The sequence below is a fragment of the Cryptomeria japonica genome, chromosome 3, assembly GCF_030272615.1.
Source record: "Cryptomeria japonica chromosome 3, Sugi_1.0, whole genome shotgun sequence".
NCBI lineage: Eukaryota > Viridiplantae > Streptophyta > Pinopsida > Cupressales > Cupressaceae > Cryptomeria > Cryptomeria japonica.
The window spans coordinates 94,895,240-95,039,418 of NC_081407.1; the positions used below are offsets into that span (position 1 = coordinate 94,895,240).

Genomic DNA, 144,179 nt, shown 5'->3' on the forward strand with positions numbered 1-144,179 from the left:
TTTCCAACCCATATCGGCTTGTAAAACAACTCAGGCTTTCATACACATTTGAACTTAAAACAGACAACACAAATAATCATGTTCTGATCAACACAAACAGCTTGATATCTATACATAACTTGGAAAATTACACATCAAAACAAGTTATACAAATACTCATCTTGGATATATGCATAAAAAAAAAAAAAAACACGACAGGCACGCAAAAACACAACTTTTCAAAATCTGCCCAACACACAAAATTTTCATGGATGCGCTAAAACAGACCTGAAATGCGCTAAAACAGACCCACGCGCTAGGCTGCTTGGCCTACGCGCTAGTCTATCTGCCTTCTGCGCTAGCTTTGATCTATGCGCTACCTTTTTCTACCTATGCGCTATCTAATTTGGTCTATGCGTTAGACTCTGTCTACGTGCTAATATTTTCCTCCCTTGCGCTACCCAAACTGCCCTATGCGCTAGACTCTATCTACGTGCTAGTCTATCCTCCCTAAGCGCTCTTTTTTTCATCCTATGCGCTAGGTTCATCCTACGCACTAAACCCCTTTGCCTAGGCGCTACCCTTTCAGCCCTATGCGCTAGGTTATGCCTACGCGCTAAACTCCCTGTTTCATGCGAACTTCTGCGACTCCTATGCGCTGGGTTAGTCCTACGCGCTAACCTGTTCCTCCAACGCGCTACTAAACGCATTACCTGCGCTATTCTACGTGGACGCGCTAGCCCCGGTGCCCTATGCGCTAGCAAAATTATTTCGGACGCAACCCCTAAATTGATTTCTATGCGCTACTGTGTACTTCGTATGCGCTAATCTACGTCTTAGACACGCTAAAACGATTTGTCCGAACTTCAAAATTCAAAAAACAGCTAAAAACGATAAAACCAAAAATCAAAAAGAGGTCAAAAGAGTTGATTTACTGGTGGTCCACGTGCTATTGGTCTCCGGTATCTCCGAACGCGCTTGAAACGGTGTCTGTGATAGGGAATAGGCATTTTTTCTCCAGAGCCAAATCTCTTTTCTTCAAAGTCAACAAAGCACAAATGACTTTAAATCAAGCCCTTTTCCCCTTTTATAGGAGGAAAATGAAATTAGGGTTAGCTAACTAGGCCTGTAATATGGTTGCGGTCTCCCCTATGCCAAAACATTTGTAATTTATCGGGAGATGAATCAATTTACACACTTACTACACGCATGAAATCCTACACATCATACGAACGTCATCAATTTAAATCAGAAATTGTCCAAAAAAAATAAAAAATAAAAAAAAATAATTGATTCATCTCTCGAGGGGGCATCACATCGAATATCGAATTTGGGGCATCACATCAAATCTGGGGCACAATTGGCAAATTAAAAGAATGACACACAACAAAAAATTGCATTTGATCATAAATCACAAAAACACATCATTTTTCTTCGAAATAACATGTGCACACACGTCACTTCAAAGAGGGGCAAAATGTAGACGTATAAAAATGACCATATTCCTAAATGAATATTTTATGTTCATTTTCCTATTTGATTAAATCCGATTTAATTAAATTATCCACATTCTTCTATTTTATTAAGTAAATTATTCAATTTATTTAAATAAAATTCACTATACTATTTAATGAATAAATCATTTTATTCAATTAAATCCCTCTAGCCACTTTTAATTAAATTCAAATTTAATTAAAAATTTATTCTAAATTGAATAAATCAAATTTATTTAATTACAAACAAATTGAATGAAAATCAAATAAATCCTATTATCCTCCCCATCCACTTGCAAAAACCCAAACCCCTTTCTAAACCCTTCTAGAATCTTCTAATCGCTTCTAGTTAACCTAACCCTCCCCTAAATTTTGTCACATCCCTAAGCAAAGGGAAGTCACTTCTCAAAAACCTTAAAGTCTTTGATAACCATTGAAGGTTTTCAACCTTCAACCACTAAAACCCTTAAAGTCTTTGAAAACCATTAAAGGCTTCCAACCTTCAACCACTTAATCCCTAAAGTCTCCAATAACCATTAATGGTTAATTCAAACCTTCCCACATGGTTAAAACATTTGTTTTGACTCAACCCCTATCCAACCCAAGGGTCTCATCAGGCCTTTAATGCTTTGACCATGATTATCTCTTAATCATTTGCACAAAGGTTTATCCTTGGATTAACTCTTAATCCAGTGGGTAATCTTAACTTAGACTTGACCCTTAGCCTTTAGATAACCATGAGGTCTTCTCAGGCCTTTAATGCCTCCAACCTCTTCTTTCAACCCAATCCTATGTTGACACTTGTCACCATTTCATTGGTGCAAATTGTGCACATGGATCCCCAACTTTCAAACTTGGCCCTTGATTAAACCTTTCAATCTTGACCATCCATTGCCCTGTTTGTGCTATAAATAGAGCTCTCATTCCTCCATTTTTAACAATCATCTTTCAAATTTGAAGCATCACACTTATGCTCAAATTGTTTCAAGCTTTCATATCATTTTATGCTCATCATTTAGTCTCTCTTTAGATCAGAATTAATCATGAATATGCATGCTAGAGTAATTTATTTATCATTTTAGTTCAATCATAGACTAAATATAGTATGCTAGGATAGTATTCATACTAATCTTGTCATCTTATCATTTAGTTCATTGCATTTCTAGCATCATACCTAGCTTATAACACATCTCATACTAAAATCAGTTAAAAATCTCTCTCGTTTTCATATTTGCCATCCCTAAGCCATTTTGCTCAGTAATCTGAGAGCAAAACATTGGTTTGAGGGACATTGTGAGATAGAGAACCATGGGACCCTCCTTGGGAAGCTGAGTAACACCACATTACTCCATAGCTTGCATCAAGAAGTCCTGTGTGTGTGTGTGGATTGGTATTTCTGGTAATTTTCACATTTTAAGTTTTATAAGCCCACTTTTCCCGCATACAATTGGAACTAAATGGGTTTTTTAGGAATAAATTGAATGAGGATGGACAATTTGTAAGGCATAAAGATAAATTTGTTTGTAAAGGATATTCTCAGAAGGAAGAAATTGATTATGGCGAAACTTTTGCGCCCGTAGCTAGGATTGAAGCTCTAAAACTTTTTCTTGCCTATGTTGCTCATAAGAACTACAAGGTTTTGGCATTCTACACTCTTATGAGAATAGTTTATGTTGTCATTGATGGCAACCAACTGGAAATCATCTGGTAACCCATCGGGAGTTACCGACAGCAGCAATAGACTTCTACATACACCGACAGGCACTTCATCGACAATGACAACAACCCATACTGGTACTCAAGCCAATATGGAATAAAATTTTGTTTATTGTTTTATAATGTAATTATCTCTTGTAACAGCCAACATGGCATATTGTAAAAGACTCATATATGTATGAGATCTTATAGGTCATTTTGATATGAGAGAGAGAGAGGAATATAGATGATAAATATAAGGCAATTTTGTATAAGGTGATATAGTTGACATCGAAGGTTTTGGTTATGGATTGAGCTTAAATCGGTACTAAACCTAGCATAGTTGATGCTGATTTGAAGATGTACATTGTATTGGATTTTCTTAATCCATTTTGTAAGTCAGTGAGACTTCTATCTTGTAGTTGAGCAGTGAGCTCTAGGCTGGTAGCCTTCCTGCATGTGCAGGCTTCTCATTGTAAGTAATATTTATTCATTGGCTAGTGAGTGAATATTGTGGGTCACAAATCCCACATAGGTTTTTCCCACACTACGTTTCCTTGTTAATATCTTGTGTTATGGTGTGTTCTCTATGATGTCTTCATTATTCTTATTTACTGCATTATTTCTTATTTACTGGTACACTATTTTGGGATACAAAGTTCTTAATGAGTTTAAATATTCTGATCATCGATTAGACACTGATTCACCCCCACTCTTAGTGTCTTTAGGATTGTCATTGATTCTAACAATTGGTATCAGAGCTTGGTCCTCTATTTTCAAAAGCCTAACAACTTGAGGAAGATTTTGACACCGGTACAGATGGAGAACTTAAGAAAACAATTGGAAGGAGCTCTTGTAGATTATGATATAGAAAAATTGAAGAATATCAAACTTGAAGATGGTCTAAGGACTGTACAGGAATTCATTAAAGGACTTCATGATAACTTTGCTATAGCACAAAATTAAAGAAAAAAACTTCATGAGAAGATGCATAAAGATGATGATGAAAAAGAAACTCTTAGAGAACTTGCAAACAAATTGAGACAAGAAAATAGCAATATGAAGAATGAAATACAAGATATGATTATGAGGTTATGCAAAGATATTGAAGACAGGAAGAAGAATGAAGAAGACTTGACTAGGAGACTTAATGATGCTAGAAATGAAAATTTAAGACTTAGTCATCAAAATGATATGCTGAAGATAGATCTGATTCACATGCAACATGATAAAACTGAGCTTATAAGACAAATGGGAATTCTAGAAATGAGTGGGCTACTGCAAACAAACACAAAGACAAATTCAAGAAAAGTTCAGAGGAGTTTGATGACATGTTGAAAAGTCAGAAACCTAATGGAGATACTAATGGACTTGGATTTGAAGTTGGAGAAAGTTATAATACTGCAAATAATCTAAATCAGAACAAACTGATAAGTCAACCTAATGCTTATAATTTTAATGGAAAATGTTTCAATTGCAACAAATATGGTCATAGAGAAAATCAGTGTAGATTTAGAAACAATCAGAATATTAATGCACCCACCTGTCAATATTCCAAATGCAACAAACTTGGTCATAATTCATAAAATTGTAGAATGAATGTGAAATGTTATGTTTGTGGAAGATATGGACACTTATCTAATCAATACAGCACACAAACCAATGTAGGATATGGAAAGGCTATTCAGAGGAATAATGTAACTTGTTATGCTTGTAACAAGATTGGACATATTGCTAAATTTTGTAGAAGCAAGACTTCACCAGCAAACAATAAAGGATCTAGTATGAAAGGCAAAGAAAAGGAAGATGAGGTAAAGAAAGAATTTTCAAAGCAACGGATTAAGAAAATAGATCAAAAATTTGATGAAACTATCTCTATACTGATAGAACAGAGTAATCCTCCACCGGCAGGAGATTCTTCATTCAATTGAGAAGTAATCCTTTGGGGGTATTGCAGCAAGTTGAAAATCATGCAGTTTACCCTCGGTTGATGGTGAGAAGATAGATTTCTTCTTTACCAAAAAATGTGTTAATTTTTCACTTAACCGACAAGCATTTAATGTGGTTGGTCTAAGAAATATCATTATAAATCAGCTGATTTCCCTCTTTTTTCACTCACCAAGCATTCAAATTATCAGAGAGCGTGAAAACTAAGTGAAGGCATTCAAGGCGAAGGTGCTAAGTGATTTCTTCAGACATTCAAAATATTTTCAGGCAATAAAAGGTATTTTTCAATGGCCTTTTCTTCTGCTCTTGAGTTTATTCCCAACCCTACCATTGTGGAAAATGTGAAACACCCTAGGCCCATGTTTAAAATAATTCCTGAAATTACTAAGCAAGATGACTTTGTAGGGGAATTTTTGAAAATTCCTAAAGGTGTAGCATTTGCAGAAGACCCTAGGATTTATATACATTGCAATATAGAAGAACTAGGTTTTGAGGAACTAATGAAAATGTTTACTAAGGTCATTTGTGATGAACATGGTGCTGTTAAACCCGAACACAAAATTGTGGAAACTCTAGGTTTTGTGGAGATACTGAATATCCCTCAATTTTGAGAGGAAGTAGTAAGTTTTGTATTGAGTAGAGCACATGGACAATTATTATGGTTGGATTTTGTCTGCAACATAACCCGATAAGCAATTAGAGTAGTTACTAGTTTACCCTCAATCAACAACAGACCTAATAAGACCAAGAAGATTCCCAACAACAAAGTGATAAGCCTTATCGAAGCAACATCTGACAATAGATCACTAAGAGTATTAAATGATATTAAGGATATCAATATGAGATTTGTAAGTATGGTGCTAGGATACAAGACCACACATGCAAATAGGCTTAATTATGTTTCTAGTCTTTGTATACACAGTGCTTATGAGATGGTAAACAACAATGCAATGATTGATGTGTGTGAATGGTTAAAAGGTGAGCTTATTGACAATTTGAAAAAGATTAAAGGAGATAAGAAAGGTACTTTTCATTTTGGAAATCTATTGGTATGTTTGATGTTGTATTTCACTAAAGAGATCCCTAGTATAGGACCCAAAGACTTTGGTTATGATATACCAGTAGGAAAACAACTACAAAAATCTTTTACCGATATGGGAACTGCTAGAGGCAACAACATAATAGATTACTTCAAAACTTTCCAAGCTAAGATGAGAGCTAGAGAGAGGTTACCACAGAGTGTAGTAGATAAATATGACAAAGAGATTTGTTTTGTTATCAAAAGAGATGAGACATGGATGGAGGCAGTAATCCCTAGGGCTATTTGGGTAATTGAGATGGGATATAAAGTAGATCTTACCATTTTGGAGACATATGCCAAAGCTTTACTGAATGCACTGAGAAAACCATCATAACAGGTCTTTGGTAGTGCTGAGACTATTGAAAGTAATGTAAATCTATTAAAAAAAGGAAAGAAAAGAGAAAAACATATTAGAGATGCTTCTAAGAAAGTAAAGGAAATTAAAGAAAATTTCATGAACATCAGTGGCATATCGGCTAGTGAGCTTGAAGGACTTCAACCAGAGGCACATATTTCACCAGTTGACACATCTTCTGGAACTAATAGTGAGAAGGCATTGGAATTTAAAAGAGTTGAAAGGAGGAAGAGAAAACCTTCACCAGTACCCTCTCCTTCACCTAAGAGAACAAGAACTTTAAGAAATAAACAACAGGCACTAAGGGGACCACCCAAGAAACTAACACCAAAGACGAAACAACAACCAGTTATCCCTTTTCTGAATGATTTATTGAATGAAATAACTAATGACGATAATTTGGCTAATGTGCATAAACTGTATAATGCATTTAATGATTCTGACAGGGAAAGCATTGAGAACAGTATTAGTTTACACTTGGACATATATAAAAAGGTTCTAATTAAAGTTGTGGATGACTTACCAAATGAACTTTATAGAATATTGGAAGCAAAAAGGATAGCAGTGATGGAATTAGACAAGAAACTGAAAATTGAAAAACTTCTAACTGTACATCCTATTAATTCAAAAGAAGAAATTGATGAATTAATTTTTGAGGCTAACCGATCCATTTTTGGCAATGGGCACCGACAAGTAAGCTTAATGGTAGGAAGAGTGAAAGAGATTGCAAATGAGACTGCAGATAATTGGGACATATTTTTTGTGGAGAAGGAAAAACAAGAGGAAATGAGCCGACCTAAAAAGACATTCAAAGTGTATCAAAAGGACAAGGACAAGGGAAAAGGAAAAATTGGTGGAGTTCCAAACATCAAGATTACTGACAATCTACCGCTACCTTTGGATACTGCACTTGTACACTCAAATGATCCACTGGTTATTGACACTGAAGGTATTACACATGATGACACAAACCTTGAATCTGAGATACTCCTTACAATGAATGTGAAAACTTAGGAAGTAAATATTCTTGTGGATAAGAATAATTCAGAGGTTAAGGTAGACAATGTTGATAGTGGCAAAATGGTAGAGAAATTGGTAGAAAATGTTGAAGTTGAGATCCTAACCCAAACAGAGCAACCATCAGAAATTGAGAAACCTGCTGAAGGTAAAGATGCTGGCACAGGGCCATCAGAGATAGATATACTAATAGTTGAACTTTCAGAAAAACAATTTGAGGCATGAGTACACACTGAAACAAAGAAACCAACAATCACTGAGACATTAAAACAGTCTTGAGAAACCTTTATAGGTTGAGATGCAAACCTAGACTGATCCACAGGAGGAAAATGCAAGTAAAATGGTTACACCTATTGGAAGCATAGAGGTAATAAAGATAATTGGTCAGACATCCAGCACATCTACAAGTGAATTCAGACCTACCAATGTTAGAGAGGTACTTTTGGATTCAATCAAGAAGATAACGGATTGCAATGAATTGGCCTACAAGGCAATTGATAACACTGTACCTATTCTTAAATTATTTGCACGAAATCATAACATAGATCATATTAAGGATTCTTTAGGTAAATTGGACACATTGTCCAAATTTATTGCTGATAATGTAATAACTATTGATAAAGTGAATGAGGACATAATCAAGGAGAGAATTGAAAAAGAGAAGGACACATTCTTTGAAGACACCATAAAGAAATCTACAGAACACTTGAATAACTTATTACCGACACTTAACTCTAGAATTTTGGAGTACAAAGAGATATATAGGGAAACATGCAAACCTCACCTTTTGACAGAGGACATAGATAAGCAGATCAGTAGAAAACAGAAAGAAATCAATGACATAGCTGATAATATAATTGGTTCATCCAGACATAAATCAGTTTTTGAGCAGGAAATGACAATTTTTTAGGAGAAATTAGAGAAACTTGAGAAAGAGAAGGCAAGGATAAGGTCAAATGCCTGAGAACTTAAAAATAAACTTGGTTCCAAGTTGGACAATCTTATCTCTCAGAGAATTGAAATATCTAAGGCATTACTTCAAGGGTAACGATCAACAGAAGAACACATGCACTATCTCACCGACACGATCCAACAAACTGAGGCAACCTTGAATGACAGCAAAAGGTTTATGCAGAGTCTAAATCTAGTTTTGGCAGATATTTTTTAGATTGTAACCAACCAGTTACAGACTTTGAGGTGAAATTTTTACACTCGTTTGACTTTTTTGAAAACCTTTGTCATTTATGTCAAAGGAGGAGTAGTGGAGAGAAAAATGTTTATACAAAGGAGATCATTTTCTCAGGGGGAGCACATCTTTTTGGAAACTTTTTGGACTTCAGTTTTTGGATTTTTCTCATGAGTGTTGCCATCAATGCCAAAGGGGGAGATTGTTGGCATTCTACACTCTTATGAGAATAGTTGATGTTGTCATTAATGGCAACCAACTAGCAGTCATCTGGCAACCCACTGACAGTTACCGACACCAGCAATAGACTTCTACATACACCGGTAGACACTTCACCAACAGTGGCAACAATGCATATCGGTACTCAAGCCGACATGGAATAAACTTTGTTTATCTCTTGTAAAAGTCAACATGGCATATTGTAAAAGACTCATATGTATGAGATCTTATAGGTCATTTTGATATGAGAGAGAGAAGAATATACATGATAAATATAAGGCAATTTTGTATAAGGTGATATAGTTGACAACGAAGGTTTTGGTTATAGACTAAGCTTAAACTGGTACTGAACCTGGTATAGTTGATGCTGATTTGAAGCAGTACATTGTATTGGGTTTTGTTAATCCATTTTGTAAGTCAGTGAGACTTCTATCTTGTAGTTGAGTAGTGAGTTCTAGGCTACTAGCCTTCCTACATGTGTAGGCCTCTCATTGTAAGTAATATTTATTCATTGGCCAGTGAGCGAATATTGTGGGTCACAAATCCCACTGAGGTTTTTCCCACACCAGGTTTCCTCATTAAATATCTTGTGTTATGGTGTGTTCTCTATGCTATCTCTGTTATTCTTATTTGCTACATTAATTCTTATTTACCGGTACACTGTTTTGGGATACAAAGTTCTTAATAAGTTTAAATATTTTGATCATCGGTTAGACACTGATTCATGCACCCCCTCTCTTAGTGTCTTTGGGATTGTCATTTATTTTAACAAAAGGTTTATCAGATGGATGTTAAGTGTGTATTTCTGAATGGGGATCTTGATAAGGAATTTTATATTGAACAACCTAATGGTTTTTCACTTTCAAATGATAATAACATGGTTTGCAGGTTAAGAAAAGCCTTATATGGATTGAAACAGGCACCTAGAGCTTGGTATGCATGATTGGATAAATATCTTTTAAAAATTGCTTTCACTAAAGGTAATGTTGATTGTTATTTGTATTATAAAGTCACTAATGATGATATACCGATTATTGAGGTCTTTGTTGATGACATCATTTTTGGAGGTGAAGATTACTTGTATATGGAATTTTCTAAAAGTATGGAGAAAGAATTTGAAATGTCTATGATTGGGGAAATAAAAAAAATTTGGGTTTGTAGATTACTCAGACTGATAAAGGTATTTTCATCTATCAAACAAAGTATGCTAGGGAATTGTTGAAGAAATTTGGTATGAAAGACTCTAAACCGGTAAGTACTCCTATGGTTACCAGTGAGAAATTGTCAAGGAAAGATGTATCTACATCGATAAATCCTACAAGATACGAGTCTATGATTGGAGGTCTGCTATGTTTGACTCAGACTAGGCCTAACATAATGAATGTTATTTATATTGCATCATGATATCAAAGTGGTCTTGGAGAGAATCATGAGAGTGTTGTCAAAATAATTTTTAGATACTTACAAGGTACATTTGAATATGGTTTGTGGTACCCTAAGGATGATGAGTTTACTTTATGTGCATATACAGATGCTAATTGGGCAGTAGATGTTGATGAACAAAAGAGCACTTCCAGTGGAGGTTTCTTTCTTGGAAGGAAACTTATTTCATGGATCAGCAAGAAACAATCATGTACTTCCTTATCTACTGCTGAAGTTGAGTACGTTGTTGCTGCTACTAACTGTACACAAGTTCTATGGATGGAAAAAATGTTAAAGAACATAAAAGTAAATTGTGATGATCCAGTAGTTATTCGCTTTCATAACTCTATTGTTTTAAACATATATAAGAATTTGGTATTTCACTCTAAGACAAAGCACATATCTATCAAGTATAACTTCTTGGAGGAAAAGGTGGAAGCAAATAAAGTTAGACTAGTTTATGTGAACACTAAAGAGATAGATATTTTCACTAAACCTTTTCCAAAAAAATCATTTGAGTATCTCAGAGGTAGATTAGGGTGTCGTATGCTAAAATTCCTTAATGTAATCAACTAGAAATCAGAGGGAGAAATCATGAATCCCTGTCCTAATATAATTCAAACAAAACTCACTGAAATAATTCAAAACAAAGAAACAAGAATGTAAATTTATCAATCAATTCTTCCTATTCCATGACTACATATAGCGTCAATTGCTCTTCTCCTCTTTGTGGTATGGTGGCTCTCAGATATTGCACTGGCAACCTACAAATGACACAAAGATTCAAATTTATTGATTCAAAGAGATTGTGAGGAATTGAATGCTCAATTTATAGATAATTGGATGAGAACTGATTGAGAGGTGGAACAAATTGAATAAGAGGTGCAACTAAGGTGAGCTCACATGCTGATTGATAGTTGAACTGTTGATTTGGAGGTGAAACATAAAATATTGTGTTGGTATTAAGGATGTGTTGCATTATTTTTGTCATTGATGTCAACACTTATCCTTCTGGAGATCTATGGTTATGTTGAATTGGCACATTGTGTTCACTGGCAATGTTAGTGACCTATGCATAGTCACTGGTATATGTTCACCGACAAGTTATATGGTTCATCGACACTGATGAAGACTTGTTATCATCTGGAGATCACTTGGTTATGTCGAAGACATGGTTTGGATTCTTGGTTTTAGTGTTTTGGTTATTGATCTATTCAGGTTGACATATTTGTTGTTACTGGTAGATAGGTCTAGGTTATAGACAAGTACACATTATCTATTCTAGATTAGCACAACACGCTTTGGAGATGATTTATTATTGGTTATTGTATTGAAGCCGACATCTTGCATATATTTTGTAATTGATTTTAATGTAATATTATTAGTGAGCCGACCTATACATTTGGTCTTAGGTTTGGTATAAATGTAAGATCTCATTTGTGAGATAAAAATGTAATAGTGTGTGGTATTTGGTATATGTGAATATGAGCAGATCATAGAGCTATTCAAGCAGATATCATTCAAAGGTTAGAGGAAGGTTTAAAGGTGCTTATCAGAGCTTAAACCAGTACTGAATCTAGCATTGGAGATGCTATTTTGAGCAATACATTATTCTAGGATTTAACCATCCTACTGTAGTCATTGTGACTCCTATTTGAGCAGTGTGCTCTGGGCGATTGGCCTTTCTACATGTGGAGACCCCATTTATGTACACATACTATCTAGAGTAGTATCATCTGATTGTGGGTAAGGTTTCCCACCATGGTTTTTCCCCCTTATAGGTTTTCCACGTCAAAAATCTTTGTGTTAGGTGTTGTGGATGTTGTTTCTATTTCTGTTTCATACTTTTTACCGACATTGATATTCACTGTTAATCTGTTAACCAACATTAAGATTGGTTTACCAGTATTAAGTATTAAGTTAAAGTAATTCATAATTGGGTTAAAATTCATAAACAATTGATTTACCCCCTCCCTATCAATTGCCTTCCGGTCCTAACAATTGGTATCAGAGCCAAGTACTCTTTTTGCAGAAGCCTAACAGCTTGAGGAGATCCTATGACAAGTAACATTTTCAGGAAGGACAGTCTAAAACTTGATGGAACTAACTATGGTATATGGAAGATTGGAAGGGAGACACATCTGAATTGCATTGGAAGAGATATATGGGAAGTTATTAATAAGGGATATGTTGGTCCTACTACAAATCAACCTAATCCATTGACATTGGCTAAGGATCAGGAGAATGATTGCAAGGCAAGGGAAGCACTTTTGAGTGCATTATCAGATCAACAAATCATGGGATTATCAGACCAATCTACTGCTAAAGCTATTTGGGATAAGTTGGAGATTTTGAATGAAGGAGATACCACTGTCAAGATTGCAAAATTGGAATGTTATTGAGTTAGGTATGAAAATCTAAAAATGGAAGACGATGAAAGAATTTCTGCTTTTATGGAAAGATTTAATGAAATTGTTTTGGGTATATAATGTTGTGGAGGTTCCTTAAGTGAAGATGAAATTGTTTTTAAAGTATTAAGAGTTTTGCCACAGGCATACAAAATAAAAGTAACAACTATTAATGAATTGAGGACAATGCATAATACATCTGTCTCTAGAGATACCCTGGTTGGTAAACTTTCAGCATTTGAGCTTGAGGAATTTGGTCTTGTTGCTACAGTAAAAATTGATTTAGCCTTAAAAGAATCATCATCTACAAAATCATCATCATCATCATCATCATCATCTGATTAGAAAGCACTTTATGCAAGAGAACCTGAAGATATCAGAAGGGAAAATGAAGAACTGGAAGAACTTGAAGCACTATTTCCAAAAAAGATGCCTAAAGGTCCAGTTGGAAGTAAGTATGAAGGTAAAACACCATTTAAATGTTTCAATTGTAATAAAATTGGTCACATAGCATCTAGATGTCCTGATAGACATGCAAGATTAAGAGAGGAAGCTAAAAGAACATATAAGCCTAACCCCGAATATCAGAGATAAAGATTTAAGAAGAATAGAGACAAATCATGTTACTATGCTGATGAAGGAGTTATCGATGATTCTGATGAAGAACCAATAGACAATGGATGGGATTTTATTGCAATAACAGAAGATCAACCGATACCTATTATTCCACTGGTAGAGCAGGCCCTGGTAGCTAAAATTGAAGAGAAAGACGAATGGATTATTGATAGTGGATGTTCACATCATATGACTGGTGATAAGAGTAAATTCTTATCTTTTCAGGAATTTAATGGAGGTCTAGTAAGATTTGGGGATGATAAAGCATGTTTGATCAAAGGAAAAGGCTCTATATCCTTGGATGGTAAGCATAACACTGACAATGTTTATTATGTTGAAGGATTGAAGCATAATATTTTGAGTGTTGGTCAATAAGTTGAAAAGGGATTTCAGTTACAATTCAAGAATGGAAAATGCAAAACTAGAAACAAAACTGGATTGGAGATTGCAACCGGTAATCAGACTAAAATTAATATCTTTCATTTGAATAATAGTGACAAAACATGCTTGATTTCACATATTGATGAAAGTTGGTTATGGCATAAGAGAATCTGTCATGTAAATTTTGATTGCATTGTAAAAATCAGCTCAAGTAAGGCAATAAGAGATTTACCTAAGATTGTGAAACCTCATAATTCAATAAGTAAGGAATGTCAAATGGGAAAGGAAGTTAGAAATTTTTTTAAGAGTATTTATGAGAAATCCAATAATGTTCTTGATTTAATCTATACTGACTTGTGTGGTCCGACAAGAACAAGAAGTATATAGGGAGATAGATACTTTATGCTAATTATTGATGATTATTCTAGAATGTGTTGGGTTACTTTTCTCAGAGAGAAATCAGAAGCTTTTGGAAAATTCAAGTTATTCAAGGCAATGGTAGAGAATGAAACCGGTAAGAAAATCAAATGTTTGAGATCCGATCAAGGAGGTGAATTTAAATCTAAGGAATTTAATACATTTTGTGAAGTGAATGGAATCAAAAGATAACTATCATCAGCCCAAACACAACAGAATGGGATTGTGGAAAGGAAAAACATAACTATTTTGGAAGCAGCTAGAAGCATGGTATTGGAAGCTAATCTACCTCACATGTATTGGAGAGAAGCAACAAACACAATAGTCTACACTTTCAACAGAGTTCACATCAAAGGTGAAACTGGTAAGACCCCTTATGAACCATGGTTTGGTAATACTCTTACTATTAAGTATTTCAGAATATTTGGAAGCAAATGTTATATTAGGAGAGATGAGTATATTGGCAAATTTGATCCTAGAAGTGATGAAGAAATATTTCTTGGTTATTCATCTAAGAGCAAGGCATATAGATATTTTAATAAAAGATTGCAGAAGATCATTGAGAGTGCTAATGTGAAGATAGATGAACAGTTTAGAGGAAATACAAGGTCTATAGATTCTGAACAGGTAGTTGAGATGATCATAAATGAACCACTATAGAGTGCACCAGTACAAAATGTTGATCCAGTCACACCAGTAGCATCAGATAATTCCACTATGATTGAAGAACAACAACATCAGAACAAACCCAAGTATGTAAGACTGAATCACTCAGAAAATCAGATAATTGGGAATAAGTATCAAGGTGTTATGACAAGAGGAAGACTGGCAAGTGAAGAGGTATGCTTAATTTCTCAAATTGAACCAACAACTATTATTGAAGCACGTCAGGATGAACATTGGATAAAAGAAATGGAAGATGAATTGGAACAAATTGAAAAGAACAATACATGATAAAGATATGGTTTGCAGATTAGGGAAACTTTGTATGGATTGAAGCAAGCTCCTAAAGCTTGGTATGCTAGATTAGACAAATATATTTTGAAGCTTGGTTACACTAAAGGTAATGCTGACAACAACTTATACTACAAAGTAACTAATGATGACATCTTGGTTATTGAAGTTTTTGTTGATGATATCATTTTTTGAGGAAAAGATGGATTGTGTAAGGACTTTGCTAACAAGATGCAGGAAGAATTTGAAATGTCTATGTTTGGTGAGATAAAATTCTTCTTAGGATTGCAGATTTCACAAACTAAAAAAGGTATATTCATATGTCAAACAAAATACTTGAAAGAACTATTGAGTAAATTTGGTATGGAAAACTCTAAACTGGTAAGTACTCCTATGACTACAACTAACAAACTATCATTAAAGGATGATTCAGCTCCTGTTAATCCGACAAGATACAAATCTATGATTGGAGGTTTACTGTATTTGACACAAACAAGACCTGATAAAATGATGCAGTATGTATTGTTTCAAGATTTTAGAGTAATGCTAAAGAAAATCATGAATCAGCAGTAAAAAGGATTTTCTGGTACCTACAAGGCACAACAAATCTTGGTTTATGGTATCCTAAAGATGAAAATTTTGATTTATGTGCATACACAGATGCAAACTGGGCGGGAGATGTTGATGATAGAAAAAAACACCATCGGTGGTGCATTCTTTCTTGGTAGCAGATTGATTTCTTGGTTAAGCAAGAAGCAGAGTTGTACTTCATTATCAACAACAAAATCAGAATATGTTACAACAACAACTAATTGTACTTAGGTACTATGGATTAAGCAAATGTTGAAGGACATAAAGGTAAAATGCAAAGAACCTATAATCATTTATTGTGACAATTTAGTAGCAATTGATATAACAAAGAATCCGGTATTTCACTCTAAGACTAAACATGTTTCTATTAAGTATAACTTTTTGAAAGAGAATGTTGAAGAAAAAGAAGTGAAATTGGTTTATGTGAATACTAAAGAGCAGATTGTAGATATCTTTACAAAGCTTTTTTCTAAAGAAACTTTTGAATATCTCAGAGAGCAGCTTGGTGTAATACCCTCACCAATAGAGACTAAGATGATTGGAGATTGGCATCAAACCGATAGTATCTAATAGAGAAACCCTTTTCCAGCTTTGATGGAGGAGAGGTAGTTCTCAGGGGGAGTAGTTGGTTGTATGTTCTGGTATATTTTCTTTATTGCTTTGGCATTTGATGTCAAAGAGGGAGAGATATCTATGAAAAAACATTATCCTTGGTGGAGAGATTATTCATTGGGGGAGAGTTATATACTCTTTGCATTTTGGTTTTTGGCTTCTGGTATTGATCTCTACTTTGGGAGATTGTTGGTTTTAGGCATTTTGCTTTGGCACTTAGATGTTTTTCCATCTAGTGTTGCCATCAATGTCAAAGAGGGAGATTGTTGGTATTATGGATCTGTTGCATTAGTTTTATCATTGATGTCAACACTTATCCTTTTGGAGATCTATGGTTATGTTAAACTGGGGCATTGTGTTCACCAGCAAGGTTAGTGACTTATGCATAGTCACCAGTATATGTTCACCGGTAGGTTATATGGTTCTCTGACACTGATGAAGACTTGTTATCATCTGAAGATCACTTGGTTATGTCGAAGACATGGTTTGGATTCTTGGTTTTAGTGTTTTGGTTATTGATCTATTCGGGTTGACATATTTGTTGTTACCGATAGATAGGTCTAGGTTATGGACAAGTACATGTATCTATTCCAGATCAACACAACACATTATGGAGATGATTTATTATTGGTTATTATATTGAAGCCGACATCTTGGATATATTTTGTAATTGATGTAATATTCTTAGTGAGTTGACCTACACATTTGGTCTTAAGTTTGGTATAAATGTAAGATCTCATTTGTGAGATAAAAATGTAACAGTGTGTGGTATTTGGTATATGTGAATATGAGCATATCATAGAGCTATTCAAGCAGATATCATTCAAAGGTTAGAGGAAGGTTTGAAGGTGTTTATCAGAGCTTAAACCGGTACTGAATCCAGCATTGGAGATGCTATTTTGAGCATTACATTATTCTAGGATTTAACCATCCTACTGTAGTCATTATGACTCCCATTTGAGCAGTGTGTTCTAGGCGGTTAGCCTTTCTGCATGTGCAGACCCCATTTATGTACACATACTATCTGCAGTAGTATCATCTGATTCTGGGTAAGGTTTCCCACCGTGGTTTTTCCCCTTACAGGTTTTCCACGTCAAAAATCTTTGTGTTATGTGTTGTGGATGTTGTTTCTATTTCTATTTCATACTTTAAGTTTTACCGATATTGATATTCAATCTTAATCTGTTAACCGACATTAAGATTAGTTTATCGGTATTAAGTATTAAGTTGAAGTAATTCATAACTGGGTTGAAATTCATAGACAACTGATTCGCCCCCCTCACCCCCTCCCCCTCTCAGTTGCCTTTCGGTCCTAACAGATTGAATTTGTAAAATGAGTTAAGTAATTGCGAAAGAGTTGATGCAAAGATGAAAAAGGGTGATTGGAGGAAATAAAGAGGAGGTGATAGTTAATTGATTGAAAGCTTTATTTAGAAAAAAGGTAACTAAAATATAGAAATAAAGATTGAAGAGATAATTGAATTAGTTAATTTAGCATGTGCTTGAACTTTGACTTGGATTTTCAATTTAATCTTTACATGAAAATTTAATTCAAATATTAAATTTATTTTAAATTCAATTTATTATTTGAATATATTTAGAACTTGACTTTGGAATTCAATTTGCTTTTTGAAATCATGTACATGTATTTGAAATTAGATGAAATATGAAGAATTTGAATTTGAATTTGGAATTTGAATTAGAAGAATTAATTAGTTAATTAAATAAAATTAGATCAAATTAGAAGAATTAATGAAATTAAATGAAATTAGAAGAATTAATGAAATTAAATGAAATTAGAAGAATTAATTAGTTAATTAAATAATTTAAAGAAACTATTTAATTATTTAGAAATTGAATTTCATTAAATAATAAAGATTATTTAAATTAAAGAATTAAAATCACAATTAATTAAATAATAAATATTTAATTAATATTTAGAAGAGGGTTGAATGATTAATTGAATAAAGATAGAAATTGAAAATGAATTATTTAAATAATAAAGATTATTTAAATTGAGGAATTAATAATAATTAATTAAATAATAAATATTTAACTAACTTTAGAAAATGGTTTAAATGATTAAATGATGATAGAATTGGAAATGAATTAATTAGTAAGATGATGAAGAAATATGAATTTAGATGAATAAGATTAATTAACTTAATTAAAGAATTAAAGAATTATTTAACTAATTTAGACGAATAATTAGTACATGATCAATGAGACATTTTTAAGTGTCTACATTTGCCCCTCTTTGAGACAAAGTCAGAACGACATTGTTTCAAAGAAAAAAAAAATTATGCCCCAGTAATGGAGGTAGGATGCCCCCTCGAGAGATTGTTTGTGCATTAAAGACATGAATGATCTCTCGAAAAAAGAAGAATGTTAGATAGAACAATAGCTAGTTGATTAGAGATAGAGATAAGTGATGTTAAGATGATATTGAGATAGAATATGAGAGAATGAATCTTAGAATGAAATAGAATAATGTTAGATGATAGAAAATGAATTAGAAAGAGATGATGAGAAAAGAATCAGCAAACTAGCAATAAGCAAATGAGATGAAATGAGAATGATTGATTCATGAACTTGTGTCATTATTTATTGCGCAATATATATTCATCACTAAGCCTTATTATGTAACAATGGAGCTTAGCACATCAGGGTATAAGGAACCAAGATGTAAAGATATCTCATTGAAGAAACAAACACGTAGCAGACAAGGAGTTAAACCCTCCATTTTGGGAAATACACCAGAGGTCGAGGTATGTGTGGCATTCACAAGCTAAATGCTCCTATCACAGACACCCACTAGAGAACTTTCCCTAGAACTTCATTGGTTCACACCACAAACAACACACAAAGAAAAAGATAATGCCCATCATGGCTCCTCTAGTCACTTGTGGACATCCTTGAGTAGCATAGGAACATGATCTGTCACCTAATGATAAAAGATAAAGACTGACCTAGACAAAATCTAGTAGCTATACTGACCTTGTGCCTTCGTTCTGAGTTGCTTGTTGTGATAGTTAATAATGTCTGATCTTAGAAAGTTGCAAACCCTGTTTAAGATTGACCTGTCTGATTTTGAGTGTATCCTCTTCTATTTAAGACAAGATAATGATCACTTCATATGGATATGATATGATTGATAAGACAGTTTGATCAGTTGATTGCAGATGTTTGATTGGCTAGTTGTATCCTTTGTTAACTTTGTGCGAAGCATTTGCCTAGGGTATTTGATCCTTGTGAGACATTTTATTGCAGGTTTTTTTAATTGTTTTTGGTTGATTTTGTGGATCGATATTTGAATGTTTTTGGTTGATTTTTTTAGGACATTATATGGATGTTTCTAATTGATTTTTTTCAAGATCGTATATGGATATTTTTCGTATTTTCTACTTTTCAATGTTTTTTCTATTTTTTTAGGATCATATTTGAATTTTTTGAATTTTTTACTGTTTTTGAATTTTTTTAGTACTTTTTTATGATTTTTCAGGATTTTGTTAGGACATTATATCGATGTTTTTGGTATTTTTTGGTTTTCAAGGTTTTGGATTTGATGAAACATAACTTGTCATCAATTGATAAAGATAAGACCAACTTGGACAAAATCCAACAACCATATTGATCTATGTCATTATTTTGATTATTAGATGATTTATAGGAATGTCTGGTTTGAGAGAGTGAATACCCTGTGTAAGACTGATCTGTCTGGTTTTGAGTGTACCCTTCCCTGTATAAGACATGTTGATGTTTGATAGAGTTTGATTGATAAATTGATTAAGAGGACATGTGATAAGTTTGATTGTAGACTTTGAGAGTTTGTCTATTGTTTATTTGATTTGATGGATGGTCTATGCTTTCTTTCTTTGATTTTTTGTTTTTGATTTTTCGATTTTAGAGGGTTTTTTTAGGACATTTTATGATTTTGTTTGTATTTTTCAAGACTTTATATGATTTTTAGGATTTTTTTCAGGACCTTATATGATTTTTAGGATTTTTTCAGTTATGCTCCCAATGTGCTAACCTTTATGACATGATGATCTACAAAATGCATGTGGAGACAATGAATTTTTGACATGACCTATGTTAATGCAATATGCATTTCCTATTCGAACAAGGATGACTATGTTTGTTTAGCATTTTGCAATACACCAATTGAATTGGAGGTACAAAAAATTTAATAGATATGCAGTCAATCGATCCTTAATGTCCCCTTGGAACATCCAAATTAACACACTTAGTGACTAGGATTTACAAATGGAGACACGGAGAACTTTCCTATTGGTTCTTGAAACTTTGATCTTCTTTTGCTCATGTGTGTGCAAAAGAGTTAATTCCTACTCTTGTATTCTCTAAAGATCCTTAGCATCCTATATGACTAGTTGCATGGATTGTTCTAACTTCAAAAGCATCTCGAATAGAGCCTCATTGCCAGCAAGCTTTTAGAGCTCCGACGAGGTTATATAGTGTAATTTCTCAAATATTGCTCCATTGCCAGCAGACATCCATATCCCCGATGGAGTTACTTGCATGTTCCCATAGTCAAGTTTTTTGTCGCACTTTGTATGCATGATATTTCAATTATATATCATTTTTCTTTTGCCTTCAGATGAATATTTGACATAGCACTTTTTCTTTTTTTATTTTTTTTTTGCCTTGACTTGTAAGTAATGAAACCTACTTGGGTGTGATAATTATAGTGGCACTGAAGTAGAATTTAGATTTTTCACTAGTCATATGATCAACTAGGTGTGTAGAATGAATTAGAGATTTTGTTAATGTGTTTGAGATATAGAAATTGATATATTTTGGGTTAACAAGTCTCAAATAGTGATATCACTACCCAACCATAAGTAAAGCATCGTAACAGGGTAATGTTGAAAATGAATGACCTTAGGACCTCAAAGACTTCATGTCCGAATATATAAGAAAGGAGATGACCCTTGTTTCTCTTGAATGTAAACAAATGATAAACCTGGACAATTGCCTTGTTTTATCGATGTTTCTAAATGTTAATGCAGAAATTTTGCAAATGTGATGCATTTGAAAAGGAAACTATATATGATGTAGTGCTTTGAAGAACATGATATGCAATGCGGAAAGTAAAACCTAAACTAATCTAGCCCTTAGATATAATATCATTTAAGGTGCATACTATTCATAGGGTCGAGGAGTTTTGTGTAGGTAGGTCAATAGTCTTTGTTTGAAGAGTCAGATAAAGAAATCCAATTGTGGTATATTCTCTTGCCCCCAATCTATCAAGTGTGTGTGTATGAGGCAAATAGATTCTAATTCCAAAGTTGTGGCATGAGCAGTTGTTATGTTTGTTTTTATTGATGCACTTGAAGAGGATGATGAAACCAACCAGGTGTTGATCTCATTCACTGGTGTTATGTTTGTTTTTCTCACTACATTGGCATTTGATGATGGTGCACATACAATTGTTGACAAGTTGTTCTCTGCAATATGATCAAGATTGGTGATTTTATTGATAAGGGCTACATGAAAAACTTGTGTAGAGGGATCGGGATCATGAGGGAGACTAGGAGAAATGGTAAGTTCATTTGAGAGGGAATCTTGTAAGTAACATGGAGGATATGACATGTTGATGAAGGGATGGAGGGATCTTGATCAAGATTTGGAGAAATAATGGGATCTTGCTTAGGACATGAATGTAAAGGTATGCTTTGATCTTGGCTTGGAAAGAGATTATTATGAAGGATAGAAGGGCTATCTCGATCTTGCTTAGGAGGTGGATGTTGGATGGGACTTGAAAGGACACTTTGTTCTTAAGACAAAAGGGTATCATTATGAATGGAATAGAAAAGAGCGAGATGATCATCATAAGATTCTTGGTCGGTAGGATCTTGATCAAAAATTGGGTAGGATAGAAGTGTTTGTTCTTGATCTTTATTTGTTTCAGGACTCTTTACTTTTGATTTTGGATCATCCTATTGACACAGGGAAGAAGTTTGGATATGCATGGGAGATTATTGGAATGTTTCAACACATTGGCCTGATGAGGAAGGATTTTGAATGAGATTCTCTGAATCATGACTTGAATTAGATTAGATTTGTATGATGGATATCCCTTGGGAGGTTATTGTTGGGATCCAAGAACACTGAGAGGGGGGGTGAATATGTGTTCTGCCGGTATGAACAATTTTTAGCTTTCTAGACCATGCATATATAAACCAGTAAATAAATAAAAATATAACAAGAAGAAAATAAACCATCCACATAAATGAACATCATAACACACAAAATTTATACGTGGAAAACCTCAATGAGGAAAACCATAGTGGGATTTGTGACCCACAATATCAGTTCACTAGCCATATGAAAAGATACTACATATAACAGGGGCCTGCACTTGCAGGAAGGCACAGTGCCAAGAGAATATTGCTCATCACTAAAGAGCCTCACTGACTACAAGCTTTCTGCTAAAGTAAATTACTAAAAAAAGAACTCAAAAGTGCATTTGTTATACCAAATAGAGTTCAGGTTTTGGTTCTGCTCTGTATGAGTTCATAAAATCTAAACTACTACCAGTATCACTTCTCCTCCAAGAATGATTTCCAAGCTATCTATAGATCATTGGATGATATAAAACTTGCATACAAAATGATCTTCTTACATATATTTCACATCATACAATTCTTCTATATCCACACATATCATCTAACATGTATATCATCTATCTCATCTTCAAAATGACCTAGCAGACTGACCTTTATACCTATTACAAATAATTTGCCTTATGCCGGCTTACAATACATTTACAAAAGATATTCAATGTTGACCTTAACAATATTTACAAAATGATTTATTTAGTAAATCGTCCTTGATGTTGGCTTCCAATGAAATATTTTTGTCGGTGTCGGTGCCAGTGTAGCCCTGAATGCTTCCAATGTTGGTACTTGCCGATATATGCCTCCTAGTGTCGGTTTGTGACTTCCATAAGATCTTGTTGCCATCAATGACAACAAAATGAATCCAATGAGTGTCAATTGCCAACGATCTCCCCCTTTGGCATTGATGGCAACACTCATGTGAAAAATGAATTCCCTGTCGGTATGCTCCCCTTAAGCAATACACTCATCTAATAACATATTCCCTAATATTTTTCACATATGTACATATTCCCCCTTTCAAATTAATGCCAAAGATTGGTGAAAGAATTGAAAGAATAAAAGCATACTGTTAGTTTCACCGCAACTTAGTCATCTTCAAGATTTTCGGGTATGCCTTTTGTAACAACTGAAGATATGTATCCCAACCTTATTTGAAGGTATCAGAAATAGATGCAAGTCCACTCAGTAAGTGGGAAAGTGTTTCCTTCTCTTGGATATCTGTCGGTGTGGGTTTAGCTACATATCCATGCATTCTGTTTTGTGAACACCCAATGGATATAGTCTAGGACTTACCAATACTCTTAGATTTCTTTCTCTTCTTATGATTTTATCTCTCTCCTCAAAATAAAAAATTTGGTTCTCCAAGGAAAAAAATTGTCCATCAACAGATGTGGTTAGTGTAGTCAATCCATCAAAAGAGTTAGCAATATTAGCTATTTTATCATATAAATCTTTCAATCTGCTATCTACATGAGTTGTAAGACTTCCTATATTACAACACACTCTGTACATTTTGGTACATTATTTTAAACAAACCTCAATAGGAATAAGTTTGTCCTCAATTTTCTTCTTTCCTATTTGTATAAGTTGATCAAAAGTTGTTCTTTTTGCTGCTGTGAAATTGTCCAAAGCTTGTCAGTTTGCAGTCTATCTCAGAGATTGAAAAGTGTTGGATATATGCTCTATTAAAGTATTGAGGTTACCGAAAGGGCTTGCTCCATCTTCAATCTGATAGTCAGTTATTAGTCTGTGCAATACAGAGATGGATTGATCAATTAATCCTTTATCTACAGTACCTTCCTTCAATAATTTCTGAGTAACCATCATCATTAATTTAGTTGGACTCAACTCAGAGACTAATTTCTTCTCAACCTGAGAAGTGTCAATTGCCAAAAATTTTGCCAGTGAATCAGTTTTACCTTCCGTTATGGACTTAGTTTCTTTTACCTTTTCCATCTCAACCTTTTTTGCATCGGTGCCTTCACCACTTGGTGCAGTGTCTGTTACTGTCGGTGGTGTATCATCCATATTGTTTTCAGTGTGTTGTACATTACCTTGCTCAAAAATGGTCTGTGCCGGTAAATATTGTACACTCTCTTTAACTGTCGGTTGTGTTTGAGTATCTATCATTACTGTCGGTTGTGTAAAAATTGGAGTTGAACTTCCCAAAATACCTTTCCCTTTTGATTTGTCAGGAATGGTGGCAGTTGCTGCCCTTGCAAATTCTTCTTGAGATGTGAGAAAGTCTGGGTTTTTTTGGAAGAATTTGGTCCATCCCTTACTTGTATCATTTACCACCTCGTTTACTCTCCCCATCATAAGGCTTATCTACTGGTTTTTACTACTAAAAAATGTCCTATTTGCAGTGTTTATACATCTTTTCATTTCTTGATTATTTAAAATACCTCATAATTCCAAAAGTGCAACTTCCTTAATCTCCCTATCCCTCTTGACAGTGTCAAGTCTTCTAGCCTCAAGTTTATTATATAAGGATAAAGGTATCTCCTTCTAAATTTCAACTAAGGCTTTCTTATAAATGTTTATATACAACAAAATAGCCTCTTCTAATTCATTTTTCTCATTCTCTTCTAAATCTTCATAATAATTTGATATATTATTCAATATTCCATCTTTTATAATTTCATCAATAAGCTCAACATAGAACATTGTGGTCTTACCGGTTCCAGTATCATCACCCTTCTGCTTTTTTCTTGTGGTTGTTGGTGTGAATGGTTTCCTCTTCTGCATAGGCTTCCTTGCCAATGGCGGAGGTGCAGTAGGCTGAGTTTCCTTTCTAACAAGTCTCCTCGTAGGCTCTGCCTTCTTGTCTACTGGTGGTTTTACCACATTCTTCCTTTGTATCCTTCTGAAAGCCTAAGGTTCATGATCCTCAAGATCGGAGTTGGAAGTGATACGAGAAATGTGAATTTATGGCTTCTTCACTTCTGTAGTACCAACCTTTGTCGGCTGCCTGTTTAAATTTAGAGCCCAATTGAGTGTCTATCTTATGGATCACACCTTGTACATATGCAGACATCTTTTCTATTTTCTTCTCTCTTCTTTTCCTATTAAAACTAGTTTTTTCTTCAAGAGTTTGAACTCTCCTATTGTACCAAAATGCTCCATCTTATCGTCTAATGGGGCATCTAACAACATCTTTGCATAGAGTTCAAAAATGCTATCATCTACATCATATCCAAGCTCAGTAATCCTGATTACTTGGGTTCAAATGCTTCCATAAGAGTTTCATCAGTTTTTACCATGAAATAGATATCAGTAAAATACTTCTCCACAATGTTCTTCCATAGACCAGGTAGCTCATTCAAGAAGTAAAGCATTAAAAAAACAATCAAGTTTCCATATCTAAAAGTGCCTTTCTTGGTTCCTTTGATATTACCAAGGTTTAGCATGAATGCATGAACTAGAAACATAATTCAATCAGTTGGATTGAGTTACCTTGTAACCTATGATCATGCTTGCAAACTTTATATCTGTGTTGGTGATTGTGCTTATACTCATTGATCTGTTATCAGGTGTAGCACCAGTGAGTTTCTCAACCTCTGTGTTGGAAATTTTCTTGTTGGGTTCTTGTCTGACCCTAGGTAAGATGGTTACAAATTGAATAGCCTCCTTCATGATCATGTAGGGTCTATCGAGCCAAATAAATTCACTGTGAACCCTGCTGAGAATGTATCTGATAACCTCATCTTTGAATTCTGGTAAGTACAGAATACCGATTAACCCTAGATCCTCAATTTCTTTGAATTCCAGTTTGATATTTTTGGAGTCTCCTAGTATCATAGATTGATACATGCTTTTGATGTCTTCTATACCCAAATCCTCAAGGATGCAGTATATGTATGCCCTCACATCTTCAACATACACTAAGCCGTCAAGAACCCTAGAAAATGCTCCCACAAAGTCTTCCTTTTTTTCAATTTTAGGAACCTCCTTAAATACTGGCCTTAACTTATCATTGACTTCAACGATGGTGGGATTTGCAATAAAAGTAGGAGCTGAAGATCTAGATGCCATTTTGAAAAATATCTAAAGGTGAATGTCGGTGGAAGATTGAGTGCTTTAGATAAGTACTTGAAATCATTTCACAATGCTTTTGTTCACTCTTAACTCGCCTTTACTTCGCTTCGATTGCTTTGAATGCACCATGAATGAAAATAAATTCACTTACCCTCTTTTATCAGCGAATAAAAACCTTAATTTTTTTTAATAAATGCTTCACCAATAACCCTACGGATGTCATTTTCATAGTTATGTGTCGGGTGAATCTTCATTGATGATGAACATAATTCTCCAGATCTCCTTAAATCTCTTCTGGGTAATATGCAAAATTTAGAAATGACTTTGCCAACCCCTAAGGCTTATACCTCAGTTACCTTTGGAATTTCCTGGCAGTGGAGGAACACCCTGTTCTACCGATGGAGTTTTCGGTATAGATCCATCTCCACTTGGTTTTTTATATTTTCTAACCCATATCTTGGTGTGATCTTGTTGTATTTCATCTACCTTCTGCTTTCCTTTCTCATTATTTTTATCATTATTAATCGATTGGGTCTTGCTTCTATACTACTTAGCAATATGACCCATTTTGTTGCATGCATAACATGTAACATTGTTCTTCTGAATTGCTTTGACATGTCTGGTATCATTTATTAGCCTACAATGATTAGAAAAATGTCCAAACTTTCCACATGCATGACATTTAACATTCATTTTGCAATCTTTTGATCTACGACCATATTTCTTGTAGCTTGTGCATTGACCAGGAACAGAATTGTAGTTTTGATTTTCCTTATTTCTACATTGTTTAGCCACATGCCCAAATTTATTGCAAACAAAACATCTACCATTAAATTTATAAGCATTAGATTGCCTTACTGGTTTCCTCTATTCTGATGAGTTTTGCATATCGGTTGTTTGATCTTCATTTGTAGTACTAGAGCTTTTACCTTGTACAAATCCAAGTCCTCTAGAATAATCAATCTGTCTTCATCTTTTCAATATGTCATCCAATTGTGCAGCACTGATCCTAAACTTTTCTTTATACTCACTTGCAGTAGTCAGATCATCTCTCAGAGTAGTTATTTGTCTTTTAAGTTCTTGTTCATTGTTCTGGGAGTGTGCCAAATTTATTCTCAATAGATTATTCTCGAGTCAATCTGCCACATTCATCAAATTTGTTCTTAAGAGATATAACAAGATTATCTTCCTTCTTCTTTATGTCCTCAATATCTTTTGATAACCTCATCGTCAGATCTTGCATTTCATTCTTCATGAACATGTTTGCTTGACTTAGTTTCTGACATTGTTCCTTAAGAGCATTCTTCTCCTCATCATCCAGTTATTACAAAATTTCTTTTCTCTAGGCTTGAGTAGATGATAACCTTTCTTGCAAGATAAGAATGAATTCATTTGCAGAATTCAATTATTATTTTAATTTCAAGTTCTTCATCCTTTCAGCATTATAATCCTTAAGAGCCATCCCAAATTGCTTCTCCATAGCCATGTTCAAAGATTCCAGTTTCAAGATCTTCCTCAAGATGTTAAAATTCTTCCAAGGTACTAGGCTCTTATACCAATTCTTGGGATCCAAGAACACTAAGAGGGGGGGTGAATCAGGGTTCTATCGGTATGAACAGTTTTTAGCTTTCTAGACTATGCATATATAAATCGGTAAACAAATAAACATATAACAAGAAACAAATAAACCATCTACATAAATGAACAACATAACACACATAATTTATACGTGGAAAACCTCAATGAGGAAAAATCACAGTGGGATTTGTGACCCTCAATTTCAGTTCACTGGCCATATAAAAATATATTACATATAACAGGTTTCTGCATTTGCAGGAAGGCACATTGCCTACAACATACTGCTCATCACTAAAGAGTCTCACTAACTACAATATTTCTGCTAAAGTAAATTACTAAAAAATAAACTCAATAATGCACATGCTATGCCAAATAGAGTTTTGGTTCTGGTTCTGCTCTGTACCGGTTCATAAACTCTGAACTACTACCGGTATCACTTCTCCTCCAAGATATCTACATATCATTGCGTGATATAACATTCGCATACAAAATGATCTTCATACATATATTTCACATAATACAGTTCTGTTATATCCACACATATCATCTAACATGTATATCTTCTATCTTATCTTCAAAATGACCTAGCAGACTGACTTATATACCTATTACAAATAATATGCCTTATGTCAGCTTATAATACATTTACAAAAGATATTCAATATCGATCTTGACAATATTTACAAAATGATTTATTAAGTAGATCCTCCTTGATGTCGATGTCGGTGTAGCCCTAAATGCTTCCAATGTCGATACATGCCAGTATATGCCTCCTAGTGTCGGTTTGTGACTTCCATCGGATCTTGTTGCCATTAATGACAACCAAATGATTCCAATGAGTGTCAATTGCCAACAGTTATGTTATTGGATAGAGATGGCATGGATTGGTCTTGTGTGACTTCAGGGGATGATGAAATGGTGGATAGATATGGTTGATTTGGACTTTGGTTGAAAGGTATTTTATTTTGGTTGAAAGGAGTATGATTTTAGGTGAAAGAGGTTTGATTTTGGTTGAATGAATTTTTATTTGGACTTTGGTTGAAAGGGGTTTGATTTTGGTTGAAAGAGGTTTGAATGTTGGGTTGGTGTGAATTTTGATTTGGACTTTGGTTGAATGGGGTTTGATTTTGGTTGAAAGAGGTACTTTGAATGTTGGTTTGATGTGAATTGTTTTTTGGACTTTGGTTGAATGGGGTTTGATTTTGGTTGAAAGGGGTTTGATTATCAGGTTGATATGAATTTTGTTTTGGACTTTGGCTGAATGGGGTTTGATTTTGGTTGAAAGGGGTTTTATTGTTGGGTTGAAAGAAAAAGAAGGGTTTGATTTTGGTTGAAAGGGGTTTGATTGTTGGGTTGATATGGATTTTGTTTTGGACTTTGGTTGAATGGTGTTTGATTTTGGTTGAAAGGGGTTTTATTGTTGGGTTGATATGAATGGTATGATTGATATAGTGGGTTGAAAGAAAAAGAAGGTTTGTATGACTCTAATGGTGGTTGAATTGAGGTAGGAACTATTTTTTTGAAGAATGAAGGTTGGCATGTTTGAATTGTCTAACAAGAAGAAGAAGGTTGGTCTGATACTAAAACCCTCATGGTCATCACTTCTCTCATCATTTTTTCTAACCAACCCCTATGGTTGTTAGGACTATTTATGTCTATAATTTGTTGTTGCAAAGTCTTGATCTATTGATCTAAGGTTTCTATAGATGGAGATGGAATAGGAATGGAAAGGATGAATTCTCCACTTTCCCTGCGAAATGTATAATGCTAATCCATGATGTTTTCTTGATTGGTTTGGACCTAGGATCATATGTAAGATGTTTTCTCCATTTCTCTGAATTTGACAATGTTTAATTTTTTGAACTTGACAAACTTGTTTGAGTTGAGGTTGAGTTTGATTGATCCTCTGATTATGATTTGGACATTTGGGGTATGACTTTCTAGAATGATTATGCAAATAACTCCAGACTAAGATAGACGTGTATGAAGTCTAGACAAGGACTAAAATGAAGATTATAACAACATTAAAATGAAGTAGGAGGTCAGTGAGACATGAATAAGGACTTATGTGAAGATTATGATGACGTATATGGGAACTCTATGAGGATGATGCAAGGACTTATGCAAATTCTAATGACGTAAATGAGGATGATAATAAGGACGATAATAAGGATGATGCAAGGACTTTTGCAAATTCTAAGGACATGTATGAGGATGATAATAATGACGTAAATGAGGACTATGCAAGGACTTATGCACCTTCTAAGGACCTATATGAGGACAATAATAAGGAAGTAAATGAGGACTATGCAAGGACTGTCTATGGTCACAAGTATGTAAAAAATTTGAGTTTGTAGGACCGTCTAATGTTTCAAGATAAAATTTGTTTCCAGTAATTCTATTTGTAGGACAAGTTTGTTATTTTCCAAATCTGAGAACAGTTGTTTGAAGATAGGTATAGCTGATTGAACTGTGTTCTAACCAACTCTAAGAATTTAGAGATACGTAAGATAGGGCCTGAACTAGCCCAAATATTGACTCAATACTGGTCTGATACAACGATACATATAAAAGCACATAATACAATCTTAGGATGGAAAGTGGACACCATTAAATGAGGCCCCCACAGCAAAATACCAAAACAAGATGAACAAATAGAGAGTTTGGCAGCACTTCCTCCACTCCACGGCACACACTTATCGAGCATGCCAGTCTCTCTTACCTCGAAGATTCAAAGATCTTATCACCGAGGGATTTTTGTCTCATAATGCAAGGTACACGAGGGGTATTTATGGGGTACAATCCGCACTCCCAGAATCACTGAATGTAGGATTTGGGCTACTAAGTTGGTTCGTATTGTTTGTTTTGAGGGATCCTAATCCAACAATGGATTCTCAGTGAAAGCCATTTAAGACTTTAGTTAAGCTTATCGGTGCAGGGAAGACCCCACATGCGTCGAATTCACTCAACACTCTTGCCGCCTGACCAGTATATTTATATAGAGGCTCGAAAAACCCACTCGAGAGTATGTTGGGAGAGATCATATCCCCAATGCATCCCAATTTAAAGTACCTCTATGGGGTGATGAAATCCCTAGTCAAAGATACCCGTCACTACTAAAATTCAAAATTGGGTGTTGTTATCACCTTCTCCCTTTCTCCCAAGACCCCGAAGGCAGGTGGAAAGGTAGTTAATGCAATAGTAGGTCCACCCTGAACACGATAAAAAGTTATTTACCTTAAGAAAAATGAAATGTGAATTATTCTATTGAGAAGCCCGATTCATGTTTATTTTAAGACCCAAACTTAGGTGTGTGATACACATGTGCATGTCAATTTTAGAACACCAAACTAAAGTGTGAAAGCATGCATGTCAATTTTAACCAGGTTTATTTTAAGCCCAAAATTGAAGTGTGGAGGCATGAGTGTTTATGATTCAGTAATAATCCAATCATTTTTGTAAATTTGCCACATGCTACAAAAACATTATCAGTAACCCAAGAAAACCCACAAAAAATAGAAAACTAAACTATGAAAAACACGAATATGTAATGATACATGAGCGATTGAGTGACTTTGTATGACCGATTGTGTAATTCTAATAGGGAGATTGCATAATTCTGACATATTGACTCTGTGATTATGACAGAGAGATTGTGTGATCCTATCTAGGCAAATGCGTGATACACAAGCAGACCAAACAAAAATAAAAATAACAAAGCTAATTCTGATTTGGAACCTGCAAAATAGATTGTGATGCCCTTGCAAGCTCTCTCATCATCCACTCTATGTTAACAAAATCATATTTTACTCTATACGGGAGAACTAGGCTATTGTATATGTCTATGGTTGGTTGGTCCTCTAGATCTCATATCTTATTTTCTACCTTTAGGATTTACTGATAGAGTCTGACTTTTCTTTTTTGTTCTTTCATCCTCCTGACACCTAAAATTTTGAATTGTACCTTACGTGCCATAAGATGTGATAATTAAAGCATGCAATAAATATAAATGATATTCAGATTTAACAAATTTATTACAGAATCCAAATAGAATAGAGTGCAAATAATAAGAAAAGTCAGGAAAACATAACACATAAACCAACTAATGAATGTGTAACAGAATATGATCGATTACATGACAGTATCTAGACGTTTACGTGATGGGTTTCGCATGAATGTGTGACCCTGTACACTCAATTGCATGATTTGTTAGGTCCCAGGAAGAACAACTGAGAGGGGGGGGGGGAGTGAATCAGTTGTGAACCAGTTCTTAATAAATTATAATCCAAATTCAAGTTATTCTAATATAAACTTAATGCTGGTAAACCAAACTTAAGTGTCGGTAAAATAGATTAATGGATATAGCAATACCGATATAACTTAATGCATGAAACATAAAGAGAAACAACATCCACAACACATAACACAAAGATTTTGACGTGGAAACTTGGTAAGGGAAAAACCATTGTGTGAAACCTTACCCACAATCAGATGATACTACTGCAGATAGTATGTGTATACAAATGGGGTCTGCACATGCACAAAGGCCAAATGCCTAGAGCTCACTACTCAATCACAAATTAGGAGTCACACTGACTACACAATTGGATGGTTAAATCCAATGATAATGTACTACTCAAAATAACATCTGCAATACTGATTCAGTACCGGTTAAGCTCTGAACATGAGTGTCAAAACACCTTCATAACCTTCCTTCAACCTTCAAATAATGTCTACGTGATTCACACAAGGATTTGCTTATTTTCGCTCTTCAATATTCAAACACACTAATAACCTATAGTCTGATCTTCAATAAGATCTTACAATCATTTATACAAAACCTAAGACCAAATGAATAAGTCGGCTCACTAAAGATATTACATTTAAATCAATTACAAATAAGTCTTGATGTGATACAACATGTCGGCTCAATACATTTACCAGTTAATAAACCATCTCCATAATGTGACGTGTTGATCTAGAATAGATAAAATGTACCGGTCCATAACCTAGACCTATCTGCCGATAAAGGCAAATCTATCAATCCGATTAGACCAATAAGCAAAACACCAAAACCAAACTTCCAATCCATGTCTTTGACATAACCATATGATCTCCAGATGATAACAAGTCATCATTGTTGCCGGTAAACCATATAACCTGCTTGTAAATATATATCGGTGATTGTGCATAAGTCATTAACCATACCGGTGAACATAATGTAAATCTCCATGAAGACAAGTGTTGACATAAATGACAAAACTGATGCAACACATGGCAAAGTCATCCATAATACCAACATGATCTATCTATGTGATTGCATGATTGTATAAACGTGATTTCATAATTATGACTCTATTATGTAATTTGTACAAACCTGCAACAACAACAAAAAAAAATTGTACGATATGCAAAATCACATAGAAAACAGAGAAGGTTAAATTGTTGTTAGTTCACGTCCGATTCACCAAAATGTCATATGCTAAAATTCATTAATGTAATCAACTAAAAATCAGAGGGAGAAATCACAAATCCCAATCCTAATAGAATTCAAACAAAACTCAATGAAATAATGCAAAAGCAAGAAAGAAGAATGTAAATCTATTAATCAATTCTCCCTATTCCATGACTGCATATAGCTTCCATTGCTCTTCTCCTCTTTGTGGTATGGTGGCTCTCAGATATTGTGTTGGCAACCTGCAAATGACATAAAGATTTAAAGTTCATGATTCAGAGAGATTGTGAGGAATTGAATGCTCAATTTATAGATAATTGGATGAGAATTGATTGAGAGGTGGAACAGATTGATTAAGAGGTGTAACTCAGGTGAGCTCACATGATTGATAGTTGAACTGTTGATTTGGAGGTGAAATATAATAGATTGAATAGATAAAATGAGTTAACTAATTGAGAAAAAACTGAATGAAAGATGAAAAAAAGTGATTGGAGGAAATAAAGAGGAGGAGATAGTTAAGTGATTGAAAGTTGATTGCGAGCTTTATTTAGAAAAAGCTAACTAAAAGATAGAAATAGAGATTGAAGAGACAATTGAATTAATTAATTTAGCATGTGCTTGAACTTTGACTTGGATTTTCAATTTAATCTTTGCATGATAATTTAATTCAAATATTGAATTTATTTTAAATTCAATTTATTATTTGAATATAGTTAGAAATTGACTTTGGAGTTCAATTTGATTTTTGAAATCATGCACATGTATTTGAAATTAGAAGAAATATGAAGAATTTGAATTAGAAGAATTAATTAGTTAATTAAATAAAACTAGATGAAATTAGAAGAATTAATTAGTTAATTAAATAATTTAAAGAAACTATTTAATTATTTAGAAATTGAATTTAATTAAATAATAAAGATTATTTAAATTAAAGAATTAAAATCAAAATTAATTAAATATATTTAGAAGAGGATCGAATGATTAATTGAATAGAGATAGAAATTGAAAATAAATTTATTTAAATAATAAAGAGTATTTAAATTGAGGGATTAATAATAATTAATTAAATAATAAATATTTAATTAACATTAGAAAATGGTTTAAATGATTAAATGATGATAGAATTGGAAATAAACTAATTAGTAAGATGATGAAGAAATATGAATTTAGAAGAATAAGATTAATTAACTTAATTAAAGAATTAAAGAATTATTTAACTAATTTAGACGAATAATTAGTACATGATCAATGAGACATTTTTAGGTGTCTACATTTGCCCCTCTTTGAGACAAAGTCAAAATGAGATTGTTTCAAAGAAAACAATTTTTTTTTGCCCCAATATGTCCCGATAATGGAGGTAGGATGCCCCCTCGAGAAATTGTTTGTGCATTAAAGATATGAATGATCTCTCAAAAAAAGAAGAATGTTAGATAGAAGAATAGTTAGTTGATTAGAGATAGAGATAAGTGATGTGAAGATGATATTGAGATAGAATATGAGAGAATGAACCTTAGAATGAAATAGAATAATGTTAGATGATAGAAAATGAATTAGAAAGAGATGATGAGAAAAGAATCAGTAAACTAGCAATAAGCAAATGAGATGAAATGAGAATGATTGATTCACAAACTTGCATCACTATTTATTCCGCAATATATATTCATCACTGAGCCTTATTATGTAACAATGGAGCTTAGCACATCAGGGTATAAGGAACCAAGATGTAAAGATATCTCATTGAAAAAAAAACACGTAGCAGACAAGGAGTTAAACCCTCCATTTTGGGAAATACACTAGGGGTCGAGGTATGTGTGGCATTCACAAGTTGAATGCTCCTATCACAGACACCCACTAGAGAAATTTCACTAGAACTTCATTGGTTCACACCACAAACAACAAACAAAGAAAAAGATAATGCCCATCATGGCTCCTTGTGAGGCCCTACCCCAACTCATCCTAGCATTTCAGTGATTTTCATGTTGAGACTATTATGGATGCTTTAATTTTATGCATTATGGATTTAGAACTTATTTGATCCCATGATTTGGATAACATTGATGTATATTGATGCTTCATTTTTATGCAATATAGACATAGAACTTTATATGATTCTTGAATAGGATAACTTTGAGATGATGTATGTCATTATTGAAATTGTAGGACTTTATTATGTTGATAGAAATATGATGCATATCTTATGTATGGATCAAAATTATGAGGAATATGATAATTGCTTATGTGGATTAATTGGGATATATGAGATATTGATTTGTTAATGTCAATTGTATGTAAAGTGTTTGATGTGTATTCTTATTCATGTGTTTAATATTATATGAGGTTATTTGGAATTACTAATGTGTAATTGAGATGCACAGGAAAATTATCCATGTGACCATGGAAATATTATGGAGAACCAAACCTAGACCTATGTACGTTCGTAAAATCAGGGGTTGTCTATTTGGAGAGGCAACACCCCGTATGCATCATATTTTATTCGTGAAAGTAAATGTTTCATGTGTGTTAAAGAATATTTATTGATTTTTCTATATCCAACAAGAGACAATTTCCATGTGTAATTTTGTAATATATTTTATTGTGTCACTTGGCACATGTGCTGATTAGTGTCATTGACTTTGACATGTCTCTTAGAGGGAGTTGTTTTAACCAAAGCACTTTTCAAATATTTGAGTGTGGTACCAAATTTGCCTTGGGTAGAGAGTCTTGGGAGTGGTCAACTCAGGTTTGACACGTAGGTTAACTTCAGTTGGGTTTCTAAGGGGTCAAATGGACTCCTAGGGTTAGTTTTAGGGATTTTCCAAAGGTCCAAAGGGTATACCTATGGGTTAGGGGTATTTTTAAGCATGTAACCACTCCCATGTGACTGATTTGACCCTTCAAAAATTGGTTTTCCCAAGATGAGCGAAAATCCAACTTAGAGGACTTCTCTTAGGTTAGTTAACCTTCCCTTCCAGTGTCAGTTTCCTCTTCCCCATTCTCTCTTCTCTTCTTTCAAGTTTTCCAGTTTCGGCAACCTGTAAGAGGTTGGGAAGAGGAACCAATGTGGGCTCCCACTCTATCCAAGAGGTTGGAAAGAGTGAGAGAAGCCTTCTTAGGCAAGGGTTTGAGACTTAGAGAGTTAATCACCCACTCTCCATCTTTGGAGATCTTGCAATTTTGAAAAGAATAGTTTTAGGAATGAATTTTGGCTAAGTATTAGAGGAAAGACTTGTGGAATTGGGCTTCTCTTCTTCAAACGAGTTCTAGCAAACCTTTGGGCAGATTGAAGGTTGGTTCATCTTCTTCCTTTCATGTTTTATATTTATGTTTAAAAGATTGCTTGTATATGAATGTTGTTTTCTTGTATTTCTTTTGTAAAAAGATTATGTGATCTTCCTTTTATTTCTTTTATGCATTTTTCTTTTTTTTGGAGTATCCATGGCCTTCTACTCTTGGGAGAGTAGAATGGTCTTGGGGGTGGAAGGAGTTTGACAACATTAGAGTGAGAGGCTCTCATTATGAGAGTGATCTCAAGGGTTGTTTGTGAGAACCTTGCTGCATAGCCTTGTTTATGCATTTGGGGGTCATAAGGGGAGAAAGTATGGCATGTATGCCTTGGGGGGCATAAGGATGTGGGGTTAATGGACTTATGTTGTATTTTTGGTTGGCATGAGATAGCTTGTGATCTACCATTCTTGCAGTCTCCTCAAGGTATTTGGTCTACTTCCACCCTTGTAAAAACATCACATTTTGTGATGAAGTTTTGCCTTGGATGGGAAAGTGTTTGTTGAGTTTTGTTTTCCCTTGCTTGTTGTGTTTGCTTAAGTGTAACCTATTTAGGGCTTGGTTCTCCAAGCTCGGGGGTGGCTTCTAGTAAGCCTAGGCTAGGAGGTGAGCTCTCCATAGTCATAGCCTTAAGATTTGTATGTAGGTTTTCTTTGAAGAGAAGGAAAAGAAAAGCTAGGAATTTAAGGTACCATCATTATTTGTTTTAGTTGCATATGAAAATGAATTTATTTATTTAAGTCCTCATTTAATAGAAATGAGAGGCTAGGTGGGGTTTTTCCCCCTTTTGTAAAAGCTACTATATTGATAATGAAAATGGTTTCTACTTCATGTTTTCAAAACAAAAGGATGCATTTTTCTATTAAATTATTATTGAAAAATGGAATAGTTATTTATGGGTTAAGTCTTGTATAATTATTGAAACAATATTTGTTTTTTTGTGTTTGTTTGAAAGTAAAAGTCCATTCTTTCTCTTTATGCTTATTGAAAATAATAGAAATAAATGGAGTAGAAAAACAGTAAATTTAGTAAGCTAGAAACAAGCTTTTAGTCCTATTTATTTATTCCCAAATACAAAATATGGTTAAATAGATTTAATAGTCTATCTCTAAAGTTATTTTAAATGATTTCTAGGCTATTATAGTTGTTGTTTTAATTTATTAATTTCTGTCATTTTCCCTTTTATTTATTGCAGAAAATAAATCTAGGGCTAATAGTCTACCTCTAAAGTTAGCAACTAAAAAAAAAATAGAGAAATACATTATCTAAATTTGTTAGTTATAGATAATCTGCTTTATGTGATTAGGAAAAAAATGTAGATTTAAGTATGGAGGAGAGATCTATAGACTTTAATATATTTAAAATATATATATATATATATATATATATATATATATATATATATATATATATATATATATATATATAAAATCTATTGTGTCTTCTTCTAAATTATTTTTACTCTTAGTCTATTGAAATAAAAATTTATCATTCTAAAGTTGTTGTTTTCTTTTATGTCTGTAATTATTTTTCAATCATATTAAAACAAGTAGTTTATCTAAATGTATAAATAAATTTAAAAAAAAAGCATACATATTAATCCAATACATACTAATTAGATTTTTGTCTATATATAAAAAAAGGAATTTATCAGTGACTGTTATAATTATTTTAATGGTGCTTATTTAAAATATTATCACCTAAACATATATATATATATATATATATATATATATATATTTCTACATAGTTTATGTTTCAAAAAAAAATTAAATAAAAAAAAAAATAGCATTTGATGGGCCCTCGGCCCCTGCGGATTGACCAGTAGGGCAGGCCGACCCGTGTTGTGGGTGTCGAACCCCAGCAATGGCCGCAACCATGCTGTGGGCCACAACCCACAATAGGGACAACTTCAGCCATCCCCTACGGGCGGCGCCCCACAGTGGTGGCGACAGCCGTGCTGTGGGCCGTGACCAACAGTGGCGGCCAAGGCCACCTCTGTGGGCCGTGATCCACAGGCACGGTTGCGGCCGTCCCTATGGGGAGCCCCAGCGGAGGTCTTCGGCGCTGCCCCTCTGTGTGTAAATGCCCTTGAGCGTGAACCCCCCTATGACCACTCTCAAACCACCTCCGCCCAATCTCACTCTTCGGCCCTGCAAAACAAAAAGGCTCAGTCAAGCCCTAACTCAAAAATTCGAGTTAGGGCAAGATATGAAGTTAGAGAGAAAATAGGTTAGCATAGGTATTTTTATATTGTTATGGTTAGAAACTTTTTTTTTAAAAAAAGGGGGGGGGGAAACCCATTCGAATTTCGAATAGGGTATTCCCCATTACTTTACTTAAGTTTTATATGTTTTTTTTTTGTTGATCCTATATATATATATGAATGTATAAATCTAGTTTTAGATTAAATAGTTTATTTATACGTTCATATTTTATATATGTTTTATATAAACATATAGGTATATAAATATTTGAATATGATGTTTAAATTTTAATTCATTGGGAGTTTAATCTTTTAGGAATTTTATAACGATTCTTGTAAGTTATTCGGCTTTAGGGGATTATTTTAGTCCACCTAAATTTAGGTGTTTCGAGATTAAATTTGATAGGGCAATTTTCATTAAGGATTTATTTGGTGCTATAGTCGAAATTTTAGACACATTATAATTATTGTTAAATTGAATAATAGGTTTTAATAATCTAAGTGCTAGGACTAATTTATTTAATTCCTAGAGCAACGTAAAGATTATTGGAGATTAATAATGACTCTTGTCAATTAAATTAGAGATTTTGTTTAAATTAATTTATTTGTTAAGATTGATGAAGTAATAATAATTCTTTTGGAGAGTCAATATTCTGCATTTAATTTAAATTTATATTTCGCATGCTTGATTTAGTTGTTTAGATTAACTTCAGTAGGAGGGTATTCAACATAGTTAAGACAAGACTTAATTAATGCATTTTTATTTTAGCTTAATCAGTTTTATTAGGCTGTTTTAAAAAAAGATTTTGTTCCTTTTTTGCCCAAAAGTTTGGGCATGACATTCTGGTATCAGAGCAAGGTTTCCAACACTAGGAACCTTTCTCCATTACGTTTCGCTTTAATTATTTAATTAATTAATTATATTATATATTTTTTTAATTAATTATATTTTTCTCCAAAAAGTTATTTATTTATTTCATTTTATTTTATTTTCTCATAAGGATGCCTTTGACTACGAGACAAGCTCGCAAATGTGGTAGAGGTCCTATATGTGTACGCATGGCACGCGAAGAGGTCGGTAGGGAGGAATCAGTTCCGGAAAGGAACCCAGAGGCTCCTCTTGAATGGTCGATTGACCTGAACCAAGACATCTTATTAGCACTCCAGAACCTGATTAGGATAGTCCAGGATAGGCTTCCAACAATGGACCATCATGTTGAAAACCAGAACTCAGGGAGCCATAGATCGATAGATAGGGAACGAAGTAGGAGTCCACCTCCTAACCCCATAGAGAGTCAGGCTGGGCATGAGCCTGAGTCCATTCATCTACCAGGACCACCCCCAGTAGTAGCACCAGTTTATTTTGAGAGATCACGTCGTGATCCAGTGGATTTGATCAGAGAGGTTATGCACCTCCAACCACCATCTTTTGGGGAATCTACTAATGAGGTAGAAGCTGAGGCTTGGGTTTTGAGCCTAGATAGGTGCTTTGCATTGTGCTCCTATGAGAGCAATCTGAAGGCACAAGTAGCAGTCCACCTATTGAGAGGAACAACCTCCACATGGTGGAGACAGGAGGAATACAAGTGTGGCCTAGTTGCAGATACCCTCACATGGGAGATTTTTATAGAGAGGTTCAGGGAGAGGTAGTTGTTAGAGCATTACATATAGCGTAGGGTAGATGAGTTCCATGACCTCTAGTAGAAGGGTCTCTCAGTGACCCAGTACGAAAGCAAGTTCTTCGAGCTCTTACCATACGTGGACTACCTAAAAGACGAGAAGCTTCTCGTCAACCGTTTTATCAAAGGGCTGAATGTCAGCATAGCAGGACCGGTAAAGATGGCTACTCCAGGGAGCCTTCGGGTTGCCATGGAGAAGGCCTTGATAGCAAAAGAGATTCAGGTCAGGCCATAGGACACAAGGGATCAGCTCCAAAACCGAAACCCTATTCCCCAGACATATAGGTTTCAGAAACCCCATTGGAAGGGTAATAACAGACACACATCGGGGTTCTCCAAACCCCCTCCTCCACAACAGTCATAGCAGAACCAAAGAAAAAGGCCTCCGTAAAGTCAGTAGGGCGTAAAGCCCAAGCAGTGGCATTCTCAGGGTCAGAGGCAAGATCAGTGACCCCAAGTTCCATACACACCTCCGGTGAGGACTCAGCAGTCCTCCAAGGGTTGGTACAGTGGTTCTAGCAGGACAAGGGGACAATCTTTCTCTAGACCTTAGGGCATCCAGTTTCAGGCACGTGGTGCTTGTTTCATGTGTGGAGCCATGGGGCACATGGTGAGAGAGTGTCCTCAGGGTCAGATGGCAGGCAGTTAGCAGGTGGTAGCATCAGAGCCTACAGTTGGGGATATGGGCAAGTCCCATAGGGTCTTCGCAGCAGTTGACAACCGCTAGGCAGAGCACCAGGCCACAGTTATTGAGGCTGCACGTATGATCAGTGGTAGCAGTGTATCTATATTATTTGATTCAGGAGCTACTAACTCCTTTATATCTCCATTGGTTGTGGAGCATTGCGGGCTAGTGGAAATTAAACAAGGTGTCAGTTGGGAAGTGGAGTTAGCTTCAGGGGCTAGAGTGTTAGTGGAATCAGAGGTTAGGGGATGTCAGCTCTAGATTGGTAATACCACCACCCTAGTAGACCTTAGAGTTACACCACTTGGATCTTATGGCATCGTGCTTGGCATGGATTGGCTTTACGCCCACAGAGCCAAGATGGATTGTTGCCAGAAAGAGATAGAGTGCGAGGATGAAGATGGTTCACCCATAGTAATCACTGGAATTCAGAGACTCGTGTCTCTTCATATGATTTCTGTAATGCAGCTTAAGCAGAGCATGCAAAAAGGATGCCGGTTATTTTCCATCACCATTAGTGATAGAGAGGAAGAGGATGAAAAGGAACCATCTATTGATGACCATCCTATCCTTGAGGGATATTCAGACGTGTTTCCTTCATAGTTACTTGGTATGCCGCCCCGTAGAGAGATTGACTTTCATATAGACCTTGTACCCCGAGCTGAGCCAGTTTCAAGAGCACCTTATAGGATGACCACAAATGAGCTTAATGAGCTCAAGATGCAACTTGAGGAACTCGTAGAGAAGGGGCACATTCATCCTAGCGTATCCCCTTGGAGTGCACCAGTCATCTTCGTGAAGAAGAAGGATGGATCTCTTCGGTTATGCATGGATTACTGTTAGTTGAACAAAGTAACAATAAAGAATCGATATCCTTTGCCGAGGATCGATGATTTATTTGACCAACTTCAGGATGCCAGAGTATTTTCCAAAATTGATCTAAAGTCAGGGTACCATCAATTGAGAATAGTGGAGAGCGACATCCACAAGACTGCATTTCGCACTAGATATGGCCACTATGAGTTCATCGTGGTTCCATTCGGTCTTATGAATGCTCTAGTTGTTCTCATGAGCCTCATGAATGGGGTATTCCACACATTTCTTGACCATTTTGTGATTGTGTTCCTTGATGACATATTGATATATTCTCAGAATGAGAAGGAGCATGAGGAGCACTTGAGACAGGTTTTGCAGTGTTTGAGGGACAATTAGTTGTATGATAGTTTGTCGAAGTGTGCTTTCTTTAGATCAGAGGTCAAGTACCTTGGGCATGTTATATCTAGTAATGGGATCTTAGTTGACCCATCAAAGATCAGAGCTATTATGGATTGGCTAGTGCCAACCAGTGTGACAGAGGTCAAGAGCTTCATGGGCTTAGCAGGTTATTGCCGATGCTTTGTAGAGGGATTCTCTAGAGTCGTACATCCTATTACTTCTCTTCAGTGTAAAAGAAAGAAATTCAAGTGGACAAAGAAGTGTGAGAGGGCCTTTCAGTAACTCAAAAAGGTACTTACTAGCGCACCCATCCTTATAGTACCCAATCCCTTAGCTGACTTTATGGTTTGCACAGATGCTTCCCTAGAGGGTTTAGGAGTAGTCCTCATGCAGGATGGTAGAGCTATAGCTTTTGAGTCTAGGAAACTTAAGACTCATGAGCTTAACTACCCTACTCATGACCTTGAGCTTGCAGTAGTAGTGCATGCATTTGTGAGGTGGAGACACTTCCTTTTGGGTCATCATTTTGAGTTTCATTTAGACCATCAGAGCCTTCAGTACATTTTCACTCAGCCGAATCTTAATGCACGTCAGAGAAGATGGATGGAATTCTTATGCGAGTATGATTTTGACGTTCACTACATCAAGGGGAAAGAAAACATAGTTGCAGATGCTTTGAGTAGGAGACCTCATGAGGTATACACCATATCTATGGGCATAGACTTGAGAGATTGTATATTGCAGCACTTGCTAGAGGACAGATGGTATCTAGAGGTTTTTCAAATGATTCAATCACAGGAGACCTTGGAGGGGAAGTATGTTTATTATTCCTTAGATTCCGATGGAATATTATGGCATAGAGGGCACATCTATGTACCTTCTTCTGAGGAATTGCGAGAGTTCATTGTGATGGAGGCTCATAGAGCTCCTTATGCAATGCAACCTAGAGTTAAGAAGATGCATGCTGACTTGAGACAGTTATATCATTGGCTAGGAATGTGGTAGCTTACTGCTGAGTTAGTAGCCCGATGCCTTGAGTGTTAGAGAGTCAAGGCGGAGCACCACCATCCAGGTGGGTTGCTCCAGTCTCATGCTATACCAGAGTGGAAGTGGGATACTATAGCCATGGATTTCATCATTGGTCTCCCTATGTCATCTCGTCGCCATGATGCTATCTTGGTGACAGTTGATAAGTTGACCAAAGTGGCCCACTTTTCACCAATTTGAACTACCTTCACAGCACCAACAGTAGCATAGATGTTCTTGCGAGACATCATCAGACTTCATTGTGTTCCACGCAAGATTATTTCTGACAGGGATTCCCTCTTCACTTCTTCTTTTTGGAAGGCATTATAGGCAGCTATGGGTACCAAGCTCAATTTTAGTACAACCTATCATTTGGAAACGGATGGTCAGACATAGAGGGTTAACCAAGTGCTAGAGGATATGCTTCGCATGTACATCATGGATCACTAGACCAGATGGGAAGAGTACCTTCCCTTAGTAGAGTTTGCCTATAACAATGGACATCACACTTCATTGGGGATGCCACTTATCAGGCATTATACGACAGGCCTTGTAGGACATCGTTGAGTTGGGACCGCATAGAGGACAAAGTTGCTATTGGTCTTGAGATAGTTCAGGATATGGAGCAGCAGGTGGATCTGATTAGGCACCGTCTTAGAGAGGCATGAGATAGATAGAAGAAGTATGCAGATGCGAAGAGGATAGATCGTAGCTACTTGGTTGGAGACAGAGTCTTCTTGAGAGTGTGACCGCATAAGAGTCCAAACCATTACAGAAAGGGTTCTAAGCTCGCACCTCTCTTTGTAGGACCATTTGAGATCCTTGAGAGGATAGGACCAGTTGCCTATCGTTTAGCATTGCCACCTAGCCTGTGACGCATCCACGATGTGTTTCATGTATAAGTTTTGAGGAAATATGTCTATGATGAGTCTCATATTTTAGATTGGGATGCCTTGCAGGAGGAGTCGGATGGGCAGCTAGCTTTGGAGCCCACTCACATTTTGGTTTGCCGGACACTGGCCCTTCAAGGTCGAGAGCTAGACCAGGTTAGGGTCCAGTGGGATTGCTATGATGAGGTTACAGCTTCATGGGAGGACGCAACACGTATGAGATCACAGTACCCCCATCTTTTTGATGAACTCCAAGTGGAAGTTCAAGCCTAGAGGGGGAGGGTGTGAGGCCCTACCCCGAATCATCCTAGCATTTCAGTGATTTTCATGTTGAGACTATTATGGATGCTTTAATTTTATGCATTATGGATTTAGAACTCATTTGATCCCATGATTTGGATAACATTGATGTATATTGATGCTTCATTTTTATGCAATATAGACATAGAACTTTATATGATTCTAGAATAGGATAACTTTGAGATGATGTATGTCATTATTGGAATTGAAGGACTTTATTATGTTGATAGAAATAGGATGTATATCTTACGTATGGATCAAAATTTTGAGGAATATGATAATTGCTTATGTGGATTAATTGGGATATATGAGATATTGATTTGTTAATGTCAATTGTATGCAGAGTGTTTGGTGTGTATTCTTATTCATGTGTTTAATATTATATGAGGTTATTTGGAATTACTAATGTGTAATTGAGATGCGCATGAAAATTATCCATGTGACCATGGAAATATTATGGAGAACCAAACCTAGACCTATGTACGTTCGTAAAATCAGGGGTTGTCTATTTGGAGAGGCAACACCCCGTATGTGATGTATTTTATTCGTGAAAGTAAATCTTGCATGTGTGTTAAAGTATATTTATTGATTTGTTTAAATCCAACAAGAGACAATTTCCATGTGTAATTTTGTAATGTATTTTATTGTGTCACTTGACACATGTGTTGATTAGTGTCATTGATTTTGACTTGTCTCTTGGATGGAGTTGTTTTAACCAAAGCCCTTTTCAAATATTTGAGTGTGGTCCCAAATTTGCCATGGGTAGAGAGTCTTGGGAGTGGTCAACTCAAGTTTGGCTCGTAGGTTAACTTCAGTTGGGTTTCTAAGGGGTCAAATGGACTCCTAGGGTTAGTTTTAGGGCTTTTCCAAAGGTCCAAAGGGTATACCTATGGGTTAGGGATATTTTTAAGCATGTAACCACTCCCATGTGACTGATTTGACCCTTCAAAAATTGGTTTTCCCAAGATGAGCGAAAATCCAACTTAGAGGACTTCTCCTAGGTTAGTTAACCTTCCCTTCCCGTGTCAGTTTCCTCTTCCCCATTCTCTTTTCTCTTCTTTCAAGTTTTCCAGTTTTGGCAACCTGTAAGAGGTTGGGAAGAGCAACCAATGTGGTCTCTCACTCTATCCAAGAGGTTGGAAAGAGTGGGAGAAGCCTTCTTAGGCAAGGGTTTGAGACTTAGAGAGTTAATCATCCACTCTCCATATTTGGAGATCTTGCAATTTTGAAAAGAATAGTTTTAGGATTGAATTTTGGCTAAGTATTAGAGGAAAGACTTGTGGAATTGGGCTGCTCTTCCTCAAACGAGTTCTAGCAAACCTTTGGGCAGATTGAAAGTTGGTTCATCTTCTTCCTTTCATGTTGTATATTTATGTTTAAAAAATTGCTTGTATATGAATGTTGTTTTCTTGTATTTCTTTTGTGAAAAGATTATGTGATCTTCCTTCTATTTCTTTTATGCATTTTTCTTGTTTTGGGAGTATCCAAGGCCTTCTACTCTTGGGAGAGTAGAATGGTCTTGGGGGTGGAAGGAGTTTGACAGCCTTAGAGTGAGAGGCTCTCATTATGAGAGTGATCTCAAGGGTTGTTTGTGAGACCCTTGCTGCATAGCCTTGTTTATGCATTCACGGGTCATAAGGGGAGAAAGTATGGCATGTATGCCTTAGGGGGCATAAGGATGTGGGTTTAATGGACTTATATTGTATTTTTGGTTGCCATGAGATGGCTTGTGATCTACCATTCTTGCAGTCTCCTCAAGGTATTTGGTCCACTTCTACCCTTTTAAAAACATCACATTTTGTGATGAAGTTTAGCCTTGGATGGGAAAGTGTTTGTTGAATTTGTTTTCCCTTGCTTGTTGTGTTTGCTTGAGTGTAACCTATCTAGGGCTTGGTTCTCCAAGCTCGGGGGTGGCTTCGAGTAAGCTTACGCTGAGAGGTGAGCTCTCCATGGTCATAGCCTTAAGATTTGTATGCAAGTTTGCTTGGAAGAGAAGGAAAAGAAAAGCTAGGAAAAGCTACCATCATTATTTATTTTAGTTGCATATGAAAAGGTATTTATTTATTTAAGTCCTCATTTAATAGAAATAAGAGGCTAAATGGGGTTTTTCCCCATTTTGTAAAAGCTACTATATTGATAATGAAAATGGTTTCTACTTCATGTTTTCAAAAAAAAAAGGATGCATTTTTCTATTAAGTTATTATTGCAAAATGGAATAGTTATTTATGAGTTAAGTCTTCTATAGTTATTGAAACAATATTTGTTGTTTTATGTTTGTTTGAAAGTTAAAGTCCATTCTTTCTCTTTATGCTGATTGAGAATAATAGAAATAAATGGAGTAGAAAAGCATTAAAGTTAGTAAGCTAGAAATGAGCTTTTAGTCCTATTTATTTATTCCCAAATACAAAATATGGTTAAATAGATTTGATAGTCTATCTCTAAAGTTATTTTAAATGATTTCTAGGCTATTATAGTTGTTGTTTTAATTTATTAATTTCTGTCATTTTCCCTTTTATTTATTGCAGAAAATAAATCTAGGGCTTATAGTCTACCTTTAAAGTTAGCAACTGTACAAAAAAAAAAGAGAAATACATTATCTAAATTTGTTAGTTATAGATAATCTGCTTTATGTGATTAGGAAAAAAAATGTAGATTTAAGTATGGAGGAGAGATCTATAGACTTTAATTGATTATATATATATATATATATATAAAATCTATTGTGTCTTCTTCTAAATTATTTTTACTCTTAGCCTATTGAAATAAAAATGTGTATCATTCTAAAGTTGTTGTTTTCTTTTATGTCTGTAATTATTTTTCAATCATACTAAAACAACAAGTAGTTTATCTAAATGTATAAATAAATTAAAAAAAAACATACATATTAATCCAATACATACTAATTAGATTTTTGTCTCTATAGAAAAAGAGGGATTTATCAGTGACTGTTACAATTATTTTAATCCTGCTTATTAAAAATATTATCACCTAAACATATATATATATATATTTCTACACATTTTATGTTTCAAAAAAAAAAATTGCATTTGATGGGCCCTTGGCCCTTACGGATTGACCCGCAGGGCGGGTCGGCCCGTGCTGTGGGTGACGACCCCTAGCAACGGCCACAACTGCACTGTGGGCTGCAGCAGGGATGGCTTTGGCCATCCCCTGTGGGCGGCGCCCCATAGTGGCGGCGACAGCTGTGCTGTGGGTCATGACCCATAGTGGCGGCCAAGGCCAACTCTGTGGGTCGTGACCCATAGGCACGACTGCGGCCTTCCCTATGGGGAGCCCCTATGGAGGTCTTCGGTCCTGCCCCTCTGCGTGTAAATGCTCCTACATGTGAACCCCCTGGCGGCCACTCTCAAACCGCCTCCGCCCAATCTCCCTCTTTGGCCCAGCAAAACAAAAAGGCTCAGTCAAGCCCTAACCTGAAAATTCAGCTTAGGGCAAGATATGAAGTTAGAGAGAAAATAGGTTAGCATAGGTATTTTTATATTGTTATGGTTAGAAACTTTTTTTAAAAAAAAGGGGGGGGGGGAACCCATTCGAATTTCGAATAGGGTATTCCCCATTACTTTATTTAAGTTTTATATGTTAGTTTTTTTTTATCTTATATATATATATATATATATATATATATATATATATATATATATATATATATATATATATATATATATATATATATATATATATATGAATGTATAAATCTAGCTTTAGATTAAATAGTTTATTTATACGTTCATATTTTATATATGTTTTATATAAACATATAGGTATATAAATATTTGAATATGATGTTTAAATTTTAATTCATTGGGAGTTTAATCTTTTAGGAATTTTGTAATGATTCTTGTAAGTTATTCGACTTTAGGGGATTATTTTAGTCCACCTAAATTTAGGCGTTTCGAGATTAAATTTGGTAGGGCAATTTTCTTTAAGGATTTATTTGGCGCTATAGTCGAAATTTTAGACACATTATAATTATTATTAAATTGAATAATAGGTTTTAATAATCTAAGTTCTAGGACTAATTTATTTAATTCCTAGAGCAACTTAAAGATTATTGGAGATTAATAATGACTCTTGTCAATTAAATTAGAGATTTTGTTTAAATTAATTTATTTGTTAAGATTGATGAAGTAATAATAATTCTTTTAGAGAGTCAATATTCCACATTTAATTTAAATTTATATTTTGCATGCTTGATTTAGTTGTTTAGATTAACTTTAGTTGGAGGGTATTCAACATAGTTAAGACAAGACTTAATTAATGCATTTTTATTTTAGCTTAATCAGTTTTATTAGGGTGTTTTTAAAAAAAAAATTGTTCCGTTTTTGTCCAAAATTTTGGGCATGACATTTTGGTATCAGAGCAAGGTTTCCAACACTAGGAACCTTTCTCCATTACGTTTCGCTTTAATTATTTAATTAATTTATTATATTATATTTATTTTTAATTAATTAAATTTCTTTCCAAAAAGTTATTTATTTATTTCATTTTATTTTATTTTCTCATAAGGATGCCTCTGACTACACGACAAGCTTGCAAACGTGGTAGAGGTCCTAGGCATGTACGCATGACACGTGAAGAGGTCGGTAGGGAGGAATCAGTTCCAGAAAGGAACCCAGAGGCTCCTCCTGAATGGTCGATTGACTTGAACCAAGACATCTTATTAGCACTCCAGAACTTGATTAGGATAGTCCAGGATAGGCTTCCAGTAGTGGACCATCATGCCGAAAACCAGAACTTAGGGAGCCATAGATCAACAAAAAGGGAATGGAGTAGGAGTCCACCTCGTAACCTCGTAGAGAGTTAGGCTGGGCATGAGCCTGAGTCCATTCATCTACCAGGACCACCCCCAGTAGTAGCACCCGTGTATTTTGAGAGATCACGTCGTGATCCAAGTGATTTGATCAGAGAGGTTATGCGCATGTAGCCACCATCTTTTAGGGGATCTACCTACGGGGTAGAAGCTGAGGCTTGGCTTCTGAGCCTAGATAGGTGCTCTGCATTGCACTCCTATGAGAGCAATATGAAGGCTCCGAGGTGCGAACCCGGGATCGCTCCAAGGTGCGCACCTATGGTGCATACGAAGTTGGAAGTCAGGTGAATTCCCTTGTTTGCCCCGGGTGCGCAACATTGGTGTGCACCAAGGAGTGCTCCGAAGTGTGCTCCAAGGTGCGCACCATGGCGTGCACCTCTGGTATGCACAAAGTCGGAGTTCAGTTTGCCCGGGGTGCGCACCGGCTGGGCGACAAACCTTGGTGGGCGCCATGGTGCACACCAAGGAGCGTTCTGAAGTGTGCTCCAAGGTGCGCCTCTAGTGCGCATGAAGTCGAAGCTCGGTTTGGCCCGAGTGTGCACCTTCGCTAGGGTGCCCACCTTGGTGCGCACACCTTGGCTGGGCTGCGCACCTTGGTGGGTGCCATGGTGCGCACCAAGGAGCACTTTGAAGTGTGCTCCAAGGTACGCACCTTTGGTGCGCTCCGAAGTGCACTCCAAGGTGTGCACCTCTAGTGCGTGGGAAGTTGGAAGTTGGGTTAATTGTCCAGTTTGCCCTTGGTGCGCACCTCGTATGCACCTTCACCAAGGTGGGCACCTTGGTGTGCACACCTTGGTCGGGCTGCACACCAGGGTGGGTATCCGCGTTTCCTTCGAAAAATTCTTTTTTTTTGACAATCTTTCAAGTGGGAAATTCTATAATCTCAAATTTTTCTACCTTTTCAGGAAACTTTTGAATGGAGCGCATCAATGGTGCACACCAAGGAGCGCTCCGAAGTGTGCTCCAAGGTGCGCACCTTTGGTGCGCTCCAAAGTTCTCTCTTGCTACATGCACCTACCCAGGGTGTGCACCTGGCCCCGCCCAGCTTCACTCACTTGTCCCGGACATCTGGTGTGAAACCTTAGAGTAAGAAATATCGCAATGCACCTTGGCCAATGTGCATGCCTCTACCGAGCAGCCATTGGTCGAGATGCACACAAATTTCACCTAGGTGCGCGCATCGCAGCTCGGGCGCACTGGGGTGTGCGTGCAATGCCTGGGTTGCACTCTGTTGTGTGCTCGGGGTGCCTTGGGTGCACACTCAGTGTCGCCCTAGTGCGTGTGGTAGTGCGGGCACTGCGCCTCGGGCCAGCCCTGACGAGAATGCAAATAGGCAAAATGTTAATTCGAATAGCATTACGATGTTTGACGAAAAAATTAAAAAATGGTGCAACACCGGGACTTCCTGGGAGGTCGCCCATCCCAGTACTACTCCGACCCAAACGCACTTAACAACAGAGTTCTGATGGGATCCAGTGCAATTATGCTGGTGTGATCACACCCGTTATGAGCTTGTCGCAGTGTGTACTTAGCAAACCGCGACCCACGTACGAATCCACCCCAGCCACCCAGCCCCATTATGTGCACCCACCCCCACCGAGGTGCAGACCCTCCCTCACCAAGCACGCCCCGTTCACCAAGGGTGAACCCTGCCCAGGTGTGCAACATCGGTGCACACCAAGGAGCGCTCCAAAGTGTACTCCAAGGTGCGCACCATGGCATGCACCTCTGGTGCACATGAAGTTGGAGCTCAATTTGCTCGGGGTGCGCACCTTCGCTAGGGTGCGCACACCTTGGATGGGTTGCAAACCTTGGTGGGTGCCATGGTGCACAACATTGGTGTGCACCAAGGAGCACTCTGAAGTGTGCTCCAAGGTGCACTCCAAAGTGCGCTTTGAGGTGCGCACGAAGTCAAAGCTCGGTTTGCCTCCAGTAAGCACTTCACGCGCACCTTTGCCAAGGTGCACACACCTTGGCTGGGCTGTGCATCTTGGTGGGTGCCATGGGTGCACTCGCAGGTGCGCACCAAGGAGCACTTTGAAGTGTGCTCCAAGGTGTGCACCATGGTGTGCAGCTCTGGTGCACACGAAGTTAGAAAATGGGTTAATTGCCCGATTTGCCTCGTGTGCGCACCTCACATGCACTTTTATCAAGGAGCGCACCAAGGAGTGCTCCGAAGTGTGCTCCTAGGTGCGCACCTCTGGTGCGCATGAAGTTGGAGCCTGATTAGCCTCGGGTGCGCACCTTGCACTCGAGGGTGCACACCAAGGCATGCACCTTAGGTGTGGTCAATGCAAACGAATTCCGAAGTTGGGGTCAATGTCATAATCGTTGCTGCAAACTACGCATGTATGAGAATCAAACAAATAGCTTATATAGGGGAGGTGTTGCATTTGGTGGGTCAACTCCCTTGGTTGTGTGCACTGCACCAACTTCAAAGACCTTGTCTTATTTAAGAAGTCAGAAGTTGGGGTCGATGTCCTAACTGTTACTGCAGTGTCGAACCATTTCGCACCAACAACAATTAAGCAATACATGAAAAGATCTTCAACAAAGCTCCAGTGGTGAAACCTTTACCGGACCTAAAAGTAGGCTTACTAGAACATAAGATAGCATTCGATCATCAAGTCAATACCAACAGACTAAAACATATAGTTGAATAGCATTAATAACATATCTAAGCTAATTACATAAACCAAATTACATAAAGCTAATTACATAGTTGTTTTAATCAATTATTTTTATAATTTATAATTTTTTAATTTTTTTAACTAAATGATAATTAATTATAATATTTCATATGATAATTAAATTATAATTATTATTAATTTCTTGAGACAACTAAATATTGTCTTTCTTGGAAAATTTCCTTGAGATTATAATTTTTATAATCTAAGATTATACTTTTTAAAATTACTATTAATTTCTTGAGATTATAATTTTTATAATCTAAGATGATAAGATTCTTCTTCTTGGTAGATACACATGTTTCCATTTTCTTTTGGTAATCAACAACTCTCTTCTTTCCTTCAAAATGACAGTTTTGATTTGGGCACTACCATGACCATGAGCAAATACATATGTAATAATTGTTCAAATTCTCCACACAAATTTGAGTTATAAGCACATTAATCATGAAATCAAGGAAACACTATTAATAGAACACAAATTTGAGTTATACACACATTAACCATGTGATTATATGCGCCTTATGTGCCTTTTATTATATGCGTCTTATGTGCCTTGTATTCAACGTCATACCTCACCAAACTAAAAATAATATGGAACAATATTGTTGAACACATTCATGATATAAATCATTTTCTGAAGAACTTACCCATGAAAGCGCAATGAAACAGTTTCCTTCATAACCCATCCATGAAATTATGGAGAATTCAATATAAAAATCCCATTAAAGGAACATACATTGGATCTATTGGAGGCCCTGAAGAAATAGAGTTACTACATACTTAATTCTTAAAAGTCCCACAATATATACTACATACTTCATTCTTATTGACCATTAATCTTGAAGCCTGAAATATATTGCATCTCAGTGATCTTTGATCCTTAACACATATCTGGTTATTATGACCAATATTTGTCACCCAAGAAACAAAGAGGATAACATAAAGCACTATTCTGCTGGCCATCAAGGGCAGTATGTAGAAGAACAGTAAAATGGTATAAAAAAAATTAGGTTGGTTGTGCAAGCATTTAGACTTACTTCCAAAAAGCTTCTACAATCTGCAAATATCACAATTCTTGGCAACATTTAATAGGCAATGGAGTTCCTAGGTTTCCTAATTTATTCTAACTACACCAATTCCCGTCCAGCCTAATGACCAATGCATCAGAAATATATTATTGATTGATTTCATATGCAGAGAGACAATAATAAAGACAAAATACTCCAGGCAAAATCTCCAAGTCACATACACTTAGTAGAAAGTTGCTAACAAGATACCAATTCTTGGAAAAAAAATCAACTCCATACATACCTCAATAGCTATAGCTGCCCCTAGAGCAATAGCTTCTGGATTTACCTAGACATTGGGTTGCTTGACAGTGATCTTCTTAACAAGTTTCTGAACAGTAGGAATCCTGGTTGATCCCCCAACCATGATAATTTCATCTATGCCTTTGTCGGACAATTTTGCATCTCTCAATGAATTCTCCAAGGGGGTCTTCAACCTGCAACAATTGTACACATGGTGAGAATGTACAAAATCTAATCCATAATGCAATGGATAAAGTGTGTCACCTATGAAAACCAACTTGTTTGTATACAAACATGGGGAAACTGCAATTCTCTAAAATTAGTTAACTGTAAAATCTTACTGGTCAAGTAGATCTAAACACGACACTTCAAATTCATCCCTTGTAAACAATGTCTCAAGGTGCTTAGGACCATCTGTAGTATCTATTATGAATGGTAATCTATGGCAGAGATTAACAATTGAATATTATAATCACTGAATTTTCCAAATGATGGCGAGAAGTTAAATTAAAAACTGAATGTAATTCAGTCAGCATCTTACACACTCAAAAAGATTGAAACATTTTATAGCCATCACAAAATGATAGAAATAATTTTCACACCCAAGCACAAAACATAAATGATGAGTCCTACCATAATTTTAGTATCTTCAGTTATGAAAATCAACCTCCTAGGAAATAAAGTTTTGTACTCACCTAACTAGTATTTCTGTGTGAAACGATAATTCCATCTTCAACTTTTCTGTTGTTTCCGTTAACCGATGAAGTGCTTGTTTGTCTTCTATTAGATTGATTCCCTCATCTCTCTCAAATCTTTTAGCCAACCAGTTAACAATTCTCTATAACAACAAATCAAATAAATTACAACCTTGAATTCAAATTAAATCAGTTGATTCAGCTAGCTAAATTCAAGAAAATAGTCAAACCTTGTCGAAGTCATCTCCTCCTAGATGAGTGTCACCTGAGATGGAGAGCACTGACACAATATCTCTGCCCAAATAATTTTCAAAAGTAAGCACTGCAAAATAATTACTAAATGTTGTAACTTGCATTTCTAATAAGACCAATTCAAGCAATAGTTGCATAAACCATTGTACAAAAACCACCCTGTAGAAATGGTTTATTATTTTAGTAAAAAATAAAATACTCAAATGCTTAAATTAGAAAAGAAAGGTTAATTTGACAATAAGAGATTGCAACATTCAATTGAAGATGAGATAAACAAAAACAACTAGGAACTTAAAAGTAGTAATTGTAAGCAGTGATTAACTAAAGCCTGAAGAAATGACACAGAAGCATGACATGTGCAACTTTAAATGAACAACTCAAGATCAACAAAACTTCCATCGCAGCATAATTGCACACATGGAATCTATAACATGCAAAACAAGGCCCACAATATTTTGCCACATAATCATAACTCGGAGCTCGATTTGCCCTGGGTGCGCACCTCGTGCCCACCTTCGCTGAGGTGGGCACGTTGGTGCGCACACCTTGATTGGGTTGTGCACCTTGGTGGGCACTATGGTGCGTACCAACGAGCGCTTCGAAGTGTGCTTGAAGGTACGCACCATGGCGTGCACGAAGTCGGAGCCCGGTTTTCCTTGGGTGCGCACCTCATGTGCATCTTTGTTAGGGGGGCAACTTGGTGCACACACCTTTGCTGAGCTGTGCACCAGGTTGGGTACAAGATGGTACCTGCATTTTCCTTCAAAACTTTTGCATTTTTTTCACTCTTTCAAAATGAAAATTTTAAAATCTCAATGTTTTTTGCCTTTTCAGGAAATTAGTGAAGGCAATGCATCCAAGGTGTGCACCTTGGTGTGCTTCAAGGTGCGCAATGCTGGTGCGAACCCAGGAGCCCTCCAAGGCACGCTCCTATGGTGCGCACAAATTCGAAAGTCAGGTTAATTGTCTTGTTTGCCCCGTGTGCGCAACATCGGTGCGCACTAAGGAGCGCTCTGAAATGCGCACGAAGTCGGAGATCGATTTGCTCGGGGTGCGCATAGGCTAGACTGCGGACCTTGGTGGGCACCATGGTGTGCACCAAGGTGCGCACCTTTTGTGCACATGAAGTTGGAGCTCGGTTTGCCCTAGGTGTGCACCTTCGCTAGGGTGCCCACACCTTGGTTGGGCTGCGCACCTTGGTGGGTGCCATGGTGCGCACCAAGTAGTGCTCTGAAGTGTGCTCCAAGGTGCGCTCCAAGGTGCACACCTCTGGTGCATGCGAAGTTGGAAGTTGGGTTAATTGTCCAATTTTCCCTGGGTGTGCACCTCACGTGCACCTTCGCCAAGGTGGGTGCCTTAGTGCGCACACCTTGGCCGGGCTGTGCACTAGGGTGGGCACCCACGTTTCCTTAAAAAAAAAAATTCTTTTTTTTTTACCATCTCTTAAGTGGGAAATTCTATAATGTCAAAATTTTTTGCCTTTTCAGGAAACTTTTGAATGGATCGCATCAATGGTGCGCACCAAGGAGCGCTCCGAAGTGTGCTCCAAGGTGCGCACTTTTGGTGCACTCCAAAGTGCTCTCCTGCTGCATGCACCTGCCCCAAGTGTGCACCCAACCTCGCCTAGCTTCGCTCACCTGTCTCGAGCATCTGGTGCGAAACCTTAGAGTAAGAAACATCGCAATGCACTTTGGCCAATGTGCGTGCCTCGACCGAACACGCACTAGCCGAGGTGCACACCGATTTCACTTGGATGCGTGCGCTGCATCTCGTGCGCACTGAGGTGCACGCACAAAGCCCGAGTTGCACCCTGGTGTGTGCTCGGGGTGCCTCAGGTGCGCACTCGGTGTCGCCCCGACGCGCACGGTACTACGAGCACTGCACCTGGCCTAGCCCCCATAAGAACGTAAATAGGCAAAAGGTTAGTTCGAATAGCATTACGACGCTCGATGAAAAAAATAAAAAAAGGGTGCAATACTGGGACTTCCCAAGAGGTCACCCATCCCAGTACTACTCCGACCCAAGCGCGCTTAACTGCAGAGTTCTGATGGGATCCGATACACTAATGCTAGTATGATCGCACCTGTTATAAGCTTGTCGCAGTGTGCACTTAGCAAACCATGACCCAAGTGTGAATCCACCCAGCCCCATGGTGTGCACCCACCCCTACCGAGGTGCACACCCTCCCTCACCAAGCGGCCCTGTTTGCCAAGAGTGAACCCTACTCAGATGTGAGCACCTCGCCCAAGCGTCGGATGTGCACCCATCCCAGCCTACATGCATGCACCTATGGTGTGCACGAAGTCAGAAGTCGGGTTGATTTCCTTGTTTGCCTCAAGTGCTCTCCCAGGTGTGCACCAAGGAGCGCTCCGAAGTGTGCTCCAAGGTGCGCACCATGGTGTGCACCTCTGGTGCGCATGAAGTTGGAGCTCAGTTTGCTCGAGGTGCGCACCTTCGCCAGGGTGCGTACACCTTGGTGGGTGCCATGGTGTGCAACATTGGTGTGGACCAAGGAGCGCTCCAAAGTGTGCTGCAAGGTGCGCTCCGCGGTGCATACCATGGCGCGCACGAAGTCAAAGCTCGGTTTGCCCCGAGTGTGCACCTTGCATGGATTTTCGCCAGGGTGCACACACCTTGGCTAGGCTATGCACCTTGGTGTGCACCATGGGTGCGCTTAAAGGTGTGCAACATTGGTGCACACCAAGAAGCGCTCCGAAGTGTGCTCCAAGGTGCGCACCATGGCGTGCAGCTCTGGTGCGCATGAAGTTGGAAGTTGGGTTAATTGCCCGGTTTGCCCTGTGTGTCCACCTCATGTGCACCTTTGTCAAGGAGCGCTCCGAAGTATGCTCCAAGGTGCGCTCAAAGATGCGCACCTCTAGTGTGCACGAAATCGGAGCCCAGTCAACCTCGGGTGCGCACCTTGCACTCTAAGCTGCACACTAAGGCGTGCACCTTTGGTGTGGTCAATGCAAATGAATTCAGGAGTTGGGGTCGATTCATAATCGCTGCTGCAAACTATGCATGTATGAGAATCAAACAAATAACTTATATAGGGGAGGTGTTGCATTTGGTGGGTCCACTCCCCTGGTTGTGTGCATTGCGCCAACTTCAAAGACCCTGTCTTATTTAAGAAGTCAAAAGTTGGGGTCGATGTCCTAATTTTTGCTGTAGTTGAATGGCATTAATAGCATATCTAAGCTAATTACATAAACCAAATTACATAAAGCTAATTACATAGTTGTTTTAATCAATTATTTTTATAATTTATAATTTTTTAATTTTTTTAAGCAAATGATAATTAATTATAATATTTCATATGATAATTAAATTATAATTATTATTAATTTCTTGAGACAACTAAATATTGTCTTGCTTGGGAAATTTCCTTGAGATTATAATTTTATAATCTAAGATTATACTTTTTAAAATTACTATTAATTTCTTGAGATTATAATTTTATAATCTAAGATTATACTTTTTAAAATTACTATTAATTTCTTGAGATTATAATTTTTATAATCTAAGATGATAAGATTCTTCTTCTTGGTAGATACATGTGCTTCCATTTTCTTTTGGTAATCAACAACTCTCTTCTTTCCTTCAAAACGACAGTTTTGATTTGGGCACTACCATGACCATGAGCAAATACATATGTAATAACTGTTCAAATTCTCCACACAAATTTGAGTTATAAGCACATTAATCATGAAATCAAGGAAACACTATTAATAGAACACAAATTTGAGTGATACGCACATTAACCATGTCATTATATGCATCTTATGTGCCTTGTATTATATGCGTCTTATGTGCCTTGTATTCAAGGTCATACCTCACCAAACTAAAAATAATATGGAACAATATTGTTGAACACATTCATGATATAAATGTTACTATTTATCAAATTGCCATTAGTTTCATATCCAAAGTCATACTATATATTCTAGTCGGTTAGTATTACCGAATCATGTAGTCGGTACACACAGAGAAGTTGGTATGAATAGTCTAGTCGGTTACAGAAGAAAGCAGTCACAGAACGTAGTATTCACCGAGCTATTTACCAAGTAAAGTTTCATGCCTACCGAGTGGTAAAGTTAACTCACCGAGTTGATATTCACCGAGTGAAATGTTTTACTAGATACATTGAACCTGGACATGCACATGAAAACATGTTACAACATCGAGGCACATATAACCATTTTTGCATTGGAAATTGCACTAGGAGATTGTGTATGATTACAAGGTCAATCTAACCAATGAGATATTTTGTTTAATCATTCATTCAAAGAATCTTTAATAAGATCAAAGCAATGAATTAAATCACCGCTGTAAGAGATCTATTTATACAACATGATTCTAGGGTTAGAAAACAACAGTGTGTATGCATGAAGGAAGACTGTTACAGAGACACAGAGAGGTCACCGAGAAGGTTATCAGTGAACAGTCAAAGAACAGAGTAAACAGAAGGGTTTACCGAGTTTCATTATGGGTTACCGAGGTATGCTACAAGCTAGGTAGTCTTATTTAGAGCACATAGAATCTGCTTTAGCATTTCAAATGTAAAGCTGTAGATATTTGTAATGATTTTATTGTAATATTTTGAAGTTGTAAGAGAAACCTTTAACAAGGTAAAAGACTCTAACCAAGTCTATAAATTGTAAATCCTTTAACCAGGTGCTACACTTATATAGTGTTGTAAAATCCTTTAGTAAGGTAGATCTAACCGATCTTGATACTCCTAACAAGGTAAGCTATCAGAAATAGCTAAATGTAGCTCTAACCGAGCATTCTTTATTATTGCAGTAGTGAAGTTGTGGGTGCCATCCCCACCATAGTTTTTCTCTCTAACCAAGAGTTTCTGCGTGGCCAAAATATATGTGTTATGGAGTGAATCATGTATGATTGTTATCTGTTGATTTTAGTTTTATTTTATGTTACTGCACTATTCTGTCTATGCATAACAGTAAGGTTATTATCAAAGAAAAGTTTTGGAGTACTGATTCACCCCTCCCCTCTTAGTACATCAGCTTTCCATATTGGGCCTAACAATTGGTATCAGAGCTTGAATCTTGGAAAAGGGTTTAACTACCTAAAGAGAAAGATCTTAGCAATGGAAGGCTACAAACAATCTCGTAGGATTCTGCATCTTCAAGAAGAGCTAGATAATGCAAATCAAGTGATTGCAGACATGCAGAGGCAAATGCAAAAATCTCTGAAAGTAAGGAGAAGATTATCTGATGACTTGCAAGATTCCTAAGAGCTAGTGGAACAAATTGAGACATCATCTGAGAACAGTATATCTGAAGAGACTGAAGAAATGATTGGAATGTTGAAAGAAAAGAACAAAGTATTGGTTGATCAACTAAAAGCAATGAAAAGAGAACATGAACATTTCAGTACACAAATGACTGAAAATCTAGATGCATTAAGGACAGCTGAGGATAAAGCAAGAGATCTACAAAGAGAGAAACAACAACTTGAAGCTCTAGTATCTGATAAGGATGATGAAATCATAAGGTTAACTGGTATTCAACAAAATATGACAGATCAACTAGGTTATGCACATCATGAAGCAATTATGAAGAATGATGAAAATCAATCATTGAAACTTGAAGTATCAAGGTTGACTAGTGAACTTGAAACTAAGAAGAAATCCAAAGAATCATTGGAGAAAAGTTATGAAGCATCAAAGATGTTGGATGAGCAACAGAATACAAGAAGACTCTACAAAGATGGAGGAGTCGGTTACAAAGGAAAAGACTCTACCAAGAAAGGAATTCATACTACCGAGAGAGGAGAATCATCAAAATAAGCTGGAAAAAGGAATAACATCAAAAGGAAGAAGCCTATTTGCTACTACTGTGGAAATCAAGGTCATACTGCCAACATATGCCAGATCAGAAAAGGTAAGCAATCAAATATCTCTAAGTCCAATGGATATTGTTACAATTGCAATAAATATGGTCACATACCTAATCAATGTAGGACAAAGTCTGTTAACAACTATCAAAAGGCAAAATTCAAAGGGTTTTGTAAAAACTGCAATAAATATGGACATAGTACCGAGAAGTGCTGGTTTAAGAAAAAGAACTAGATGAGGTATCCACACCGAACAAACACTGGAGGTTACCGAACTCACACAGATCCTTACCGACAATATGTAGCAGTACCATGGGATTACAATACAAGGATATGGTGCGAATGTTGTGGAAGATATGGACATATAAGTGCCAACTGTTTTATAAGATTTGGAATGAACAACCAGAGATCATGGAGAAATCTTGACATGCCATGTTTTCATTGTCACAAAGCTGGACATTTAGCTGGAGATTGCAGAGATCAACCGAGAAGAGACACTAAAGAGATAAAAGAAAAATTCAAGATGATTTGGAAAAAGAAAGAAATTATGTCTGATGAAGAAAGCACCTTACCTACTAAGTTAGGTGCACCTATTTCAAATTAGTCAAGGAAAGGTATGAAGGGACTGCATTCTTTAAAAATTAAATCATAAAGGTTCCTATTCTATTATGTACAGAATTCAAAATCTGCATAGTTAAGATGCAATTAGTCAGTTTATATACTATACAGGAAACCTATCAAGTCGGTTAATAAAGCAAAGTTGGGTACTCAGTGAAAATAGAAAAAGAGTAAATTGGTAAAAGGTGAGCTGAGTGCATTTAATATCTTGACCTAACTTGCACGGAACCTGATAAGGTATTTTTGAGTACTTAAAAGTGTTTTTCCGATCATTTTCATTCACCCAAGTTTTCGAGAAGCAGAGAAAAGCGAATCAAAGCGAACAAACTTCATTCAGAGTGAATTTCGATGTATTTACATCAATCTATTCACACTGTTTAGCTGGTTTCTGATCTAGTCAAATTGCTATTGTCTACCAAGTACGAAGAGTTAGTCACTTGTAAACCCTAAGGATAACTTGTTGAATCTTACCTGAAATCTATCATGGCGCCCAAGATCCAAGACCCTGTAGTTGTCCAAAATGTGGAGAAGCCCTCGCTGAAATATTCCCTAACTCCTAATGTTGCCTCAGAACCGGATGATAAAACTGCATTTTCACTCATCCCGAATCAAGTCTTGTTAGTAGAAGATGTTAGATTCTTTACCAAATGCCGTGTTGAGGAACTCGGTCATGTAGAGATTAGTGACACATATGATGAACTGTGCACTGATGGCAAACTAGATAGCAAATTTGAGCATATCAAAATCAAGGGATTAACTGAAGCCCTAGTCTATCCCCGTGTGTTCAAACCCCAGTGGGTTAAGTTTGTATTGAGTAGAGTACATGATGATTTCATGTGGCTACAAGAGCAACCGTTCAAGATCACGAAGGAAGTCATTCACCTGATCACCGGATATCCCATCTACGATCATGCTCGTGCACAGAAAATGATATCACAAAAGGAGCTAATCAGTCTAACTAGAGTAGAATCTGATTACCGAGGACTGAAATTGAAAAATCTCATTGATGCTGAACTAAAATTTGCAATTAGAGTTATTGGTTACTGTTTCTTCCAATCTACAAGGGAAAATAGTGTACCATGTGCTATAGTGGACCTGGCCTACAAAATAGTGAAGAAGGGAATGAAAGTAGACTTATGTGAAGTACTACTAAAGAACTTGTTTGAGAACCTGAACACAATAAGGAAGCCGAAGAAGAACAACTCGGAAAACACACTAAAGTTTGGTTCACTACTTGTATGTATGTTTTTCTATTTTGATAAGTTCTTTCCCTCAGTCGGTAAAGTAGTATGGGAGCTACACCGACCTATCACCCATCAGATCAATGACTACATCAAGAAGTTAGGAGATAACTTTAATGATATCATCGATGATTACTTCAGCAAATTCCAAGAGAAAATGCACAACAAGTACAAGATCCCACCACAGCTGGTCAAAAAATACAAGGACAATATATGTTTTGAAGTCAACACTGATTATTGCTATGTAAATGCTGTTGAACTGAGGACTCAATCGTTGCAACCAATGGGTTATGAGATTGATTATAATATTACACAGCAACAAATTGATGCCTATCTATCACTGCTAAGGCATGCAACTGAACTAAGCTATGGAACCTATGAAGAGGTGAAGGAGAAAGTAAAAATGAGCATTTTAGTACCTAAGGCTACAAGAAAAGATACAAACATGATAAAGGCTTTATCTGATAAATTTGGAGAAGAATCCTCCTCTACACCTGTCAAAGGCAATCTTGCCATTATCAAAGAGGAATCAGAAGCATAGGAGGCTGCAATAACATTGAGCACAGAGTTGCCAAAGGGAAAAGTTCTAAAAAGAAAGAAACAGGACATCACAAAGGCCCTACTGACTCCACCAACAAAGAAACCCAACACTAGAGCATCAGCTGCATCACCGAGTAAGAAACAAAAGACTGTTGTCATTCCAAAGGTAACCAAGACTTACAAGACATCTACTCGGAGGCTCATTTTGGCAAAAGAGTCGAGTGATATAGAGTCTAATGATGCAAACAAATTCCAGGTTGTGAAAAGCAAAAAGGTAAACATTCACAATGTTGAATTTTTTTGTGTCAATCTTAAAGAATACGGTGGATTTGCAGGATTTAGATATGTTAAGTATGAGACTAGGAATAATGATGAGAAATGATAGATTGAAGAAGTTGTCATATGTACACTTCTGATGTTTCGGTTAGCACCATTAGAACTAGCAAAGTCACTTCGGAGTGAACTCTACTCACACATTGATAACAGATGAAAATATGCAATGGATTCGGAGAGAAAAATAAGAGAAAGAAGTCTAGTCCATCTATTTCCTATCATATCCGTAGCTAAAATCAAGGAGCATCTGACCACATACAATTCTAAATTTCTTGTGAAACAGAGAGCCTTAAAATTGATGAATGGGTTGTATATTGATGTGAGAATGAGACTAAAGCCAAGTGGCGGGAGATCTTCAAACAAAAGGATGTCAGTGAACAATCTCAAATTGAAATTGTTGATGTCACCGAGCAAGATCCAGATGTCACCGAGCAAGGTCTAGACCCGGTTGACACTATACAAATTGATGAAGATGTAATGGATGAAGCAACACTAGAGTAGGAAATGATTGAAGGCACCATTTATGCAAAACTTGTCTCTAGTGAATCTGTCTTAGAACAAGTTTAGCCTTATCTACCAGTGAAGCCACTAGTCTCAACTGAAGCTCCCAAGGACACCGAGCAAGCTACCGAAGGCAACAAATCTGAAGCTGCAGGTGACACAACCAAAGATTAGATGTCTCAAGCACAGACAAGTACTACAAATATTACAACTGAGACCCCTAGCACCAAGCCACCCAAAGACATTGCAACTGCTACAGGAATAGACCAAAGTGTTGCATCGACCGAGCAACCTACTGAGGGTCAGCAAACCTCACATGCACTTGTCTTAGTGCCATAGACCAAAGGAAAAGAAAAGAAGGTGAGAAAGCATGGTTTTAAATTTGACTTATCTAAACTGATTGTGTTGCCCAATGTAGACATTTCCAAATTAAAAGGGCAAGCACTCACTGAATTCGGTGAACTATGCAAAGCAAAGGCCAACCAAGAGAAGCAACTGGCCATACATAAAAAGAATAAAGTACTTCAGAAGGTTAGGACACTACTAACAAATATGCTACCATCAGCAACAGTGTTGACCGATGCAACCATCCATATTCAATTGGATGAACTTCTCAATCAGATTGAAACATCTGGAGTTGATGCATCTGAGTACTTAAGCAAGTTCAAGGATAAGGAGCTTACAACAAAAATGATAGAGGAAGTACAAAAATCAATTGTTGTTGGCAAGGTAAAACTTGTCAAATTCATTGCTGAGTTGTCCCCTCAACTTAAGCACATTCTTTTTTTATTCCAGAAATTGTGTACATTTTCTTTATTTATTAAAGATATCAAAAATAAAACTGATGCAATTGAGAAAGAGATCACCGATCTCTCATCTAAGTTGACCATTGAGCCTACTTCACTTTAGATTTTTTACAAAAAGCTACAACAACTCATGGCTCAACAGTTAGAACTAAGGAATGAAGAGCATAAAATTAAGATGGATATAACGACCCTTCAAACATTATTCCTTCCTCATCTCTCATTAGTACAGGAACAACTCAACCAAGCTACACACTTATCAACTACACAAGAGCGAAGCACTTTTGATGGCTTGATATCACTCTTATCTGATATTCAAGCACAAAACTCATTAATGGAAAGTGTCAAGGACTCACTCTCAGTCGCCCTCACTGACGCCTGGACCAAGTATAAGACTATTTTTGATTAGTTACCACCTTCGGATGGAAATTAAGTTTTTCATGTTTGTCAAAAAGGGGGAGTAATATTATGATACTACAAAGAGGAAAGCCCAGCAAAGGGGGAGTAATTCTACATTTGGAGAGTAATACAATTTTGTTAACACAATTTTGAGTATTGTATACAAGGGGAGTATACCGAGTAGAATATACAGAGCATTCAGAGCACACAAGTATAGAACAGAACCGAACATGCAAAATTCAGAGTTATGTACAGAATAATGATAAGGGGAGTATATCTGCATATACTATTTTATTGACTATTGTATATATTGTCAAGTATAGTCATTTTGTCAAGTATATAGTTTTTGAGTTATGACTTTGTAAGTAGTTTTTGTCAAACATCTCAACTAATGTCAAAAGGGGAGATTGTTACTACTTATCAAATTGCCATTAGTTTCATATCCAAAGTCATACTATATATTCTAGTTGGTTAGTATTACTGAATCATGCAGTCGGTACACACAGAGAAGTTGGTATGAATAGTCTAGTCGGTTACAGAAGAAAGCAGTCACAGAATGTAGTATTCACTGAGCTATTTACCAAGTAAAGTTTCATGCCTACCGAGTGGTAAAGTTAACTCACCGAGTTGATATTCACCGAGTGAAATGTTTTACTAGATACATTGAACCTGTACATGCACATGAAAACATGTTACAACATCGAGGCACATATAACCATTTTTGCATTGGAAATTGCACTAGGAGATTGTGTATGATTACAAGGTCAATCTAACCAATGAGATATTTTGTTTAATCATTCATTCAAAGAATCTTTAATAAGATCAAAGCAATGAATTAAATCACCGCTGTAAGAGATCTATTTATACAACATGATTCTAGGGTTAGAAAACAACAGTGTGTATGCACGAAGGAAGACTATTACAGAGGCACAGAGAGGTCACTGAGAAGGTTATTAGTGAAAAGTTGAAGGAGAGAGTAAACAGAAGGGTTTACCGAGTTTCATTATGGGTTACCAAGGTATGCTACAAGCTAGGTAATCTTATTCAGAGCACATAGAATCTACTTTAGCATTTCAGATGTAAAGCTGCAGATATTTGTAATGATTTTATTGTAATATTTTGAAGTTGTAAGAGAAACCTTTAACAAGGTAAAAGACTCTAACCAAGTCTATAAATTGTAAATCCTTTAACCAGGTGCTACACTGATATAGTGTTGTAAAATCCTTTAGTAAGGTAGATCTAACTGATCTTGATACTCCTAACAAGGTAAGCTATAAGAAATAGCTAAATGTAGCTCTAACCGAGCATTCTTTATTATTGCAGTAGTGAAGTTGTGGGTGCCATCCCCACCGCAGTTTTTCTCTCTAACCAAGAGTTTCTGCATGACCAAAATATATGTGTTATGGAGTGAATCATGTATGATTGTTATTTGTTGATTTTAGTTTTATTTTATGTTACTGCACTATTCTATCTATGCATAACAGTAAGGTTATTATCAAAGAAAAGTTTTGGAGTACTGATTCACCCCTCCCCTCTTAGTACATCAGCTTTCCATATTGGGCCTAACAATAAATCATTTTCTAAAGAACTTACCCATGAAAGCACAATGAAACAATTTACTTCATAACCCATCCATGAAATTATGGAGAATTCAATATAAAAATCCCATTAAAGGAACATACATTGGATCTATTGGAGGCCCTGAAGAAATAGAGTTACTACATACTTAATTCTTAAAAATCTCACAATATATACTACATACTTCACTCTTATGGACCATTAATCTTGAAGCCTGAAATATATTGCATCTCAGTGATCTTTGATCCTTAACACATATCTGGTTATCATGACCAATATTTGTCACCCAAGAAACAAAGAAGATAACATAAAGCACTGTTCTGCTGGCCATCAAGGGTCATATGTAGAAGAACAACATAACGGTATAAAAAAACTCAGGTTGGTTGTGCAAGCATTTAGACTTACTTCCAAAAAGCTTCTACAATCTGCAAATATCACAAATTTTGGCCACATTTAATAGGCAATGGTGTTCCTCGGTTTCCTAATTTATTCTAACTACGCCAATTCCCATCCAGCCTAATGACCAATGCATCAGAAATATATTATTGATTGATTTCATATGCAGAGAGACAATAATAAAGACAAAATACTCCAGGCAAAATCTCCAAGTCACATACACTTAGTAGAAAGTTGCTAACAAGACACCAATTCTTGGAAAAAAGATCAACTCCATACATACCTTAATAGCTATAGCTGCCCCTAGAGCAATAACTTCTGGATTTACCCAGACATTGGGTTGCTTGCCAGTGATCTTCTTGACAAGTTTCTGAATAGCAGGAATCCCGGTTGATCCCCCAACCATGATAATTTCATCTATGCCTTTGTCAGACAATTTTGCATCTCTCAATGAATTCTCCAAGGGGGTCTTCAGCCTGCAAGAAGTGTACACATGGTGAGAATGTACAAAATCTAATCCACAATGCAATGGATAAAGTGTGTTGCCTATGAACACCAACTTGTTTGTAGACAAGCATGGGGAAACTCCAATTCTCTAAAATTAGTTAACTGTAAAATCTTATTGGTCAAGTAGATCTGAACACGACACTTCAAATTCATCCCTTGTAAACAATGTCTCAAGGTGCTTAGGACCATCTGTAGTATCCGTTATGAATGGTAAACTGTGACAGAGATTAACAATTGAACATTATAATCACTAAATTTTCCAAATGATGGTGAGAGGTTAATTTAAAAACTAAATGTAATTCACTCAACATCTTACACACTCAAAAAGATTGAAACATTTTATAGCCATCACAGAACGATAGAAATAATTTTCACACCCAAGCACAAAACATAAATGATGAGTCCTACCATAATTTTAGTATCTTTAGTTATGAAAATCAACCTCCTCAGAAATAAAGTTTTGTACTCGCCTAACGGTTATTTCTGTGTGAAACGATAATTCCATCTTCAACTTTTCTGTTGTTTCTATTAATCGATGAAGTGCTTGTTTGTCTTCTATCATATTGATTCCCTCATCTCTCTCAAATCTTTTAGCTAGCCAGCCAACAATTCTCAATAACAACAAATCAAATAAATTACAACCTTGAATTCAAATTAAACTGGTTGATTCAGCTAGCTAAATTCAAGAAAATAGTCAAACCTTGTTGAAGTCATCTCCTCCTAGATGAGTGTCACTTGAGATGGAGAGCACCGACATAGTATCTCTGCCCAAATAATTTTCAAAAGTAAGCACTGCAAAATAATTACTAAATGTTGGAACTTGCATTTCTAATAAGACCAATTCAAGCAATAGTTGCATAAACCATTGTACAAAAACCACCCTGTAGAAATGGTTTATTATTTCAGTAAAAAATAAAATACTCAAATGCTTAAATTAGAAAAGAAAGGTTAATTTGACAATAAGAGATTGCAACATTTAGTTGAGGATGAGATAAACAAAAACAACTAGGAACTTAAAAGTAGTAATTGTAAGCAGTGATTAACTAAAGCCTGAAGAAATGACATAGAAGCATGACATGTGCAACTTTAAATGAACAACTCAAGATCAACAAAACTTCCATCACAACACAATTGCACACATGGAATCTACAACAGGCAAAACAAGGCCCACTATATTTTGCCACATAATCATAACTCGGAGACCAGATATTCAGGCAAACATAATGGTAGAGGAATGAACACAAGTGACTAGTCAAAAGGTTGAAAAGCACAAAAAAATAGTGAAGAATTCGCAACTTGACATAAACATCACACAAACAAAATGCAACAACAACACAAAAATTTAAAAACACATAAGCACTTATTTTGTTAATCATGTTGATCAATACAAAAAAATGCCACTAAATGTAAGCACAATGCCAAGATAAGAAAGTGTCAATCGCTAAGATGAAATATTAAAAATAAAACACAAGCAATCATACATTGTATTTTACAATAATCGTGTCTATAGTTGTTAACGAAATCAAAAACTTGTGTGCTTATAAAACAAATTTACTACCTGAAACATCATATGTTCCACTACCAAGATAAAAAACTAGTGGAGTTTTTTTATTCTTTTTTTTTTAAATCCATATGCAAATGCAGCAATAGTTGGCTCATTGATAACCAACAAATTAGTCAACCCAGCCATTCGACAAGCAGCAATAGTTGGCTCATTGATAACCAACAAATCAGTCAACCCAGCCATTCGACAAGCATCTAGAGTAGCCTTTCTCTGGGAGTCATTGAAGCATGCAGGCACTGAGAACAAAACCCTGTCGACCTTAGCATTCAAAAAATTGGAAGCATCATCTACAAGTTTTGTCAAAAGCTGCATCATAGAAAACCCAATGCATTTTTAAGGACGCCAATTGCTAAAAGATCCAAAAATTCACTTCAGACCCAAAACACTCTACCATAAAACGTTATCAGTAAACAAACCACCTCTTAGTTATATCACTTATAACCATCGTAGAATAAAGAGCCATTCAAATTATACACAAAACCAAAACCAAAACCAAAACGGTAAGAAATGTGTCACACATGTTAAATATATATTTGGACATAATCAAAGCCTAAAAGCTAATATCAGCATATGATCTTTCCACCCAAGAGACTTGTCTTCCATGTTTGTGCTAGACAGATAATGATTTCTTCATTAAGATATCTTACAGTTGTAATTAAGGTAATGAATTTACCACTCAACAACATTTATGTTTCTTGACTCAATTGAACTTGTCATTGTAGGTTTAATTGAAAGTTTTGTTTTGACTCATTAAAATTTATTTAGTTGTAACCCATGTACACATTTTCTTCCATCTCATACAACTTACGGCTCAAAATTTTAGAGTCAAAACCTGACTCCACCACAACTACATATAGGATTATAAGAGAATACATAATACATTCAAATCAAGACTAACGATTTAATATATTACAACCTCAATCAAAACAAAAACCAATGAATAGATTTCTAAGCCCTCAACATACCATATTTAAAAATATTGATCCCGATCCAAAGAGGAAAGATGGGAACCTAATGGATTGGGTAGATATTTCAAATAGATTTTGAAACTTTGATATTTTCTATATATGGAGCAAACAAATTAATTATTAAGCTGCCAATGATGAACCCCCTTTCAAAACTACAAACATTGTAACTTTATGCCAAAGAAAGCCCATGAAACTAGGCTTAACCAATAGTAGAATATTGCAACTATAGAACATAGTTTTAAAAGCTTCTATAAACCAATAACATGTCCATCAGACCTAGCCTTCTAAATACTCACAATCTTGACAATTATAGCAAAAGAAAACTCATCAAAACACCAAAAGCTTAGCATACACTGATTTGTATATTTCTTCAGCAGCAGACCACTACCCAAAAACCACAAAATGCTGCTATACTAATTCTAATATACTTTATTTAAAAGCAGTCAGCATCTCATGAATTCAAACCTTTCTCGCAGTGCATTATGCTTTGGTTCATAACTAAGCTAATACCAACAAAGACCACATCAAAACTAAATCTAACTACCACTTTGGTGCTAAATAAACTCACAATATAGCACAAGGATACACTATCACCATCATATACTAAAGTGAGAATGTGACAGATATCTTTCCCCACATTAGATCTTGGGTTGAATACTCTTCTGTAGGAAAAGGTACTCGCATTTACTACATTGTTTGGTACTGGCTTGGGTGGTCTTTTGATAACAATTACTCATTGGGTGTGTGGAATAATAACATTTAAGTGCTGCTTTTGTTCTACAATTTTTAGCTTGTGAGAGAAGTGTTAAGTTCTTTCAAAATTATGTGATCAAATAGAAGAGATGGAGATATAATCTGAAAGTTATATTTTATCTTCTATAGCCTGTTTTAGAGATGCACCACACTTATCAATTTCCGTGTGTGCATCCTCCTCAATGTAAGCATGCTATATAAGTGTACGAGGGGTTATGTAGTGAAGAGATATGTCTTCCCACGTGGGAAGACACATCTCTTCCCTACGTGCCTCTCACCATAGTATATAAACTAGTCATCATTTACTTACCCGATCGGAAGGAGTGCGACTTGTTTGAGAATCGCTTTACCACCCGATACCATGAATGGTGTAACCGTTGGTCAAACACGATAAGTAAAATTTGTTTATTTATCATTAGTTAACATTAACATATTAGTATATGAAATCAAATTAATATATATATATATATATCTCGAAACAATGAAATATTACGATCGACGTTACAAAATTAACACTCCCTCTTAATTAGGGAGGACACATTTCATGTTAGAGAAAACATCACAATTCATCCATTGATTGTGAAGAGAGGAGATATCACACCATAATGATATTGAGAGATATGGTTCAACAATGAATATCAAGTCTCATGATACTCACCATAACTCATAATTATCAAGGTATGTGCACTGGCATCAAGTCACATGATGCCTACCATACTGATAATGATTTCATGGCATGTCCATGAATATTATGTTCATAATATTCACCATGAAGATCTCTATAATTATGGTGTATTTAATGATATCAACCAACAAATATCTACCATAATGTCTCAGAGATATATATACTATCATGACATGTCCACAGATATCAAGTCACATGATATCCATCAAGATAGTTAAATTGATAATTGTAAAATCGTCACCTTACAATATCACCCTTCAATAATGTTCACAGAAGGCCCATGCAGTCATAGAGTCACACACATGACAAATAAAAGAGTTTACACACTAAACATCTTTAAATATATTATTATATCAGAATAAATGAGACTCTATCTCAAAATTGAATAACATTTTCAACCATACCAAGTTTATCTCTAAAGTGTTCAATCTTGATCCTGGAGAGAGGCTTGGTAAGAATGTTTGCAATCTAATCACCTGTACTAATATAATTCAGTTGGATCACATTCCTTTCCACCATATCTCGAACATAGTGATAAGGAACCTCAATGTGTTTAGACTTGTCATGAAATACTAGATTCATTGAAAGCTTGATGCAACTCTGATTGTCATAGTAGATGACAGTAGGATTTAAGGGCTGACCAAATAGTCCTAAAAGCAATTTCCAGAGCCATACAACTTCTGTTTCTCCCATGGAGGCTACAATGTATTCAGCTTCTGTAGAATTCTGAGCAACTAAAGACTTTTTCTACATATCCATGAGATCATTCCTGATCCTAAATTGAAGCAACATCTTGATGTGCTTTTCCTATCAACTATGCTTCCTACCCAATCATAATCAGTGAATCCATGTAGGTCAAGTTCTACATGTTTATATTTCAAACCAAAAGCAATAGTTCCTCGAAGATATCACAGAATATGCTTTGCAACAACAAGATGTATTTCCCTAGGTTCACACATGAACTGACTTAGTGCATTTACAACATAACATATATCAGGTCTTGTGTTTACCAAATACATCAAAGATCCAATAGTCTGTCTGTAGAGTGTAGGATCTGCAAACTCAAATTTTGTAGTTGTTTCCTTTAGTTTGTGCAGATTTGTCTCCATTGGTGTGGTCATGGATCTACAATCCAACATTCTAAATATCTTGAGTATATCAATGGTGTATTTTCCTTGATTAAGGATTATACCATCTGCATACTTCCAAACTTCCAATCCAAGGAAGTAAAGAAGAATTCCTAAATCTTTCATATCAAACTCAGAGGCTAATTCTTTCTTACATTAAGAAATGCAATTATCCTCTCCCATGATTAGTAGATTATCAACATTAAGAATAAGAATTAATAATTCATAATTGATTACCTTGTAGTAGAGATTTGGATCTACTTCATTCTTGAAAAACCCTAATTCCAAGAGATAGTGATCAATTCTTTCATACCATGCTCTAGGGGCCTGTTTCAGTCCATGAAGAGCTTTCTTTAATCTGCAGACATGTGATTCAGCCTTATGAATCACAATACCTTTAGGTTGCTCCAAATAAACTTCTTCTTCAATCTTACCATTCAAAAAAGAAGTCTTGACATCCATTTGATGGACTTTCCCATTTGATGGACTTTCCATCCTTTAGATGTTGCAATAGCCAAAATTGCTAGGACAGAAGTGTATTCGGCAACAGTAGAAAATGTCTCTTCATAGTCAATACCTTCTTTCTATGAGAAACCTCTGGAAAAAAATATTTCTTTGTGCTTCTCAATGCTACCATCTGGTGCATGTTTGATTTTGAAGAGCCATTTAGAAGATACCATATATTTACTTTCAGGCCTAGGCACAATATCCCAGACATCATTTTTCAGAATTGAGTGATACTCTTCTAACATAGCATCTTTCCAAACTTGATGCTTGAGCACATCTCCAACATAGGAAGGTTCTAATCAATCAACTCACTCATCAAGGTAGTATAACTGGAAAATAGGTTAGGTCTCTTACTTTCTCTGAAGGTCCCCTTTGGAGCAGCATAATTTTTAGGTTCTTGAAGCATCTGTTTAGCCCAAGTGGTCTCTTTCTAGTTTTGGGATAATTTTCTTCTAAAGGTAAGCCTTGAAATTCATGCTCAGCATCTTTAGGGGTCTCTCTCTAAATCTCAGGGGTGGAATCCTCATCCAAGCTTGTAGGAGGATCTTGGTGTTCTAATTCATTAGAGCTGTTGGACCTCCTGAATGCTATGTCTTCCTCAAAGATGACGTCTCTGCTTAGTTCAATTTGTCTTTGACCAGGTATGTATATTATGTAGGCTTTAGAGGTTTCACTATACCCAACAAATACTCCTTTCTTTCCAGAAGGTTCTAACTTTGACCTCTTTTCTTTGGGGACATGAATATAGACTGGACACCTAAAGATCCAGAAATGACTTATGTCAGGTTTGTTGCCAGTAAAGGCTTCTTTAGGGGTTTTATCGTCAAGAAGAGAATGAGGACATCTATTTTGAATGTACACAGTTGTCGTAGATGCTTCAGCCCAAAATGAGGTTTCTATATTTTGGTCAAACAACATAGCCCTAGGAGCTTCTACTATAGTCCTATTCTTTCTTTCAGCTACCCCATTTTGTTGTGGGTTATAAGGTATAGTTAACTCCTTCTTAATCCCAACATTTATACAATAATATTTAAACATATCAGAAGTGTATTCACCCCCATTGTCTGTTCTTAAGGTTATGATTTTCTTACCTATCATATTTTCTACAAGAGCTTTGAATTCCTTAAGTTTAGAAAGGATTTCTTTAGACTCTTTGTACCTCGGAAAATATATCCAGGTCTTCCTAGAATAATCATCTACAACTATTATATAATATAAAAATCCCCCTAATGAGGGTATAGACATGCGTCCACATAAATTAGAATGAACTAATTCTAATACATTTTTGGATTTATTGTTGATAGAATTAAAAGACCCTTTAGTATTCTTTCCCAAGGCACACCCTTTGCAGGCTCCTTCATATTTTTGACTTAGCTTGGGTAAGTCGATCACCATCTTCTCTATCTTAGGTAAGGTATAGAAATGAAGGTTACCTAATCTTCTATGCCAAAGTTCATTCAAATCTAGAGTCTCATGAATCAAGGCTAGAGGTGGAATGGTGCAAAGTCTGTAGAGGCTCCCTTGTCTTACTCCAATGGTCTGGGCTTTCTTGATGGTGGAGTTCTTTTGCCAATCAAGTACATTTCCTTCCATAAAGGTTAATTTGTAACCCTTATCTTCAAGTGCAAAAACCGAGACAAGGTTTCTCTTTATACCAGGTACAAATAGTACTCCAGTCAGCTGTAGGGATATGCCTAACTTTAGGTTGATATTGCAGGTTCCTATTCCCATAACTGGATAATTTGAGTCATCACCAATTGTCACTTCTTCATTTTAACTTTCCACAAGTGTATCTAGCTGCTCATGAAATCCAGTGATGTATCGAGATACTCCGCTGTCAATCACCCATGTGTTGAAACTGGAGGTGACTTGACTAGAGAGGGCTGAGTAGAAGACTAGCTTCTCGAAATTACTCCCTTTCTTAATTTATGCCATTGAAGCTTGTTGTTTGATCCTTTCTGGACACTTCATTGCATAGTACCCATATTGGTCACATCTGAAACATTGTACTTCAGAAATGTCTCTCTTCTTCTTTGAAGACCTCTTGCCATTTGAGTTGTTGTCCCTATTTCTCTTAAAGTTCTTCTTCTTTCCTCTCTTGTGGGAATTAGAGTTTAGAACTTGAATTTCTTCATTACCATTGTTTTGTTTTATTCCTCTCATGACAAGGAGAGATTCCTCTTGAATGCAATTGGTTTTTAATCTATCAAACTTAGGAAATTTAGAACGAGCACTGATTCCTTGAATGAACAATTCCCATGAGGTAGGAAGTCCATTTAGGCCCATAGTGGATAGTTGATCCCTAATCTCAGTGATCCTCAATAAATAGGATGTAACTATTTCTCCTTTATTCATCTTTATATGGTGTAGTTGATTCTTTAGGATGAGAACCCTGCTAATGTTGTTGATTTCATAAATGTCAGCTAGTGCTTTGAACATCTGAAAGGCTGTCTCATATTTAAAAATGACTGGTACAATGTGGTCTCTTACCAAATCCACAATTATCTTAAGGGCCTTCTCACTGTCCTTGCTCCACTGAATTTTCTCTATATCATCAGAGGGTTCAGGAATTGCACTTTTGACATGGGAGCCAATTTTATTTTCTTTCAAAACAAGCATGATCCTCAATTTCCAAGATACAAAATTTGATGCTCCATCTAATCTATCTTCAAACCTAACTCCGGTTGTCATTAGGATTATGGGAATGTGATCTTAGCAAGAGCCTGGTGAAAGTTTATGAGATTGTTACAGGATTTTAATATGATGTTCCTTAACTTTGCTCTGATACCATGTTAAGTTCTTTCAAAATTTCGTGATCAAATAGAAGAGATGGAGATATAATCTGAAAGTTGTATTTTATCTTCTATAGCGTGTTTTAAAGATGCACCACACTTATCAGTTTCGATGTGTGCATCTTCCTTAATGTAAGCATGCTATATAAGAATACGAGGGGCTACATAGTGAAGAGATATGTCTTCCCATGTGGGAAGACACATCTCTTCCCTACGTACCTCTCACCACAGTATATAAACTAGTCACCGCTTACTTACTCAATCAGAAGGAGTGCGACTTGTTTGAGAATCACTTTACCACCCGATACCATGAACGGTGTAACCATTGGTCAAATGCGATAAGTTAACTTTGTTTTTATTTATCATTTGTTAACATTAACATATTAGTATATGTTGGCAAATGCACACTCCAATGAGAAATTGTAGGTGATTGAAGGTTTTGTCATTGATGGGAACCTTACAATCATATGATACCGACAGGCACCGACACCGACAGACAGTACACCGACATACAGTTCACCGACACCATGGCCAACAATAATTTTGTTTAATTATATTTTGTATTTAATTGTAAAAACTTTTTGTAAGACGACATGGTGGATTGTAATAATACTCATATAAGTATGAGATCTTGTAGATCATTTAGTAGAAGCAAATATGGAAGGATTATTGTAGACCTAATATGCAAATTGTAAAGCAGATTTTGGATAAGGGTTTATGAATATTGAAAAGCTTAAACCCATATTGAACCTAACATAGTAGATGCTGATCTGAAGTAGTACATGACATTGGATTTGTATAATCCATTTTTGTAAGTCAGTGAGACTTCTTTTGTAACTGAGCAGTGAGCTTTAGGCACTTGGCCTTCCTGCATGTGTAGGCCTTTATTGTATCAGTAATATTCTCTTATTGGCCAGTAAGAAAATATTGTGGGTCGCAAATCCCACCGAGGTTTTTCCCACGTCGAGTTTCCTCATTAAAAATACTGTGTTATGGTGTGTCTTTCATGTTGTATTTATTGTTCTTATTTACTACATTATTTCTGGTTTACTGATACACAGTTTTGAAATGCCTTTTATGTTATAAGTTAAGAAAATTCCTTTACCAGTCAGATATTGATTCACCCCCCCTCTCAGTATCTTTGGGAATCCTAACAATTAGTATCAGAGCTTGGTCCTCTATTTTGAAAAGCCTAATAGCCTGAGGAAGATCCTGACATCAGTAGAGATGTAAAACTTGAGAAAGCAATTGGAAACAACTCTTTCAGACTTTGATGCAAAAAAAGTGAAGAATATCAAACTTGAAGATGATCTGAAGGCTGCACAGGATATCATTCAAGGACTTCAATAAAATCTCACTATTGCAAGGAATAAGAGAAGAGAACTTTGTGAAAAGATGCAGAATGATGATGATGAAAAGGAAACTCTTAATGATCTGGTAAACAAACTGAGACAAGAAAACAGTACAATGAAGAATGAGATGCAAGATATGTCTATGAGATTTTGTAAAGAAATTGAAGATAGAAAGAAGAATGAAGATGACTTGGTTAGAAGACTAAATGATGCCGGAAATGAAAACATAAGACTTAGTCATGAATATGATATGTTAAAGATAGATTTGATGCATACACAAAATGACAGAACTGAACTCATGAGACAGAAAGGAATCTTGGAAAATGAATTGGCTACTGCAAATCAACACAAGGAGAAATTCTAGAAAAGTTCATAAGAACTTGATGACATGCTGAAAAATCAGAAACCTAATGGTGACACAAATGGCCTTGGCTTTGAAGTTGGTGAAAGCTCCAGTACTGCAAACAATCATGATCATAGTAAATTGGTAAGACAATCTAATGCTTACAAATTTAATGGGAAATGCTTTAACTGTAACAAGTATGTTCATAGAGCAAATCAGTGTAGTTCTAGAAATTATCAGAACACTAACACACCCACTGATCAATATTCTAAATGCAACAAAGTTGGTGATAATTCAGAAAATTGCAGAATGAATGTAAGATGTTATGTTTGTGTAAGATTTGGAGACTTATCTAATCAATGCAGAACACACTCCGACATAGGATATGGGAAAGCTATTTAGAAAAACAATGTGACTTGTTATGCTTGTAACAAGATTGGACATATTGCAAAATTTTGTAGAAGTAAGACATCACTGGTAAATAACAAAGGACCCAGCCTGAAAGGTAAAGAAAAAGTTGAAGAGGTAAAGCAATAATTCTCAAAGCAATGGATTAGAAAGTTAGATCAGAATGTTGATGGGAATACTCCTCCACTGGCAGAATAAAGTATCACTCCACCGGTAGGAGACTCTTCATCTAACTAAAGGAAAATCCTTAGGGGATTTGGCAACAAATTGAAAAACACATGCTAATATACCCTCGCTTGATGGTGAGAAGTTGAATTACTTCTTTACCGATAGATGTGTTAAGTTTGACTTAACCAACAAGCATTAAATGTGGTGGTTGAAGAAAATAAAATTATAAAGTAAGTGTTTTGGCTCCTTTTTCCATTCACCGAGCATTCAAATCTTCGAGAGAGCAAAAATCCCAAGCAAAGGCACCCTTAGTGAAAAGGGAAGCAGTTCATCAAAGCACTCATCCTAAAGGCAGATTGAGGTATTTATAACTATGGATTCTTCATCTGCACCTAAATTTATTACAAACCCTACTGTGATTGAGGTTATCAAGTGACCTAGACCCGTGTTCAAACTTATTCCTGAAATTGTGAAGAAGGACGATACCCTAGGAGCGTTTTCGAAGATACCTAAGGGAGTAGTTTATGTGGAGGATCCTAGGATATACATACATTTTCATATTGAAGAATTAGGAGATGATGAAATCAAGAACATGTATAGGACAGTGATTTGTGATGCAAATGGTAACATTAAACTGGAACACAAGGTTGTAGAAACCCTAGGTTTTGTGGATATTCTTAGCATTCCTAATTTTCCTGAAGATGTGATAAGAATAGTCCTAAGTAGAGTCCATGATGAATTATTTTGGTTGGATTCCATCCATAAGATCACTAAAGAATCAGTTAGGGCAGTAATAGGGTTACCTTCCACCGGTAGCATGCCTGACAGAACTAAGAAAGTTTCAAATGACAATGTGATGACCTTAACCGACAGTAGAGAGCATAGTGAAACACTCTGAGGCATAGGTTGAGGTACAGGTTCATGTAGAGACAGTGCCATTGACAACAGCTGAGAAACCGAAGCCTTTGCTAATAGAAATACAAACACAAACTGACCTACCAGAGGTCAATACAAGCAAAAAGGTTACTCACACCAGCGGAATGCAAATTGTTGGTTCTTCCATTACATAATTCAAACTAACAAATGTGACAGAGGTGTTATTGGATTCCATTAAGAAAATCACAGAGTGTAGTGCACAAGCGTATAAGGCTATTGATGATACAATTCCTATTCTAAAATTGATAGCACCCAAGTGCAATGTGGAAAATAAAGATTCTTTAAATCAACTAGACACATTGTCTAAGTATATCATCAATAACATTTTGACAGTTGATCAAATTAATGAGGAGACATTTAAAGAGAAAATGGATAAAGAAAAACAGAAATTCTTTGATGAGAAAATAAAAAAGTGCATGGGACACATTGATACCCTTTTATTGGCACTAAGCAAAACAATAAAGGAGTTTAAGGAGTTGTATAGAGACACATGTAAAACTAATATTTTGATAGTAGATATAGACAAGGAGATCAGTAAGGTACAGAAAGAAATAAACGATATAGCTGAAAATTTCATTGATTCATCTAAACCATTATCAGTTATAGAGTAGAAAACAATAGGTTTTGAGGAGAAACTTGAAAAATTGGAAAAAGAGAAGGAAAGAATAAAAGGAAAGGAAAAATATCTTAAATGTAGACTCAGTCCCAAATTGGACTACCTCATCTCTTTGAGAAAAGAGATCTCTGAGGCACTAGTTCAAGGACTGAAGACACCAGAAGAGAAAATGCATCACCTCACTTGTACAATTCAAAGAACAGAAGCTGCATTGAAGGACAATGAAAGGTTCAATGAGAGCCTGAATCTTGTATTGGCAGACCTTTTCTAGATTGTAACCAACCGGTTACAAGGATCAAGCTGAAACTGCACTCAGTTAACACTTTGAAAATATTTGTCATTGATGCCAAAGGGGGAGTAGTGGAATTGAGAAAAATCCAATGACACAAGAGATCATTTGCTCAGGGGGAGCACATAGTTTTTGGTAACATTTTTTGGACTTCAATTTTTGGATATACAATTTTGAGTTTTTCTCATGAGTGTTGCCATCAATGCCAAAGGGGGAGATTATTGGCAAATGCACATTCCAATGAGAAATTGTAGGTGATTGAAGGTTTTGTCATTGATGGAAACCTTACAATCATATGATACCAACAGGCACTGGCACCGACAGACTCTACACCGGCATACAGTTCACTGACACCAAAAAGAAAGATTACTGGCACCATGACCAACTGGAATTTTGTTTAATTGTATTTTGTATTTAATTGTAAAATATTTTTGTAAGTTGACATGGTGGATTGTAATAAGACTCATATAAGTATGAGATCTTGTAGATCATTTAGTAGAAGCGAATATGGAAGGATTATTGCAGACCTAATATCCGAATTGTAAAGTGGATTTTGGATAAGGGTTTATGAATATTGCAGAGCTTAAACCGGTACTGAACCTGACATATTAGATGCTGATCTGAAGTAGTACATGACATTGGATTTGTATAATCCATTTTTGTAAGTCAGTGGGTCTTATTTTGTAACTGAGTAGTGAGCTCTAGGCACTTGGCCTTCCTGCATGTGCAGGCCCCTATTGTATCAGTAATATTCTCTTATTGGCCAAGAAGTGAATATTGTGGGTCACAACTCCCACCAAGGTTTTTCCCACACTGGGTTTCCTCATTAAAAATACTATGTTATGGTGTGTCTTTCATGTTGTATTTATTTTTCTTATTTACTGCATTATTTTTGGTTTACCGATACATAGTTTTGAAATGCCTTTTATGTTATAAGTTAAGAAAATTTCTTTATTGGTCAGATATTGATTCACCCCATCCTCTCAGTATCTTTGGGAATCATAATAGTACAAAATTAACAAGAAGGGTACGAGGTTTCTGATTCAAAAGTGCTTCTATAATTAAGTGTTTCATCTCTTATTTTTTTCTCTTTTTCCAATGGCCTCCTCATTCAGTGGTGGGTAAGGCAAATGGGAATGCCCAAAGGAAAAAGGGAAAAATAGCTTCAGTGGTAGGATGAAGGAGTAGGCAGCGGGTAAGGACATGATTGACAATTTTAGACTGCTTGGAGAAAAGGATATCAGATCTAGATCTGCAGCTCTGACTATTACACATATGGGATTTGGCAAAAAGCACAGAATGGATATCATGTGTACAAGGGAAGCTATTTCAAAGCTTTTGTTGGACCTAGTCTATTTGCTGGGTGAAGAAATGTATTCCACATAGCTCTGTCCTTGAATTGTGCCTCCATGCTATCAATGGCAGCAAGGACCTACCTACCTCAAGACAACATAAAAAACCAAGCAAAAGCTTTTCTCAATTGCCATCTAGAGCACTTTCATGTTCTGATGGACAACATTTAGAGGACTCACAAGGCAATGGCATAGAAAGGTATCTAGGAAAATTTGAATGTTGAAGCCTGCATTATTCTTCTCAATGATGCTGTGATTTTAACACGGCTCATGAACTGTGGAAAGTCCCCTCTCCTGAGACTAGGAGAAGGTGTCAAAGATGTAATTGCATGTCTGGTTATGTGAGAAGGCCTGTGTAATTTACCCCTCCACCCTCATCTACATATTTTGTTTGCATTGGCATTGGATGGACCATAGTAAGTTGCCCCCTAGAGCCTTTTTTAGTGCACTGTTTGAAGCTGTAGAGTCTGTTCTGGTTTTCATGGGCTGGTTTCTATGTTCAGGTGTGATGATTTCAACACAGTCGATGGTATTAAATATATAGAATTATAGATTCTAAAGTTTGTGCCAGTGTTATGGTTTTCTTTGCTATTCCATTTCTCAGTTTGGTGGGTCATTGGCTTGTAGAGTAGTTTCTTTTTGAAGAGGGTAGTCAAATTATAAAATTTACAAACAGTTGCATGCTCTTGAAGAAAAGGGCAATTTTTCTTAGTCGACAGTTTAGACTTTAGAGTTTTCTTTCAGAATTATGAAAAATGCTTATAGCATAGGATTTGATGAGCCCAACACCTACCAAAATCCAAGCTTAATTGCTCTTTTCTATAGACCCTGGATGACTCACCAAGGTTTATTAGAAGAACACAAAAAGCACAATAACCATGCTAAATAAAAAGTTCAAAACTACAACCATCTCACAATCACAAGTCTGCAACAAATTACTAACCTCCGATACAAAACCACTGATGTAATATGAAAAAGAAAGAGAAGGACAAGGAAAAATTAGAGCACCTAAATGTAAATGGAAAAAGCTACTATATGAAACCAAGATGTTCAAGTAGTTTGTTTTCCATTTCAGTTATTTATCTAAAGTTAATGATAGGTTACTTAAGTTAGAAGAACCCATTTAACTACTCCATAGTTTAATCTCTGCCTTCATACATTGTAAACAACATGATATTTACTAACACAACCCAAATTTTGCTAAAATACTAAATAAAATCCAAAACACAGGATTCCTAAGTACACTCCTTACAAAATCCCTAAAACACTACCATTAGAGGACAATATCATGGCATGCTATACAAAACCTTTGATTCTTCGAGAAAAAGTGGATATGGAAGACAACACTCTAGAAAATCCTCAACAAAAAACACCTTAAAAATTCTTAAGAACAACAAAACTTTGCATGATATTGTCAACTACTTACCCAGAAGTGAATAGGGCTAGGGTAAGCAACTACTGAATGAAACTAGGGAGACTTACTACCTAGCTAGTGCCAAGCCCTACTATACTAGTTCTTTACTGCCTCCTAAACCATAATACTTTCTAGGTGTTACTACCTCTAGTCCAGAAGAGTTGTAGAATTCTGTTTGCACCTACTCGTTTATACGGAACCCTATTGTGAAAATTTCACGAGAACATCACATATTCCCAACTACAGTAAGATCTCCGAAGCATCCACATGCCAAACAAGTAATGAATTCATAAACGACACAAAAAAAGACATATTAATCATACTTGACATCCCAAGGCATCAAAAACTAATTTTCAGTTCTTTCTATCTGAAAGTCAACTACTAATTAGTTAGCATTTACATAAACATTAGCTGAAACTCCAAGGACCAAGAATTTCTACTGACCCTGGAAATAATCCAAATGGACATAGAATTTTGAATTTTCCATTAAGCAGGTCCTAGAAATTAAGCCAACTCATCCAGGAACATAAAATTAGGCCAGCTCATCCTGGAAAAAAAACTAAATAACTCTCCAAGTCAATGGGAAACTGCCTCATTTGTAGGAAAATAGTTCAAGAACCACTTCTAATGAAAAACGCCCCTTAGACCAATCTAAATCCTATGAAATCTATAACAAAAGAGAAATGGTCAAAAGTACTAAAGTTATGACTTCCATAGGCCTAAAGCAGACATTTCACACAAAACAGATAGCCCAACTATTAATTCTTGTAGCTTTCCATATCAATTATTCATACCAAGTCAACGACCAATTAATTCAGTCATTAAACCCTCTCATCCATTTTGTTTTCCCCCTAAATCCAGTTGTTAATCCATCTCCTTCTCACTAAATAATCTAATTCATTTTGACTTTGCAAACAGACAACCCACAAAACCACAAAAAACAAGCAAAATTCTCTACTAAATACACGTGCAATGTCGAAAGATTATGGAACCTAACCTTCAAATCCACTTGTACATATACTCACAATTTTCCAAAAAGACAAAATTACTCTTCTTAGTAAAATTAAATCTGGTAGGTTAGAATAGAGATGAACTCAGGTGCTGTAATCAATGGTATTTTGTTCAAATCCTCTCATACCAGAGCTTGAATTCGAATCCTTAAAACACGACTCTCTACAAGAAAAACCCCACAATGATCCAAAAATAACATAGAACAATAAAATACAGCTGATCGAATGTAAAGACTGCTAATATAAGCAACAGTTTCATGAAAGAGTAGCAAGTTCAAATCTCAAAAGATAGTTTGAGAGCTGAATTGTCATCAAAACTGCTAGAAGTGGACATTGATATTCAATTAAATGCATCCAAATCGCTGGGCATGCGAGCCGATGCGAGTGCCTAAACAAAAAAAACTCCCATTGTTGTAGCAATGGAGAACCTTAAACTAACAATATTTGTTAATTTGATAACGCCCAATGGCACCGTATTAGGGTAGAACCTTCTTAGAAAACAATGCAGTAAACATAATGCTAGGCGCTGAAATTCAACCAGTGTCATATCCAAATCACCGGGGGTGGCGAATAGTTACAAAAAGAGATTTCTCACTATCAATGTAACTGAGCATAGCCTTAACAAAAAGCATTTACCCAATACATAATAATAAGCCATAATCCGTAAGAAACTTCCTTACAAAACCCTAAAACTCTAAAACTCTAAAGAAAGAAGCAACACAGCCATCCGATATAACAACAACAAGGGAAATGCTTAAATATACGTTGTACGCAAGATCAATAGTACTAATATAAAACAACATAGTGAGAAAAGAACTGGCAAATCCAAACCCTAAAAAACACTGACAAAATATAAACTGTCTTCAATTCATTAAAATTCAACTAACATGTATAGAAATCTCTTCAGCTGCAAACTGCTTCCCAATAGCTCGGCAATCAAATTTAACATTCATGTTCTCATCACAAGCAACCATGTAAGTCACCAACTTTGACTCTTTGTCCACCTCATTCATCTTCTTCCCAATAAACCTCTTTAACGAAGAGAATGTATTCTTAGGATTCTCAATAGCCTAGAGTTTGGCAATCTGCCCAACAAGCATGTTCGCATTTGTAACAATTGTAGGCTTCCCTTTTATCACAATCGCCACTTCTGAATACTTGGTCCTGAGGTCGATTCCCACCATCACCTTATTGATGACCCTGACAGGTCCTATGGCCCACCTCCACTGCAACTGCTTGCTTCGCAAGGTAATAAAATTGTCATTGAAAGCACCCTTTTGCAGGCCAAAAAAGGCATTGTTCCACACACCCTTCCAAGCGGAGCCCATTGCATTCGCACTAGGTACTACAGCCCCAAATATGTGAACCTGAGCAATAACAGTTGCCATTGATTAGGATTTCCAAAAAAAAACCAAACCCTCTGAGATGACACAACTAATAGAAATGCTACTGATATGAATGTTCTTGTTAGAATTTAAACAAGTGGGAAGGTGAATGGGGTGGATGTGTTTGGAGTGATGTGCATGTGATGAAATACAAATAGGAATGGATTCTTTTGTCTATGGTAGGGTCTATAGATGGTTTAGGATGGGTATCATAAAGGGGGTTTTTCAAAAAAAAAAATTGTAATGAATATGTTTTTATTAACATGAAAAATATTTGTATCATAAATCAAAAGTTGCCATTGTTTGAAGGAGAGAAGCAAGTGTTCCTTGGAATTTGCTGAAAATTTATTTCTACAAAATATTTTTTGACATCATCAACCATCTTCTTATAAGGCATTAAATTTTCATCATTTTTTTTATAATCGTCATTGATTTGATTGATGATGAGCTGATAGTCTCCAAAGACTTGAAGTTGTGTAATGTTCCATTCGATAGCCATTTTGATACTTGTAACCAAAGCTTCATACTCTGTTGTATTATTAGTGCATGGAAAACTGAATTTGTACACTTTTGGAATTGTATGACCTTGTGGCGTGATGAATAGAATGTCTACTCTTGATCCACATTGTGTATATGAACCATCAAAGTATAATTGTCATGTTTTTGTGGTGATCGTTAGGATATCAGCATCGGGAAACTCAATCTATAAAGGATGATCATCTTGAAGTGGTGCCTCAACTCTAAGTTGGTCTACAATGACTTGCCCCTTTATAGCTTTTCTGTCAACATACTCAATATCAAACTCACTTAGAATCATAATCCATTTTTCTAGTTGTCATGTTAATGTTGCTTTGCTGAGCAAATACTTCAATAGATCTATTTTAGCAATCAACTTGATGGGGTGAGATAGTAGATAGTGTCTTAATTTTTGAGAAGCAAAAACTACCACCAAGCATGCTTTTTCTATTGGTGATTAGTTGATCTCGTATCCCACTAATGTTTTGCTGATGTAGTAGATGGCTCATTATTTTCCTTTATTGTCCTGTTGTGCAAACAAAACTCCTAATGATACTTCGGTGGTTGATACATAAAGTAACAATGGCTTTCCTAGAATTGGTGACATTAGGGCAGGTGGTTACATGAGATAGCCCTTGATCTTATTGAATGCATCCTCACATTGATGGTCCCACTTGAAAGTAACATTTTTATGCAATAGATGAGTAAATGGTTGGCATTTATCTGCTAGTTGAGCAACAAATCTTTTAATTGACTGTAGTCTGCCTTGAAGTGATCTTAGTTGACTGATATTCTGCGGAGATGCCATTTCCATGATTGCTTCGACCTTAGTTGGATCTTCTTCGATACCTCTAGTTGAAACAATGTATCCCAATAGCTTGCCTAAAGTAACACCAAAGGTACATTTCTTGGGATTGATTCATAGCTTATACTTTTCTAACCTGTCAAAGATCTTTTCTAGTATTCATATATGGTCTTCTCTATTGTATGATTTGGCCAAGATGTCATCCACATAATCTTCCATGAATGTATACATCATTTGATGCAGAGCATCATGGAAACCCAACCAAGAACCCCAAAACAACCATAGAGTTCCAATTCTAGGGTGCTCACTGACCCATTGAACCTACAACTTTGTTAGGTTTGAGACATCTATCAAGATAAAACTCATCTCAGGAAACCAACTCATACAATACCCAATTAGTCCTTAGTCCATTCAAGACAAAATCCAACGTCTTTCAACTCGATGAGAATTCACATTATCATGAATCACAACATCATCTCATACACCTGATTCGAGGTCACATTTACAACTTGATTCCATTAAAAGAGTTAGGCCTCAAACCCTATTTGGCCACAATGCCAATCAATCACAAAAACTATTACCTCTTACCTTGCAAGAATCCTCCACTCTATCCTTTAATCTCACATCCTTCAACATTTCTATCTTCATTTTATTATCTGCACACAAACTCGAGGTCCATTAATCCTCCATAACATCTCTATGATCCTTCCATTGCCTGCAATAATGTCAACTTCCAATAGTATGATCAACAACATAACAATGCCATAGTCCTCCAAAACCTAAAATATATCTCATTATATCAACCCCAGTACTTTCCACATCAATGAAGATCATTTACCAACTTCCTAGATGATTCATGAGTCCAAAATCCATACCAAAACAAACAAGACTTTCCATTCTTTATGACTATCCTAGGTATGACAGTTCTGACAGTACTACACTCTGTCATTTAAAACTTTCATTCAAGAAATGATCTAGAAAAATCCCTCTGGTGAAGATGTAGATAACTAGGTTTAACAAATCATATCCAGAATTCAGGAAAATCCAACGATTAAATAAACATTTATGACCTCTGCACCGAGACCATTTTGATTGTTACAGAAAAACAAGAAATGTGCATGCGCAGTCCACTTAGGGCATCAAATATCTTGTGATTTATAGAATAAACCACCTTAAAACCAAATTCATATGAAAGGTTGTTGAGTTTACTATTATATTCCAGAATATGGCAATTTTTGAATGGTTGTATCTTAAGATATCTTCAAACCCTTGCATACAACTCGGTTATAGAAGGTTTCTAATCAGATTTTGAAAAATCTAATAGAACTCTTACCACAATGTATGGAACATGACCAAATTGGTTCTTAAAGGAAGCTAACTCACTCTTCTTTGTATTCCAATCTTTAATCATTTATCTTCCTCAATTATAAAATTATTGGGAAATTACAAAATTCAAAACAACAAATTATTGGGAAATTACAAAATTGATTTGTTGGTGGTCATTTATCTTCCTCAATCTCCCTTCTTAGTACATGAAGATCCTTTCCATTTGGATGCACAAAACCTTCATTACTATCACCATAAACCTGTAGTATGGGTGATAGTCAAAGGTACAAATGATGTAACCTCTAAATTCTCTCCTCCAACTTGATCACCATGACTCAAATTTGACCATTACATGAAATATATAAGATCTTTCCCCTATAACTGATTAGATTAAATACACCTTTAGGACCAAATGGAAACCTTTTACATCAATTTTTGCAACTTTTTGCAATGTTGCTCTTTGCAACTTTTTGACATTTTTTGTATTTTAACCCAAATGAACTCAAAATTTTGCATACACATTCTTGGCACTTCACAAGGGACTAAAAAAAACATATTACATCATATTTATCCTCCCATGGGTTATTTTTCCTACTTTGACCCTATTGATGAATATTGACCTTATCAGGACCTAGGTGAACAACTTTTACAATTTGGCTTTCCATAGCCTTACATTGGATTCAATTGGACTCAAATGACTTTAATACATAATGAATGACTCAAATGAAATTAAATTCCTCATGTTATAAATTTTAACCTCCTAGAACCTCCTGGTGCGTAGGTGCTTCTGCACCATCATGTCATGGAATATCATTTTCACAACTCTCTTATATGTAGCACCTGCATTCTTTAGTCCAAAGGGCATGATATTCCAGCAAAAAGTACCCCACGGACATGCCTTCTTGAAAGAGGATGAAAAATTGCCTTGTGATGGAGAGGATGATTGTCCTTTTCCCTATTGTGGTTTTGAATTAGATTGCTTCTGTGTGGGGGAAAAAGTGACACTAAGCAAACAGGCCCTAATCTCACTTTCAACCACACACTTGTGGAATACGAAAGAGCCTAGAGGTATCACACAATTGGCTACTTCTTCTTGTGGAAGAGAGAGCCACGGGCTACCTATTAGGATTTCTATTCCTTTGTTGCAATTGAAAGATGAAATGATGCAAGTTCAATCCCTAACCCCAAAGTGCAAGTATGAACTAATAACAAGATTGCAGAATTGAACTTAAACAATGGAAAGCTGTAAACAAAAGGACAAGACAAGAATGTAAATGCATACTCGGAGTTAAAATCTGACTGAAAATGTTCGGGACAGGGGCGCGGGCGCCACTGTCCTGATTCTGCCCCTAAAACTGCTCCGAAAACTGTTGTTTTTGCACTTTGGAAAAGCTATCAAAAATGCTGAAAACGTTGTCTGTCAGGAGGACCAGGGCGCCTAGCGCCCCTGTCCCAGGGACCAGGGCGCCCAGCGCCCCTGTCCTGGCAGGACCAGGGCGCCCCACGCCCCTGTCCTGGTCTTTTGCTCTGAAATTTGGTGCGGAGTGCTGTCTCGACCTGCTATTCCCGGATCTACAACCTGCGGCGTCGTCCGAGTCCCGAAACCTGCACTTATATATGAAAAGATGTTTGGGCGGCTATATAGGGTTTTGCCTTAGTCAAACCCCCACTTTGGTGATTTCCACCTCCACGAATAGCCAAGTTGTATTGTAAAATGTATTGTGTGTGCAAACCTAGTGTGTGTGCAAGGTCCTAAGATGCAAGTAAGCAAACTAGAGCAACCTAGAAAGTAAACCCTAATTGCTCATAAATGATAATGTAAATGCTTTAAATCAAGATGCAAAGTGATCTAAAGCATGAATAAAGGATATGTTGAAGCTTATGCAAAGACATGAAAACAACATGAAATCATACCCAACCCTCAAGGGAGGAGTACAAACCAATCTTCAGTCAGTAATCTCCTATTGTTATTCAATGTCTTCCAAGCCCTAAATGGATGAATGAAATTGATAAATGCTTGATAGAAGGATGTTGAATGTTGTTGAAGTCCTCAAAGATCTGCTCTTTTGCTGCATATGAGGTTCCTGAAAATGAAAATCGGATCCTTTCAAATGAAGAAAGAGAGCTCTTATATATGAAACCCTAGGTCTTAATTCCAACTTTTGGCTGACCTAGAGATTGAATTTCCCGCCAATTTCTTGGGGTTAAGCTTTATTTTATGATTGGATCACGCTCCTAAAATTTTGGGAAAAATGTCCGGGACCATGTTGCACTCCGGGCGCCACGGTCCCGACAACTTTTCACCAAATTTTTAGGGTCGTCGGATATGATGATTTTAGACAGAATCTCGAAGTTACAGGTGATTTCGAGATGTTTTGACCCCTGAAACCAAGCCCCCAAGCTCAAAATAGGACTTAATTAGGGTTTTTGATTGAATGATGTATTGGAAGAATAAAATGAAAGGGGAACACTTTATGATGTGGGAGATGATGAAATAGAACCTTAGACCTAATTAATTTGACTAATTAAGTGCTAAAGGGGAAATGCAATGTAAAATGCAAAATGCGCCAAGGCGGGTGCTAAAATAGGTGTGAAATTGTACTGCTTTAGCAAGTGCGTACAATTTATGACGCTACATTTAGGCCCCACTTTAGCGGTCATATGAACACTACGTGCATATGCAAGCTAAAGTACAGAAAAGTAAACATTATTTGAAAAAGGATATATCCATAAGTCTGTCGAACGAAGCCCCCAGCGGTATCTGCAGTACACAGTTAGGAATCGCACCCTAAAAAACACACGTTAGATCACAAAATCACCTAATGCTTACTAAGGAAGGTGATGAAAATTCAAGGGTAGCTATATGCCCCCCCCTGTTTCGGCTTGCTAATTTTAGTGAGTTGAAACAGGGTATCATGTTTACCACTTCGAATTGTTAAAGAATATTGATGACAAATGCTCACAAGAGGATTCGATATGAGATCAAAAACTAATGGAGAATCATTTGGTAAGAAAGAGGACTAAATCTCAATTCCAACACAACAAAGAGTGTGAGGATTTGAGAGTTCTCTAACACAAGATGAAGGATGTAAATGGAAACAAAATGCAAAGAGAAGAAAAGAAAAGAAAGGAGCATGAATACACACATTGGTGATCCATGAAAAGAATAGTGAGAGAGAAAACATGGACTCCTCGCCCCTAGATCTTGTCTAGGTGATCCATGGGAAAAAGGACATGGAAAACTAGCCCCTAGAGTCTGTCTAGGTGATCCATGTAAGGGGGGAGAGTGAGAAAGTCTAGCCTTATGCCGCTAGTTCCACTCAACCTCGTGCATGTGTGTGTAAGTGAGGTTAGAAGCACCTCATAGGAGTCTATGCCTGAGTATGCTACAACCTGTATATGTATAGTACAAAAGCGTGACATCTCGCTCTAAGAGTCTGTGCTCTGGTTCCGAGAATAATCACCTTGCATAAAAGAAAAAAATGGAGACATCTCACTCTAAGAGTCTGTGCTCTGGTTCCGAGAATGACCCATTGCTCAAAAAGTGTAATGTTTACGTCATAAGAAAAGTAGAACAAGGATACCTACCTTCATCACAAAAGAAGATACCCCAAAAATGCAACAATGTCATAGATCCAAGCAAGAGAGTTTTGCACTCTTTAAGCAAGGATTAGATAGTTGAGAAGGGATATCCTGTAGTATGTGTAAAGGAGATCCTTAGAGGAGAAGAGATATTTGTACAAAAGACACCTATCCCTGAGAGAAATTGTCTTAGACAAATATAACATCTTCTAGAATAAGACAAAGAAGAGAATAAGAATGCAATACTTCCTTCTTTTGCGAGGTGAAAGTGATTCTTAATGAAGGATGACGCTCTTTTTAACCCAATTAGGAGAGTGAATTCGCTATAGATGTATTTTACCAAGTGCAAAAGAGGTTGTAGTCAAGGACTTACACCTCTTGTAAGAGAGAATCCTTGAACAAACAACAACAAATGCATACAAGGCATAACATCAAGTAATAAAGTCCACACCATCCACAAAATAGGAAAAAGTGGATCCTTAGATAAAAATAAGGAAAGATCATTGCCTCCCAAGGATAAGGACAATGAGAAGGACTTACACAATCTTCTAGGGAGAGATTTGGACATAAGCAAAAGAAGAGATGTATGAAACCACTCTTGTCCCCATAGGAACAAGAAAATTAGGCTATTATGTTGCTTCAAAAAAATATGATTGCACTTGAAATTGTACCATCATGAATGACAATGAGCCCCCAGTAAATGAGCTACCAATGTCACATAATGATGAGCAACATAATAGCCATTAATGTTATTTAAAGACATGATAGACTAAATGAGGTATTTGAATATGACATGTTAAATGCTCAACTATAAGTGAGATCAAAAACATGTATAAAATGATGAAAATTGAAGAAGAAAAGTCACATGAAATCTTAGAAGAGGGATGAGTGTAATTTATTAGAGCCTTATCCCTAGAGGAAAGGACTTTATGATGAATAGGAGATAAAGATTCATAAGTGGATTTAGAAATTTGAGGGAATTCATAAAGAGATTTGTTTATTGCCAAGATTTCCTTATGAGGGGAATGAGAGTTGATAGAAGTAGAAGATGATTTAGTTGAAGTGAGATCATCATCACTACTAAATATAGCATTCACATTGAGAGATGGCCTTTTAGATGCTTTGGTACGTTTGCAGGGATTATAGCCGAGTCCAAAGGCATAATTGTGAAAATTAGTCTCTAGAGGAACTTTTATCCCTTGTTCATGAGCGCCACAACCATTTCCATGATACCCATGCTTAGCAAAAATGCGAAAACCACGACCATAACGATCAGCCATTTCAGGAAGAGAAGGTGGTTTTTCATAAGACAAAGAATCAAACTCTTCATAATTAGAGGTGTGAGGAGAAGAAGTTTGAGAAGCGGCCACAAAATTATTGCTCATAGGTTCACGTAAGATTGATTGATTTTTAGTTTCTTCTTTCTTTTTAACTTTAAACTCTCTAGGAGGAACCCTATACTCACCTACAAAGGTGGGATTAAAGTCAAGAGATCCCCAATCGTCATCTGCGAGAACCTTCTCAGGATCAAAAGCCTTTTTATGCGTATATTCAAGTCGAGAAGGATCTTCTTCAGGAGCTTCAGACTCATCCAAAGAATTTTGATTATCAGAGGGTAAGGATTCATCCATAGGTATCTTGTTTAACGAGTCATTACTAGAAGAGGAAGGCTTAGAAGAACTCCCTTTGGAAGTAGATGTTTGCAAACAAGCTTGAGAATTAGTATCACCTATCAATGTATATGTCTTATTGTTATAAATAAATTTAACTTGTCTATGCAATGTAGAGGGGATAGCTTGCATACCGTGAATCCAAGGTCTCCCTAATAACAAGTTGTATGTTAGATTTCCCGACATAACATGGATAGGAGTAGGCAAAGTAACAGGTCCCACTATGATGGGTAAGGTGATAATACCTAATGAAGACTTAGCCACATTATCAAAGCCTCGAATGGGACGAGAGTCAGGGTCAATAAGGGATGTATCCACATTCATCCTATGCAATAGATTAATGCTACACACATTAAGGCCAGAGCCATTATCTACCAGTGTTCATCTTATAGCAGTGTCATTTATGATAATCACAATCATCAAGGGATCATATTGATGTCGAATTTCACTAGTAGGCAACTCATCTTGAGTAAACACAATTTGAGCTTTAGGATTCATCATAGAGTTCACCAAAGACACTATATTACTAGATGTATTAGGTGGAGGAACATTCAAATCTTTCAAGGCATCTTGTAACATTCCATGATGAGCGGAAGAAGTTTGGATCAAATCCCAAAGGGATATCTTAGCAGGGGTAGCTTTAAGTTGTTCTATGAGATCATATTCCTTACCAAGAACTTGTGAAATCCGTGGAGCTTGGGGAAGAATAGGTTGGGAAGGAGGAAGTGAAGTTGGGATAACTAGAGGAGGATTAGGTTGCTTATTGTTTCTTGTGTTATAAGTATGGGCAACCGCATGATAACTCTCTCTAGTCAATTGTTTAGCATACTCATAAGGGCTCTTAGAGGAATAACCTCCTTGCACAGTAATAACCGGTTTCTTAGGAGTGCAAAAAGAATCATTAGCATAACCACCTTAAACCACTAAGATAGGCTTATTTAAAGGTTGAGAATTTTGAGAAGGACAAGCACCTTGGACAGTGAAGAGAGGTTTGTTAGGTGTTTCATTCACATGTACCAAATTGATTGAGGATGGTTTAGAAGAATGAACAAAAGTGTTGGAAGAATTATTGATAGTCTTCTCTTGCACTAAAATCTTATCACAGATCAAATCAATTTTAGGAGAGAGACAAGAGATAGGCATTGATGTTCTAGTAGGAAGAGTAATACTAGGAAAGGTCATATCATCCTTTATCATCACAGGATCTACATGGGGAATAAACTCTCTAGGAGAAGGATCAATACTACTCTCTAAAGTCTCACTTTTGAGAAGGAGATCTTTGAAAGAGATGTTAACCATTTTGCTTTGAACTAGGGTTTCCTTATGAGTAGAACCAAGTTGAGGAGAGGGAGGTGCTTTATTTTTAGAGGGAGAATAATTGAGATTCAAGGAAGGAGAGAAACTATCAAGGGAGTTTCCAATCTTGATTTCATCCCCTTTGGCTAGGGGTAGAGAATAATCTATACCTTCTTCTAATGGTTCATCCCAAATAGTGAGGTTGTTGAAAGGAATGTTTGAAGTATTGTCAATTTCGAGAGAGGAGATAACATTGTTTATTAATTCCTCATCCTTAGGAGGGAGAGCATCAATAGATGTGTTAAACTCATCCTCTTTCCTCAAAATATGTTCAATATGATCTTTAGGGGAGAGAGAATTAAGGAAATTGCTTATTATTTCATCTTCTTTCTCTAAGGGATGCTTATGGGTAAGACCAACTTTAGGAGAAGGGTAAGCATTTACCATTAATTCATCATCTCTAGTGGGAATTTTGTTGGAAAAGGAAAGGCCATCACTAGGAAATGTAGGGATAATGTCATCTTCTTGCACAAAAGGATCCCCATGAAGGGAGTGTTTTTTAGGAGACACAAAGGCATCAAGGGAATCATTCAACAAAGCATGATCATATCTATTAAAAGGTTTATCTTTTGATTCAAAAGGAGATATCTCTTCATAGAGGGGATCATTGAAAAAAACCATGTTACTAGATTTAGTGGAAGAGCTGATAGGAATGTACCCTTGAGAGGAATCATTCGACCTATCTTTATCATCACAACGAAATGGCATAGTAACAATGTTTATGAGTTTTTGGTAAAATGAAGGTTTGGTATATTTAGGTTTCAAAAATTCATCTAAAGCTTCATCTAACTCATAATCATCACAAATATGAACATCTTGCAAATAAAAATCTGACATTTTGAAATTGCATAAAATTTAAACACACAATGCAAAGAAAAACACTTTTTTTTTTTTTTTTTAATGAAAATGAAATGAAAACACACTAAATCTAGATCTAGATCTAACAAATGCAATGCAAGAGGAAGAAATGATAGATTCACATTGGGTTCACCAAAATGTGTGGGGGAAAAAGTGACACTAAGCAAACAGGCCCTAATCTCACTTTCAACCACACACTTGTGGAATACGAAAGAGCCTAGAGGTATCACACAATTGGCTACTTCTTCTTGTGGAAGAGAGAGCCACGGGCTACCTATTAGGATTTCTATTCCTTTGTTGCAATTGAAAGATGAAATGATGCAAGTTCAATCCCTAACCCCAAAGTGCAAGTATGAACTAATAACAAGATTGCAGAATTGAACTTAAACAATGGAAAGCTGTAAACACAAGGACAAGACAAGAATGTAAATGCGTACCCGGAGTTAAAATCTGACTGAAAATGTTCGGGACAGGGGCGCGGGTGCCACTGTCCTGATTCTGCCCCTGAAACTGCTCCGAAAACTGTTGTTTTTGCACTTTGGAAAAGCTGTCAAAAATGCTGAAAATGCTGTCTGTCAGGAGGACCAGGGCGCCCAGCGCCCCTGTCCTGGCAGGACCAGGGCGCCCCACACCCCTGTCCTGGTCTTTTGCTTTGAAATTTGGTGCGGAGTGCTGTCTCGACCTGCTATTCCCAGATCTGCAACCTGCGGCGTCGTCCGAGTCCCGAAACCTGTACTTATATCTAAAAAGATGTTTGGGCGGCTATATAGGGTTTTGCCTTAGTCAAACCCCCGCTTCGGTAATTTCCACCTCCACGAATAGCCAAGTTGTATTGTAAAATGTATTGTGTGTGCAGACCTAGTGTGTGTGCAAGGTCCTAAGATGCAAGTAAGCAAACTAGAGCAACCTAGAAAGTAAACCCTAATTGCTCATAAATGATAATGTAAATGCTCTAAATCAAGATGCAAAGTGATCTAAAGCATGAATAAAGGATATGTTGAAGCTTATGCAAAGACATGAAAACAACATGAAATCATACCCAACCCTCAAGGGAGGAGTACAAACCAATCTTCAGTCGGTAATCTCCTATTGTTCTTCAATGTCTTCCAAGCCCTAAATGGATGAATGAAATTGATAAATTCTTGATAGAAGGATGTTGAATGTTGTTGAAGTCCTCAAAGATCTGCTCTTTTGCTGCATATGAGGTTCCTGAAAATGAAAATCAGATCCTTTCAAATGAAGAAAGAGAGCTCTTATATATGAAACCCTAGGTCTTAATTCCAACTTTTGGCCGACCTAGAGATTGAATCTCCCGCCAATTTCTTGGGGTTAAGCTTTATTTTATGATTGGATCACGCTCCTAAAATTTTGGGAAAAATGTCCGGGACCATGTTGCACTCCGGGCGCCACGGTCCCGACAACTTTTCACCAAATTTTCAGGGCCATCGGATATGATGATTTTAGAGAGAATCTCGAAGTTACAGGTGATTTCGAGATGTTTTGACCCCCGAAACCAAGCCCCCAAGCTCAAAATAGGACTTAATTAGGGTTTTTGATTGAATGATGTATTGGAAGAATAAAATGAAAGGGGCACACTTTATGATGTGGGAGATGATGAAATAGAACCTTAGACCTAATTAATTTGACTAATTAAGTGCTAAAGGGGAAATGCAATGCAAAATGCAAAATGCGCCAAGGCGGGTGCTAAACTAGGTGTGAAATTGTACTGCTTTAGCAAGTGCGTACAATTTACGACGCTACAACTTCTTCTTCTTGTTGGAATCTTTGCCTTGACTCCCTTGATTAGCCACCCAAGCCTCAGACTTTGAAGACTTGAGAAGGCCCATGTTCAACAACTTTTAATGGAGCTTGAAGATTGGTACTAGATAACAAGGTGTATGTCTTATTATCATAAATGAGCTTGACTTGCCTACGCAAAGTTGAGGGGACAACTTGCTTGCTATGAATCCACAATCTCCCTAATAGAAGGTTATATGTCAAATTACCAGTCATGACATGAATAGGTGTAGATAAAGTAATAGGACCTACCTTAACAGGTAAGGTTATGATACCTAAATATTGTTTAGCAACATTATCAAAGCCTCAAATAGAAATAGAAGCAGGTTCAATGAGAGAACAATCAACATTAATCTTATCCAATAAGTCCAAGCTGCAAACATTAAGGCCAGATCCATTGTCCACAAGGGTTCATCTTATAACATTATTGTTGATAATAACCACAATCATAAGAGGATAATATTGATTTTGGATTTCATGAGATGGTAACTCATCTTGTGTGAATGCAATTAGATCTTTGGGTTTGCTTGTGGGATCAATCAAAGAATCAATGTTATTAGGTGTCACTACAGGTGAGACATCTAAGTTTTTCAAAACATCTTGTAGCATCCCATGATAAACAGGTGAAGTTTGAACCAAATCCCAAATAGAAATATTGAAAGGAGTATCTTTAAGTTATTCAATGAGAGATCATACTCCTTACTGAGAGTCTGTGATATACGACGTGCTTGTGGAAGAGTAGGTTGAGAGGGAGGAAGTGAAGCTGGGGTAACTGGAAGAGGATTAGGCTGCCCTTTGTTTCTTGTGCTGTAGGTACAAGAAACCACATGAGAACTCTCTTTAGTTATTTTCTTAGCATACTCATAAGGGCTCTTAGTAGGATAACCTCCTTGCATAGTAATAATAGGTTTCTGAGGAGTGCAAAAAGAGTCATTAGTATAACCAGCTTGAATCACTAAGATAATCTTATGTTGAGAGCTTTGAGAAGGATAAGCACCTTGAACTATGAAGAGGGGTTTATGAGGTGTTTCATTCACATGTATCAAATTAATTGAAGATGGTTTAGGAATATCAAAGGTGTCCTTATGAATTTTAGAAGAAGAATGGACAATATTGTTGGAAGAATTGTTGATAGTCTCTCCTTGCACTAAAATGTTATCATGGATAAGATCAATTTTAGGGGGTAGACTAGGAGTAGGAATTGATGTTTTATAAGGAAGAGTATTATAGAAAAGGTCATATCATCCTTTATCATAAAGGATCTACATGGGGAATAGACTCTCTAGGAGAAGGATCAACATTACACTCTAAAGTTTCACTTTTGAGAGGGAGACCTATCATTGAGATGTTAACAATCTCTTCTTGAACTAAGGTATCCTTATGAGTAGAACCTAGTTGGGGAGAAGGAGATGCCTTACCTTTAGAGGAAAAATGATTGAGATTCATGGAAGGTGAGATGCTATCAAGGGGGTTACTCTCATAGGGTAGAGAATAATCAACACCTTCTTCTAATGGTTCATCCCAAATAGTGAGGTCTTTGAGAAATTTTTTATAAATATCTTGCACAAAGATGTCTTTATTGTTATTGCCAATTTTGGGAGAAGGGATAACATTGTTTATTAATTCTTCATCCTTAGGAAGGAGAGCATCAATACATGTGTTTAAATCATCCTCTTGCCTCAAAATGTCTTTAATAAGATGTTTAGGGGAGAGAGAATTAAGGAAATTGATTATGATTTAATCTTCTTTTTCTAAGGCATCTTTATGGGTAAGACAATCTTTGGGGCAAGGAGAAGCATTTCTCATTAATGCATCATCTCTAGTGGGAATTTGGTTTAAGTCAAAAGAGGAAATTCCATCACTAGGAAAAGTAGGGGCAACACCATTTTTTTGCACAAAATGATCCTCATGAGGGGAGTATTCTTTAGGAGGGAGATGAACATATTTCTCCAAAGATTCATGCTTAGGAAGGAAATCTTTGAAAGAAGTGCTCATAACCTCTTTTTGCACTAACATGCCCCCATTGGTAGGACCAAATTTAGGAGAAGATAAGTCAATGTCCATCAATACCTCTTCACTTAGAGAGATATCATGTAAAGAAGGTAAAGTAACACTAAGAAAAGTGTTTATGATATCATCCTCTTCCTCTAAGATAGCTAGATGGGAAGGGCACATTTTAGGAGAATTGTCAAGATCACTCTTCAAATCTTTATCCTTAGAGCATGGGAGAGTTTTGAAGGGATTGGTAATAACTATTTTAGGCACTAAAATGTTGTTATAGATAGGAGGAGGTTCTTTAAGAGATGGAAAAATTGAAGCAAGGGAAGCTAACCTATTATGATATTTATGAAATGAATGCATCGTGACAACAATTTTCCTCTTTCAAATGATAACTTATGAAAAATAGAAGGAAGTGTTCAATTGTAACCAATGCTAGCACTCTAAATGTTGATTTAAAAAATGAAATTTATGAGTGAAATGTGTTCCTAAATCAGATCTGAAATTAATGATCCAGATTAAGCTATCCACAAGTTCAATTTTGAATTGAAAAATTAGGGTTTTAGCAAAAATTAACCTCTAATTGTTTTGAAATTTGCATGGAATTGAAACTTGTAAATGTAAATTTGAATTTGAAATAGAAAAAACACTTAAATATGAGAACATAAATCAGAATTAAAGAATATTGGATTCACATCGGGTTCACCAAAATGTGGAGGGGAAAAAGCGAGGCGGATGACTAGGACCTAATCCCACTTTTGCAACACATTGGAAATATAAAAGAGCCTAGGAAGATAGCTCACTTTGGCTACTTCTTGTGAGAAAGAGAGAGCCAAGGATTATCTCTTAGGGTTTCTATTCCTCTTGTTTTATATGAAGAGAAGATGTGAAAAATAGGGTGTGATTGATTAACTAGACTAGGAGATGAACAATGAAGCATATATGAACTGAAATTGCAGAAACTTGTAGGACTAAAATAGAGATACTGAAAGAAAAGAAGGGGGGAGAATTTGAATGGGAACCTAGTATTGAAAAATGAGCCAAACAGACGTGGACAGAGGTGGCATTCCCTGGTCTTGTTTTGTTTGACAGAAAGCTGCAACTGAAGGCGTGCAAATTTGATGTTCTGAGCTTCCATCCTGTTGAAAATCACCTAAAAGTGGGGGAGCCTAGGGACCATGCCTCTATCTTGGGTAGGAACAGGATGCCATGCCCCTGTCCTTGCTGATTTTGGGATAGATCCGAGACTAGAAGTTGTGTATTTTTTTTGTAATTTTTTGTTGATTGTTTTTTTTCCAATCCAACACATCCTAAAAATAAGGTACCTATTCATGCGCGAAGCATAACTTTCACCAAAACAATTGAAAATACTCTTTTTTTTTTCAAATTGTAAAGAATCAAGTGCACTACAATAATATATAATTTTTTTAAAATTTGGTTAAGTAGACTAAAAGTTTTTAAAAAAATGGTATACCTATGTCTCTGAGAACTATGGAGACACTGGTAAAAGAAACTCAATAATAATATGTTATTGTTGTTCAAATTTAAAATAAATTATATGGTTAGAAAGCTCTGAAGATGAGTGAAAATATGGTGGCAATTTTAGAAATATGCACTTGATGAAGTGTAAACCTGATGATGACAAAGTTGAGAAACCAAGCTGATAAAATAAAACACGTCAAAAAGGAGGGAATTGGAGGGAAATCAAACTTCCAACCCATAACTTTGTCATCCAAGCCTATTCACAAGCCTAAATAGTCAAAAGCGCGTATGGGCTTCCTATACTATAAATAATGCGTACGAGAAATTTATAAAACAAAACCGCATACACGCTTTTTTTACAATAAGAAGCGCGTAAGCGCTTCTGCCCATGTTTACAATATGGGTGTGTGGATACATATATGTATACATGTATAATATGTAAAATATGATATTTCATGTATATGTGTATATATAATGTGTGTATATATAATAAATAATATATATACAATAAGAAGCACGTACTCGCTTCTGCCCATGTTTACAATATGGGTGTGTGGATACATATATTTATACATGTATAATATGTAGAATATGATATTTCATGTATATATGTATATATAATGTGTGTATATATAATATATATATGTATCTAATATATATAATATATTATATATTATATATATAATATATTATGTATATATATACACACATATGTGTGTATGTATGTGTATTGCCTTTTATGTGTGTATGCACATATATTGATATATATTGTCTTTTGATATCTTATTGTACTGTATTGTATTCCTCTCTCTCTCTCTCTCTCTCTCTCTCTCTCTCTCTCTCTCTCTCTCTCTCTCTCTCTCTCAGGACCCCACATAACACCTAATGACCTCTTCGGACCATGTATGATATCTCAAGGGGTCAAATGGTGTCTTAAGGGGTCATATGGTGTTGTAACACATGTGTGGCTCAATTAGGACCCCACATGATCCCTAATGACATCATGTGACATGTCTTCCTCTCTCCCCATCTCCCTCCCTCCCTTTTCTTTCCCTCTCTCCCTCCATCCCTTCCTCCCCCATCTCTCTCTCTCTCTCTCTCTCTCTCTCTCTCTCTCTCTCTCTCTCTCTCTCTCCCTCTCCCTCTCCCTCTCCCCCGCTCTCCCTCTCTCACTTTTCCATCCTCTCTCTCGCTCTCCCCACTTTTCCATCCTCTCTCTCTCTCTCTCTCTCTCCCTCTCTCTCTCTCCCTCTCTTTGTATCTCTCCCTCTCCCTTTCTCTCCATCTCTCCCTTTTCGATCCTCTCTCTCTCTCTCTCTCACTCACTCTCCCCCTTTTCCATCCTCTCTCTCTCTCTCTCTCTCTCTCTCTCTCTCTCTCTCTCTCTCTCTCTCTCTCTCTCTCTCCTCCCTCCATCCCTCCCTTTTATAACCTCCCTCTCCAACCTCTCTCTCCCTTTTCCACTCTCTCTCTCTCTCTCTCTCTCTCTCTCTCTCTCTCTCTCTCTCTCTCTCTCTCTCTCTCTCTCTCTCTCTCCCGCTCTCCCCTCCCTCCCTTTTCCACCCTCTCTCTCTCTCTGTCCCTTTTCCATTTGCTCTCACCCCCCCTCTCCCTCTATCTCCCTCTCCCACCCTCTCTCTCTCCCTCTCTCCCCTCTTCCTCTCTCCCCTTCTTCCTCACTCTCCCTCTATCTCTTTTCCACCCTCTTTCCACCTCTCCCTCACCCTCCCTCACCCTCCCTCTCCCTCCCTCTCTCTCTCCCCTCTCCCTCTCTCCCTCTCTCCCCCTCCCCCTCTCTCTCCCTCTCTCCCTTTTCCACCCTCTCTCCCCATCTCCCTCTCCCCCCCTCTCCCTCTCCCTCCCTCACTCTCCCTCTCTCTCTCTCTCTCTCCCTCTCCCCCTCTTCCTCCCTCTCCCTCCCCCTCTCCCTCTCCATCCCTCCCTTTTCCTTCTCATTTTCTTTACTACAAAAAGAACGTACAGGGTACTGGGACTATTAGTTCGCTGGTCTACTAAACATTTTTAAGGCCTAACAACGTGCATGGGGTATTATACGTTTAAAGCGTGTATGGGGTACTGGAAACATTAACGTTGGTCTGCAACAAACATTTTTGGGCCTAACAATGCATACGGGGTTCTAAAAAGACCATGTATGTGGTATCTTTGCTTTATGGTCAAGGACAACGAACCTAAGCACGTACGCATGGGTTGTTTTTATCATGTTTTTTTAGGTGATGTCCACTTTTCTGACCACCATCTATGTGCATATACCCAAAGGTCACAATAAGACATAATTAGGGTTTGTGATTTAATGATTTATTGGAGGAATAAAATAAAAAAGGGGCACACTTAGGGTAAAGGGCCCAATTTTATGATGTGGGGAGTGATGAAATATGACTTTAGATTTAATTAAATTAATTAATTAGATGCTTAAAGGGAAATTACTATGCAAGATGTAAAAACACTAAGGTGGGTGCTAAACCAAGCATGGAATTGTACCACCCTAGCAAGGGTGTACAATTTACGACGTTACACATCCATAATATCAAATAAAGTTTGTTCTTCTTTGGAAGACTTTCCAAGGGCTATAGTCATAGTAATCCACCTATTTAACTATTCCAACATTTTCCAAGCACTCTATCTGTTAGAATCAAAGGGTATACTTTGTTTTGTATATTGATAAACAATTTTTCATCGATCATCCCTTTCAATAAATCAGGTTTCGAAGATTACTTATTGGCACAGATTTTATTCAGTTAAACAAAAATTTCCATTTTTACAATAGGTTTAGCTACAAATTCTGGTTGGAATTTTATTTTAAATAGATGTCAAAAGCATATTTTTATATGGTGACTTAAAATAAAGTATTTGCATTGAAAACCACCAAGATTTGTTAAAAATGGTGAAGAACATCTAGTGTGTAGTTCAAAAAATCACTATATGATCTTAAACAAGCTTCAAGGATACGATACTCCAAAATAGATAAATACTTTATAGAAGAATAATTTAAAAGAAATAATTCTAATTCAATTGTGTATGTAAACTATTATTATAATAAAATTGTTATTATATATTATATATGTAGATGATTTGATTATTCATATAGAGTTTAGCGTATGAAAAAATTATGTTCTTGCTTCCATAGAAAACATTAGTATCGAGGAAGCAAGGTATAGTTCAGATATCCATCAGCTGATAAGGCATGGATAACTAATCTACGGAATCGCAGATGAAATGAAGACATTGGAATTTATTCATTAGTTACGTTTTATATCAGATTCAAATCTTTTTCAACTTTTTCATGCACTTTTTCATTTTCTTTCATGATTCCCTGTAGATTTCCTGTCGATTTCTTCTCGGGTGAGATAACCTAAACGCATAATCATAGGTTTCTACAATTTAATATTGGTTATCTCATTCTTTTATTTTAATTGTACTTAGTATATTGGTTATCTTAATAATTATATAAGTATTTTGCTCTTTAAGTTCGTTGTTATATTGATATTTCAAATTTTAGTGGTAGGAAAGATCTTAAGTGATGGTGTAGTTCTTGTTGCATAGTAGTTTTGTTAGTTCTTATTGTTTGGGCTTGGTCCATTAGACTTTGTTTTGTTGTTTGGACTTGGTCCTTCATAGACCTTTGTGACTTCTACCAACCCCTTTTTAACTATAATGTTTTGTTTTCTTTTTAGTATGTAAAACGTAATAAATTTGGTATTCATAAAAAAAAAGAAAAAAAGAGTCATCTTTTCTTTTTATGTTCTTAAAAGTTTCCTCATGGTTAATTTTTTATTCTCATTGTCCTCTTGGATCATCCTTGGCTCTTTCCATATTTTTTATATTGATGTCTCTCTATTTGTTTTTGATGTCATCATCTTAGCATATGTATTTTTTCTTGTCATCCTTCTTGTGTAATATCTTACTCAATTCACTAGTGTTTTTCTCCCCTTATTTAGCAGACATCTAAATCTAGAAGGATGGTGCATGTAAACTATTTTAAGAGTTAATTATTTAAGCTATTTGAATATTTATAATCTATACCTTTAATTTGGTTTGTCATAATCATTTCTAAAGGAAGAAATTGATTATCAAATTTTCTCAGTTACATATTCTCTTAGAGGATTAGAGAAGGAGTAGTTTACCAATGAAAACAAGTTAATCATAAGGGTCTTTTAAATTCAAGGTTGGGAGATCCAAATTTTAGTGTACAAAATCTCTAGAGTTCTTAGATGTGATCTATTAAGGTTTCTTATTTATTCCTCTTGTTCACCTACAACCAAATCTTCCAAAATGTTTAAGCCAAAAGGAAGGTTAATGCATCGACTAGATGATCCCTAGGAACTATTGTTGAATTCTACTCTTTTTAATACAAGATAAAGTATACAAATATATACAAAGACCTATATTTACTCATAATACATTTACCTTAAGTTATGTATGTCAAAATTATTATTTTTATTAAAATAAGGACATCAATGCGAAGTGCAACACAATTAAAAAAAAACCAAACCAAACACAGTTTGTTATATTTCTCAGTTTTTATGGCCTTCACAACAAACCAATATTACCCAATAATTCGAGATCCTCCTTTAAAATTTATACTAGTCTTTACATCTTTTTGATGTTCTATTAGAATCTAACTTCAATCCCTAAGCCATTGAGTTACATAGTACTTTCTTTGTTTAGCCTATTTCGAAAAGATTGCATTTTTAAAATCACTTTCTCTATTTGGATATTTAAATTCATATTACATGAACCTCCAAAATTTTTAATGGATTCCTACAAGAATGTGACTTTATTTCTCGTGATTAATTATAAATTCTTAGATTTTCACATGAGTTCAAATGGATGATTAAATAAGTTCTCTTGCATGCCTTAATTTAGAGACTTTTTGAGGTCTTATATTTTAGAGGAACGGGGTTGAAAATCCTTACCCATGAGCTTACTAGTTTAGTCATGATTCATTTATTCATGAGCTTACAAATAGTCTATACTAAGACATATAAATTATTTATTATACTTTGCACTAGTTTCCTAGGCTATACATAATATTGCATTACTCATAATTTTTGTTATAAATGTTCTTTAGGGTCAAAATGAAACTCAATTTCTCTTTTAATGGTCATTTATTTAGTTTAAAATCTTTTTCCTTCACTATTCTTGTTATTCAATATTTTAAACAAAAAACTTGAGTGCTTTCTATTTTTATAGAGAACCTAACATGTATTACATTCATAATGTACATCAAAGAGAATTAGTTTGTTAAAAAATTATTGTTGCAATTATGTATTTTACCTAGCTAGCTATTTATTCTCATAGCTCCATTTCTATCAACATTAAGGTGTCATGTACCTTGTAAAAAAAAATTCATATTACATGGTTCCAACATCCTTAGATAGTGTCTCTAGGCACTTAGGATGTAGTTTGGGAATAAGATTTTTAATTTTTATTATCACTATTGTTTGTAATACATTCATAAGGGGTGATGGTTTCCACTAGCAATATTAATTTTGGGTTGTGAACAAAATTATTAAATATTATTTTCCCATGTGGATGCCTAGAATGGTATAATTAATGACACTAAAAGAGGAAAAATGAGTTACCTTTGGGATTCTCCAAGTGGGCACTTGGAAGAGGCAAATAGTGTCTCTTGGTATTTTGTCATTTATTATATTTAATGTAATGTTTATCTTCCATGTTTGATTTCCCGAGTTAGAGAGAAATTAATAGAGCCAAATTTAACATCCTTTCACACTTTGTCAATGTAATCTAAGGGTTGGGGATGTTTGGAATGAAAATCCTTCTTTAGATGCTTTGTTTAGTGGTTTTGGAGCTCTTGTCATTCTATATTAATAACACTTTGGATGTAAAATTGATAGAGGAATAGTTGAATTTAAAGTTACTCTACAAGAACAAGGACAAGTGGAAGGCATAAAGAGGTTGTTTATAGGTACACAAGTTCTTCCATATTGGTGGTTATTTCAAAGATAATTCATACTTGACCTCTCTTCTTGGTGGAGATTTTCCTACAATGGTTTCTCCATGTAAATCATGCATTATGTGATGTTCTTATATTGTTGATTTGGGCCTCTTTGCTTCTATCTTATGGTGATATTATTCATTATATATTATTGTTTTAATTTTACATGAGGTAGTGTTGATAAGTACGATATGGAGGCTTATGTTTAGCATCATAAAGAAGAAGGATCTAAGCATGGTTATTCCATATTATAGAAAATTAATTTCAGATTTTCATATAATTTTAAAATTTACATTTTGTAGGTTTTTAAGCCTTGTATCTCATCGTTTGAATGGTTTATTGGATATAGATTTAAATTCAAAGCATTTGGTATTAGAATTTATATATTTCTCAACATTTGATATCAAAGTTTAAGGTTAATTGGTTATGGATATTCCTCCATTTTTTATTTCTTAGCTTGGAAAGCTTGTGGAAATCTATTAGAAGGAATTAAAGGTTTTTAAAGTCTTATGCAGTTGCAATGAATGTTTTGTGAGTTAACGTTTTTGCAAATCTATGAGATTACAAGCCATGGATATTGTCAATGTGATCTATTTTGGGGTTTGGAAGCTCATGATTATGTATCTTCATGGAGTTAGTAATGTTTTGGTAACATGGAGCTCGTGATTGATAATATTTTTTTTTTCTCTTGTTTGGTGGTTTTATTCCTTTACCTTGTAATCATGTGTAGTGAAAAGGTGTTCATGTTAGATTCATACTTTTGACATCCTAGTAACATGGAGAAACACTAGCTATTTGGATTGGAAAATGGAGTTCTTATATTAGCTTCATTGTCTTATCCCTTGGTTACATGAAATCACTAAAATATAAGTCATTGACCTCTTTGTGAACTATGGAGTTAATATGTTTCATGTGTTATAGCTCCTAGAAAACTTGTTTTTCCTATTTGGTTGCAATTTTCTTTTATTTTCAGCTATTGGTTTGTATATTTGTTCTTATATATCATTGTTCAAAAGACATGTTTGATGTGAATGTCTATATTTTCAAGTGGATTTCAAATTCACAAAGATAGTTTTATATTTCACATGTTAACTAAAATATGTGGTATGTAGATCTATGATAAGACATTATTATTAATACGACATAATCAATAACATAAACACTATCACTCTAAACATAATATAACACATCACAATTTGACATTTCTTGGCAAGAAAATACATTTATGTTTGAATTAATTCAATATACTCTTACTTATCGTGCAAGAAAAAAGTCTTTATTTATCTTAGGAATATAGCAGTAATTTCATAAAAGTACTCTTTAAGTTTTTTTAAATTTAATATTATATCCAAAATATAAGATTCAAAATCAACTATTTATTTATTTAATTTCTACTTAACCAAGCAACATAAAAATTTCTTTATTATCAACTAATCTCATAAAGTAAATTATGCAACCAAGTCTTAAAATTTTAAACAATTATGCATTTATGATTTCTAGATGAGTGTGTACATAGGTTTTCATCTCACAAATCACTACCAAAATGTTAGGTAACCCCTTCTTGGGCCACATTTTCGTCTTCAACACCTTGAAAAAAACACTCATGAACTCAAGGAGACATTAATAGATCAACCCATAAAGGATAATTTGCATCATATGAATTTCTCACAATTCAAATAAACATAATAATTAACACATTCACATTGCATTTCAAACATGTTCATATTGCAAAATTAAAATATTTGAATAACCAAAATTCAACACATGAAAGTTTTATTCCAACTATTCCATCCATGTCCAATTATTTAATAATAATTTAATTCATAAAAGTTTGGGTTATGGCATAAGTCATCTCATAATTTTCTAACAAATAAATAAGTGTATAGAGGTATGAAATTATTCAAGCCAAACATTTAATAATCACATGCTAACTATCAAACATTGTTGACATTTGTTAACTATTCTAAAAAACCAAGAAATAGTAAATCTTGTCTCTTATCAAACACACAAATATTTAATTATGCGTCGTTTAATATTTCTATTTATTATTGCTAATATAGCCCAAAAATCCTATATAAAGATTATGAAACAAATAATAACCAACTTATGTGTGAAAAAGGCATAGAAAATTGAATAACACGTCCACTAATTAATTAATACTTTATTCATTTTTCCTTCTTTTTTTATAAATTCAAATTCATATTTTTTTGGTTATATAACTTGAGTTAAATTCTAAGGTGCTACAAAGATGGTGTGACCAAGAACAAATTCTAGTTACATAGATACATTGAATCCTTCACGAAGGACAATAATTTTCATAAATAACAAAAAAAATAAAATTTATCATTTTATAAATTGTATCTACATTCCATAGAACCATCATGTGTAAATGAGTTATGAGAATGAAAATACTCAATTGATTATGTGAATGAAAATACAAAATTGATTATGACAACGAAAATGCAAGCTCTGTCATAGAAAATGTGATAGAAAATCTTATATTGAAGAATGACCCCAAAAAATAACAATCATTTCACAATAATTGACCCATCCCTTCAATAATCTTCCTATTTCGTCATGTGCAAGCTATCTTAAAACACCAACAAATAATAATTCTTAGCCCCTTATCAAACACACAAATATTTAATGAATTTTATAATCTTTCTATTTTTTATTATTGCTAATATAGCCCCAAACTTCCATTTAAAGATCAGGCGACAAAATAATAACCAACTTATGCCTTAAAAGAGGCAGAAAGAAACAAAGTAACACGAATACTTCATTTATTTCCTCTTCAGAACATTAATTACATAATGTAGATCTCCATCGATCTTTGCTTTTGCCGTGCATAACTTTAACTTGGCAAGGAATTCTGCTGCATCAGACTCTGCACATACAAAAACAAAACATTAAAAACATCAGCTATACATTAACAAATTCAAAATTTCAGAAACCCCTTCGTACGCAAAATGGCCAGCCAAACACTATACATTTTCAAATAAAAATTGCTATGGTCATAATCGTAAATGATAAGTAGGGATGAGATGGAGTGTTACTGTTCGTATTCGACGTTAATCTTTTTAGCAGAGGAATGAGCAATGTGAGAAAACGCATCCGCAGATAAATGGAAAGTTGCATCGCCATTATCGCATCCAGCAGAAGAACAGTAATCCAGAATCTTTACGACAAGGGATCTTTGTCTGCATGGATTAACTCTGTGGTTACTTGTTCCGCTCAAACATCGAATTCTGTATTTTCTTCCGCAGGCAGCCTGGTTGTCCCAAATCGCGTCATTAGCCGCTCCAAAAAGATTGCCGGCTGGAAATTGCCATAGCACGAAGTTGCTGCAAATTCCAAATAAAAAATCAACCAACCAGAGAATTAGGTTTATTGCACTTGATTTAATCATACTTACGGACATATGGAGGACCGTAGAAGGTTGCTGTGCCCACATCAGCCGCACAAAAATGAAGCTGAATCGCCAAACTTATTGAAATAATAGCAAGTATGTTTTCATGATGAGGTTGAATGACTGGGTATATGCTTGTGTTGGATCACCGAGTCATGTGTCAGATACACGTATTTATAAATAAAGAAGAGAACTACTTGCAAGCAAACGCGGTAGTGTACAAATATATTTACCAGAGTAACTTGCAAGGGAAGTTTTGATTAGGTTAGTATGGTATCTGGAAAGGGTGTCATATATTATAAGAGATGGGGAGCATAAATTTAAGGGAATGGTATCTTTCAGTAATTGGTTCTTAGGAGAAGAAATTTCAGCTTATAGATTCGTGCTCTCCTAAAAATATATGTATATATTATAAATATAATTAATTATTAATTATTAATGGTAAATGATATATTATATAAAATTAATAATATTTTGATATTAATATATTTGTATAATGATATAAAATGTTTAGTGTTAATAATTATTGATTGTGTGTGAATTTTATATATATATATAAAGAAAGATTTTTTTGTATTAAATATAAGGTGTTCAAGATACAAAAAGAGACCGCGGAGTATCAAAAAAAGATTACAAGAGGCAAAGCCTCAGCACAAGAGCAGCTACGAGAAGCAAAGAACCCACAACATGACCACCAAAAAGAGCCATAGGAACCATAGGCTAATGCAGAAGGTCTTCATGAGTGTCCACCCATGCAGTCCACCCCAAAGCACCTTCCATCCACACAATGTTCTTCTAATTCTGAATTTGATTGAGTTGAGCATCATATTTCCAGTAGTGTCTTTGTTGTTCCTCCTGATTTCCTTGTTAAGTTGCTTGACAGTTTGATCAAAGAGATTGAGATTGTCCATATGACGCCTCCATAAGTGCCCATCCTTCAGCTCAGTGGCGAAGAATGTAGTGTATCCAGTTCTGAGAAGCCTTTTGAATTTATCTTTATCAACTTTCATGGTAATGTGAACCTGCGAGAAAATTTTAAAATTTGTGAGACTTCGAAAAGACTCAGTAAGAACCCTAGGAATATTTTGGAACCTTTCCTCATTCCTGCATTTCCAAATTTGCCATAAAATGTTAGAAGAGAGAATATTCCAAAACAAATTAATGTCCTTTTTAGCACCATCAATATAACCAGTAATAATTTCAAAAATGTTAAAATTGGTAGGGATAGAGATACCAAACATAAGCCAAACCTCTTTAGCAAAGCTGCAGTCAAAAAAAATATGCCTCCTCGTATCCGGGGTCCTACAAATCTTGTAGTAAATAATATCAGAAAAATCCTTCCTAATAGGAAGTTTATCCAGAATTAAAAGCCATTTAAAACACTTAATTTTAGGATCAATAGAGATTTTCCAAAGTTTATCAAAGAATTTCTTCCAAGTGGAGACATCCAGGTTAGTATACCAAATCTTGTTAACATGGCTGATAATGGAGTCATTATAGTCAATAACAGCGTAAATATTCTTGGCTTTAAGTTTGGTAATAATAGTACCATCCAGCCACTTGATGTTCATGTATCTATTGGAATCAACATTGAAGAGGGAGGGAATGTCCTTGTTGGCTCTGAAAATCATATTATAGGTCTTTTTATGAGAAGTAGGAATGCCATACTTATTCTTCAGCTCATCCCACAATATGAGTCTGTCATTTTCAAAGATATCCGCAAATTGAGTGATCCCCAAGGTGGCCCATTGTTTGGCAAAGCATCCTTGGGAGAAGGCTAAAGGTTTACCACTTAGCTGCAGGTTCCACCAAATGGATCTTTCACCATGGAGATGTTTGTCATTATAGAAGTTCTTATTCTTAATGTAAGGCCTAACATGGTTCCAAGCCTTCCAAATGGATTTGAAAACAATAGAACCTTGGATCACAATAGGAAAGTTGCCACAAATCAGATCACACAATGGAAGATTTTTCCAGAATTTGGCGTTCTTGGGGAAGCCTCTTTCAATATTGTTTCTAATCAGCACTTTCCATGGATCATCCCCATCGAAAGAGTGAAAGATCCACTTGTAGGCGAGAGCAAGGCCACTAATTTTAAGGTCCGTTAGCCCTAAACCTCCAAGGAGCTTGTCAACATGACACCACTCCCATTTAACAACATGCATCTTCTTGTTGCCTTTTCCATCAGACGAGAGGTAATTCCTGATGGCTTTTTGAATTTTCGCAACTTGGTAATCATTGAACATCCAGGCAGAGGCATAATAAATATTGTAGGATGAGAGAATTTTTTGGCAGACTTGAATTCTACCAGCCAGGGATAAAGATCTGTTATGCCATTTATTTCGTTTATTGAAAATTTTATTTTTGACCCAGAGCCACATTTCCTTAAGAGAGGGTTCCATGGAGAACGGTATGCCAAGATACCTAACAATCTTGCAAGGGCCTCCCCATTGAAAACCATAATTATTAAACCAATCAGGCGGCTGGTCTTTCCAACCAAGACAAATGGATTTGGCCTGAGACAAACGGACCCCAGAGATATCACAAAAAAAATTGATCTTTTTATTCAGTGCAAGAAAATTTTCTTCCGAGGCTTCATGGAAGATAGCAGTATCATCAGCAAATTGATAGTTGATAAGCTCATTACCATCAAGGAGGGTGATACCCTTAACCGCTGGGGAAAGAGAGATATCTCTGAGAATGTAAAAAAGAGCATCAAAGGCAATAACAAAGAGGGCAGGAGCCAAAGGGCAGCCCTGCCTAATGGAGCGACCCAAGGGAAAAGGTTCTGAAAGAGAGCCATTGACGTCAACTTGGGCATAAGCATCTCTAAGCAACATCTCAACAGACTTGCAAAAATTGGGAGGGAAACCAAAGGCATCCAACATCATAGTAATAAAACTCCATTCAATCCTATCGTATGCCTTTTCAAAATCCAACAAAACATAGAGGAGTTCTGATTAGAGTGTTTAGCCCAATCCAAAGCCTCCCAACTGGTAATCAAGTTTTCAAGAATGTACCTGCCTTTAATAAAACCAGTTTGGGTAGAGCAGACAAACTTCGGGAGAATGGTTTCAAGTCTATGGGACAAAATTTTAGCAAAGATTTTATAGGAGACATTCAAGAGAGTGATAGGTCTCCAATTCTTAAGAAGGGTTTTATCCCCATCCTTGGGAATTAATTTGATAATTCCTCTATTAATGGAGCAACCCAAGGAGCTAGAGTTAATAGCTTCATTATAGATCTCGAGCAGATCTTTGCAGATCCACTTACTATTAGCTTTATAAAATTCAACCGGCAAACTGTCAGGGCCAGGCATCTTGTCATTCTTAAGAGAGTTAATAGAGTTTTCAATTTCTTTCAAGGAAATATGTTTATTGAGCAGGGAGGCATCATTTTCCGTTATCCTCTTGGGGATAATGTTTCTGCATTGTTCCCTAAGGGAGCTAGCTTCCAAGGAGTCTTCGGAAGAAAATAGATTTTCATAAAAGCGAGCAAACTCCATTTTTATGTTATTTAAGTAAGAGATTTCATGATTATCAATAACAATCTTCTCAATGGACTCATTAGCATGTTTTTGTTTAATGAGGTTAAAGAAGAACTTACTACCCCTGTCACCATATTGCAGCCAGTGGGCTCTAGAACGGATCCTAGCACCATGCATTTTATGCTGCTGATGTTGCCTAAGGGCTTCCTTAGTGCAGGCAAGCTGATGGATCAATAAAGGATTATCTAGTCTATCTTGAATAGCGACCTCAGCATCATAAAGGTTGGCAACAAGCCTAGACTCAGAGCATCTAAAATCCTTGGCTTTCTTTTGACCAACAGTTCTAAGCAGATTCTACCAGGCAAGCACATTCATATTCCACCTCTTAGCATGGGATATGGAAGGGTAGTGAAATCTATTAATATGTTTGATGATGCTAATGGCAGAAAGAATATCTTCATCAACCAAGAGGCTAGTATTGAGAATAAACTTGGGACTGCTGACCCTACTAATGTCAGGAGAACAACTAAATCTGACAGAGATAGAGATAGGGTGATGATCTGAAAGAGTAGTAGGGGTAACTAAGACTAAGTTATTCCAGGCATCAGGGGCCATAGAGAAAAAATTCTTATTGAGATAAAAACGATCCATCCTCAAGTATATTCTAGATGGGCCTTTTTGAAAGTTGCACCAGGTGTGCCAAAGCCTCGGATTAGTATTCTTGTTCCCCGTTAGAGGGTCAAAGAGGAGTTTAGTTTTCTTAAGCATATTCCATTGAAACTTTTCTTGATCTTTCCAAGAGAATGGAAGTCCTCCAATTTTATCTTCCTGCGACTCGATCATATTAAAGTCCCCTCCCAGCAACCAAGGAATATCAGGGAGAGAGGTCAGCCAAGACCAGAGACTAGATCTTTCCTTATAATTATTAGTGGCATACACAGAACAAATACCAAAATCATGATTATTATAATTAAACATAATCCAAATAGCTCTATTACAAGGGGAGATACCACTGTCCTTAATGAAGGCTTCCCATTTAGGGTTAATCAGGATGGTGACACCCCCTCTGCCATGAGGGTGATTAGTGACAAACTTAATCGCATTGCTCCAAAGAAAATTTAGGTTGGATTCAAGAGTGAATCTAGTAGTTTTAATTTCTTGCAACATCAGGATATCAGTAGAGTTAATACTATTGAGAAAATTCCTAATAACAAATTTCCTATCGGGACATTCCAATCCCCTAATATCCAAGAAACACAATTCATGAGGAAACCAACTTTAGAGTAGACGCATCAGCACAAGCAAGTTCCTCCATAGGAGAGACTCCCACAGAGGCAGAGCTGCCTTGTTTTTTAGTTGCAGAGTTTTTGTTTTTGGAACCTAAAGGTCTCCCTCTCCTCTTCGAAGTGAGGAGATCATCATTATCTGAGAGGGATGGCGATGCAGGATCTAGTTCATACTCAGCATGCTAGACAAGCTAGGGGGAGGAGCCGCAGGAATTACTTCCAAGACAAAATCATCAGTAATCTCTTTGAAGTTATTAACCAGAAGTTTAGGCCAAGCAAGAGGAGCCGAGGCGGAGGGTTCACTGGGATTACCAGCAGAGGGATGAGAGGAGGGAGTGGTATTCGGTAGAGGATTGTGCGCGGAGTTAATATTGGGAGCAGGGAGTGAAGCGGCAGGTTGAGAGGTATTATTAGGTTTGTGGCCACGCTTCTTTCTCTTCTTAGAAATAGTCTGGAAACCATCAGCAGAGTCCTCAAGACTAGGAAGGGCAAAGCTCAGGGGGTTAATCAGAGGCTGAGAGGCCAAACTTGACTGGGATGAAACATCTATTGAGGGCAATGGATTGTTCATAGGTGAGGTATTCTCTGTATGTTTAGGGGGATTAAGAGAAGGGGTGACAGTCAGATTTGGCGATTTAGGAGATTTATTACGTTTGATAATGGGACAGTCTTTTCTAAGATGTCCCTCTTTCCTGCAAAGAAAATAGGCGTTAAGACCACCAAGAACCTCAATAGGGCAAGAAAAAACCTCATTCGTAATGACAATATTAATTTCACTAGGAAGATCTTTGCCTGGGTTCAATGAAATTAAAACCCTAGCATCCATGTGAGGCACAAGACGGACATAATCATCCATTCTAACAAATTTATCGATGGGTTCAAGGAGTTGTGGTAAGAAACGCCACAGAAAGGGGGGGATTTGCTTAACAAGAATCCATCTGGGAGCCGAAAGGGAAACAACTTCATCAAGGATAGCTTCAGGAGTCCAAGCGAGGGCTCGAAATGTAGTGTTACCAATAGTCCAGTACTATTTTTTGAGAATAGCAGATTGAGATTCATGGTTATTAAAAAAGATAACAAATAATCCCTTTTGGATCTGACGACAGAATGAAATGTGATAGCCGAGTTTTAGGTTCCAATAGTTATGGAACCAATCATCTAAAAATTTCCTAAGAGGAACCTTATCAATTTCAACCGCAGAAAAGAAAATAGTAGAGTTCCTCAACCTATCCTTTTCTTTCAGAATTTCCACTATCATTTCAGGGTTCAGAGATACATCGAATGAGGAAAGGTTCCTAGGGTTCTTACCTATTTGTTAGGCTTCATTGCTAGATGCGGCAGTAAACCTCGCGCTGGCGCTAATGGTAGGTGTGGAGTTCGCCACCGCCTCCAAGGAGGATTTGGGCTTAACAGGAGCTCCAGACTATAGAGGCGAAGGATTAACTTCCTTTGAATTTGAGGCCTAGATATCATTTTTGCCCTCCGAATTAGGATGTGATAAAATCAAAGGAGGTTTGTTAATGGCAAGTACGGGTATTGTTGATTGACAAGGAGGAGAGAGGGAAGAATTAATGTTAGTGGGAGATGAAACCATAGAAAGATCACACCTGTTCGTAATGTTTGCATAGGAGATGGCACCAACCGCACGATCGACAGAACATTCAAAATTCGTGACGCCAGCAGAACCGTCAGATCCATCAACTAGCATTTGCGAGTCACCACCTATCATTGCCGAAGCTATCTCAATTTTTATATATATATCTAAAGAAAGATGAATCATTATTATGTAATTATAAATATTAAATATATTATATATTTAATGATTTTCATTAATATATAATATATTATTTAAATTATTTTTTATATATTTAAATTATTATTTTATTTATATATATATATAATATATTGATAATGATATATTTGTATAATGATATATAATTTTTAATATTAATAATAATTATTGGTTGTGTGTTGGGTATGGGGTGTGAAAAGTTTTTATATATGTATAAACGTATGTATAAAATTAATTATAATGTTATTATTATTATTATATAATATTAAATATATTATATGATAACATATATTATATATTTAATCATTTTCATGAATATATAATATATGATTAAAAAATATTAATTAATAAAGAAAGATAGTAAATATTATTTTAAATAATTATTAAATAATAGCTTAAATATATTAAATATATAATATATTTAACATTAATATTTAGTGAGTTTTTTTAATTGACTTTTTTTAAGACCTCTATCTTCTATCAACATATTAATATTTAATATATTATCATATTATAATAATAATTATTAATAATTTTAAACTATATTTATTATATAATATATTATTATTTAGATAATTATCAAATATACTTGTATATATAACATTGTCTCATACTTGCACCAACGAAAACATATACTTGCTAAAAGATACTAAATTAATAACATTGAACTACCAATATTTGTAATGTTGAATGGCTTGTGAAGAAAAGATGTTGCCTAGCCAAGGGTTATGTTCCTCGGATCATAAAACCTAGTTATAAATGCAGTAGTTATCACTAGATATAAAAAAGATATGCCCAAAGGATTATTCAGTATAATACATTCTAGCTTTCCCTATATGTTATATATTTTAGCAAGGCTCGGTCACATATAAAATCAAAAATTTCAATGAAGATTTAATGAAAAAAAAAAAATCTCCCAACCAAAAACACATAGCATGCCCAACACCTAATGTAAGATGAATCATCATTATGAAGGCATTCTCGCTAACAATGCACCCAGGCAGAAAAATTAGGATAAGAAATGCCAAAATTTTGGACAAAAGAGAGCACTGCCAGTTCCTCTAAGTTGGAAAAGAAAGTTTGCATTCGTGAGCATGCTTCCCTATAGATAGTTGATCAAGTGGGTACAATTTAGGATTTCCAAGTTTTTGGGGTCTTTCTTATTTCAATATTCTTCTTTTGTTTTATAGGCACTCAGTTTTTCATGACACAATTGTAAGCTCAGCAAACCAGCTACATCCCAACTATCGCAAATACAGCCTAGAATCTTATGATAGTTGTACATGACCTATGAAGCCCAAGCTTTTCACACCCTGGTTGAAAGCATAAACCCAAGAGAAACTAGAGACAGGCCATATTAATTAGAATATGAATTTGAGTCAAAAGATTCCCTTAAAGGTGTTGGTCTAGCCTACAAATTCAGAATATAATTTTTCAAATGCAATAAAATCCTTTCATACATAATCTTACATAATCTTGGAGATGGCTGACTCGGGTTAAATTGATGATTAGTCAGCAGCCCCTCCAAGCACGCCAACCATCCACCATGACACCATATTAATGCAATGCACAGAACTGCATTTAGCATATTAATAATATCTTACAGCCAGAGAACACAATAAAAGGAAATGGGAGATCCGTAATCTTCTGGTTGCTTTGCAAATCTTGGACTGAGATGCCCCTATAAGAGATTTGCTATTGTTAGAGGTGGAATGGTAAACGAGTTTTACCAGAACATAAATAAGGCATAGAAGATAAGGGAATAGGACAATTGACATTCTTCTCATATATATATATCATTTGATTTATGTAAGTCAAAACTTTGTGACACTTATTCATCAAAATGTTTCACATCATTTCTAGGAGAGGAAAACCAATAATGACAATGAATTTTGAACATTTTATAACAAAATGACAATTTGGATTCGGGCTGAACCTAACATCAGTAATAAAATGATTGTGTTCTGTAAATGCGCTTTTAAGCTTCATGGTCTCCACATTCCATAAAACAACCTGCAAGTGGTTAAGCACATATATTATTCATGGAGACTTGTAACATACATGATAATGATACAGAAGGTGTATTGTAGATAATTGTTACAGCAGCTAGTAAGTACTATGAGCCAAAATCATCTACGCATTCCTGAAAGCTGAAAATAACCAACTTCTTACCTTCTTATCATGCCCAGCACTTGCCAGCCACTTGCCATCTGGTGAGAAATGACAGCAAACGACTTTATTTGTGCTTGGAAGTAAGTTACCTACTTCCTTGAAAGAAAACCCTGAAACAAATTCCAAATAAATTTTAGCTCCTACATATCTTTCACTCTCATAGAATCTGGTAACTCTTAACCTAAACAACAATTTGAAAATTTCGCAGAGAAAATACCAATATCATAGATTAAATATATGTCCATATTTTAGGTTCACAGTGAGATCATTTAAAGTGAACACATCAAGCTCTAGTCGCATCTACCCTTTGAACTAGTCATATGATTCTTCATTGTATCTGAGACTCCTCTTTTTTCTCCTTCATCAGGCTAAAAATATGATTCTATGTTTTCATCAAGGGTACAGTCCTCAAAATGCATATCTACCTGAATGAGAATGAATTATTGTGTTTTATTAAATCACTGTATTTAGATCATAATACAGAATCAAATGAAATTGGATCCTAATGACACTGCTAGTACTGAAGGTAGTAGGTCCTAACCATCTGATTTGATGGCGAAGCAAGTCCACCTGTCCCATCAGATCCATGCATCATTAAATTCTTGGATGCACTGTTGCTCTGCTATAAGGTGCTAGCCATGGACATCATATCTCCAGGTGTGTGGGCTGATGGTGTTGAAGGCACTGAATTCGCTGAAGGACCAGGAGTAATACCAGTTCCAGTGCTATTTGCTGCTCCTGAAGAAGATGCGTGCTTCCGTTTTTTTCCAAACTGAATATTTTAGATAATTTATTTGTTATCAGAGACTAATAAATACTACATGGATTCAGAAAGAGAAAAGAAAAAAAGCAACATTTTGGCTCCTACAAGTTTTTCTCTACAATACTAAATGTAACACACAATATGCTTCCGTTTTTTTCCAAACTGAATATTTAAGATAATTTATTTGTTATCAGAGACTAATAAATGCTACATGGATTCAGAAAGAGAAAAGAAAAAAGCAACATTGTGGCTCATGCAAGCTTTTCTCTACAATACTGAATGTAACACACAATATGCAAAATAAGTGTGGGTTAGAATTGACGCTCCAAGCCTCGACTGGTCAAATCAAACATATTACCAGCAATTTCTCATAGGCCCATTCTTTGTAAAATGTCAGCAATTTAATTTAAGAGCTGCTTAATTCTCCAAATAAGCATTCAAAACGAAATGTATTACATTATAGCAGCTGTACGACTGGCTCCAAGTCTCGTCGACGTCAAGACAACATTCTGCCACCTTCTCAAACATTTCAGATGTACATAAGCTCGTGTTCCTGCATAAAAACCCAAAATGCTACAATGAGAATCCATAGGCCCACTTTGTAAATACAAAAACTCACACACTTAGGGCACCGCTCAACAAACTACAATTCCCAAATATTCTAATAAGTCCAACACTTAAAAAAACTACAACTCGCATATGATCAGAAACACACCGCTGCAAGTACAAGGTGATATCAAACGCTCCTCTACCAATAAACCAGCTTCAACCTCATTTTCTCTTCATACAGGTGCACCTGAAATAGAATGTTAAGCTTATATAACATGAATAATTTTTAATTTTAAAGGCCAATATAATTAAAAATTTAATTTTCTCCAAATTCACCATTCGAAAAAAAAAATTTGCCTGATTTTCAAAGAACATTTTCTTCACCAATAAGCCAACGTTTTGTATAAAACACATGAAATGGATTTAAAAACATTGAAAATTTCCTTTTAGATTAGGATCCAAGTTAAGAAATAGAAAATCCAGGATTTCAAAATTTCTAAAAACGTATGCTTCATTAAAAGTTCCTGGCTTAATATTTCTTATACAAAATTACCATGCAATTGTTTTATACCAATTGCGATTTCTGCTAAGTCTAATACCAGAACTGACAAAATTCGGCTAAAAACATCACCCAAATACATCACCCAAATGACAGAATTAAATACACCCATCAAAGGAAAAATGCTTCTTTCCAAATACATTCATGGCCCATGTCATATTGGGAATTACCCGTCTCAGAACATACAAAACGACAGATTTTTTGGTCATTTTTCTCTCCTTACCTGACTTGCTTTCCGGCTTCTTCCTCTATAATGCCTGTGAAGTGCACTTGCATACTAACATGCTTATTTTGATGGTTGTTGCTTCTGTTGTAAACAGGCAGACTGTCACAATCACCCCCATATAATTTTCAGAGGGGTTTTCAGTTTTGAAATGAATGTGCATCAAATCACAGCTTTAGCTGATAAAATAAAAGCAGTTACACTAAAAGTCCAAACCTAAAACATCATCATGCAAATTCTAAAATATATATGGCTAAAATTTGACCTGCAAGAGTAGTTGATCCCACGAAAGCAACTTTGTTCCGGTGCGAGAGTTGCGGGTTAAACTGAGATTGGGTCCCATTCTGTGAGGTAAACCGCCTTTCTTACCACTGTATATGCCTCCTCTGCTTACTCCACTGGCGAATCCGCTCACTATGGCTATTCAACTTTTTAGAACTCCGAGCAGAGACTATTAGATGGGCTAAACGAAGCCTCAGTCCTTATCTGTAAAACCCCAGCCTACTTGAATTCGTGCCCGAGTGGGATCAAAGTAACTTGCAAAAAACCCGTTCGCTCTCTGATAAACGCCATCGATATTCACTGCTATAGATGTCCCGGATCTTCCGTTCCATATTGCTCGCCCCGTGATTATGACATTTGGGTCTTTACGTGCTTCGATAGATAGAGAGATATCAGAGGCACTCGACCACTTACGATACACCCACCGGGAACACATTCACTAGTACTGGGCATTGACATCTCGCGAAGAGGAGCTAACAAGGGAAGCTGCTACTGAATGAAACGCCAACAATACACCTCCGGATGGATACGCAACCCACATGCAGCCACCACAGCTGGAATATAAACCATAGCCATGCGTCATAAGAGCTGTCACAGTCACAGAAAATCTAGCGGCAACGGGAAGTGATGCTTTCGCGGCATGAGACAATTCCGGTCTATCGGCAAATAATATTTCGTGGCGTGAGACAATTCCGGTGGGGTGCAACCCCACAGGGAATTGCCTATTGGCAAATAATTGAAGTTTTCTTCAGTTTGTTTGTTATTCAACATTTTTTTATAGTCAATTTTTTATCTTTATCATCTTTTTAGGTTAATTTTTGTTATTTATTATTATTATTATTATCTTTTTATTTGGTATATAGAAAGAATGTAAGGCTTTCACATTGTATTTAAATTGTAGTATTTAAAGTTTTTTAAATAGAATTAAAAAATAATTGAGCATTCACAATATACACAATCTATTAGATTGTATAAAATCTGAAAAAGTGCCAACAACTAGTAGTGCAAGGATAAATCACATCAATCTCACTCAACAAATCATCTAAGATAAAAATAATGAAAATAAAGGCGATTTAAAAATGAAATGTTCATGAGATTAGTATGAATCAAAGAAATAATACACATAGCTAAAAGCTTGGGAATATATGATAAATCATGTAAGGTGAGTGAGTACAAATATATAAGAGAGGAGAAAAATATAATTATTAGGAGAATTAGTTCCAACTACAAAAAATAGGTGTGAGTTACTTTCCTAGAAGATGACATCTACCTTCACAATGACCTAATCCTAACAACTTAAGCTAGATAAACAAGCATGTGGGAAAATAATATAAACTCAGTAAAGGGAAAATAAAAAATTGAACTAAAACTCCCTTAAGTGTAATTTAGTTGTGTGAGATGTCAACAAATGAACCTTGATGAGGTGCCCATGTACATAAAAAAGTCTCTTCCAAAGAAAATTGTCTCTTTAAAAAGAGGACGATTCCCCTTTTATCATTGCATATGCCCTATTATCCACATACTCCCAATAGATAGAGAAAAAAGAGAGGACTATGACATGCAATCCCTATAATAGAATAGTATACATCAATATCCACAAGAAAAATTGATCCATGTAATAAAGGAAATTTAGGATAAAATGGTTTCATAATGATCATTGATATAGGTTCATCTCTATCTAAAAATTCATCTCCATTTCAAAAGAAGGAAACCCTATGTTATAATTCTACTTAATTCCCACTCCAAAGGTGGAAAAAATAGAGAAAACTTGAATGCCTCTAGAATATGCTCACATATCTCCATGTTGGTGCTAAGATGTACCAAAATCTAAATAGGATTGTTAAGCCTATATTGCCACATATGCCTTGTTATCCACATACTCCCAATAGATAGAGAGAAAAGAGAGAACTATAGAATGCAAGACCCATAATAGAATAGTATCCATCAATCTCCACAAGATCAATGGATCCATGTACCAAAGGGAACACAGGATTAAATGGTCTCATAATGATCATTGAGATAGGTTTGTCTCTATCTAACAATGAAAGCGCTAGATATTTGACCATTAAAGAAAGAATATTTGGAGGAATTAGTTAATAAGAGTATAAGGAAATTATGAAAAAAAAGGAGAAAAATAAAAAAAATGAAGTTAAATTATTTTGGGAAAATATTTGTGGTCACTAAACAATCAAATGTCACTTAAAAATAAAAATAGGAAATATTATTTTGAGTCCAATCACAATCCCTTAACTAGGATACATCCGCACAACCATATAAGAGTAGGAGAAATTTGGTGAAAGAGATACTATGGAGGAGAGAAGAATCAAAGGAAGAAGAAAAAATAGAGAAAGAAGTTTCATGGGAAGAGGTATTGGGAAGCAATTATTTGATATTAAATTGAAGAGAGATAAGGGTAGATAAGTGAATCCCTAGATTGCTAAAATATTAAGAAGGCGAAAAATGGAAATCCCCAAAACTAGAAACCTAAATCAAAGAAATTGCATAAAATGGAAGCCTCGGTCAATATATCAGTCTTTAGCTAGGACAACACTGAAACTGCAGTCATTGAGTTCCTATTTTAATGCCTACAGAGAGAAAATGTGTACAAGAAGATTAGAAGAGATAATTGGAATTTTTGTCCTCTATGACAAATGATGAAATATATTGGTATATGAAGACATATCCTCAACACAATATTATTTATAGAGAAGTTAAGGATACTTTCTTGGTAAATTTTTATATGCCATCCATTTTGTTGGTTTCCAAATCAACAAAATGTTAAGATCTAAGAGTTAGCTAGTCTTTATATTCAACCCTAACATTGGACTTGGCCAACTAATAGGAAATAAGAATTTCCCCTATACTTCAGGCTTTGTTGGAACTAGGGGGTGACCTTCTCAGCAACACCAAAGGAATTCGATTGCACACTCAACAAGATGTTGCATAACAGATGATGCTCTCACCAAATTATGCCAAGAAACATGAAATATTACTCAAAACTGGCTCACATGTTGGGAAAACTTCATTGATAAGCATGGAGAACATAATAATTCATAGAGAGACAAAACATAAAGCAAGGTAAAGATTTATCATATTTAAAATTTGGGTCCCTCCAAGGTTTGCATAGGAAGACCCAGTTGACTTGTCCCTTATCCACTCACAGAGTTAGGATGAAATAACCAATAATGACAATGATATAAACACATATTTTTTTGTTATTATTACTTTACAATAATAAGACCTCTTATGGGTATACTCATGACATACTTTTGATCCTGAAATACAATACAATGATCTTCAGTACTCAACTAAAAGCCAGATTTAACACGTTCCTTGAATATGAGCCTTCATGATTCAAGAGCATCCCTAGTTCACAACAATCTTGCATCAACTAAAAACATTTTTCCTTTCTATTTTGTTTTCTATTTGCAGTTTCAGTTTTCCTTTTTGTGTGTCCCAGTTTTGGCTCACCGAATCCTGTGGAGTTGGATTCTACTTGAAGACTTGATCAATCTTCTCTCTTTCAGAGCGCATCGCATTTGGATCACTTACCGGCAAGATATTGCTACCAGTTTCCATGACAGTTTCTTGTTACCGATTGTTCCTTTGTTCCTTAGCATGTGATCGACCTTTTCCTGTGATCTATGTTTTATCCTTTGGATTTTTTAGAGGAATCTCTTGGTGGAGGCTGACCTTGTTCATTTTAAATGTTAGGTCTTGTTCTTCAGGTTTTGATCCCTTTTGGGCTGACTAGATCCTTTGTATCTATATATATATGTAATCATTCTTTAGAATGCAATCAATGAGAATCAATCAGAGTAGCAGATAGATAAGTTATGCCTAGAAGATAGATATTTTGATTCAAGGTCCTAGTCGTGACCTATTCTACCAGGCCTATGTGTCGATATGTTGTAACCCAGTTGTTACCAGTTGGGTATAATCAAATTTCATGCAATAAAACTATATGTTCTACATAGCCTCCATCATATGATCTGTGTGTTTTCATTGTGTTTACTCTTGCTGACCGGTCCAGATTGATCTCCTTGAGGTCCCTCCTCACTAGTGACTGTTTCAAGTGGTATTAGAGTGAAGTTTCACTCTAGAGGTTGTGTGTCCTAAAATTTTGTTGTAGGGTGGCGGATTGTGGATCCGAATTGCAATTGTAGTGGACTAGCGTGAATCGATGGCGCGAAGAGGAACTAGGAATGGTGGAGCACATGGCAATGCAGACCATGTTGTGATGAAGATGTTACGAGGAATACTAGCCCGGTTAGAAGCCATGGAGACAACCCAAAGAAGAGGCTGACATATTGAATATGTAAGTGAAGATGAAGGAGAAGAAGTCCTGACAGAACAAGTAAACCTACCGACAATTGATCCAAATGAAGAAAGTTTTTTAAGGGTTTTAATTAGGGAAAACACTAAACCTCATTTTACCCCACCGAAATATGATGGGAAGTTAGATTCAGATGGATTGGATCTCGGAGATGGAGAAGTATTTTGATTTTGAATACATTGCAAAAGAGAGGAAGGTGAAATATGTCTGTACTTAGTTGAAAGATCATGCATCTCCTTAGTGGGAGCATTTGCAAGTTGACAAACAGAGAAGAGGTAAAGAAAATATTAAGACATGGGATCAGATGATTGCTAAGTTGAAATCAAAGTTTGTACCGACGAATTATCAAGTGGATTTGTTTCGGAAGTTGTAAAATCTAATACAAAAGGAATCTAGTGTAAAGGGGTACACTGAAGCATTTTACAAGTTGAACATCATATCCAGAAATGTTGATGATGAAGTTGAACAAATTGCAAGATATTTGAATAAATTGTGAATGTCTATTCAAGATGAACTCAATATGATCAAATTGAAGAGTGTTGGAGAGGCTTACCAGTATGCACTAAAGGCTGAAGAGAAATTAAATAAAAGACATGAGCAGAGATAGAGAGGTAGAGGTGGAAGGTTTACTGGAGGAAGATTTCAAGGAGGAAGAGGATATACTGGAGGAAGAGGAACCAATACAGATCAGAACAAGGACAAGGAATTGAGAAAAGAAGGTAATTCATACTAGAATGATGATAGAAATTTCTACCAGAATGAGAATTTTGGAAGACAAGATAAGAGGTCATTTAGAGGAACTTTCTTTAATTGTGGAGGAGAAGGACACCGTTCATTTGAGTGTAAGAAGACAGAGGCTACTAGAGGAATAGTAGTGGTGGAAGAAAACCCCACCGGATCAGACAATAAACCAGAAGATGGAGAACTGTTGATGATGAGGAGAGCTTTGTGTCATACCGGAGGAGATGAAGAACCCTTGAAAAGGAAGAATCTATTCAAGACCAGATGTAAGGTATCTTGTAAGTGTTGTAAAGTTGTTATTGATAGCGGTAGTTCAGATAATCTTGTTTCTGAAGAGATGGTGAACAAGTTGAATTTGAAAAGATTGAAACACCCTAAGCCTTATCAAATATAATGGATTCAAGATGAACATAAGTTGTTGGTAAGTGAGCAATGTTTGGTGAAATTGAAAATTAGGAATTATCATGTTGAAGTCTTATGTGATATTATGCCTATGGATATTTGTCACCTTTTGCTGGGTAGACCTTGGCAGTTTGATAGACAATCAATACATGATGGGAGGGAGAACATATACACTATTGTGGCAAATAGGATGAAGGAAACCTTGTTACCTTTGGAGGAGGCTTTAAAGAGTGAAGTTTGTACGAATGCTATGATCTGTTTGGTGGATGGAAGGAAATTCCTAGATGGAATGAGACATGAGAATGTGTGTTTTGCCTTGGTTCCTAAGAAGACTGAGAGACCAGAACCGGAAGAAGAACAACCGGAGGGGATAATTTTTTTGCTAACAGAGTATGAAGACATCATTTTAGATAATGTGCCTGATGAATTACCATTGATTAGAAATATCACTCATTGCATGGACCTGATTCCTGAAGCTAGTTTTCCTAACAAAGTTGGTCATCGGTTAACACCGGTAGAGAATGAGGAGTTAAATCGGCTAGTGTAGGAGCTATTGAAGAAAGGTTTGATCAGAGAGAGTTTGAGTCCCTGTGCAGTACCAATAGTATTAGCACCTAAGAAGAATGGGGAGTGGATAATGTGTACTGATTCCAGAGAAATAAACAAGATCACAGTGAAATACCAGTTTCCTTGCCTAGGATGGATGACATAATGGACTGTTTGAGTGGAGCAAGATATTTTACAAAGATAGATTTGAATAGTGGATATCATCATATCAGGATCAGAGAGGGAGATGAGTGGAAGACAACATTCAAGACAAATAAAGGATTGTATGAATGGTTGGTGATGCCTTTTGGGTTAACTAATGCACCTAGTACTTTCATGAGGTTGATGAATGAAGTATTGAAGAAATTATTGGGTAAGTTTGTCATTGTTTACTTGGATGACATTTTGATTTTTAGTAAGACAAAGGAGGAGCATTTTTTGCATTTGAGACAAGTTTTGCAGAGGTTGATGGAAGAAAAGTTGTTGATAAATCTTAAGAAATGTACTTTTATGAAGGCAGAGTTAGTCTATTTGGGGTTTGTGATATCTGTTGATGGATTGAAGATGGACCCTAAGAAAGTGAAAGCAATTGTTAAGTGGCCTACACAGAAAAACATTGGAGAGGTTAGATCATTTCATGGATTGGCTAGTTTCTATTGGAAGTTCATTAGAAATTTTAGTTCAGTTTGTAACCCTATGACCAAGACCATGAGAGGAGATAAGAAGGAATTCAGATGGACCACTAGAGCAAACAAAATTTTTGAGTTATTGAAGAAAAAAGTGATTGAGTAGCCTGTGTTGGTTTTATCGGATTTCAATAATTTATTTCAAGTGGATTGTAATGCAAGTGGAACAACAATAGGAGCATTTTTGAGTCAAGAAGAGAGAGCAGTAGTCTATTTTAGTGAGAAATTGAATGATGCCCGAAATAGATATTCAGTGTATGATCAAGAATTTTATGCCTTAATTCAAGCCTTAAAGAAGTGGAGACACTACTTGCTGCCTAGGGAGTTTGTGTTGCATACAGATCATCAAGCTTTGTAGTATTTGAAAAGTTAGAGTAACTTGAAATAGAGGAATATAAGATGGGTAGAATTCTTGCAGAGTTACAGCTTTGTGTTGAAGCATAGAAGTGGGAAATCTAACAAAGTTGTTGATGCATTGAGTAGGAGAAGAAATTTGCTGACAAAGATGAGGGTGACAGTATTAGGGTTTGAAGATTTGAAGACCTTGGAAAGCATGTATAGAATCGGTTATGGTTGACAGGAGAAAATGGTTGGATTATTTCATTCAGGATGGGATGTTATTCAAGGGAGTTCAGTTGTGCATACCTATTTTTCAAGGAAGTGGTGAGATTGCATGGAATACCTAAGAGCATAGTTTCAGACAGAGACACTAAGTTTGTTGGCTATTTTTGGAGAACACTTTGGAAGAAGATGAAGACAACTTTGAATTTTAGTTCTACTTTTCATCCACAGATTGATGGACAAACAAAATTTGTTAACTAGAGTTTGGGAAACTTGTTGAGATGTTTAGTGGGAGATAAAACCGAAAGTTGGGATTTGATCCTTGTACAAGAAGATTTTGCCTACAACAATTCAGTGAATAAAATTACCAGAAAAACAAATTTTGAGATTGTTATTGGAGTACATCCTAGAGAAATATCAAAATTGAGAGACATTAGCAGTGAAGACTGGAAGAGTTTAGAAGTAGAAGATTTTGTAGATCAAATGGCAACATTGCATATTTAGGTTAAACAAAATTTGGAAGACATGAACAACAAATATAAGGAGAAGGTAGATGAAAATAGGAGACATAGGGAATTTGAAGTTGGCGATGAAGTGATGGTATATCTGAGAAAAGAGAGATTTTTGGTTGGAACTTATAATAAGTTGCAGATGAAGAAGTTTGGACCCTAAAAGATTTTTAGGAAGTTCAGTTCAAGAAATGTGTATGAAGTGGAGCTACTAGATAGTCTAAGAATTTCACCTATATTCAACATTGCAGATCTTTATGAGTACCATGAACTAGAATTCAGTGAGGACAGTGTTGCAAATCTTGAGAAACAATTTACCTAGAAGGAACCAGATCAGATTGAAGATATTTTGGACAGTAGGATTGGGCATAGTACCCGGAATAGTCAGTACAAAGAATATCTTGTGAAGTGGAAGAGCAGCCCAAATGAAGATTCATCTTGGATTTCTCAGGCAGAGGTAGACTACCTTGGTTTCCCTTTGACCCTAGCAAAGTGAGAGGCTTTCTTTTTCATTAACCTTGGATGTCTGATGCGGAAGCATCCCCGGTTCACAACAATCTTGCATCAACCAAAAAAAAATTCCTTTCTATTTTGTTTTCTATTTGTAGTTTTAGTTTTCCTTTCTGTGTGTCTTGGTTTTGGCTCATCAGATCCTGTGGAGTTAGATTCTTCTTGAAGACTTAATCATCCTTCATTCTTTCAGACCACATCACATTTGGATCACTTACCGACAAGATATCGCTACTGGTTTCCATGACAGTTTTTTGTTACCAGTTGTTCCTTTGTTACCGGTTGCCAGATACCTATTCTAGTGATCTATCGAAACCCATTCCGAATCTTGCGGATCCTTGGATTTTGATTTCAATGTTCCTTAGAATGTTGCCAACCTTTTCCCATGATCTACGTTTCATCCTTTAGATTTTTTGGAGGAATCTCTTGGCAGAGGCTGACCTTGTTCGTTTTGCACATTAGGTCTTGTTCTTTGGGTTTTGATCCCTTTTGGGCTGACTGGATCCTTTGGATTGATATATATATATAATCAATCATTCTTTAGAATGCAATCAATGAGAATCAATCAGATTAGTTTGTGTCTAGAAGATAGATCTTTCGATTAAAGGTCCCAGTTGCGACCTATTCTACTAGGCCTGTGTGTTGGTATGTTGTAACCCAGTTGTTACCAACTGAGTGTAATCAAATTTCATGCAATAAAACTATCTATTCTACATTTCCTCCTAGTGCAGGAGCACCCTTCCAAACTTTTTATCTTTCTTTTTTTTTTGGTGTTATGCTTCTTATGAAGCCATTGTACATAAAATAATGAGCCATGTGCTCATAGGTCCTAGTTAGGGTCTTAGGGGAGATCTTAGGGGTCATGAGTCAAGATTGTGATTTTCTTGAAAATGGAGGGTATGTGTGTCCTTGAAGTGTTTAGGGGTCCTTCACATCATGGTGGTGTCCTTAGGTTGGCCCATTGTGGGTCTAGGAGTCATGAAGAGCAACATTGGGAAAGTTGCTCAAAAGTTGCAAAAGTTGCATGACAACTTTTAAAAGTTGTCAAGCAACTTTTCCACCATGATGTCAAGTTCTTTAGGTTAGCATGGAAAACCCTAGTTTGGGCACATAGATCGAGGAAAAGGTAGTATAAGTACTTGCAAACTCTAAATTCATGGGTTGGATGTCAGAAATTGTACGACCCTAGCAAAAATATCAGACTGAGACTGTAAAACTGTCACCAGTCAGTTTGAATGAAGGAAACAAGAAAGTTAATGGATTGAGATACGTCCAAAACTATGTGGTTTGTCTTTCATGGTGTAAATACTTTCATTTCAAGCAATTAGTTTAGGTTTTTACTTGCAGATTGTGTGTGTGTGTAAATAGTCTGTAAATTATCTTCTCACTGTCCAATTTTGGATAGGATTGTGTAAATGAACTCTTAACTCCATTCCCCGTTGTGGAACCACCATGAAACCATGAGGAAAGGATGTGAAGACCCTGTACTATAGTCCCAAGCAAGCAGGGCCCTTCAAAATGCAGGAAGGCCAAGAAAAGACCTACTCCTAGGCAAGACTAGACAGTGCCCGGTTAGGAGAGGTTAGATTGCAGAGGACTTGGAGAGCAAGGTTGGATAGAGGAGAGTACATCCTTTGGAGGAGGTGTAGAGGAGTATTAGAAGCATCATTGGTGTGAAGGAGGAGCCTCCACTAATCCAAAAAAGGTGGCTAACACACAAAACCTTCATTGTGACCCAGGTAGACCACAAAACCCTCACAAAACCCTTAAAAACCCCAAAATTTGCCCTAGGCTCTGTAAGGCCACTTGGAGGCCCAAAACCTAGAAAATCCTTGAGTCCTTGCCAATTGATTGGTGGTAAATTTTGGGAGTTTGGGATGTGTATGCATCATTTGTGAGAGAAAGCCATAAAGGACCGGGTAGGAGGCCTAATTGGTCCTAATCCTTGTAGCCCTGTTTTGTAAGAAAAAACACAAAACAGTGAAATCAGTAGAAAGGATGAAGGTAGAAACTTCTTGGGAGAACATGGAGGGATGCAAAACATGGTTTAAGACCTAATACAACCTTTCTAAGACCTTGGAAAGTGTGAAACAAACCTTAGCCCTTATTAGCCATAGTAAGGGGTTTTGAGTCTCATGAGTAGGTGAGACCTTAGGAGTAGCATTGCAACTCATTGGTGGGTGGATTGGGCATGGTCAAGGGATTCCTCAAGAAAAGGGAAGTCCTAGAGACCCTAGGGTGTGTAAAGAACACCAGGTGATCCAAGGAAAGGATCCAAGGGCATAGACTAGGCTAGTCTATCCCAAACCCCATCCCATCACCTCCATCATATATGTGTTTTTCCATTGTGTTTACTCTTGCTGACCGGTTTGGATTGATCTCCTTGAGGTCCCTCCTCACTATTAACTACTTCACTTCAACCAAACACCTACTACAACAAATGTGCAATAAAAACCCTACAAACCCTTGATTATCATGGTTCAAAATAAAATTGCATACAATTAGGAGACATCACAACATACTTTTAATTCATACTGTGCAAACTATCTTGCTTATCATAATCACAATTTTACTATAGCATACTGAAATTAGAACTTCAAAGTAAACCCAGTCCTAAATTAGCCTTTACAAATAATTAAATATTTCAAAACTAGGCAATGGAACCTCTACAAATGAAAGAGAATGAGAAGAAATAAGAGAGAAGAAAATTCTAGATTTCATCTATAATTTACACATGTCCTTTTCTAGAATCTAATCTACACTTCATTCCTTTGAATTGATCTTTATTCTATTATCTCTGATCTTCTCATCCACTTTTAGGTGGCAACTAAAAATCATTATCCTTGTCTAATTCCCCCTTCACCTATTTTGGAAATAATTATATTATTTTTGCATTATTGTGCAACTAGAGATAAAATATTCCCCTATTTTATTTCCCCTCATATTACACTTCGTGAAAATACATGTCACATTGCAACTTATTGCAACACATTTTGACTTCATTTTCCCCTCATTTGGTGGAAATATTTCACCTTGATAAAAAAGTTCACTCCTTTGCTAAGTTTTTTCTTTTTCTAATTAATATTTCACAGCTCCTTCTCTAGCAAAAGACCCTTACCTTCTTTCACTCACTCTTTAACTTATGTAAACATACTTTCAACTTCCTGATAGTATTCACCTTGATGCAATTTCATTTGAAAAATATTTGACCTTCAAGTGAAAATGCCCTTGCAAAATATGGAAAATTCCATATGACATTTATTTACTATTTACTTTTGAGTAAAATATTTGGAAAAATATTTCGCAAATACATTTTTGCCTATTTGGCTGGAAATATATTTACCCACTCTTTTGTCCTATGTTTAAGAAAGTTTTCACCCTCCTTTACACATTCAACATCCTTTATGAAATAAATTTCATTTTATGTGAAAAGCGTGCTTTATGCAATGCCATTATCTATTTTTACCATATAGGAGCATTTCAACTTATTTGTAATAAGTAAACCTTCTCCCTTTTACCTTACATAAAATTATTTCACCTCCAAGTGAAAATATCTATTCAATAACTCACTTTTTCACCTGGACTAAAATGAAAAAATATCCAATACCTTTGAAATTAAAATTTCAGTATTGAATCAACCTATGCAACTTATATACAAATATTTTATTTTCTCACATCATATTCTGCTTTGAAATATTACATTCCACACATACACCAAAACAAGCTCCACATAGCCTTTGCAACTTTTGGTGATTGTAACTTTTAATACTTGATCTGAGATTTTTTTGGTATCTTTGAGCATTTTTTGAGAACTATGTTTCATAAAATATATCCAGAACTAAGTCATACCCAAATCGTAGTTTAAGAGACATTAATAGATTAGTAGTGGGTTGGTTTTACAAATGAAAATTGCATTTTCCCAAGGTTTCAAAAGCCATACTAACAAATTTATTTTCATGTATATTTTGCAATCATTGCACCCACAATTCAGGTTTGCAACCCAAATGAAAAGGCAAGCAATGGGAGTCGCCCCCTTCATTTCCAATTCAAGCCCTAATGCCTTCCTCATGATTCACAAAATAGGGCATAAGCCTTTTGGTTTCTCAAGACTGTTTGAAACCATTCTTCCCTTTTTGCTGAGCTATGAGATGAAAACCCTTTATCATTTTTCCTTAACATGCCCTTTTACTTTGTGCCCATTCAAAACTTGGTAACTGAGCACTCACTCCACCGAGTTGTCAGGTAAGAAGCTTCATGTTATTATTCATTAATGTAAGGAAAACTTCACTCAAAGCTTATGTCGGCCAATAGATGAAAAGGGAGCCCACACATACATTTTTTTTTTTTATCAGTAAAGGCAGGGCCAGATTTATATTAATTATGCAAAAAATTATAGTACTGACATAGCTAGTAGAGAATTAACAAAATTCTTGCTGGAAGCATCTGTGTGCCTTCTGAGAAATCAAAAAGGAAAGAAACCAAGCAAGCAGACCATACTAAACATATAGCGTCCTTCCGAGCCTAACATATAAAGTCTTAAGATTTTTTTAAAAACTATAAAGAGTCTGAATGGCAAATGCTTTACTGCCAAATTAATAGAGATTATACTTATTAAAGCCAAAATTACTTGCTCAAGACTCTAAAACAGTTAATAAACTTTATACAAAACTCAGTAAGGAACCTAGCTCGCAGTTTCATTGTTGGCTTTAGGTTGAGGAGTCGCATTCCTTGCTCTCCCCCGACCTTTGCTCAGAGAGCGAACCCTGCCATGGCCACATCTAGACCCGCAACGACCCTTGCTAGCTCCACCCCTGCATGCCTACTCCGCTTGAGGATTCTCATCTTCTGCTTTCATAGGCAGAATGCCATTGAGTCTAGCAAATTGAATTAGGTCATCCTCTCTGCCTTGGTCTTTTGAATTTTCCCCCAGAAACTGCCATTTAAGGTAACCAAGGCCAACTCCAATAAACACCCTATGCCTATCCAGCTCTTTTCCTTTGAAGTCGATCAAGAAAGGATAGTAGTTAATTAGCTCACCATGAGCATTAAATAGGATTCTGTCGCCTGGCCGAGGAGCCCCAAAATCAAGGATTGCCTTGTTTAGGATCTCTTGAAGTGCTTGGGTAACCTCTTATGGGAATAGCTTCTTTGAGAGGCTCCAAACTGCCTGCTTTGCAAGTTTTAAATCCAGCACTGAGGCAACAAACCTAGAGGAAATGCTCATGTTGTCTCGTGGATACTTAGCTCTATTCAGATGCCCACTACCCAAAATCATCTTGACTGCTAATATAACAGGGAAATCTGAGTAAAGGAGAAGGCGCTTCAGCCTCAGGTTTGTTATTTTTCTGAACGAGACTTGGCACGTCAAGGTTGAGAAGGAAATTGGAGTATCTGCACTGAAACAGGAGGTGGGCCTAGGATAAACGCTCATTATGAATCCAAAAGGAGGCTCTGTCAACATGATTGGCAATGTAGGCTAACAAACAAGAAAGAAAATGAAAACTAGAGCTTTGAGATTAATTGGCAATAGACTGATAATGACTTGCATAAGGATATACAGAAAAAGAGACGGGCACACTTTTTTATGCCAAATAATGAGGGACAAAATTGCATTTAATTCACCAGCTAAGGTAGCGAGGGATGTTTGTCCTCGACATGCCAAATCTACCATTCGGGCCATGTGAACCTTAATTGGATTTGACAACTTGCCAGCTAGGTCTCGTAAAGTGATTTAGGGATGGCTTAGCTCAAATCTGCGATTTGGATGACATCACCGAATCTGGGGCCACTCTACCCAAAATAGTTAAGTTTGAATTTAAAATTGGAGGTAGCCGTTTCACTTGACTGTCAAAGATAAAATTTAATGTTTGCCCTGTTAATGTAAGCTTTTTAATTAGCTTTCACACTTCCCTAAGAATGTCTCTTGCATTTGAACTTGGTATCCTTTAGGGCCTTTACCTGTCAAGTGATATGACCTGCAAGGCCAATAGGCAGATTTCCCTGATCCCACCTGTAGATGTAGGTTCCTTGGGCAACAATTTTTGACAGAGCATTTGCCCCTGAGTTTGCTTCTCTATAGATGTGCTTTGCTTCATAGTGTTCAATTCTATCCAGGCTTGCTATTATATTGTCTAAGATTCCCTGCAATCTCTAATTTGGAGTTTTTTTCCTCTTGATTGCATTTATTTCTATCTCTAAATCACCCTCCACTAAAACATTTTTTAAACCATGCTTTATGCAATCTATCAATCCAAATTGCAATGCTTTGAATTCTGCTATGTTATTTTTGTCCGGAGGAATCAACTTTGCCATTTTCCCTAGAATTGATCCTGTGTGATCTCTGATTACATATCCTATGCCTGAAGGAATTGGATTGCCTCTAGAAGCACCATCAAAATTTATTTTTAGCCAACCAAGATTTGGAGGGGACCAGGTAGCAGCCTTCCTCATATTATTTTTTTGCCCAAAGGAGGGAGGAATCCTTATTCCATGCCAATTTTTCCTAATGCTTTCATCTCATGAGGAGAAAGCTTTAGGTGGTTCCAAAGAGAAAGTTGTCTTGCAGATGACTGTATCCACTATAACTGATTCAATTGAATTTAGGATTATTTCTAACCTTTTGGATTTGTCATCAAATAACCTACGGTTCCTCTCCTTCCAAATTTCCCAGACTATACATGATGGGGATGCTTCCATAATTATGCTCAAGGTGCTTTCCTTACTTTGAAGAGGCCAGCTTTGAAAAAGGGATTTAATGTCATTTGGCAGGGCTGTGATCAGCCCAAGTTTAGCATAGAGCCATCGCTAGCATTTGGACGCAAAGGGGCAGTTGAATAGTAGATGATCCACTGTCTCTGACTGAGCTTTACACATGATGCACTTAGAAGGTCTTGCATACCCCATTTTTGTGAACTTTTCTGCCTTAGGAATGACCTTGGAGCTCCAAAACAAATTCTTCATAATATCCAGTTGATCCTGATCAGTTTTGCTAACTAGCACTCTATAACCATCTTTAGGATTGTACTGCCCTATTTTAGAAGATGCCCATATTAAAGAATCCTTCCCTCTTATCGGATTGATAATTCTTTCTTTTAGGAGCTCTGAAAGTTGATCTAATTCATCCCCTGAGGTTGGAACTCCTTCCAATCATTTCCACCTCTAGCTTTGAGAATAGGGTGGGCCATCAACAATTAGATAATCTCTCACTCAAACACCCCAAAGATGCTTAAGTCAGTTCTCTGTTATAGGTATATTAAGGGAACTTGCAATAGATGGGTAACCTCCCCAAGAATCCTCCCAAAAAAGCCTTGATAATCCATCTCGAATGTCCCATGTGATTTGTTCTGAAATCTAATTTCTGCAAGAGATTATAAAATTCCAAGTTCTCAATCCCTTGGGAGATATGTCTGATCTTAGAAGATTGATAGGATCTTTATCTGGTAAATACTTAGTTGCTAGCATTAGGACCCATGTGATGTTGGGACTCTTAATTAACTTCCATACTAGTTTGGCCCCTAAAGCTTTGTTTTACAATTTAAGATCCTTACTGCCTAAACCCCCTAGGATCTTAGGCTTGATTATTTTTTCCCATGCAATTAGAGAAATTTTATGTTTCTCCTTAGTATTTTGCCAAAAAAAGTTTCTCATCTTCTTAATTAAAAAAACATTGGCACTTGCTGAGAGGGATAGGATGGATAATAGATAAATGGGCAAAGCCGAGATCACTGCTTGAATCATCACTAGTCTGCCCACCCAAGACAACCATTTCCCTTTCCAAGAATTTGAGGTCTATTCCAATTTTAGCTTAAGAGTATCTGAATATTTAGTATTCCTCATACCTTGTTCAATTGGTATGCCCAAATGGATACAAGGGAGAGAACCTTCACTACAATCCAGAATTCTAAGTATTTTAGACTGCAAGAGTTTAGAGGTAAAGAAGAAATAGACCTCAACTTATCCTTGTTTCTTATTTGGCCTGAAGCTTTCCCGTAGGTTTCTAGTATCTGTTTAGATGGGTTGCTTCTTTCATTTTTGCTGCCCCCAAAAGGAGATTATCATTTGCAAACTATTGGTGTGTAACTGCAAAGTTTATAGTTACTTTTATTCCATCTAAAAAGTTGTTCAGATGGCTTCTTTTAATTGTCCTTCCCAATACCTCCCCCATTATTATGTAGAGAAAAGGAGAGATAGGATCTCCTTGTCTGATTCCCCTTGAAGAGGAGAAAAAACCTTCTAGTTTCCCATTAACCAGGATTGAAAATTTCAAAGTGGAAATGCATTCAAATACTCAATCAATCCAATATTTTGCAAAGCCCACATTATTTGCAACAATACTCTGAATCATTATTAAATAATAATTTTTCAAAGTAAAAGCTTGATTTTAATAGTCTTCACTTTGTCTACCAATTTAGGAGAAGAGCCCCACGTATAACCTCATGGTTTTCTCTTAAATCAATTTGAATGTGAAATAAAAATTTCACTTTGCATTCTAAAGAATTTAATAATGTTTTAATGCATTATTAAATGATGATTTAAATAAAATATTCACTTAAACAATCTCCTTACCTGTAGCTTCAGAAGAAGACTCCACCATATGCCTTTGAACTATCATTTATAAATTGGGCGCATAATCTCATTATTAATAATGTGTTTTAAATAATAAAATGATTAATATAAATCTTAAATGAGGACCTATTGTCACAAGGTGAGTCGAGTCCCCTTGTGGGCTCAAACCTAAAAAATGTCATTCTCAAACAACTGGACCTCTAAAATTAACCTAAAATCATTTGAACATTCATCTGGAAAAAAAAATGTAAGGTATAGAATCACTAAAATTTTCTTTTTGGCCTCTCTTTTTAGTGAACAAAATGAGCTTGGAGCCTCTGAAAACACTTTCAAAAACTAACCAAATGACAACATGAGACCAAGGCAATTGGTAGGAATGTAGATTGATATGCTGCCAGAAATCATATTGTAAAACAAATTCTTATGATGATGCCTGAAATGCTTAGTATTTTCTACACTAAAATCATGGAAACCCTTTCAAACCCTGTTTCATATGCATCCTAAAAAATAGCAAACATTGTCGCGAAGATTTAAAAATTTGCACAGGAGATCATTGAATTACGAAGAATTCAGTGGACTAATTGGTTTGACGTTAATGGGTTGCAAAATAAAAATCAGAATGCAGGGGCTATTTCAATAGTTTTAACATTGATTTATCAATTTAAATATTATGCAACAAAATAATAACCAACTTATGTGTAAAGAAAAGCAAATAAAATTGAATAACATATTCATTTATTAATTATTATTTAATTTATTTTTTCTTAAATTTTAATTTATAAATTTAAATTCATATTATTTTGCTTATATATCTTGAGTTAAATATAAAGGTGTGGCAAAGATGATGTGATCAAGAATAAATTCTAGTTACATATGATACATTGAATCCTTCATGAAGGACAATAATTTTCATAGATAACAAAAAAATTATATTTATGATTTTATAAATTGTATCAACATTCCATAGAACTATCATATATAGAAAATTTTCCAATAGAGATGGCCATTGGAGTCAAGTTACATAGGCCTCAAGTGATCTGATTTATTTTGAGGATGCTATGAAAGAAGAATAATGGTGTGAGGCCATGGATGAGGAAATAAAAGAAATAGAAATTAGGAGCTAACTAATTTGCCTCCCAACAAGCAAGTTATGGGGGTAAAATGGGTCTATAAGACCAAAATCAAAGTTGAAGAAAGAATAGAGTGAAATAAGGCAAGATTGGTTGTCATGGGGTATGAATAACAATTTGGAAGAGATTATGATGAGATGTATGCCCCTGTTGCAAGGATGGAAACCATGTGGGTAGTTATAGAAATTGCAACCTAGCATAAATGAAAGGTATTTTAAATGGACATGAAGTCCACCTTCTTGAATGAAGTATTAAAAGAAGAAGTTTATGTGGAGCAGCCACCTAATTATGGAGTTATAGGTATGACGACAAGCTATATACGATAAAGAAGGATCTTTATGGGTTGAGGCAAGCTCCACAAGGATGGTATAGCATGATTGATTCATATTTGATGAGAAATGGCTTTAGCTTAAGTGATGGTGAGCCCTTACATCAAGGTAGCTAATGGTAATATTTTATTTGTTGTCTTATATGTAGATGATTTAGTTTTCTTTGGGGGTGATGAAATCCTCATTATTAATTTTAAAGAGACCATGAAAAGAGAGTTTGAAATGATAGATTTAGGTCTCTTTAGGTTTTTTCTAGGCATAAAAGTAAAACAAATGCATGATTGTATTTTTATCTCTCAAGAAAAGTATGCAAATGAGATCTTGAAGATATTTAGAATGCAAAGTAGTAATCTTGCACCAACACCAAACATCATACGTCTTAAGTTGAGAAGAAAATTACATCAGCATTGTGAATCCGACTATGTACAAGAGTTTGATTGGAAGTTTAATGCATTTGACAACAACTAGGCCTGATATAATCCATGCAATGAGTCTAATTTCCAGATTTATTGATCCGGGAGGATCTAGAAGACTTGACCTCCCCTTTCTACCTTTTCTCTCCACTGCTAAGAGCAAGCAGATTCCTCACATATGATAGGGGCCAAGTTGCTATTGAAAGTAATGAAGGCTATATTAAGGAGGTGGTAGTTCAAACCACCAACCTCTCGCTTACTGTTCATGCCTCACAACTGGTGCTTCCGCACAACCTTAAAACAAATTTTATTTGTAAACAAAGGCAGTCCCTGGAGGTAGGGCCCGAGCCCCTTCATTTACACAAGATCAAAACAATAATTAAACCATACAAACCCAAAATTAAGGAGAGCCCATGTTATAATATTTGAAGCCATTATTAAAAGATTATAAGGCTCGAATTAGGGTGTATGGAATATTTCTAAAATATTATTGTTTTAACCCCATTTTAGCATATGAAATTGTATATAACTGGGAGTGTTTGGCTTGTAATATCAATCAATTTTTTATTGTGAGAAGAATTTAGAATATCTCTTGAAAAGAAATTGGAGAACAAGAGTCTTCCTGATTTTTGTAAGCACAAAGGCATTTACTAAATTGTAATACTCTCTAGTGCAATTGGCTTAAGAGGCAATTGAAGCCTAGCCCGTCAAGAAGAGTATGTGAGTGTCTTTAGGTGTGTGAGGAGACTGTGAGAGATGTTACAAGTTTGAAGCTTGGATGATGTAATAAGGTGGTTTATGCTTGGCGTCATCAATAAAGTGGTCCTACATTGAGAAGCAGACCCAGAGATGTAGCTCATATTGAGTGAACTCCGTTATCAAGCTCGTAATCTCTCTTCTATCTTCTAATTCTCTTTTATTTGTTTGATTTTCAATTTCTTCTTTAAGTTATTATTTAACATTATTAAGTTGTGCAAAGGATTAAGTGAGCTTAGCTTTTATAATTTCAATGGTTGAAAATCATAACCACGTAATTCTATTTGTGATTAGGAAAAATCTGTAATTTAAATTAAGCACAATTTTATTTAGCCTTAATTATAGATCAAGTGGTATCAGAGCTGTTTAATAGAAAAAAATTGCAAGTGGTGGATGTTAACCAGGTTGAAATTAAAGCAAGGAGAAGGTGCACTTGAAGAATTTAATCCAGAGATCGGATTGAGGCGAGTTACTCGAAGATCAACCATGGCACAATCGGAAGAAGGAAAACGTGTTAATCCTGAAATCTTTAAGAATGAAGAAAAATTTCGTAAAGCATTCCTAGACATGAAGATGATGGTGGAAGAGTTGTCTAAAGATAGGCAGAAGGAAAAGGAAAGAAAAGACAAAAAGAAGAAGGAAGGTGAATCCCCTTCGAAAGACATCAAAGACAAAGGAGTAGGAGGTGGTAGTGACCCTCTTGAACCTCCATCCCCATCTTCTTCATCTTCTTCTTCTTCATCTTCTTTTTCTACTTCTTCCCCCAAGAAAAAGCAACCTGTACAGTCCAAGTCTAATTCACCTTTGTTAAAGCTTGATGTTAAATTTTAATTGCCAACCTATAATGGAGAAGTGGATGCAGAGAAACTTGATAATTGGCTAAAATGAGTTGAAGTTTATTGCAGGATTTAGAAGTTTACTGATGATGCTTCAAAGATCCAGTTAGCCACTCTTCACCTGGGAGGCACAACCTTAATCTGGTGGGAACTCAGGAAGATCTTAGTTGATATGGTAAAATAATTTCTTCTTGGTTTGAGTTTACAACTACACTTAAGAAACAATTTTATCCATTAGGTCATGTGCAGAAAGCAGTAATGAATTGGCAATCATTAAGGCAAGAGAAAGGACAAAGTGTGCAGGAATATACACAGGAGTTTAGGAAAAGAGCTTTAATTTTGGGCATTCCTTTATACATGCAAGAAACGTTGTTAAAGTATATAGGTGGATTGCATGAGAATTTGAAACATACAATACTTATGTTTAATCCAACTAACCTTGATGAAGTTAGCGTGCAAGCCATTCATCTTAAAATGGGCTCAAGGAATAGCCATGATAGTCTTTTCATGGAATCCAGTAAATACAAAGGGATCAAGAAACGGAAGGAGAGAATGCAGCGAACAATTTCCATGAAGAAAGAGGAGGAGAAGCCTTATTGCTCACACTGCAAAAGGGAAGGGCATGAAGATGCAAAATGTTGGAAATTGCATCCTGATCAAAAACCCAAGTGGTTCAAGAATCAAAGGGGTAAGCAAAAGACCATAGCTATCATGCAAGACCTTGGTTCAGAATCTGGTGATGAATCCAGGATAACAGTTGTGGGTATAAAAGGTATTGTTCCTATTGCTAATTCTAGTTCCCATACTTCCTCTATGAAGTGTAATGAGGTCTTTGTTGAAAGTAAAAGGAATGAATTGTTTCATATAAGGGCTATTGCAAAACAAAGTAAAATTGATACACTCATAGATAGTGGATCACAAGTGAACTAAAGGGAATGAATTGTTTCATATAAGGGCTATTGCAAAACAAAGTAAAATTGATACACTCATAGATAGTGGATCACAAGTGAACTTAATCTCTAAACAAGTTGTTAAGAAATTGGGATTAAAAACAACACCTCATCCTAAACCATATCCATTGGGTTGGGTGCATGAGAATGCTCAATTACATATATCAAAACAATATAAACTCTGATTTGCAATCACATCCAAGTTTTTAGATGAGGTAGAGTTAGATGTAATTCCGCTTGACATCTATGGGATGGTTCTAGGCAATCCTTATTTGTATGACAGAAAAGCCATTTTCTACAGGGAACATAATAGGTATCATTTTTTTAAAGATGGACTTGAATTAAGTGTAAAATCTCATCACATGAAACACAAAAAGTCTCTTGAAAATACAAGAAACTTGAAAATGATTGTAAATGCAAGCAATGCTTTAACCCTTATGTATGTAAAAACTAGTGATACCAAGCATGGAAATTTGAAACATGATATGGTGTCACAAACAACATAGTATAAGGATCAGCTACAAGAAGAGTCAGGCCTTCACCCAGAGGTGGTAACTGAGGGTTTGAATGTTTCAACTTTGAATAATGCTCTTGTTCAGGAGACTCAGAATGTTGATACTATTTCCTTCACATTAGTGAATTTAGTACTGGTACTTGTTATTCTCCTAGTTATTTCTATGTGGATGATGAATGTGACAGTGAATATTGATGAACATGTCACTGATTGTATCAACAAAGCTATCTCATATTTCTTTGTGTTTGTGATGGGTCAGATGTTCAAGCTTTCAGCAGGAAGGACAAATGATACTAGGCAAGTGGGGAGACATTTCCCTAGCTCAAATTGTACATAAAATAGACCTTTTGGAGGTCCAAAAGCTTCTCAATTGGGAGGAATGATCTGAGAGGATCTAGAAGACTTGACCTCCCCTCTCTAATTTTTCTCTCCATCGCTAAGAGCAAGCGGATTCCTCAGATATGATAGGGGCCAAGTTGCTATTGAAAGTAATGAAGGCTATATTAAGGAGGTGGCAGTTAAAACCACCAACCTCCCGCTTACTGTTCATGCCTCACAACTTGTGCTTCCACACAACCTTAAAACAAATTTTGTTTGGAAACAAAGGCTGTCCGTGGAGGTAGGGCCCGAGCCCCTTCATTTACACAAGATCAAAACAATAATGAAACCATACGAACCCGAAATTAAGGAGAGCCAATGTTATAATATTTGAAGCCATTATTAAAAGATTATAAGGCTCGAATTAGGGTGTATGGAATATTTGTAAAATATTATTGTTTTAACCCCATTTTAGCATATGAAATTTTATATAACTGGGAGTGTTTGGCTTGCAGAATCAATCAATTTTTCATTGTGAGAAGAATTTAGAATTTCTCTTGAAAATAAATTGGAGAACAAGAGTCTTACTAATTTTTGTAAGAACAAAGGCATTTGTTAAATTGTAATACTCTCTAGTGTAATTGGGTTGAGAGGCAATTGAAGCCTAGCCCGTCAAGAAGAGTAAGCGAGTGTCTTTAGGTGTGTGAGGAGACTATGAGAGATGTTGCAAGTTTGAAGCTTCGATGATGTAATAAGGTGGTTTATGCTTGGCGTCATCAATAAAGCGGTCCTACATTGAGAAGTAGACCCGAAGACGTAGCTCATATTGAGTGAATTATGTTATCAAGCTCATGATCTCTCTTCTATCTTCTAATTCTCTTTTATTCATTTGATTTTCAATTTCTTCTTTAAGTTATTATTTAACATTATTAAGTTGTGCAAAGGATTAAGTGATCTCAACTTTTGTAGTTTCAATGGTTGAAAATCATAACCACATAATTCTGTTTGTGATTGGGAAAAATCTGTAATTTAAATTAAGCACAATTTTATTTAGCCTTAATTACAACTCATTTATGGAGACTCCAAAGGACAGC

At 36.0% G+C, this 144,179-nt stretch overlaps 2 protein-coding genes and 3 pseudogenes across 8 annotated transcripts; all 5 read right to left on the reverse strand.

Moving 5' to 3' along the window:
- Positions 1–51,084: 51,084 nt before the first annotated feature.
- On the reverse strand, positions 51,085–51,203 carry LOC131044078 (5S ribosomal RNA; annotated as a pseudogene).
- A 2,220-nt stretch (positions 51,204–53,423) lies between these two features.
- Positions 53,424–85,094, reverse strand: LOC131044059 (heat shock 70 kDa protein 6, chloroplastic-like; annotated as a pseudogene).
- LOC131044077 (5S ribosomal RNA) lies at positions 56,614–56,732 on the reverse strand (annotated as a pseudogene).
- Positions 85,095–109,261: 24,167 nt separating the features above from the next.
- On the reverse strand, positions 109,262–109,986 carry LOC131044054 (EG45-like domain containing protein). Its single transcript, XM_057977320.2, has 2 exons — positions 109,518–109,986; positions 109,262–109,348 (listed from the first exon to the last, which is right to left on the reverse strand). The coding sequence occupies exons 1-2, from the start codon at positions 109,913–109,915 to the stop codon at positions 109,342–109,344; spliced, it is 405 nt and encodes a 134-aa protein (XP_057833303.2). The 5' UTR covers positions 109,916–109,986; the 3' UTR covers positions 109,262–109,341.
- A 7,905-nt stretch (positions 109,987–117,891) lies between these two features.
- Positions 117,892–121,498, reverse strand: LOC131044071 (transcriptional corepressor LEUNIG_HOMOLOG-like). 7 transcript variants are annotated; one of them, XR_009371836.1, is made up of 8 exons: positions 120,967–121,498; positions 120,702–120,785; positions 120,086–120,166; positions 119,827–119,923; positions 119,149–119,379; positions 118,912–119,032; positions 118,608–118,717; positions 118,316–118,448 (listed from the first exon to the last, which is right to left on the reverse strand). XR_009371836.1 is itself a non-coding variant. In XM_059217859.1 (3 exons), exons 1-3 carry the CDS (start codon positions 118,850–118,852, stop codon positions 118,284–118,286), a joined length of 303 nt encoding a protein of 100 aa, XP_059073842.1. In that variant the 5' UTR covers positions 118,853–118,910; the 3' UTR covers positions 117,892–118,283. The 7 variants fall into 7 exon arrangements, 1 of the variants encoding a protein (XP_059073842.1); XR_009371834.1 differs by having other exon boundaries at positions 120,702–120,803; XR_009371837.1 differs by lacking the exon at positions 120,702–120,785.
- Between the last annotated feature and the right edge of the window lie 22,681 nt (positions 121,499–144,179).

Bases quoted from the DNA above. Each gene is read 5' to 3' on its own strand.
- LOC131044054 (XM_057977320.2), bottom strand. From the start codon at position 109,915: ATGTGGGCACAGCAACCTTCTACGGTCCTCCATATGTCCGTAAGTATG.
- LOC131044071 (XM_059217859.1), bottom strand. From the start codon at position 118,852: ATGGACATATATTTAATCTATGATATTG. The intron at 118,718-118,824 runs GTATTTTCTCTG...AATTTGTTTCAG, and splicing joins ATATTTAATCTATGATATTG to GGTTTTCTTTCAAGGAAGTA. The intron at 118,449-118,607 runs GTAAGAAGTTGG...AACCACTTGCAG, and splicing joins GTGCTGGGCATGATAAGAAG to GTTGTTTTATGGAATGTGGA.